The 144,179-nt window shown below is 36.2% G+C and overlaps 4 protein-coding genes, 1 long non-coding RNA gene and 1 pseudogene across 24 annotated transcripts in view; 3 read left to right on the plus strand and 3 right to left on the minus strand.

The window, feature by feature from the left end:
* Positions 1–753: 753 nt before the first annotated feature.
* On the minus strand, positions 754–25,463 carry LOC308509907 (lung adenoma susceptibility protein 2). 5 transcript variants are annotated; one of them, XM_081078445.1, is made up of 9 exons: positions 25,256–25,457; positions 24,606–24,692; positions 22,903–23,231; positions 20,937–21,719; positions 20,468–20,618; positions 17,726–17,828; positions 11,699–11,830; positions 10,200–10,270; positions 754–3,561 (listed from the first exon to the last, which is right to left on the minus strand). In XM_081078445.1, the coding sequence occupies exons 3-9, from the start codon at positions 23,183–23,185 to the stop codon at positions 3,489–3,491; spliced, it is 1,596 nt and encodes a 531-aa protein (XP_080934571.1). In that variant the 5' UTR covers positions 23,186–23,231; positions 24,606–24,692; positions 25,256–25,457; the 3' UTR covers positions 754–3,488. The 5 variants fall into 5 exon arrangements, with proteins under 5 accessions (XP_080934571.1, XP_080934573.1, XP_080934575.1 ...); XM_081078447.1 differs by lacking the exons at positions 754–3,561; positions 10,200–10,270 and having other exon boundaries at positions 10,823–12,056; positions 25,256–25,463; XM_081078449.1 differs by lacking the exons at positions 754–3,561; positions 10,200–10,270; positions 11,699–11,830 and adding an exon at positions 13,830–14,805.
* A 134-nt stretch (positions 25,464–25,597) lies between these two features.
* On the plus strand, positions 25,598–38,751 carry STARD6 (StAR related lipid transfer domain containing 6; the record flags this gene model as incomplete). 2 transcript variants are annotated; one of them, XM_081078451.1, is made up of 9 exons in its annotated part: positions 25,598–26,225; positions 26,336–26,358; positions 26,925–27,008; positions 28,358–28,451; positions 28,651–28,700; positions 30,906–31,032; positions 33,676–33,793; positions 36,255–36,348; positions 38,550–38,751. In XM_081078451.1, the coding sequence occupies exons 4-9, from the start codon at positions 28,362–28,364 to the stop codon at positions 38,749–38,751; spliced, it is 681 nt and encodes a 226-aa protein (XP_080934577.1). In that variant the 5' UTR covers positions 25,598–26,225; positions 26,336–26,358; positions 26,925–27,008; positions 28,358–28,361. The 2 variants fall into 2 exon arrangements, with proteins under 2 accessions (XP_080934577.1, XP_080934576.1); XM_081078450.1 differs by having other exon boundaries at positions 25,598–26,358; positions 27,443–28,451.
* Positions 33,814–40,638, minus strand: LOC308509909. Its single transcript, XR_013995264.1, has 3 exons — positions 40,477–40,638; positions 38,532–39,844; positions 33,814–37,454 (listed from the first exon to the last, which is right to left on the minus strand). It is a non-coding gene; the product is annotated as an uncharacterized lncRNA (long non-coding RNA).
* A 2,626-nt stretch (positions 40,639–43,264) lies between these two features.
* On the minus strand, positions 43,265–68,871 carry POLI (DNA polymerase iota). Of its 13 annotated transcripts, XM_081078459.1 has the most exons (11): positions 68,704–68,811; positions 68,128–68,183; positions 67,183–67,305; positions 64,860–65,024; positions 61,752–61,904; positions 59,348–59,584; positions 57,413–57,591; positions 56,493–56,584; positions 54,017–54,147; positions 48,877–49,082; positions 43,265–46,993 (listed from the first exon to the last, which is right to left on the minus strand). In XM_081078459.1, the coding sequence occupies exons 2-11, from the start codon at positions 68,138–68,140 to the stop codon at positions 46,172–46,174; spliced, it is 2,121 nt and encodes a 706-aa protein (XP_080934585.1). In that variant the 5' UTR covers positions 68,141–68,183; positions 68,704–68,811; the 3' UTR covers positions 43,265–46,171. The 13 variants fall into 13 exon arrangements, with proteins under 13 accessions (XP_080934585.1, XP_080934578.1, XP_080934589.1 ...); XM_081078452.1 differs by lacking the exon at positions 68,128–68,183 and having other exon boundaries at positions 68,704–68,871; XM_081078463.1 differs by lacking the exon at positions 68,128–68,183 and having other exon boundaries at positions 67,183–67,390; positions 68,704–68,834.
* A 28,690-nt stretch (positions 68,872–97,561) lies between these two features.
* LOC308509827 (proteasome maturation protein-like) lies at positions 97,562–98,028 on the plus strand (annotated as a pseudogene). The gene has a single exon. The product of its transcript is annotated as a proteasome maturation protein-like (transcript).
* A 4,553-nt stretch (positions 98,029–102,581) lies between these two features.
* Positions 102,582–144,179, plus strand: part of MBD2 (methyl-CpG binding domain protein 2) — a 60,024-nt gene continuing 18,426 nt past the window's right edge. The window contains exons 1-4 of one of the 2 annotated variants that reach the window (XR_013995312.1): positions 102,582–103,236; positions 114,328–114,487; positions 130,887–131,024; positions 132,060–132,183. Coding sequence is in view for 1 of the 2 variants with exons in the window: in XM_081079074.1 (XP_080935200.1) it covers positions 102,692–103,236; positions 114,328–114,487; positions 130,887–131,024 (843 nt within the window). In the remaining variant the exon portion in view is untranslated. The remainder of the gene's footprint in view (positions 103,237–114,327; positions 114,488–130,886; positions 131,025–132,059; positions 132,184–144,179) is intronic. The other variant, XM_081079074.1, reaches the window with a different exon arrangement.

Below are 144,179 nucleotides of genomic sequence, written 5' to 3' on the forward strand. Positions count from 1 at the left end.
AAATGGAAATAGAGTATTGGGTCACAGCTTTAAAAAAAAAAAAAAAAAAGAGAGAGAGAGAGAGTGAGTAAGCTTTAGATAACCAAACTGAAAAAAAAAAACAAAAAACTGAGTGTTTCAAGTATGGGAAATAATACGCACAAAGATGAGAATACTAGAAAGTTTGGGAGAAAATGAGTAAAGCAATTTAGCTAGAGCCAATCAGCTGAAATAAATCAGTAAGGTGACAGTGGTGGTGTACAACAGTGTCTTGCAAAGACCACCAGTCAGCCTGTCTTCAGTGGAAGGACTGAAAGTGAGGGGAGGAGTGTTTAAGGTTGAAATAGATATTAGGAGGCAAATGGAATATTCTCAGTTAAAGTGATGAAAGATGTATAAAAATTACTGCATTTGTTACATTGTGATAAAATTTGCTACATTGTGAGAAAGGTTGTTAGACAGGTCAGGTCTAGGGTAAGGAAAATAAAGACTAAACTGGGAGGGTAAAAAGCAAAGGTTGTTTTTTTTTTGTTCAAAAAAGGAAAATACTCTTAACCACAGGTGACCACAAAGAAGGAAAGACAGGAAGCAAAGAAGTAGGAAAGGAAGAATTATAAATATCATAGGAAAAATATCTGACCATATAATCGGCTATATATGTGTTCAAGTTTAGGCCTAGGTTGACCCTATATGATAGGCACTACAATCCAACACAACAAATCATCATGTATGAAACATCCAACTAATAGGGGAATGAAATGATACACAGTCTTTCACATTTGAAGGAACTTCAGTTGTTCAGGAAATATCAATTTTATTGGCTTTTTGGCTTCTTTTGTCTCCTTTTCATGCTACTTGACTTTTGGCAAGTTCACTTCGTGCAGCACTTCCAGCAAATAGGTTTTGAGACACAGTGAAAAGTACAACAGAAAAAAATGAAACAAAAATTCAAATCTACGTGTGGGTTCATGTATTCGAAACACAGGTGGGAGAAAGGAATCTTTTCATGATTCACCTTCAGGCAACGTTTTAGTATAACTATATATTTTTTTGGTATAACAATATAATATCACCATAAACATTAAATACAAAATACAAAAAAATCCACATTTATTAATTTCAACAAGAAATAATGAGACCTAAACTCAAACCCGAGAAGACAAAATTCCTCAATTTGGTCAGAAATCTTTATGAAGCTGAAATGAATTTTCACAGAAAAAAAACTTAAAGTAGAGTTCTTATTGATAATAAAGAAAATATACTTGAGTTTTGAATTTTCACATATACACCACACTTTTATCCCTTGATATCAAATAATTTTTGGAATTAGGTTTGTTAAATGTTTTTCATACCCAATTAAAATTTTTAAATCTTATTAAAATATTTTTTCTATTTCTCAATATATCTAAAAGGATTGATACAATTTTATATTCACAATGCAATTTTTAAAATCTAATTGTTCTCATCTGCTTTAAATCCCCAATTCAGCAGTCTCAATACTGTATTCTTTTTCCCCCTGAAAAATCTCAAAATAAAAAATACTGAAATATGTAACATTTCATTACATCAATTCTTTAATTTCTTAAAAATTTATCATTTAGGTTTCTTTTCTTAGTTGACTCTACGTATTTTTTTAAAAGGGTTAAAATTAATCATTTGAAAAGTTTATTCCCTTTTTAGAAGACTAAAGGTCTATATTTAACAACAGGAAAATACTCCTTTGGTAAATATAATCAAATTTCTTAAAACATTAGTTATAACATAAATTTTTAGAGCAGGCTTGTCTTCTTTAGTATGGAGATATATTCTTACAATGTTCTTACAAATCAGTGCTATTCAGAGCCATAACAGCATAATCCCTTTGGAGATGCTTTCTAAGTATACTACATGTTATATCTGATCAACATATAATATGTAACAAGAAGTTTATTACCTGATATCTTTATCTTCTCCACCTTCTTTAGAATCTGTCTAATAGTGGATTTCACTAAGCCTGGAGAGCGACCAACCCAGATTCACCTGATGTTCACCCACTTAAAATCTGCATTTTTAACAGCTAGCCTTATTTTAATCATCAAAGAAAAGCTTTCTTTGATTATATACAAACTATTAGCTGTGAAGCAGAAGACCACAGTCAGAAAATAGAGTGTCACTGGCAGAAATACCTCCACAGAGAAAACAAAACAAACTTACTGTAGTGACTCTCAAAGTGGACAAAAAGAACAGTATGACGACTCCTGACTCACTGTCCAAGCTAAAAAAGACAGGTTCACTCTACGTTTTTTGACATGCAAATTCCATAACAAAGTTCTGACATAGTGCTTCCAACTTGGAAGGGGGAAAAAGCAAATTCTTTGACCCAATATACTTAGAAATTCCTATTTGACAATAAAGCTACTTAGCAAAGATGCTGCCGTTTGGGTAAAGTGTTAATTTGTAGTATTTGCATATATACAGATATTCTTTAATTTCATCAGGCTTTTTAATATGCTTCATTAGTCACACTTTATAACTTCATTTTTAGCTTTTTGGTAAACATGTTTCCTGCTTACTAGAAATTCACCTGGTAGAAACTGCAAAATTATAGAGCTCTGTTCACTTTCAAGTAGAGACAAACTTTAGACTATAGATTGCGTTAAAGTTAGTTCAGCTCTTAACAAAATAGCTTCAAAATAGTGTTGCTTTCTGATTTCCCATATTCACTTTCTTTAAGTTTACTTACAAAATTTCATAAAGCAATTGGTCACTTATCTCATGGTTTTTACTAGTTCGAGCTAACCCCAAAATTAAAATCTGGGAAATAATCTAATATTAAAATACTAAATTCTCAACTATCCCCCCCAAATGTTTTGTAAACTGTCAAGTATTATCAAGATTATCTTACAGAAAATCAAAATCAAAGCATTAATTGAGGTTCTCCTGGATTTTACAACATAAAACCGTATTTCTTTTAGCATTAAACACCATAATTGTTATCTGCAAACACAATATATCTTAAATATTTGATTTATGAAACTTTACATACTTCTTTATCGATAAGGTACACCATAACAATTTTGACAGTCCTTTAAGCTCCTCAAAAGTGGATGCTAACTGTATCAAAAGTCTATTTCACTTGAGAGCTTTTGGATAGAAACCAGTGCGAGTCTCTTGATGACGCAGAACCAGGTGATAAAACGATGAGGACTGAAGGTTAAGTCCGTGTGAGCTCCAAGAACAGAAAGCATCCGTCTTTGAATATCAGACATTTGCTGACCTGAAGTCCAAAGTCAGACTTTAGGACATGGTATGGTGTAAGTCCTTCCAGTTCACATTCTGGTATTTTGGCACAAAATGAGGATAGGTCACAAAACCTACAGACATTTTCAAGTTGGTTTTTTAAATGTATAATACTTGAACCAATCAGAATAATGTATGGCTTATAATTATTTTGTCAGTTTAAGCAATAGGAAAAAAACACATTTTTGTTCTGTGGTGACTATTTATTGGTTAGACTTTTATTTTCCTCTTCACATTTTCGGTGACTGTTTCCCACTGGTATCATCAACCAGGTCTCTCAGCCGAGATAAATGATGCAAAGCCCTTCATTAAAAAGTATAAAATACATTACAAACCAATATTAAGTATTGAATAGGCAATGCAGACAGAAAATATGGTGATTACATTGTTTATTTTCAAAATTAGTATGAGGAATGAATTTATAGAATAACTTAGGTATCAAACTTGGAGAATTTTTCCTTCTAAAACTTTGAGATTTGAATAATTGAGGTTTAAAATAATTCATCTAAAATTCTATAAACATTTACTGTAAAAATTATATTGTAGACATTCAAGTTGTTTTGTTTTTTCAAAATTTGCCAAGTAAGATCAATAAGCAACAATAATAGGTATCATTTGTAACATATTTAAAATATTTTTTTTCATGTAATTTTCACAACAGATCTGTGAAATGATAGCTTTTCCTTTGGTATACTGTGTATATCATTTAAGAAATAAAGTACATAGTTCACATTTAACGTGTACATTCAAGATAGAAAAATTAAAAATAGCACTGAAAGATCATTTACAGTTCAAAGGAAATTGAGCGTAGAGAAAACAAATGACAATTATGTTGAATAATGGAGTATAACAACAACAACCTGGTTTTTCTCCAAAACAAAAATCTAAAATTTTGTCAGGTATCAGTGGAGAAAATTCAATCATCCTTCAAACAAAACAGGGAGAGAGAGACCCTTAACTTTCTAGTCTTCCTCTAAAAAGACTGTTCCAGTTTTTCTTCTTCCCTATCCTACAGATCCTTCAGGGCCACTCAAAAAATTTCAATCAATCAATATTTCAGATCTCTACTAAAAGACCAAGAAAAACAGAAATAATATAACAATGTGTGCAGTAATCTCTAATGGTTTATTTCTAAGGTAAGCTGAAAGGTAGTAACTACAACACCCTACTCTAACACAGATTCAATAAATGTTAAATAAATCTTTCACTTTACCCAGGATAAACAGGGAGAAAACTAGTACTGTTTCCCCAAAAATAAGACTTAGCTCGACACTCAGCTCTAACGCGTCTTTTGGAGCAAAAATTAATATAAGACCTGGTCTTACATTTATATTATATTATATTATATTATATTATATTACATTACATTACATTATTTTATATTAATTATATTATATTATACCCGATCTTATAGTAAAATAAGACTGGGTCTTATATTAATTTTTGTTCTAAAAGACACATTAGAGCTGATTGTCTGGCTAGGTCTTATTTTCAGGGAAACACAGTGTTAATTACTGCATCGTATCTATTTCTCTTTCTTGGACACTTTTATTCAAACGTAGTAAGAATCTGGATTCTGCCACCCTTTTGGCAACTTCAATTAATTTTTGAGATTTTCATCTCCATTAACTAAATGACAACTCACCCAGTTACTAAACAATCAGGGGTAAAACTAACTACACCCTATCATTTCTACATCCTACAGTAATAGCTCTTTACCTAAAGAACTATTTTCTTCCTAGAGACACATACTTATAAGAAAAAAGATAATTTGTAAATATAGTTGGAAACTCATCTTCCTTTTTCTTTTCAGGTTTGTTGTTTAACTACCTGTGATTCAAGAGAAAGAAAAGGCAAGTGACTAGAATCTCATGTTTACAACTCCAAGGACCACAGATCCTTTGGATTTAGAGGATCTATGAAACTGAACGAGGGGGAAGAAAATCCTCGTCTTTATTTTCAGTAAATGCTATCTGTAAATAGACCACAATCTATGACCTCATATGCCATAGAAATCAGAGATATTTTCATATCATACTATAGTCATTGCAGGAATCTCAAAGTTCTTTTATCCTTCCTTATACTATAGCTCAAAATTATAATAGATATTAAACCCACTGCTAGGACATATGTAATCTAAGTCTCTCCGTCTACAGTCCAAAAGTTTATATGACATAACTGACCAACTGTCAGACAACTTTAAGCCTAGTTATTCATCCACTAAATAGTGAGGTCTCACTGGTGACTCAGACATCAATTCTTTCCAATATTCCCTTTCTCTAATTGTCTGCTGATCAACATATGAAAGGTAAGTAAAAGCCCACACCATGGTTAATGTTTTTATTCAAGCTGTAAAAGGCCTTCATACAAATTATGTTTTTACAAAAGAAATTTAAAATTACCTGTATTTTAAATGTATTGTTTTACTTTAAATGGATTAATAACCACATATTACTAATCAGAAATTTATTTTAATATTTTCATAACTATAATTCAATATAACTAGTTTCCCTTCCAAATCTATGTAGTTTGTTTTATGCCTTTAAAAAACAATGTCAGGGAGAAAGGAGAGAGGAGGGGAAGGGACAGGTGTAGAATGATGGGAAGGGAAAAAAAGCTAAGTAGAAATGAAATTTCAGTCCCCCTACCTTGCTACACAATCAGCTGGCAGTTCCTTTCACTTAACCTTTCTTTACCTGCCTTACTGAAAATAAAACAATCTACTTAGAGAAGAGGCTATCAAAAGTGACTGCTATTTCAAAGATACATGTAGGGAGAAATGGAGGATAAAATTGTAGAAGGAAATTATTCTTGATTTTCTTCTCTACAAAAGTGAAAAAAACAAGCTAATGGGGAAAACATCAATTTAAGAGTCATGCTACAACACTGAGTAGTCATTTACCTTAAAAAGTGAAATAAAAGAAACTCATTTCTTATTGTGACAATTTATTGATGAGCATTAGAGTAGATACAAATCCACCCACAGAAACTCAATAATAGACTGAATATATGAAAACAATTTAAACTGTATTTTAATTTACTCATTGATATTTTGCCTTTGGTTTCCTTTCAGTACTACTATACTGACTACTCTCTTAAAATACTATTTACTGGTCTATATTCAGCTTAGTATAGTACTCAGCTATAGTACTCAGGAAGAATTGAATGAAAAACTTTTCAGAACAAACTGCCTACCACTCTATGAAGCAAAGTCTGAGTACATTAGAACAAAGAAAAATCTTTGCTTTAGGTCGTTTTGCAAGTCTGAGAGGTAATTTTCTCTCTCTCTACTATAGAATGAAGACCAGAAAATTAAGCAGGAAAAAACAACTGATAAAAAACAGCAACTTTCTAGCTATCAAGTTTCGTCTTCCAAGCATGACCTTTAATATTGAGAATTACAAAATCTTACACCTTCATTTCCAAATTATACATACAATACATCACAAAGCCAAATACAAATTATTTTTGGATGATTCTGCAATCGTCTACTATTGCTTCCCTTTATTGTATACGAGCAGTATACTGCTGCTCCTTCTTCAAACCAGCTTTGGCTGATGGCTTACATGAAATAATAAAAGATTCTAGAAAAGACCCTTGCTCAAAAACTACTATTTTTTTCATACACTTAAAGATGACAGATTTCTCTTATGGATATTTCAGTTAATAAATTTTTATTGAGGTTTTAATATATAAACGCATAAAACAAAGCTAAGTATTATAGGGATGCAGAACAATTATAGTTTTGATTCCTACTAAAAGCAAAATCCCTCTGGAAAAAATAACATTTTAAGCTGCTATCAGTCATTTATATTTCAAGTCCAATGAAGTATAGAGAACAGTTATTTTTAATGGGAGAATATAAGAAACCTGAGTGTCCAAGGGAGGAAACAGAACCCATAAGAGCTTGGAGTTTCCCAAGGGTAATGAAAGATATTTTAAAACTGCTTAGCAATCCAAACTGTTCAAAACAAAAACTGTCATTTGAGAAATGGGGAGAGACATAACAGGACTTGCACTCTAGGAAAGGTCATTAACGCAAGCACTTAAGGAATAACCTAACTTTTGAAGAAACTGAGTCTATTTATTTTAAAATACGAAAAGGTGATCATAAACCTACCCAGAACATTTTGCAGTCTAGAAAGAGGAATTCTAAGACTGAAATAACTTTAAATTGTCCTTTACAAAATCTCAATCTACAGACTGAAAATAATGAAAAAATGTACTAACATGCTTTTGTATGCCTAAACTTACGTCATGACAATACAAATGTCTTATTGATAATTTGAAATGTAATGTAAAAATCAAGTTAATATTGCTTCAGCTAATCTAACAGAATCAACGCTAAAAGCCATCTAATAAAATATGAATCTTCCTGTCTGAAAATGGCATTTTATATGTAGGCAAGACAATTGATTATCTAAACTAGACGAGTTACTACTATTAAAAAATTCTGGCAAATGGTAAAAGCACCTACAATCAGTATCAATTTTTTGGGACATTTAATTACTTAAGGCCCAGTGTTCATTTTCACCAAGAAAAATATCTTCCGGGGCTGGCCCGGTGGCTCAGGCGGTTGGAGCTCCATGCTCCTAACTCTGAAGGCTGCTGGTTCAATTCCCACATGGGCCAGTGGGCTCTCAATCAAAAGGATGCTGGTTCAACTCCTCGAGTCCCGCAAGGGATGGTGGGCTGCGCCCCCTGCAACTAGCAATGGCAACTCGACCTGGAGCTGCGCTGCACCCTCCACAACTAAGATTGAAAGGACAACAACTTGACTTGGAAAAAAGTCCTGGAAGTACACACTGTTCCCCAATAAAGTCCTGTTCCCCTTCCCCAATAAAAAAAAAATCTTTAAAAAAGAAAAAAAAAAAAGAAAAATATCTTCCAGGATATATACTTTAACAAACACATTTAAGTCTGTGATACAAGTTCAGTTTCAATGCTTTTAAAAGCAATGGAAAGCTTGAGGTCATCTACTTTAAATTTTATAGCAGAATGAGATTTTTATCCTAAATAATTAACTAAGGCTCTGCATCTACCATGTTTGCCTGAAAATAAGACCTAGCCGGACCATCAGCTCTAATGCGTCTTTTGGAGCAAAAATTATTATAAGACCCAGTCTTATTTTAATATAAAACCGCATCTTATGTAAGACAGGATCTTATATAAATTTTTGCTCCAAAAGACGCATTAGAGCTGATGGTCCGAATAGGTCTTATTTTTGGGGAAACACGGTAGTCTAAATGGATAATGCATCACTACCATTAATAAGTGTTAGCAAAACAGCTTATAGAATCAGACTGTCTGGTATGAATCCTAGTCCTACCTATTACTACCGTAGCTATCGTATTTTGTGTATAAAGCACTCCTGTGTATAATGTGCACCCACATTTTTGGCCCAAACTTTCAGGGAAAAAAGGATCTTTAATTTTAACTTTCCAAAAGATTTTCCACAATTTTTGTAAAAATATCAGCTAGATTGCTAGCTCCCGTCTACAGTGTACGAAATGTCACGCTGTTCACCCTAGGGTAATAAAGTTGGCATCACCTATCTTATCAAGTCAAGAGTCACTCTGTGAACAATACATCGCTCTTCGTTGAATTTTGTTGAATTGTTGGCCGAGATTATTTTGATTGCAAGTTTGTCGTAAGTTCAACAAAAGCTATTATTGTATTCCAGGGTATTATTTTGCATGTAGATATCATTATTGATTTCTAGAGTTACACTTTTAACTCATAAGCATAAATAAAAGAATTAAAAACGTTTACATAGATACAGAATTAGTACTACACATGTACAATGTGCATCCTTATTTTTCCCTCATAAATTTGGGGGGAAAGGTGCACAATATACACAGCAAAATACAGTCTGTAACCTTGCAAGCTACTTTATTACTTGATTGTTTTTTATTACTTGATCTGTATTATAATAGAAGTACTTAACCTCATAGGGTTAAGAGCACATGAATTACATTAAAAAACACTTAGAACACTGACACTTGGTAAATGTTCAATAAATGTTAGTTACTATAATTATTTATTGAGTCCTACTAGGTATGGGGCACTATACCCAACTACTATAGCAAACTATCCATTATTTCTACCCAGATTATAAATCAAGTGGTGAGGGAAAAATCATACAGATATATATTTTTTAAACTATGAAAACTACATGTATGTGTGTGTATGTATACGTATATACCATGACAATTACTCATAAGTTTACATGTCTAATGTTTCACTTTTTCATTGCTTCCTTAGATAACAGAATCCTAAGCAAATTCTGAAAGGACAAAAAGGTAGACATGATTTGTTTAGCCCCACTTACAGCCAAGTGAAATGGTGTTACAAAAGTGAAAAATTTTAATCTTAGCATTTCCAAAGCTCAGTACACCATCTACTGAGGGAACTTCAAATTCATACAACCAAACCTATGATACCCCTCCCTTCTGCCAATAAGGAAAGACTTGTATTCTTCCCCATTTTTTAACTTCAGATAATGTAACTAAGAAATAGTAACTAAGATTTCTGTGGAAATATGTCAAATAATATTTACAATTATTATATTTATTCTAGAGGAAATATATGAAAACACATTTCATGAACAAGTTGTTCTTCCAGGATATCCACTACAATGCTATCTCAAATTTTTGCTATTGTTGAGAAATGAAAAGAGATAATCTCTTTAGGCCATTCACATTCATTATATTTTAGATGTCTAAGGTTATCTCATTAGGTCCTAAGAACATTTTAAATAGGAAAGAGCACGTGTTTAACAGAAAACTTCAGAACTAAACAATACGTTTGAAGAAGCTTAAATATACCTACTCTATCTTTAGAATTACTTAACTCCATCCTGTAACCTTCTGATTTTAATCAAAGGGATGGCTAAAATGGATTTGTATCCATATTTTCATAAATTAGTAGAGAATACTTACTTTTGAAGTGACCTAGTAATAGGAACCATGTTTTCCTTCAATTGTAATTTGGAGAAATCATCTTCTGAAACCTATTTATTAAAAATACCAAGTACAACAAAATACTGAAAATTATATAATTATAAACTTAAATGCTATCTAATGTGATTTAAAAGAACATTAAAAAACATCATCTTCATTTCCAATGAAATAATTCTAGCAAATAATTTTCAGTGAAGCAGTAAATATTTTTATTTTCTCTCTCTTCTAAAAATACAACTACCATTTAAAAATACAACTACCATTCATCTAAATGAAACAATTGAAAGTTTTAGGATAATCTTTCAATTGTCCTAAAGTATGCTTCTAAATGTATGTCAAAAAACCAAATCTTGATTTAAAATTATGACTTTACTGAACTAGGTTATGACTCAATAATGTTTAAAAGGAAAAGAAGGATAGATTGCATGCTGTATGTTAATGTTATGATCATTAGAATATAAAGAGAAAAATTAAGAAATATAACTTAAATGAGTGGGCTATGATAGTTCCCAAGAGCTGACCTACTGATTTGTAATAAAACTGAATTTCATAAAGCTCTACTGAATAACAATAACGAAACAATAACAATAAAAACATTTATTAAGTATTTTAAGGTTTTATTTTTAAATAATTTAAGTATTGTTATTTACTTTTTATTAAGTTTTATTGTTAGTAAGTTTTTATTAGAAAATAATTATTTTAACAGTAAGGTATTTATTAAGTTTGTATCAGGTGCCAAACACTATAATAAGCACTTTACATAATTTCTCTCAATTTCTCAACAACCTCGTTTTACAGAAGAGAAAATTCAAACTTAAAGAGATACAAATATTGCACTTGCAAGTAAATGGCAGAATTAGAATTTTACAATCAGACTTGGGAGAATATGAACTCTATATTCATAAACACTGTGCTACTGTGAAGAAAATCCAACCCCTACAGTATAGCAGCCCAAAACAGAAAGATTTCCAAATTCGTAGGAAATATACAAAAATACAATGGTTTTAAGATAAAACTTTACATAATTATATTCAGAAGTCAATAAACACATGGTAACAAATTTAATTTCAGATGACAAAGGTATATGGAGACGTCTAATGTTGAAAACGTTTTCCAGATCTCCCCAATTATAAATGTTAGACTATATAAAATAGTTTTGTAAGGCATTAAAAAAAACAACTCTGACAATCCTTTCATACTGTAGTTGTATAATATTATCATATCTCAATAAGATGTTGTATTTCTAATCATAAGCTAAATAAAACAATCAATTCAGGGGTATACAACTACAGAAACCTAATAGTATTCAACTTGAGTAAAACAGTACAATTTTTCTCAATTAGGAGAAAAATAATACAATTAGAGTATGTGTTGTGTGGCACACTTATTAATATAAAAACAGATCTAACTAAAAAAGATCTAGAAAAAAAATCTTATCCCTTCACAGATTTCAATTCATAAATCACGTTTGTGCTTACTTGCTTAATTTCTCCTTTTGGCTCTGTGGTTTTATTCTGATTAAAACTTTCTTGTACTGCTTGAAGATTAAATAACATTTGTTTTAGGGCTTCAACAGGACCATGATGTTTTCCTCCAGAAAGGGTACAGTTCTAAGGTTAAAACAGATGAGTGATTAACTATCCAAATTTTAGGGGCAAAACATTGTATTTTGTATTATTTCCCCCATTATAAAATTAATGCAAAAATGAAAACAATACATGCCAATAAAGTGTTTTAAAAAATCAAAATTGGGGGTGGCCAGTTAGCTCAGCTGGTTAGAGCATGGTGCTAATAACACCAACGTTGTCAGTTTGATCCCTTGTGAACTGCGCCCTCCTTAAAAAAAAAAAAAAAAAAATCAAACTTGTATGTAACTCATCACCTCCCCTGACCCAGTCCCCAAGATGAAGTTACTTAGAGCCAATTATTATAAACAGGTTGGCATATTCTTTTTAGTCTTTGTTTGATCTTTTTTAAAAAAATGGTACGTTTACATTTGCAATCGCATCCATTTAGTATGTTTAAAATCATAGCTTTTCGGAAAGAACTGAAAGGTTCCCAGAGAGTAGATAAGCCAACGTACTTTTCAGGTGTGTAGATGAAGCTGATTATCAGCAGAGCAAGGACTAGAATTTCAAATACAGTATTCTCTGCACACTTTTAAATGTTTCCACACAGAGAATGCTGCTTTTCCACTTCTTCAAAGCTGGCCACACATTACTTGCTACCCCAAAAAACACTCATACCTCAATTATCACTGGTCTTTCCTGCATCCAAATAAGGCAATAAATAGCACTTAGCCAAAAAAAGTAGTCTGAATTCTTTTAAGAGAATCTGTAAGGGATATTTTTAACCTTTTGTTTTAAAAGCCTTATCAACCTATAATTTTTACATCTTTCAAATGAGTTGCTGTGTTCAGACAACTATCAACAAAGTGACAATTAAGCTTCTTAAGATGTCTGTAATTTAACATATTTCAGCACAGGCAGTGTAATGTGTGTACTATTTAAACTTCAAATCTAGAAGTTGTTGACTAGCATAAGAACATTAGACGTGGGCTCCCATTGATGAAGAGATTCAAGTTAAGCATAGTGGCTAAAAAGATTTTAAAGCCACTTTCCACAGCTTTATGAACAGGGTGTAAGAAACAAATGATGTGAGAATATAAAATGATGCAGCTGCTATAGAAAATACTATGGCAAACCCTCAAAAATTAAGCATAGAATTACCATGTGACCCTGCAATTCCCTTTCTGATTATATACCCAAAGAAGTAAAAGCAAAGATTCAAACAGATATTTGTATACCCATGTCATAGCAGCATTATTCACAATAGCAAAAGGTGGAAGCAACCCGTGTCCATCAGATGTCTGGATAAACGAAACACAGTATATACATACAATTCAGTCTAAGAAAGGAAGGAAATTCTGACACATGATACAACATGGATGAACCTTGAAGACACTATGCTAAGTGAAATAAGCCAGTCACAGGGGACAAATATGAATCTTCTGATATGATGCTAAGGATTGAATCGTGTCCCCAGAATTCATGTTGAAGCCCTAACCTTAAATGTGCCTGTATTTGAAGGCAGGGCTGTAAGGAGGTAATTAAGGTTAAACGAGGTCATAAGTGTGGGGCTTTGATACCATAGGATTAGTATCCTTGCAAGAAGAGAAACCTGAGAGCTTGAGGAAAGGCCATGTAAGGACACAGTGAGGAGCCAACCTAAAAAACTCCTTATGGTCTAAACTGCAACAATTTGATCAATAAATAATACTGTATTACAACCTAGAATAAAGTTATCTATGAGTCCCTCCTGATATAATAAATAAATGGGGGAGAAGGAACAACTCTTCATTACACAAGAATTTCAATTGATAATGTAGAAGACAAGATCCACCAATAGATACTAAAATCAGTGGATGAAAGTTTGAGACCATTTGTATAGTCTTAAGTAGGTCCCCTAAGATATTTACTATTACAAGGGGAAACTGTAATTTTACTACAAAACCAGTAGATACCAGGTATTCAAGATCAACAGAACAAGTTTTAACATGTTATTATAACTTTATATAAGAGGTGTGATCACAAAATACAGTGAATGTTTACGTTTTAAAAAATTTATTACAGTAAAAGATGCATTGCCATTAACCACCCCTTCAAAACATTCCCCCTTGTTTCAAACACACTTATCCCATCATTATTGCCACTTTCTGAAGCTGTTCTGGAAGTCCTCTTTTGTGAGTGTCTTTAGTTGTGTGGTCATGGCTGCCTCGATATCCTGAATAGATTCAAAACATTTACCTCCCATGGTTATTTTGACTTTGGGGAAGAGCCAGAAGTAGCCTGATGCCAAATCGGTGAATAATGTGGATGAAGTCATCCCGTAATGCTTTTGATAGAAATTGCCGTACCAGCAGCGATGTGTGACACAGGACACTGTCATGAGGGAAGATGAAACTGTTTGCCCATTTCTCAAGCCATTTTCTATGCATAACGTTTCTTAAGCGCTCTAATAGGCCCTTATAATTTTCAGAGTTCACCATAGTGTTTCTGGGTACAAACTCAGCTTGCACAATTCCATCAAGGTCAAAAAACACAATTAACATCACCTAGATGTTATATCTTGACTGATAAGCTTTTTGCGCATGAGAAGAATTGGATGATTTCCATTGAGAACTCTGAACCTTGGTTTCAGGATCATAACCATACTCGTAGACCCAAGTTTCATCTCTTGTGATGACATGTCTCAAAAAGATGGAATCTGAAGTGGCATGCTCATGTAACTCCAATGACACTAACGAATGATGTTGCTTTTGTTCCACAGTCAAAATGTGTGGAACAAATTTCGCACTCACTCATGTTCAAATCTGTTAAAATGCTTTTAATGGAACCATAAGAGATGTTCAGCTCCTCAGAAATGTCCCTAATAGTCAATCGCCTGTTTGATCATATCATTTTGCTTACTCTTTCAACATTCTCTTGGGTTTTTAATGTTGAAGGATGACCCGATCTCTCGTCTTCAATCGATTCACAACCATTACGGAATTACTCGAACCACTTGTAAACCATCTTCATGGTCACTGCAGCATCACCATAAACTAATTTTAACATTTCGTGTGTTTCTTTAGCACTTTTTTGCAGTTTAAAACAAAATTTCACGTTAATACATTGTTCATGATCAATGATTTAGAACATACTTTAAAACACACCTTCTCTCAACTATAGCTCACACCTGACTGACTGCACCAAACAAGCTGAAATTTGTCACATACTGTTACTAAGATTCAATGTGCCACTTCCCATGTTGAAGATCCCTGCCTTTCCATTGGATGGCACTCAGCAGCAACATTCACCATATTTTTTGATCACATCTCATATTATTATATTGTTGTATTAACATGTTACTATGGACTGAACGTTTGTTCCCCTAAAATTCATATGTTCAAGCCTAATCGCAATGTGATAGTATTTGGAAGAGGGGTGTTTGCGAGGCAATTAAGTTATGAGGGTGGAGCCACCATGAATGGAATTTGTGCCCTTATAAGAACAGACCAAGAGAGCTTGCTTCCTCTCTTCTGTCTGCCACATGAGAATACATGGAGAAGATGGCCATCTTCAAACTAGGAAGCAGAATCTAATCAGACCCCTTAATCTTAGACTTCTCAGCCTCCAGAACCATGAGAAATGTTTGTTGTTTAAGCCACCACCCAGTCTCTGGCATATTTATTACAGTGGCACAAACTAAGGTCAATAGTTCATGAGCCCTCTGATCTGACGCACTGAGAAGAGCATAGCATGATTTCTGCTGCATTCTTGCCAAAATGCATAAACCTCATTCTAATCATGAGAAAACTTAGGCAAACCCAAATTCAGGAATTATCTACAAAACAGCCAAGTGACCAGTACTCTTCAAAAGTGTCAAGGTCATGACAAACAAGGAAAGACAGGCATTTTAACAGACTGAAGTAGGTTACGGAGACATGACAACTAAATGTAATGTTGAATCCTGGATTGGATCCCAAAACAAGACCTTGATAGAAAAACTGGTAAAATTAGATTAAGTTTTGTGCCTAAGTTAATTCCATTTGTGATCATTATGGTGAGATGTTAACATAAGGGAAGCTGGGAGAACGGTAACAGGAACTATCTGTATCTTTTTCACAACTTTCTATATACATAAATTAAAAACAAACAAATACAAACACTCTGGTAATGAAGTTATATGTGTATGATCATGGGAAAATGGATGTGTATGAGCAAGGGGAAACGGACCAGTTATTTGGTATTTAACACTCATCCATCTCAAACCTAAAAAAAACTTCAGTAAAGTTGTTCCCCTACCAGTGCTCCTTATTTAAGTAAATAGCACCACCCAATCCTTTAGTTGCTTGGCTCAAACATCTTGGATTCATTCTTTGAATCCTCTCTAACTCCATCATAGCAGGTCTATCTTCAAAACACATCCCAAATCTAACAATTTCCATCCACCTCTAATGTACCGTTATTCCATGCCTCTACAATCCCTACCCTAAAAGACTGCAAAAGCCTCTCAACTTTTCTCCTCCTTCTCCAGCTCCTCTTAAGTCTATGCTCTGTACAGCTGCCATTTTATATTTTAAATGTAGATCTGATCATTTCATTCCTCCAGTGACTTCTCACTCAAAAATGTAGTCTTCATTCCACAGCTCACAAGACCCTACATGATCTCGCTCCTCATCACCTACCTCTTAGCATTCTTTCCCTCGTTCCTTCTGACTGAGGTACGCTGACTGGACTATTTCTTGAACATGCCAAATACATTTCTGTCTTGGGTTTCTGCACTATTACCTCTACCTGTAAAGTTATTTCCCCATGGATACTTGGCTTATTCACTCATTTTAGGTTTTTGCTCAAATATCACCTCATTAGAGGCCATTCCTGACTACCCTATCTAAAACTACCCTCATTTCTCTATCCCAATCAATTTTTCTTCATAATACTTATAGTACTCCCTTATATACTAGATGTTCTATTTTTGTTTCTCTCTCCAACTGGAATTAGGGGGTGCGGGGGCGGATGGCTCAATTAGTTAAGAGTGCGAGCTCTTAACAACAACGTTGCTGGTTCAATTCCCGCATGGGATGGTGAGCTGCGCCCCTGCAACTAGATTGAAAAACAACGACTGGACTTGCAGCTGAGCTGCGCCCTCCACAACTACATTGAGGGACAACGACTTGGAGCTGATGGGCCCTGGAAAAAACACACTGTTACCCAATAAAAATTTAAAAAAAAAAAAAAAAAAGAAGGCTGAGACAAGGATTTCCTGTCTCTTATTCACAACTGCGAATAAAATTTCTAGAATAGTGCTTGGTACTCAAATGTTTGTCAAATAAATATTTGATAATTAAGCTACATTTACCCAGCATCTGCTATAGTATCTTATATGGAGGCCTAAGGTCAGAACTATTCTGACAGCCTCAACTTTCTCTAGTAAATTTCAATGGAGGAAAAAAAGACATTTTATTAAATGTTTTAGCTAATTTTTATTTTGACTATTCATCCTCTCAAATCTTCCAGATGTTAAGATCCCAAAAGTATTATTTCAATGTTTAACACCATGGCTTATATTTCTTAATCAAATTATATATCATTAACTTTCCCATTTTAAATTATTTAAATTTATAATTCTATCTTAGCAACACAACTCTCAATAATCAACTGCCCTGTGGGAAAATATGATTTACTCTGTAATGGTCTGTTTTATATGTTTTCCAGAAAAGAAAAAAAAAAACAAAACATTGTAACAACAATTTAAACTCTCTATAAAGCTCAATCCCAGGCCCCTCTACTTTAGAATACTAAAATAAAATTATCAATAATTCTATGAGTGATGGTTTCCTAGATGTGTTGGGGAAGACGGGATTTGGGTCATTTCTTATTTCGTAGTATATAGATAACTTAGAAATTAATATCTATATATTAGTAATCTTTTAATAAGTTTACAAAAGTAACTTCACCCACCTGATTATCATTATTTAAAAAGTCTTCAGGGAACCCTTCAGCACACTTTGCACTTGAAGCTTGTTGAGGACTGTGATCAGAGTTAACAGGAACAGGAGATTTGCTAAACAGAATTTAAAATACAAGATAGCAATTAAGTTCCCAATTTATAAACATTAGACTGTTTATAACTGAATAGTTATCATTTAAATATAAATGATCTCAAAGAAAGGACCATTATAGATACGATTCATATTGATGTTGCTTGGTAACTCCCTCATCTTCTCCCTAGTTCAGATACCAAAACTAACCCTCCCCTCCTCCTTGCTTCTCCTTGAAAACTTTAAGGAAAAACTATAAAGCAATTGAAGACATTAGTTTTCAACTAAACAAATAAGCCTTCAACTATAGGCTAGGCTCCAAAAGCTCACTTGTTTGAAATAAGCAGTACATTTTCCCAATTAAACACTGTTAATTACCCAATGATAATATACAAAACCCCCACAAATTTATAAGATTTTCTACTGGGATGGCAGTTATATATGCTCTTCCACATCACAACAATAAGACAGAAATCCCTCTCCAGAACTAACACTAACATAGAGGACAGATTAGAGTGGGAAAAGAATCAATTTTGAAATTAAAACTGAGTTCAAATCCCAATCCCACTCACTATATGACCCTACATAACTTAATTATCCAAACTCCAGTGTCTACATTTGTAGTCCACTTATCTCACGGAAGTATTGCATAAATTAACTCTATGTACCTGATACGTTTAATAAGCACTCCATAAATATTAATTTCTTTCTTGATGTTCATGGGGTAGAAGGGTAGTCCCAGCAAAAGTAAGAATTTTCCCCAAACCAAAATTCTATTAGTCACAGAGAAAAAACTCATTCTATCGCTCTCTCATTTATATATCAATATGCTAATTTTTTCTTAATAATTAGCAGCATTTCATTATTGATTTGATTTGAAATTCACTATGAGTTTTTTATAGCTCCCAGTAGTCTTTTCTCCCATTCTTTACTAAAAGAGTTTAAACATCCACCCACCATCATCAAAAAAATTTACCTGATCATTGAAGGTAGGTGCTAGGTACATAGGGATTCATTATACTATTGTCCCACTTTTGTATTTGTTTGAAATTTTCCATTACAGAAACTTAAACAAACAAAAAAGGAATTATCTGGCTGTGGTTGTGTTCAATCTTTTAGTATACTACCTTGTGCATTTCCAGGTCGATTTTTATTTTTATGACAGATTGATAATAATTTGTCAATGTCACACCAAGGCCAGGTCTATTCCTTCTTCTCACAATCCATCCATCACTGATTTTATACACAAACATACCCATCCCTCTATGAATTCAACCTTCTAAAAACTACTGTCTGCAAGGTCCTGGGTCAAACCATTGATGATAATAATTACACTAGTCAAAAGTTATATTATCTAATTACAAAATACATTGAATGCATTCAAAAATTTTACTCCTAAAATGCCTGATACTATTTGCTCACCCATTTTGGTTCCAACTAAAACCAAAATATTGCAGCTGTGGTACTTTACAAATACACAAACCAACAAACAAGAAATTCAAAAAACAAGAAAGATAAAAAGAATTAAATGAGCTATAATGATTATTAACCCATTAAAAATATATATCATTGAACCAACAATTGAGAAACGAAGCTAAACAAAGAAAAAAAAATATTCTGGATTACCACCACCATTACAATTTACAAGAGATCATTCAGTAGTCAAAAACTGTCCTAGGTACCGTACATTTTCTAATCAACTGAATCCTCACAACCCCAAAGTGGAAGGAGTTGTACAAAGTCTTGTACAAAGTAGAAATTGTACAAAGTAGACATAACTTGCACAAGGTCTTAGCGAGGAAGTAACAGAACTGGGATTGCAAACCAGTTATCATAGTCAGTTCCATATTAAAAAAAAAAATTTAAAAAGACGTTCAATTGAGAGTAATCAAAAAAGAAAAATCCATGAGTTTAATAAACTCCATCTCTAACAAAATAAAAGTTTAGAAAAAAAATGATATTTTTTAATTAATAAATATCAGAACGTAAGGTAGGATACAAGGTTACCAAGAATGCATTTCTAAGGAGTCTAGAAACAATATCACTAAAAAAAAAAAAGTTTTCCTATCTAAACTCCCAATCCTTAATCCATGCTTACATTCAGTTTCTAGGTGAACACTTTTTAGATTATTCTGAGAAACTATGTCATAGGAAGGTTAAGCACACAAATGAAAACAATCTTAGGAAGTATAAAAATGTATACAATAGATCACATTAAAAAATGGACCATCATTTCAGGAAAATAATGACTAAAAGAGAAAGTAAAATATAAATGAAAAGAAATGGATAATTCTTAATATATGGAAAGATTACAGATGGAGAAGTAAAAAGAAAGTAAGAATTTCATAGCACTCCTCCATCTGCAAAATAGATGCTTTTGTTTCTAATTTCTCACATGAAACATATATCAATATTTTACAGTGCAACAAAATGAACATGTAACAAACACAAAAGTTACATAATATATCTAAGATTATGAAACATTACACCATCTTGTGGTAACAAATGAAAAAAGCAATATAAAGCAAAGCAACACTGAACACTATGTTCTATAGAATTACCATGTTATTACTATTACTTATTATTTAGTTATTTAAAAAATAAATTAGATGTTCACATATTTTTCATTTGGAAAACAGTTTTTCTGTTATAACTTACTTACAAAGTAACAGGAATATTTTCCCATGATCTCTCTGCTTCAAGTTTATCTAATGAAGAAGGACTGTCATCCTGTTTCAAAGACTTTGGTAATTCTTCAGTACAATGCTCTAGATTTCTCTTGGCCTTCAGGATAAGCAATTCAATTTTGTCACCTATTTTAAAAAACTACGTTAATTCTTTAAGAAAAAAGTAAACGCAAAGCACAGCAAAATCTCACAAAGGCAACAAGAATTAAGGTAATTCGGAATATATACATATCTATAACAGCAAACTATGTCAAAATGTGACATTTTAAACAAATAGAAGACATTTCTAGTCACAAAAGTGCAACGTAAATGAAGACCAGAGTTCAAAAAGATGTATCACCTCTGATCATTATATCAAGAATATAACATAAAAGCTCCTAGATATTATATCAAATTTACAGCATTTTTTTTTTTTGGTTTTTAAAAACAAAACAAAACAATTACCACTGAATGGCTTTTTGGATTGTCCTGGGAGAAGTGGATTCTCACATTGACACTGGCTACATGTAGAATCACATTTGTATTCATTAACTAATCCTTTATCATCACTCAAAAAATGTGAAATGTTTGAGGGTTCAAAAGAATATTCAAAACAATCTAATTTGTTCATAAGCCGAGAAGTTCTTTGTGCCTGATAACTATGTCTAGGGGAACACTGGTCTTCTTTAAATATTTTATAAGTCTTTTGACTACTTGTGTTAGGCAGCAAGTCTTGATTGTGGAGCCAGACTGGGTATTTGAACTCAGGTATACTAGTTATCCCTGAAACATTAAGGTCAGACTTCTGGCCAGTGAGCCATCTTGGGTAATTCTTTTCAAGACTGTGTTCTGAACTGTCCTTGAAAGATGTTTTCTTGGAAAAAGATAAAGATGGTTCAGAAATGCATTTATTAGTCTTACTCACAAGTTTTGGGTTTTTTAGCCTACCACATTGCTTTCCATTTATATTTGTGTATACAACTGGAGTAACTAAGTTATCCTTGCCCATGGTAGAGGGTTCTTGAAAATTTTGATTCTTTCCAGTGTTTGAGGAACTCAGTCTTCCAGTGCATTTCTTGCTTTTCTTGCTAATTCGGTGACCTGATCCAACATACGTGAAAGAAAATGATCCATCTGCTGGAAGTTTTAATAGATCATCAGTTGTTAAGCTAATGGAATCTATATCATTAATAGTCGGTTGTCTGTAAGGTATGGACGAGCCTTTTTTGTGATCAAAAGTCTCAACAGCTGAAAAACAAAGCATAGTTCTATTATCTTCCTATATCACAAAAAGAAATATTTCAAAATATTCAATAGTAAATAAGAATTAAGAATTTAAGAATCATTTTTGCTACTTCCCCTATACCTTCACTAAAGCTTTGGTTAAAAGCACAAAATGTATAGGTTGATGAAATAGGGTGTGCTTTTTCTGTTCTCACATCTCAATGTGTTTTAACCAATTTCTACATTTTTCTCTCCAACCTCTTGAATTTTTCCACATTCTTTAATTTACTGTTTCTTCAAGTTTTTTCATCTAGACATACCCAACGCACTAATGCACTCACATTAGTAATAGTCACTCAATACTGGCTCCAACACAGGAAAAAAATATGAGATTAAACTAACTGCAAAATATTTGCTTTTTTGCCTAATAACTCTGCAATAGCATTAGCACAGAGAAAAATAGATGTTCTAATTCTTCTCTTCTGGAATATAGTGCCCATATCTTTCTAAGAGTCCAATGCAAATTTTTTCCATACTAGGGCTATTCATAAGTGCTCAGTAACTGGATTATCAACAGATTCATTTTCCAAACTTGTCCTCATAGAAGCCTTATTAAGGAAAAACTCAATATTTTGTGAATATTATTGTCCCATAGAATACAGATCAGGAACACTAATACAGTCCTATCCCATTAATTAGAATTGATCAAGTATAAACTCAGAAAGGCTGAGATTCGTTTAAGGTCATTAAACTAGTTAATGAAAGCTAGAACCATCAGTTCAATGCTCTTTCCATTACACTATAATAAAGTCTTAAGGGTTAGGATCAGCCACCTGCTGATCCTAACAGGATAAATTACCATGTTTCCCCGAAAATAAGCCCTAACATGATTTTTCAGTATGACATCCTCTGAACATAAGCCCTAATGTGTCTTCTGGAGCAAAAATTAATATAAGACCCAATCTTATTTTCAGGAAAACAGGATAATAAGCTTCCCCTCCAAGGTCAAAAGGGGATCTTAACTGAAAATTCCTGAGAATCAGAGAATTGCAGAATCATTTAAGAAAAATATCCAGATCTCAGTATTATAAGTTATTTTTACCCCAAAAGAACAACAACAAAAAAGCATCTAGTTTTCCAAGATTATAACACATTTCTCAAATGCTTTAAATCTGTGGACAAAAGGATAGTAAGAATAAAAGCATACCATTGTTTGGTTTACAAATATTGTTGGAGAATTCCAGTATATCAGCAGAACAGTTATCAATGTTAATCTTTCCACTGCTCGCATCAGGATACATTCGGCTTAGATCAAAATCATCAATATAGGCCTGTAGAGCCTGAGATGCAGAACTGTACAGTTTGTCCTTATACTGAAAAGAGCCATCAGGGTTAGAGGAATTACCACCACTCAGGCTGCAGCTTGCTAAGAGAGAAGATACTGAAGATTCCCGAGAACAAACTCTGTGTTTTATATTTGATTTTGCCATGGCTTCCTCAAAATGGGTTATTTCTATTCATTTCTTTTAGAAACAACTGTAATACAAAAACAAAAGTTTAGGGTTCCAAGTAAAAGGAATAATAGCCATATGCAAAGAAATTACTAAATGTATAAACTTTTTATCATTTTCTTTAAAGAGTAAAACCTATTATCTATAAATCCTTTTTAGGCAATGCACATTATAGATTTTGTATGTTTTTTGTGAATTCCTTCACAATTGATTTAGAAAACATTTAGTGAGCATCTACTATGTGGAATTATATAGAGAAAAATTATCTGAGAATATACATGGAAATTACCAAGGGAATAGTACTCACATTTTTTTTAAGCCCTAAAAACTACTGAAGTATAGTCTTTACTTATGGTGACATATTCTATGACATCACAATACCTAACATTCCCTCATACGGAATATTTTTTAATTCATAAGCCTACTACTATGCACTGCAGATAGTAGGTGCTCAATAAATTTTTTAAGGCATCAAATGAGATATTAGAAACAAAAAGGAGTGGAGAAAAAAACCCACTTTCAATGTTGTAAATTCTAAAGTGTAACTTGAGCCAACACTTTCACCCTGGATAAGACTTGCGAGAACAAAACTATTTATCTATAAAGACACTACAAGTCATACCATAAAATGAGCTAGCAAAATGCTGTTTTCCTAAAATAACATTGTTAATATCATTTTCAGACCTTCACTTTTGGTAGTACCTCACTATTTTCAATTCTTATGTTAAACCCATTCAGCCCACCTCTCTTTTAAAGGAGACAAATAATTAGGAAATGGGTTTAATGTATTCATCTTAATGTTTTCCATTATTAAAATTAAGAGAATTTCTGTCTACCTTCACATTGCAATAGGATCTATATCTGAAAACCAAAGAGATATGATAGTGAAAAGGCACTACTTTAGTACATGACCTTCTTTTAAAACCAAATCAAATATCGCCCCAATAAATTTAATAAAAAACATGTATAAATAAGAGTGCTGGATTAAATCAGTTTTGTCCTTTCTTTACTCTCTAACGATGTTTAAATTGTGTCAAGTAAATACTGGCTGGATAATAAGTTTGACCAAATGTTTTCTCCCTTATTCAAACACAGTACAGGATACAGATTTTAATCTTACAAAACCTCAAAAACAAAAACCTAAAAGGCAAAGCTGTTGGATTACCGTTCTCAGTAAGTGGGTTATAATTGTTATTTTAACACACGAGAGGCGAAAAGAAAATCCCCAATTGCTTGAATTTTGGAGAGTTCTCAAAAGCATACGAATGTAGAAAACAGTTTAACAAGCCCCTACGCGCCCATTCATTCCCCTGCTGCCGACAGCTGCCAACGGACCCAACCTTCTAATCTACCCCCTTCTCCCACCGGATTATTCGGAAGCAAATCCCGTCGATTTTACCATTTCCTCCGTCACCGTTCGTATTCCCAACAGGAAACCCATCATTCCGAGAAGACCGTTACCCGGCCGCCAAGCGATTCCAGCCACCTTGGATTCAACACAGAGCGTCAGTGTTAAAACACCCGTGGGAGGAGCTCACGGGAACGTAACCCCACTGGGAGCGAGAACCGCGCCGCCACTTGTTAGGAACCCGCACACGCGTGCCGTCTACAGCGCGAGCAATCAGAGCCGGAGAACGAGCCCAGTCGGCGCCCGCGCCCCGCAGCATCGCGCCCCGCCCCCCCGGACACCCCTCCCTCGGGGACCCCGGAAGCCCCCGGTCAGACACACTTCTCAGAACCGTTCCTCGGGCCGCGGCAGAGCCCACGGAGTCCTCGGACGTGGGGCCCCGAAAGTGGAGCCCGCTCCCCCCCCGCCCGTCACGAGCGACGCCTCGAGCCCCCCGAGGGCCCCTCCGTCCCGCTCCGCGACCCTCCACGGCCCGGCAGCCCAACCCCCACAGCCGTCCTTTCCCACTGTAAACACGTTTCCTCGCTCAGGACAGTCCTCCCCTGGCCTGCCCGCCACGCGTCCTCCGCAGCCTTTCCCCAGAGCTGTCCGAGGATGGGACGCCCCTGGAAAACACACCCCCCTTTTCGGACCGAACTCACCAGCGAAGTCCAAAAAGCAATACAAGTGTCCACTTCCACAATCGCCGCCGAAAGCCCGGGCCTGCTACCGGACTGGAGACGCCACAAAGCATCCCCGACCTGGGCACCGCCGAGCTTCGGGTTCCGCTCGCTCGCGGCTTCCTCCGCCGTCACAGCCGAGCGCGACGCCCGCGCTGGCTTTCAAACTGACCCAACATGGCGCGGGCTTGCGGTGCGCATGCGTGACGCTCGGGCGCGGCGGGGCGAGGGGCGAGGGGCGGCGGCCGGAGGGGAGAGGGGACGTCGGGGGCGTGCGGTCGCACTGCCTGCTGGGGAGTGTAGTTTCTCCCTTTCCATCTTTCTGGGGCGCGGGTCCTGGGCAAGATCCGCGCCGCTGCCGCGCACGCCCTCCCCACCTCCGTCACGGCTCTTTGCCGCCAGTCGGCGCAGACGACACGCTGAGCCCTCGGCGGGCTCCTGGGACTGTGTGAGGGGATCGGGTGGGGAAGGAGACTCGGGGCCCTTGTGGCGGACGTTTCGGTTGCCGAGAGCCACCTCCACCTCCCCAGTCCTTCCAAGCTCGGCCTCCCCGCTTTCAGAGCACCCCTCCCAGGATCAGACACCATCTCGGCCAGAGGGGCAGGGGGCATCTCCCCCGACCGCCTTCTTCCCTCCCTCCATCCGTGCCTTCCCCATTTTTATCCCTGAGCTCGGCCCTCCCGCGCTTCCAGCCAGCTCCTCACACTCAAAGTAGATGCGAAATTGGAGGAGGGGAGTTTGGCCAGGGATGGGGATTTAACAAACTTCGTGGGAACCTTGATTCCCAGGAAGAATGGCAGTGACCCAGCACGGAGTGGGGACCCAGTCAGGCAGCCCAGAAAGTGGGAGATTATACAAACAGATGTAAAGACCCACTAACAACGTGTGTGAACCTGTCTACGAGGCTGGGACAGGAAATGAGGTGCGAAGAATACAGTTTCAACCAAATGGTGTATCCCAAAAAGATGCCATCTCAATATTAGTTTGTGTTGGTTTTCCACGCCCTCTGGGTCCTTGATTATCCTTGATTATCCTTGATTACTCCACCTGAACATGTTCCAGCTCATCCGATGTTACGTCACCAGGTAATACAACTGTAGTCTTGCTGATTACTCTGCTTTCAACCTCTCTAGCCCACTAAATTTAACCTTCCCCTTTTCTTAGCAAATGAAAAAGTCCAGAAGCTATAAAATTCAGTTGAGTGGTTCGTTTATTGGGGCAGTAAGTGCTAGGTGTTTTGAAAATGAATAAGACAAAGTGCCTGCAGGAGTTTACACTCTAGTGGTTATTTTCCAATCACCTGTGCAATTCAATTCCTAGATCAGTCAATAGCAAGTACATTTCTGATAGGAAATAAAGAACTGTGTTATTTATGCTGGGACAAGCCCAGGTCAGAGACCTGGCAAGGATTGTTCATGGCGTGAAGTTAAAAAGTTAGACCTTTTATTATGCACACTCCACCTAGGCAGTATCTTGAACATTTCTCTTAGGTACTACCCTTTTCTTCCACCTTGGGGTATAGATAGCAAATGTTTCCTAATGAGGACATAGATTGTAAATAAAGGACTCTGGGAATATAAAGGAAATTATCAGATATAGTGACATAATTCATGGATCAAAATAATCCTACTTCCATTTTGTTCCTTCACAGGTTAAGAGATATGAAGATCTCCGTGAGGATTTGGAGGAAAGTCCCAATAGTTATTAAAATCCTGGACTAGATCTATTAGAAAAGGTAAAGGAACCAAGAATCTACAAGGAAAGAGGAGTTATAATGGTTTAAGAAAGTTATTCGAATATGGATGTAACTAAGTGTCATTCATTGCTGAGAACTAAACAAGAGAAAATAGATTTATGTTCCAACCTAAAGAGCTTTAGGTGAAAGCTAAGGAAGACATATTTTGATAATTTAAGATTTATTGAGGCAACTCTATGGAGAATTTTTTTAAAGATAGCTTTAAATGTCCATTTTCAGAACAGAAATTTTTTTGATCACTCCCTTAATCCTTATAATGACCCCATGAGATAGATATTATTATCCCCAATTTAGATGTGAAAATTGAAGTTCAAAAATTAAGCAATTTATCCAAAATAATATAGCTGGTGGTGAGTGGCAAAGGCAGGATTTGAATCCAGCTCTGTGTTGTCATGTTCTTTCCACCATACCAGCCAGCTTCCCCTGACTGAAAAGTGCATGATGGTCCAGAAGACCAATAAGACTCCAGCTTCCCAAACTCATTCACAGCAGAAACAATATCCTACTCTACTGTTTTTACTATCCCTAACCCCTGGTAAGGGTTCAGTAAATGCATTTAAACTAAATTGATGTGAACTTGGTATCCTGTCTGAAGAGGTGACATTTAAACAAAGACACCAATGAAGAGGAGTCAGTCATTAATATTGGGGAAGAATGTTACAAGCAGAGGGAACAGCAAATACAAAGACCCTGAGGTAGGAAGATGCTTGGGTGTATTTGAGTAACAGCCAGGAGGTCAATATGATTACAGCCAAGTGGTAGATGTAGACAAAAGTTGCCTTTGGAGAGGAAGCCAGGGCTCAGATCATTTAGTGCCACTGCCACTCACTTTAAAAAGATTAATTCCCAAGAACATCTGATCCGCAGACTATGCTTTACAAGAGAAAGGAAGCATAATTAAGCTATTAGAAATAATGATTTATTGAATGACAATTATGTACCAAGGAATGGGTGGGACATTTAAATGCATTATCTCATTTAATCCTCACATTAATTTTACAGAGTTCGATATTATCCCAGTTTTAAAACTTGAGAACATGGGGAAACAGGAATATTAAATAACATGGTTCACAATTAGTCAATGGCAGAGACAGGATGTGGCCCCAGGTCTCTGACTCCAAAGCCTGCTCTGTGTACCACACTGTGTTTTCTCATTTGAAATACTGAATAAGGAAGAAGGGATTCATGCATACATGCATTCAATAAGTAATTATTGTTCATTGTTATGTGATGGGCACTGTAGAAATAGTATCAAAATATAGTACAGCATTTTTAAATGTTTTGTATGACTACATTTTTACCAGTTATTTGTTTTTAAAACTTTGCAGGTAGATGGACTATAAGGCACTTGCCCAGCAAACTGCTCAAGAAATTTTAGGTTACAATCAAGATACATCAGGCTGGAAAGTGGTTAAAATTTCAGTAAGAAAACAAGTTAAATATATTTCAAGGGTTTGTCTTTTAATAAGAAACAATTCATTGTGCAGACATTTTTAAAATATATTTTTACAACAAAAACATATATTTTTACTTTGGATTTTTGTTTTGTTTTGTTTTTTGTTTTTCCTTTTTTTCTGTATCTGATAGCTAATTTATTTGTGGATTTTTGTTCCCCTTTGAGAAAAAAGTAACTGTTTCCAGCAAGCCTTCTAAAAAATTCCATGGAAATCTGTGAGTACAATTTCCTACTTACAATCATTGTTTTGAAATAATCAGTGGCACTGATGTATGTAGAATTTAATTCTGCTTCATTAGTGATAACACATTATTTGTTAGTGATCAGGAAAAAACTAGGGAAGCTTAATTTTTTTCCAGTACTTCAAAACATAGTTTCGCGGTTTTATTTAATGAGTTGTAAATAATCAAAGCAAGAAACGTGCATATGAATTTATAATGGACAACTGAGTGTAAACGTTGTACACGTTGGGATGGATAGTATGGTCAAATGCACTTTGCCAATCTAGTATCTGATAAATGTAATCCTGCAAGTGGGATGATGGTCAAATAACTTTTTCAAAACACTCCAGACTATCTTCTCTTGTTGGAGAGTCACTCTAAAGTTCAGAGAAATCCTAAAGAAACCTGTTTAAGTCAAACTTTTCCAAATATTTTGACCAAGAACATGCTTGTAAAACATAGGCCAAGATAATGGATGATCTCAGATTCTAATGTGATCTAATTGACTAGACATGTACAGAGAGAAGTGATTTATTTTTCATTATCTTCCTGCTCCCATCCCAGGGCATGCCACCATCATCTCCCATCTGGACCATTTCACTAACTCCTAATGGACTCCATGTGTCTACTCTTACCAACTACATCCTATTCATCACACAATGGACAAAGTAGACTTCTTATGTATAATTCAGATTGGCACTTCCTTGCCCCAAATCTTCTAATGCCTTCCCATTGCGTCTGATATAAAATGCAAACCCTTTATCATGGTCTGCGAGGCACGATTCTAGCTCCTGCTTACCTCTCTGGAGACTGTTTTCACACAGTTCAAGGAATTTTTTATGGTTTTGCCCTGCATTTAGCCAGGGACTGGCGGCTTGGAAGTTGTTTCACCGGTCTTGACTCAGAGGGCACAACCTTGGGCATACACACATTCTTTCAGACCACCAGCAATGAGTATGATTTTATTTTATAGTTGTCAGAATAGCTTATTTTTCAGTCGGTGATGGGTCAGAGATTATACTTGACTCTCTTGAGCCAGTAAGACGTCATTCCTTTGCTAATTTGTGGCTCTGGGGATACCTGAACTCAGCCAAGTTATGTCTGAAGAAAGAAAACCTTACATACTAAAAATATTTGAGGATATCTCATAGAGAAAATTAGAGACCAACCGAGCTTTCAAAGAGAAATTAATCAAGAAATAGTCTAATGAATTCCTTATTTGTTTACCAAATCTAAAAACAAAGGGTCAGAGGAAGAACTCTTCATAAATATGACAACTATTTTCCGTAACAATAGCATTTGTTTTGTTTTTTTTTCTCATTTCCTCCAGAAATTTTAACTTTTTAGAGGTTTAAAATTTTGGTTTTATTTAACCTATTCTCTTAGTTTGGAAAGAATGATTAACAGACAGAGAGTAATAGGCAATATTATTCAGACTTCATTTGCCAATATTATTCAGACTTCATTTGCATATAACAACCTTCTGCTAAATAGTGGGTTTTAATCCAGTTTTCTCACATTGTCTTAATTTCAGCAATGGATAAGCAAACTCAATTTCATTGATGGATAAACAAAAATGTTAGTTATTTGCCCAAATCCTGATGTGCGAAAAATAAATGAAATTCAAAAGTCAGGGTCTAAAAATAAAGTTTAATTGTAACAGAGATATGCCCATTCATTCTATACTGTGTATGGCTGCTTTACTGCCACACTAGCCAAGTTGAATAGTTGCAACATACACTGAGCAGCTCACAAAGCCTAAATTATTTACCATCTCTTCCTCTACTGAGCAGTGTGCTGACCTCTGGTTTAGACCACATTACATCCTCAAATTAGGAATTAGGGCCACAAGATACTGCATAAGCACACAAACTTCTCATCAATTACTGTTGACCTATGATAAATACAGCAGGTAAGTATTTATGAGAAAGATTTTAGAAAAATCCTAAGTGAAAGTAGCACCTTTAGAAAGACAACTATAGAAACATTATAAACAAAATTTGCAGAAAAATGAATTTTTAAATAATTTATATTAATTATTGCAATGCATATTTAAATTAACTTTGCCACTTCCAATTGAACATTAGTGTTTTGAATTGCTGATATTACCTTCAAGTTTTCTTTACTGGTATTTGCTAAATTAGTCAACTTAGATGAAACTTGTTAAATTTTGAATTTTCTTTATTTTGTTAACTATAGATACCGTGTTGAAGGTGTAATTCCAGAACCAACATGTAAACTATCTGATTTCCTCTACAAACCTGAAAATAGAGTTACATGGGATAAAGCATTGAAAACGTACAATATGGTACACAAGATTGATTCGGTAATATGTTGTTTAATTTTGGACTTTTACTGTATTAGTTTTAGTTTTATAGCTTAGTGATTTGAGTTTATTAAACCTATATTATGTAGACACCTCATATTTTATAGATTCAAATTGAGTTGACATCTTTTTATTACTCAAGAGTTTAATTCCAATTAGCCTCATTCTGTTTTAAATGCATACCACAGAGTGAAGCTGGTCACCTCTCTTGAGATGTGTGCCTTTGGTTGTGAGGAGACGAACTGATGGATTCTCCCACATTAAGTGGGAAAAACAAAAAAGACTAAGCGTGCCTTGTTAATGGGAAGTCAGTAAATTTATATTATTTATAAGACATTAGATAACAAGAACAATGTAGACACATATTATAGGGACTTAAGAACAAACAGCATGTAACTTTTAAGAGTGAGGATAAAGTCTGAAATAATGTGTAGATGGTTGTAGTTTTAGACACACTTAAATACATCATCTCAGTTAAACAGATAGGGAGAATAAAAACCGAGAAAAGAAAATATGGGTAATTGTTGTAGAAAGTTAAAGTCATAGAGGCAAGTAGGGCTAAGAAGGGGGGAGAAGAAAAGATCAGTATGAGGTGAGGGTAGAGTGAAAGCTCAGGAAGAGGAAAAAAATGAATGAAATGAGAGAGGAAGAACGAGACAAACAAGTCTCTCATCGTCTTATTTATTTAGAACTCTTTAGGTTAACTTTTACCTCCTTTTAGTAAACTGATTGTAAAGTCTGGGAGTAGGGAGAGGTTGTACAAAAGCCCAGGAAGGTTTCATCTCATAGAGATGTGCTGAAGTTCCTAGCCACCAAAAAAAAATCATGATCATGATCCTCTTGGGAGTTGAACATTCAGTTTGAGAAACGTGGTCCATGACATGAAAATCCACACCTTGGACTGTTTCATTCACGATTGTATGATACTAATTATATAGTTCTGTTAGCACCTCAGATATTTCTGCTGTTGGCTGCAAGTCAGCTGTAATAATGGAAAGACTAGACTTGGCATCAGGAAACTTGAAAACAGAGAAGTTATGTGACTTGCTCAAGGTCACCATAGGCAATATATGGTACGACCAGGTTTATACCTGATCTTCTGATTCCAAATTCCAGGCCCTTTACAGTATAGCACTGTTTGGGGAGTATCTCTGAATAGCATTACCCTAAAAGAGCTTTTTTACCTTCCTGTGAATATTCATCATGAGGTGTGTTTTAATGACTCATTCACCCCATGGGTGAGGGAGGGATTCCTGCTTTAGGATTTAAAGCAGTGGTCAAACATGACATCCAACACTCGACAAGTGAGATCAACAGCAGCTTATTAATAATTAATCACAGCCTAGGAGAGGACTGCTATGACTTTGTTAAACTAACATTTATGAAGTGGAACATAGGATGCCGGATGGTGAGCCATGTTTCAAAAAAAGACCACAAGAGAAATTGAAATAGAGAAGTTTGCACTCACAGGTCCTTGGGGAAGTTACACAGCAAGCCTCAAGGGGCCACCCAGGGAGCTCAAGGCAGACAGGCAGGACCTAAGGCCATGCCTTTCCTAGGGTCTGTGGGTAGAGTGCTTTGGGGTTCCAGGATTAAGGCCTGATCTCAATTCAAACCAAAAAGAGCAGGGTTTTGGTAAGCTCCATGGAGGAGCTCATCTAAGGGGCTCACAAAGGGAAGGGGGTGGCATGGGAGACTGCTGAACACAGGGCTGTTGGAAAGTCATATCAGGAACCTGCATTTGCTTGTGAGTTTGGGCTGTTATCTAGGGCACGTACTTGCATGAAGGGGCAAGTGTCTGTTTAAGGCCACAGCAGGCTGCTTGGCCCAACCAAATGGATGCTGAGGCAGCAAAATCATGGAGTAGCTTGGCTAGACTCAGGGACACAGCATGCCATGCCGTGTGACATGGGAGTTGCACTCAGGAACAGAGTGAATAACCAGCGAGGCAGGCTTTATAGTATCAAGAGATTGAGGTGACCCCGATTCATGCAAGTGGATGCGATTGGTTGTTAGAATAATTTTCCAGGCTCGCAGGGGAGTGAAAACCCACTGCTCAGGGATAAGTAGGAACTGTGCCTGATCCTGTTGATAAGGAGGGTTGTTTGGCTAAGGGTCCTTATCTGCGGGAACAGAGTCTGGAGAGGAACTTGTCCTCCTTATTCCACCAGTTGTCTTGTTAGCACATAATATTGGTCATTTAATTTTAGGCCTTACACCATAGGTGCTAAATCAATATACTTTTCAGAATATATTACCTGGCCAATGTGAAGTAGTAAAAATGGTACTGTACTGGGAATCAGGAAATCTGGGGTCCCCTTATCAGATGTATGATTTACAAATATTTCCCCCCATTCTCTTGGTTGTCTTTTCATTTTGTTGATGCTTTTCTTTGCTGTGCAGGAGCTTTTTAGTTTGATGTAGTCCCACTTGTTTTTGCTTTTGTTGCCCTGCACTTATAGTTATTGGTCTAATGATCCTTCAACACTGAAAATGCAGGCTGATTTAGTGATAAGTTTAAAACTTCAAAGCCCTGCTTTTTCCAAATAGTGGCCAAAATTACGCAGTAAAATTCTTTGGGGAGGAATACAAAGAAGAGATATTAAATAACTGCTGCAATCTTTATGGTTTGATTTGTTTCAGGACACATTCATATGTCATACCATCACACAAAGTTTTGCTATGGGCACAATTTCCCCCCGAGACTTTATCGACTTAGTGTACCTCAAGCGCTACGAAGGGAATATGAATGTTATCAGTTGTAAGTTGAAACATTTTGCCCACATTTTAGAATTATAATAGTATGAGTCATTAATAAATGTTTTTCCTTTAACTCACATTTCATAAGAAATATATTTTCAATTCTTTATTTTTTTATTTGCTTAGTGAGATTAATGAATACATGCATAACATAGACAAATCTGATGCTTTACCCAGCTCTGGAGATGCCGTTTAGCGTATTACAGTCAATGATTACCAGCTCCTACTGGCCTTTTTGCAGCATATAGCCTGCAGCACTGAGTACAAACATCCTTGTTGGCTAAAACTTCGGAGCAGACATTTAAAAACTACTAAGAAACAAAAGTAATCTTTAGATATTTGTTTTGTATTTGAATTGTGGATAATGAGCATATTCAGTACTGATACAATTCCCGAATCTTCACATAAATATACTGATATCTCTTTAGCACAAAATATGTCTCCCTCTGTAAAAATACAATGTGCAACCATTTCCTAACTTGCATTATTCACTGAAAACAAACCAGTTCATACCACAAAGACCTTTGAACCCCAACAACTCAAGATAAGTCTGGTGGAGGGATTTTGGTAGGATAGTGGCCCAGAGCCCTGGTTTTCTCCAGAATTCAATTTAATCTCATCACTACTATCTGAATTCCTCCTGTCAACTACTTGGCGATAGGGACAGTTATGTGTTATTCATTATTATTTCCCAACAAGGTTTCAGTTACTCTGGTATGTCTGTAGTACTAAGTTTCAGAGTCCTGGTGGAGTCATAGCTCTGCTAATAGCACTCACGCACATGGTGAGCTTCGTTGCAGCACACCACTGAGGACTGATGTTCATCACTTTCTTATAGTTGTCTCATACAGAGGGTGCCAAAAAAGTGTATACACATTTTCAGAAAGGAAAAAAACTGTACTAAAATTACGCTGATGGTAACCACTTTAAGCACCTCTTGTCATTGCAGGAGTCCAACATGACTTGTATTCATCTTTTGTTATCTGTATAATTACAATTCTAATACAGTTTTTCTTTTCTTAAAATGTGTATACATTTTTTTGGCACCCTCTGTATATTTCATGTAATTGTCAGTTAGTTGTCTCAGTTTTTTTTTTAAATGAGGGCAGATAAAAAAATGTATTCACTGCCTACAACATAAAATACTGTCTGAATCATAGATCTGCTATTTTCTGTGTTTTGAAAGAAGACCATTTCTGTCTCATTTTTAGTGGTAAAAAAGAAGTATGGAAGTAAAGAATGAACAAATAGTAGTAATTTTTCACTCATTCAGTGATCAGTACTTAAATTGCTGTAAGCAATTTCTTTGAATGAATTATCAATAAATATTGATAGTTTTCTTCTTAATGTTTCTTTTGCTTTTGTTTAGCTTACTATGCACCTTGCTTTGAGCTAAATGTTTTGCATGCTTTATCTCACTTAGTAAGTAAACTGAAGTTCACAGAAAATAAGTTACGTAGCAGTAAGCAGCTGAGCCAGAATTAAAACTCAAGTCTTTCTGATTTTCCAAAATCTGTGCTAACTACCACCCAATATGCCTCCCAGAAGACTCATATTTGTTCTTGGAATATAACAAATTTTGTTTTCAAGACAAATATAATCTCCACATTTTAAACAGAGAAGATATATGTTAATATCACTTCTGGCAATACAATTATGCCAACCTAATAGGCTCTGTTGAGATGATGAAACAGGCCATGAAAATGGAAAATTCATTCAACCACATCTGTCTCCTAAGCTAGGCTTAAGCCAGTGTTTAACACTGTACTTCCCACAGAATTGATGGCTTATGTTAAAATCAGTAAGAAAATCCATCTTATTTGGCAAGAGGATTCAGTTGCACAGAATAAATATATTTTTAAAATATTTTTAGAAAGAGTATATAATTATCATAAACTTAACCATAATCAAATGACCTCCCTTCTACATTCATATACAATACAGTTATACTGCATAACTCCTAAAACAAATTCTACTGATTTTTAGTTATACTTTGAAGTTAGGGAACTAGCAAAAAAGAGCACTTAAACTATATTGACCGACCAAATAAACACATCAAATATTTTATTTTAAAAAATTATTAACAACAAAAAAAACTCTATAAACCCTAATAGAAAAGTCCTTTTTGTGTGTGATTTCTTCTTTTCCTTCAAATCTCAGAAAGAAATTAAATGATACTTTTAACATGGTTTCCTGTATGGAAAAGGTAATAGTATCTTTAGAAATACTAGCATGAAAAAGTTTGAGAGGACAATTGTGCTCAGACTGGTATTTTCTCAGTTTTGGCCTGTGTACACATTGATATGTACAAACATATGCACATGTATAAAACTAATGTCAATGCTGATAATAGGTCAAATTAAAACCTTTGTCATACATTTTAAAAAATATGCTACTGGAAATAGAATTTTTTACTTTTTGAAATAGGTTTCATTTTAATTATTTTTTTTTAAATCACTTAGCTAAAAGTGTGGATTTTCCAGCATATCCTCCATCGTCAAATTATATCCGTGGTCATAACCATGCTTGTGGCTATGTATGTTCACCTCTGCAAGAGTAAGTGTTATTTGCATTTATTTTAACAGTTCTTTAGTTCAAGTTGTGATTTGTTAACCAAAGGATTCCTAACTCATCAGTAGAAATATATACCAGCATATTCTATTGGGGGGGAAAAATGCCCCTAAACATGATCTTTAAAATAATTTTTTATAAATATTTTCATTTTAAGTATAACCAGAAAAGATAATTCCCTATAAAGTATGATTAGAGGTTTCTGGGACTAGTCACACACACTGGTTAACCTTAACCTGGTGTTTCATATTTCTCCATTACAGTCACTTCTGTGACTTATTAAAAATTTTTGTGAATTAAAAATAAATTTCCCTAGAATTATAATACACTTACATTTCTCAGCAATGAATGCTTTATCTTGAATGAATTATTTCCAATAGACTAACTACTGAGAACAGATACGTGCAGAATGAGACATCCAATAGGTAAATTCAGATTAAGGGAAGAGATGGAGAAATCAGAGATGAGCCATTGCCTACAGATGGCCAGCCTAGGGATAATAAAATGGTAACATACAATGTACATTCTGTAAATGCATATGCATTAATTGAGTGTGTATCCTTTCACAAATTCCTTAAGTTTTAATTATTGTAAATGATTTTATATTCAGTAAAAGAAGCTGGGATATAAAAATAGATGTAAAAACTTTATATTGGTCAGATACAAACCTCTCAATATGAGAAAGAAAATATTTAAGTCAAGGTAATCAAAATAAAATTACATTTTAGACTTGCATTCCTTCATGTTTTCACTACCGAATCAGAGAACTACAAGACATTCACAATCATTTGCATTAAGGGACAGGGTCATTAGTGCAGAAGACAGATGGTGTGTGAATCTAGGGCCAAGACTTTATTGTCCACAGCAGGAGAGAGCAAAACAAGGGAAGGATTACCACTCCAAATCAGCGGGGTTCAGCGGGGTAAAACGGCTGGCAGGCATGCAGATGGGGAAACTGCACAACTGACACTGTACTTCGCAGGCAAAGTCCTTTCCTGCACCTTGTCCACTTTCCCTCACCACTGCAAAAAACGGGACAAAAGCTCTGATCCAGACCTTCCATCTAGTGTGGGAACTCTGCCAACATCCTGCTGGAGAAAAGATGTCGTCTCATTCATTGTCTCAGAAAAAGGCACTGACAAAAAAGTGATTCTTCTGTACCTTCTCTTTCCTTGCAGCCCAACATTTTGGACAGCCAACATTTGTAAACAAGTCGTGTAGTAAACTTATAAAACATATTATCAGTAGTAAAGATACTCTCCAGTAAACACTGGAAAGGCTTTCTTAAGTGTGTAAAGCCCTAGTAAACTCAAATAGACATTTAAGACCATGCAAACTGCTAGCGAGTATTCTCACTTCAGCCATATGCAGCACCTTAAGAATAGTCTAAGCTCTGCAGAGGGGGATGGAAGAAAAGGGACGCTCATGCGGTTTGTTGGAGCAGTGGTCATCTCTCTCATTTTGTGGAACTATATGGTACCTTGCATATTTTAATATTGATATTAAAATTTTTCATAGGATCAAATTAAGAGGGTGCAATGTTCGATATACTCTAAATATTAACACCTTTTAGAAATTGTTATAGTTATCGTGCACGTATAAAGCTATCCAGTAGACTCCAAATACCATAACAACTTGAAACCCACCATTGCATTATCAATTTAAAAATATGTACAACTTTAACAGTAACAAAATAAAAAAATAAGATTAGTTGCAGAAAAATATCTCATTTTTGTAAAAACAAAAATGCATATGTGGAGTACACATATGGACATATGTATGCTATCTGTATATACGTAGATAATAGTCTGAAAAGATACAGTCAAAACTAGATTATCTCTGGGGAACAGAATAAGTACAATAATTATGAAAATTGAGTATTTAAATTTTCATAAGCATATATTTTGTAATTTAAAAAAAGTCAATATGACAAAAAGGAAAAGCAGACTAAAACTGAAGACTTTAAGACATAATCTGACTACTTAACATTTTTATGTAAAATGTTTATGAGCGAAAACCACTCCACCTTTTTTTCCTTCCTTCCTTCAGTAACCACGTATCCTGTCGTGAGCACTATGGAGGTACTTAGCAGTGAATAAGACAAGACTCCTGCTTTCTATTAGCTTGTACCTTCAACAGAGAAGTCTAAAAACTCTTTATATTTTTACCTCTTCCTTTGTTCACAGGAACCCGGCACATTCCAAACTCGTGATGTTTGTCCAGACAGAAATGAGAGGAAAATTGTCCCCTTCAATAGTTGAAGCAACCATGCCTTCCAATTTAGTGACCTTCATCCTCAATGTGAAAGATGGAATAAAGACATACAAAGTTGCCTCGGGACACGGACATCAGCAATGTGGTCATTCATCATTCCCAAAGAAGAAATGAGGCCAGATGAACACATGTGTGGCAGCTGCTGCAGTTTGCTTCTAAGTCAAGATGCATCAACACTGTTAAACTATTCTGGGCAGGATTCTTGTACAGGTTATGGAAGGTACTTTGTGAAAATAAGAACCCATAGTTGTATAAAAGAACAGCATTAAATATAGTTTTTAATCCCACAGAAGAATGATGTCAAGTAACAAGTGTTCTTAGTGCACTTTTATCTTTTGCTTTTTTCCCTGGAAAATGTTCTGTAAAAGAATCAATAAGAAAGCATGTATGGTCAGGTCAGCATTAATTAAAGTTTAAAATACATTTTAAATTGTTTTTCCTTCACTTACTGCTTAGATTGATGATTGTGGGAAACATGAACGTAAAACTTGAAAAGAATGCCACTAGAATTATGACCAAAGATATCTAGAATTTAAAATGGAATGAGTCATGAATCAATTCTGGTTTCTGGCCAACATGCAGTAGCTCATTCCTCGCAAGAACCCTGCACGGAACACAACAAACAAGCAGAGGTGGAAAGAAGGCCAACTTCCTGGGACCTTTGACACTTGAGAAATGACATAGCGGTGAGTCATTTCCTTATTGCCTCCGGTAGGCTCCAGACAGGGCGCTGCAGAAGCCTCCAACCTGGAACCACCAACAGGCAGGAACAGCAAAAGCTTCGAGAAAAAACCTGTTCTTCCTAGCCATAGGAGTGGCTGCTAACAAAAGGGTGGCCTACAGAACAAAAATCTTTTGGACGATACCCAGCCTACACCAGCCAAACAGCAACCTAACAATTGCACCGACCTCATGGTACGGTTTCAGTGGGACAAAGCAGAGAGGTGATCTTCCCCCACCTCATCCCTGTCCCACAGAAGCAGGTGGTGGCTCTGACACCCCCACCCTGTGCTGTCGGCAAGGTTGAGCAGAGCTAATCTTCCATCCTCTACCTGGCAGAAGCGGACAGCACTCTAATTACCTTCCAGGTGGTGCAGGCTGACCAAGCAAGGAGGTGGTTTTCCGTCATCTACCCAGCACAGTGCTCTGATATCCCTGCTGGGGTAGTACCAGCGGGGTCCCGTGGGAAAGTGAGCTTTCACCTCACCTGGCAGCAACAAAACTGAACTAGTAAGTGCAAAGAAGGGCTAGTCACCATCCACCCCCACTGCCCTCCCTGATCCCTGGGGTCCCCAAAGCCCAGCAGGATGCTGAGCCTCCATCCCCACCTAGCACCCGTGGTTTCCCTCTGTGTATGTTGCATACCCTAAAAGGTATGTCCCCGTCAAATCCCTAGAACCTTGAATGTGACCTTATTTGCAAAAGGGATCTTTGCAGATATAAGTCAAGGTCCTCATAATGAGATCCTGGATTATCTGGGTAGACCCTAAATCTAATTACAAGTGTCCTTACAAGAGATAGATGGTGGGGACACAGGTGGAGAAAAGAAGGCCATGTGAGGACAGAGGCAGAGATGGGAGTTCTACAGCCACAAACCAAGGAACACCTAGAGCCACCAGAAGCTGGAAGACACAAGCAATGAGTCTCCCCTAGAATCCTCAGAGGGTGGCCGGCCTTGATGACACTTTGATTTCAGACATCTGGTCCCAGAACAGTGAGAGAATAAAACTTCTTTTAAGCCACCACATTTTGGGGTAATTTGTTACAGTAGCTGTAGGAAACTAAGACACCTTTGGTGTGTGGGCAGGGCTCAGTGGGGAGCTGGGCCTCCATTCCCACCTGGCGTCAACAAGGTGAAACAAGGTAGTGGGACAAGGGGCTCGTCAGCATTCCACTTCCCCACGCCTTCCTTGGTATCCTCAGGACCCAGTGTCAGCCTTTTACGTCTAGAATGTTGTGCTATGTGGTAAGTGCTAATGCAGTTCCTCTTGATCCAGAGACCTATGAAGTAAGAAGACAAGTTACCTGCCCCTCTGCCTCAAAACACACACACACACACACACACACACACACACACACACACACACAGTATAAGAAAAAAGGAACAGGATGACCACAATAAGCAGTCCCATCGGAAAGGGGAAGCTTGGAAGCACAAAGTCACTGCTTCATAACAATTCTGATATCCCACTGGGCCTCCCATTTTGGCAATGGGGAAATGTTCCCGGACAAAACCCCAATCCTGCTCCTTGACTCCCTCTTCACCACAGCTTTTGGTTACACTACCTGAGATGTCCTCCTTTCCCCATCCCTTTCCTTTATTCTTTCTGAAGAAATGACCCTTGTTTGCAGCTGAGTAAATTTCTCAGACTACTTCCTACCCAAAGAAAGTCAAGGACCCAGAGCAGGCGTTTTTATAACTTCACTCATCTTTTAGTCAGGCAGTTGGTATTTTTGCTAGTACCTTTCTTTACTACTTTGAGCTTTCTGTACCTGGTTATGGTCCATTACACACTCCAAAGCCATACCTATAATTGGTATCAACATACACTTCTCTAGATTGTTTTACTGCTACTTTTGGATCAGGCTTCTGAGAGACCAAACCCTTAGGCTTTCGTCCACTTGAGATCTATTCAGCACTATCTTAACTCAGAAGTTTTATCAAAGTATCTGATAGTCACAATCTTGATATTTGACATGTGCTCATGTCTTACTTTGACACTGATAGCTGGGGTGGCTGGAGATAAGACAAGTTTTATTTTCTAATTTAGTAGCTCTGGCTCTCCATATATTACCTTGAACTTGTGCTTACAACCCAATCAGCTTTTTTTTTTAAGCTCAACTCTTTTTTGGCAGTACTTCAGCCTATGGCGCTAAAAGCCACCAGGTGGCGCTGTCTACGTTTTTCCTGGAGCTATCCTTGCCCAAAGCCAAAAGTTCATTAGGCATATTTTGTTTCCCAAGGTAGTACTGGCATCTGTATAATGTTTCATAGCAGCTTCTTAATAGTTTCCTCACCATGGTTCCATCCTCTGTTCCATCCTACGAACAGTTTTCTCAACTCTCTACTGCTCAAAAGCCAATACCATATTATTTTAGGTTCTTTATTGTATAGGTCCCTACTTGTAGGTACCAACTTTTGTACCGACAGCTATCTATTACAAAAATAATGCCACAAAACCACCACACATTTTTTTCTTGACTCAAAAAGAATATACACACATACTCATCATAAAGTTATCAAGCATCTACTCTCTCAATATTCATATTAACTGTCGATCCCTTTCCCTGCTCAGTATTAGGAGTGTTAATCAGTTTTCTACATAAAATAGCTTTCACAATCAATTACTGCAACATTTTATTTTGCAATAATTACAAATTTATACTTTGATGAATGGAATTATTTGAGAAAGCTCATGAGATTTTATTTGGTTTCATCTAGAATGCTTACCTCTATTTGAAAGTGAATGCTCAGATGCTAATAATCTAAATGTAATGCGGTATTTTTATGATTGGAATCATTAACACTGATTAGATCTGATGGTAGCCTACATAACCAGGTAATTATTTCATACACAATTTCAGTGATGCCACAAATATTGAATTAGTTGATTATTCAGCTATCCAAAAGCCAAATAACTGAATTTGCCTGAATGTCAAGGCTAAAGCCAAACTGGTGTATCCTTAAATATCCAGATGTTAGGAGAGTATACCTCCTAATTCATTTCAGCGCTAGGGAGTTACACCAAAGAGTTGCTAACACTGAACAAGAACACTGTAGTCTGGCTAAGTCTATAGAGGAAAGATTCTATCAGCGTCTCAAACTTTTCTACCCCAGTAGATCTGTATCCACATTACTTTAGATAAATCAAATGCGGGGTGAAATTTATTACAGTACAAGTTTGTAACCTGAGACAAAAAGAAATTGCCATTATGGCACAAATATACGGTAGTAACCACTTTTTAAAAATCCAATAGTAGGGGCGGCCAGATGGCTCAATTGGTTAGAGTGCAAGCTCTGAGCAACAGGGTTGCCGGTTCGATTCCCACATGGGCCGGTGGGCTCTCAACCACAAGGTTGCCGGTTGGGCTCCTCGGGTCCTGCAGGAGATGGTGGGCTCCACCCCCTCCAACTAGCAACGGCAACTGGACCTAGAGCTGAGCTGCCTCCCGGATGGCTCGGTTGGTTGGAGCGCGGGCACTCAACCACAAGGTTGCTGGTCTGCAACTAACAGCGGCAACTGGACCTGGAGCTGAGCTGCGCACTCCGCAACTAAGGTTGAAAGGACATCTTGACTTGGAAAAAGTCCTGGAAGTGCACACTGTTCCCCAATAAAGTCCTGTTCCCCTTCCCCAATAAAATTTTTTTTTTTAAAAAGTGAATATCTTAAAATAGCTCAAGAGAAATCAATTCTAAATCTACAGTTCTAAAGACATAATTTCAGAAAGAACAATTCTGCTTTGAAGGAATGTCTGAGAGGCAAAACAAAATAAAACAAAACAAAACAAAAAAAACCCAAACAGGTAGCCAATAACATTTGGGCAAATCTAAACACTGATTATTTAAAAAACTAAGAATATCCAATTTGTAGGTAAAATAAAGAACTAGAGAAATTTGATTAGAATTAGTATATGTTAACATCCTTGTATTTGGAAAGAGGTTACAGATATTTACAATTTTTAGATGTGAAGCATGTTAAAATTTTAATGGTAATGAAAAGTACTTAAAATAGAATGTTTAAATTTCAAATCAGTAGAAGGAAAATACATAATAGAAAACACAGCCAATCAAAAAAGAAGACAGGAAAGGGAGAAGGATGGGAAAGGAGCACAGCACAGAACAAGGGAAAAATAGTAAAAGGAAATCCTAACAGACTTCACTTCTACACTATGGTGGGACAGTTATGCTGCAATTCTCCCAATACAAAACTAGATCCTGGAGAAAACAGACTTTTTAATTAATTACGTGGTTATACTATGTAAGAGAAATCTCTAGGCCCCATCCCTCTACACTCACAAAGGGGGAAAAACTGAGCTGAAACAAAAGCAGGAAAGGAGTAGGAAGCATCAAGCAAGAAACAAGTTTGAAAGGTACGACTTACCCTGAAGATATATGCTGACAATGACCTGCATTTGATCTCTGGAGATAAGTAAGGACAGCAGCTAGATCAAGACAGTTCAAACTAAGACAAACTAAAACAACTGCATTCACTCAGGTCCTAGAAGGGGCTAACATGGTACCAATGGATTGGCATCAACTCAGTGGAAGCAAATGCAAATCATATCTGAAGAAAAGCATTCACAATTTATGTCTTGTCTTCCCATGGATTCAATTTAGCCACACACTCAAGGAAACAAGTCAGAATGGTACACAATATCCAAAAATTTAGACTTGTAGAAACTTAAAATAGTACTAAAATCATCAGAAATAGAATATAAAATATTTATGAGTTTTTAAAAATTAGACTTATAAGAGACTGTAATGAACAAACAGGAAGATTAGAAAAAGAATCAAACGAAAAATATAATTACGGAAATTAAAACCATCATTAGTGTTTTAAATAGTAGACCAAATATTGCTGGGAAAAAATTAAAAATCAATGAACAAGAGACAGAACTGATGAAATTAGCCAAAATGCAGCACTGATAAACAAGATAATGAAAAACAGCAGATTAAGGGACATGACAGATAGATTAAGAAAGAATCATTTGTAAAATCAAGAGTTCTAGAAAAATAGAGAAGCAATAGTTGAAGGGCAAATGGCTATGAATTTTAGAGAAGTAACATGAATTGGAAGATACAAGATGTCACCATGTATCCAAAATAAATAAAAATAAATTCACACTTCCAAACATTATAGTATTAATAAATCTGTAGGACACCAAAGAGAACAGTTTATTAAAAGCAGACACAGATAGAAGATAACCTAAAAAGTCAGATGCTGAGGCACAAAAATGTTGAAAGACTAAGGTCACAGATGCTGAGGCACAAAAATGTTGAAAGACTAAGCTATTTATCCTTGCATTCTCATTTCAGAAAGCATTATTTTTCATTCTCTCTTTAAACTGGCCAAAACTGTTTACTTTCTTACTTTTCTTAACCCTTTAAACATTTCCAGGTGTCCAATGATTTCTAGCTGAAATAATTACAAGTATTGAAAATTTTTTTTAATGAATTATCTAAAAATGTAGTATACTCCTTTTATGAGTTTGACTACCTTATCAGAATACTATGTGTAGAAAATTCTATAGTTCTTGATCCACAGCACTATTTGCATGATTAAGTTCTGATGTTCTTGCTCCAAGTTATTGTTTTTGATAACCCCAATCTTCCTGTTAAAAATCCTTGGTAGTTAGCAAATTTTCAAATTTCAAGTTATCTAAAACTAAGTTCAAACTTCTTACCCAGAAGAAAGCATTTTTAAGCTATTCTTTATTCACGTTTGTGTACTTTATTTTTATCATCTTTTCTTTAGACTGTATCTGCAAAGGTCATAAACTTGAGAACAAGATTTCTCCAAACCAGTGCTGAGGGATACTTTGTTGGGTTCCAGAAACATCGTCTACGTCTTACAAATTATAAGATGTCCACATTCTTATATGGGAGGCAATTACAATGGAAGAGAAAGAGGAGTCCCATTAATTTAATAACTATATATTTGTTGTGGGTATGACATCCTTAATCTCATCTCCAAAAATGTAGAAAAGATGCAAAAACATCTAACCCATTGCTTTTAGACCCTACAGACTGGCCAGAAGGGACTTTTTCCACTATTTAGCATTCTTACAGACCACCACCTTGCACTGCTGTGTCCACCCTTCCCTTAATCTACGTGCATGGAGAGTTCCTTCTAGTTCTCTGTGATACGTACACTCCCCTCCCTGCCCACTCCTCACCTGGCCCCTGCCACACAATTCATTTATTCAGTATTTACTGAGTATGCTCTGTGTGGCAGGCATTGTGGTAGGTTCTGGGTATAATTAGAGGCATTAATTGAATATACATCACTATGGTATTTAAAACATCAACTTATTAAATGGTACATAGTATTTCAGTCAAAGATATCTACATTTTTAATAGGTGACTTGGCAGCAGAATTTCTTATTTGGTTGTTTCCTAATGGGCTGAATTTCTTGAGCCATTCCATATTTCACAGAAAAAAAAAGTTCTTACTATAGTATAGCAATAATTTGGCTAGTCTATTTTTTATGTGCAGGCATATATATCTTCCCCCTCAATTTATGGAAAATGTACTAATGCTGACCATATTCTTTTTATTGAAAAACAATATAAAATAGTTTTAGAAACAAGAGGAAGGTAATATTTTACATTATTTCTTCTATTATCAATTTTTTATACTTTGTGCCAGAATTTACTTCTTATAACTATTCTTGCTTTATTTGGAACACTTTGTGTTGTATTTCTACATTACTGAATATCTACTAGTGTTTAATTTAGAAGAGCTTAATAAACTGCTAATCTGAGAACAATGGTCTTTCCCTTGCTTTTCAGACCTTTTTTTCCTGAATATGTTTATTTATGTCCAGTGTTGAAATCTGACCCTGTCCTCTTCCAATCAGCCAACAGTTCTTTTTGTACCTCTTCCGGTAGTTCATAGAAAACTTCAGGATCAACGTTGGAAGGAAAAGTAATTTTCTCATCAGTAGAATCCTGCTCTCCATTTTCTGCAAGTCTTTCATGACGATATACTGTTGCTATTAGTTTCTTGTGGTTATCTGTAGTGTGGTTTTTGGAGAAAAGTTGCTCACTTTGTAAATTTGGAGATGAATGGAAAATAGATACATCAGAGTTTGTATTAGAAGAGAGGAATCCTTGAGATTCTTTAGGTCCTTGATTCATTCGTTCATCTTTTAATCTACTGTCCAAATAATGTGAATAATCCTTTTGGCTAGACGAATAAGAGGAACAACTGCTATTTAACCCTGATGTTCCTGGTTCACAGGGAGATACAGAGGGTATCTGTTTGCTATTACACAAATGATCTCTAGGATTTAAGGGACTACCTTGCATTTGTTTTGTAGAAAAGAAAGACAATACTCCTCTAGAGGCATGTAATGAACATCCCAAACTTCCTTTCCCTTGAATTTTTTCTCCAGATTTTCCAGAAAGTATTTCTTCTTGAATATCGACTGGAAGCTGCTTAAAAACTTCTTGGTCAATACCCTTAGGAAGTGAGCAGAGTGGGAATTCATCACTGTCCTTTTCTTTAAAAAAACTTATAGTATCTACTGGAGACTCCCCAGTTCTTGTACTTTCAATTCTTCCAGTTGGTAGGAAATCCCAATTTGTCTCTTTGTCTTTGGAAAAATCCTCCACATAAGTGTCTTTCATTTTCTAGAAGACAAGGATAACAGAATAATTTAGGTATCTAATATCTTTTAAATATTCATGCTGCTGAAGTGTGACTGTACCTATTATCTGATAATATGTTTCTATCCTAATCAATAACTTCAATCCTTTTAGCCAGTTCCAAGCAACTACATATGAGTAACAATCATAATTATTCACACTATTGTGTGGATTTTACCACTATTCCAGGAAGAGGTTCCTTCCTAGATAGCACTGAGTGAGAAGGTAGGTATGCATTTGAAGACCTGGAAAGGGTTTTAACAATCATGTATTCAAACTTCCAATTCTTTGAATAAAACAATGGAGTCCTAAAAAAGTAAATGATTCACCTAAGGTTATCTAAATACATACATACATCAAGGGCTGGTTTTCTAGAAATCCTTATTCTGAAGTGTAACATTTAACAGGAAAAAAAAAGTACTTCTATGGCAAAAATCCAACATCATTAAGATATAACACTCTTTTAAATATATATATATATATATATATAAAAATTTAAAAACACCTTCAATTCTAATTTGCATAATTTTTATGCAAAATTTTTTGCTTAAATTTTCCCTCTAGTTTTAAACACCATAAAAAATGTATACACAGTCAAATATATTTCAGAAAACATCAACACAATAATAACTACAAAAAAAGTAAAAGGAGAAGAGATTTGGGCCATTGTGTTTATTGAGCACCTACTGAGTGTCAGACATATACAAGTTACTTTCTCTTATATTTACCTCTCTAATACTGCTATACATTCAGGACCTTTCATTCTCATTCTACAGATTAATTAAAAAGTAAACACCTCTGAAAATTTCAGTTAACAAATGGATTAAAAAGGCTCAGGGAAAAGTAATTTGAAGAGGGCACTAATTCATTATTTCTCTAATAACACTATTCTGTTCCATTTTAAGCTTAAATGTAAATGAAAATACTTCTAAAATTATACTGATTAAACAATAAAAATGAAGAGAATAATAAAAACACTATAAATTAAGAGTTAATTGTAGATAAGGACAATTTAGTAAAAGATGATTATTTTTTTAAAGCACCTCACATTTAGTAAATAGAAGTTTGCCAAATGACCACACACACAGGGTTTTATTTTAGTCATTTGAACATATGACTGGCCTCTGCCTCACTCTTAATTTCTACATTTGTAAAATGAGTAGTCATATTCTATCAATATTGCTATCAGAATTCAATTTAATTTTAAAACCAATAAAACTTAAATATTTTAGCAAAAACATTGAGGGGGATGCTGGTAGTTATTTATAAATTTATAAGTTAACAGACAAAAAGATGTGATTTATAATATCTGGAAATATTTTCATATTTATGAGCTTATCATCATATTCCTGTATACCACTATAAAATAGTTCAATACCTCTAAAACAGGGAATCTCCATAATGGTTTTCTCTTTTATCCACTGATGCTTATGTTTTCTTCTCAGATCACAGTACAAATATTTAATAGCAACCATAATATGACAGGAATTACCGTGTTTCCCCCAAAAGAAGACCTAGTCGGCCCATCAGCTCTAATGCATCTTTTGGAGCAAAAATTAATATAAAACCTGGTCTTATTTTACTATAATGTAAGACCAGGCATAATATAATATAATTAATATAATTAATATAATACTGGGTATTATATAGTATTATATAACATATTACAAGACCAGTCTTATATTAGTTTTTGCTCCAAAAGACACATTAGAGCTGATGATCCAGCTAGGTCTTATTTTCAGGGAAACACAATATACACATGTAAGTCACTCCAACAGTATCACCCAAGAGAATCTCTAAATTCTATCAGTTAAACACAAATTTAGATTTGTAATTTAAACACACAAATTCAGTAACAGTGTACTTACAAAAGTGCGCTTGCCAGAGTGTGAAGTTGTTGATAATGATGGTGTTAAATAATAATCAATAGTCCCTTTCTTAGTAGTACTTCGTGCTTTGAGATTGCAGAAACACACACTTAAAAGTGTTAGATGAAATGGCATCTTCACATTCACCATATTTCGAAAAAGTTTCATAAGTAAATCAACCATTGGTGTCATCACATCATAATTTCCTAAATAAAGTGTTTAAGAAGACAATATCTAAACACATTATATCATAATTAATATTAGAAGCTTAATCTAATTTAAAATAAAATCCTAAATAGATATCACTGGGACATCTCAACAGTATGTATGTGTATCTGGGAAATCTCAACATTAGTACTAAATGCCAAATGAGTAAAAGTTTTCCAAAGGTTTGAAATATGGGATTTCTGGTTATGGTAGAATGATGGTATCAGAAAATTTCCCCCATAACACTGAACAAAACTGTCAAAAGCAACCATTTTGAGGATCTGAAAGTGAACCAAAGGCAAATAAAATGAGAAGCACTGATTTATGAAAAGCTGCTAGAATTTAAGTAACAAAGTGGGAGACAGCAGCCTTATTGTCTGGGGTTACAAATCTCCCTTCACACAGCTCAGCTGGTACAGTAGTTCTACCAGGGTGAGGCTGGCTGTGAAAGCCAGCAGCTTTGCTGCCAGAAAGGACAGACCTGATTTGAGGCAGAGGGCAAAAGCTCATACCCAGCAGCGTTGCCAGGAAAATGAACAAACTTGGTAGGAAACAAATGGAGAAATCGCACAGCTCTCTAGCATGATGCCGCAGTTTCATGCATTGGGGTGAATGAAAGATCAGGAACCAACCATAAATTTAACCAGGAGGTCTGGAAATGAAAAACCCAGAGAGGGACTAGATAAACAGCCCTCACAATCCCAGCTGGCTGGGAGGATGCACGAACATGAAGGGGAGGGCAAAGAGGGCCCAAAGCTCTCCACATATCTCTGACTGGAATGGCAGCAAGCATACAACAGAGATGCAAGAGGGCCTAGCAGAAAATAAAAGCCAAGGCAGACTTGAGATCACCTAAATTTTTAAAGTGTTCTCCAACCCATGCACATTATCTACTAATAAAAGGCAGAAGCCTTCCAGGCTCTTGCATTTGAGCAAAACCTTTGATTAATCATTGGCTAACCACTAAACTATGCAGACACAGGCATAACCTCCTCAGAAGCTAAAATAAAAAAATTTAAATCAAAAAAAGAAAAAGCTGAGCAGAGAAATCAGGGCAACACATCATAGGGAAGGTATATTCTGCAGCTTAAGTCCAGACAAGTTGCGAAACAAAAGAAAAAAATACCCACAGGAAAAAGAACCCCAAACTGCTACAATACATTATCCAAAATGTCCAGTTTTCCAAAAAATATTATAATATATGTAAGAAACTCAAGAGAGTGTGATTGATATTCGGGGTGGGGGGACAGCAATCAATAGAAATTGACTTTGAGTTGGATTTAGAAAGACTTCAAAGTTGCTATTACAGATATGTTCAAAGAATTAAAACCACTTTAAAGAATTAAAGTAAAATATTATAACTATCAAGAAAAGGGGAATATCAATAAAGAAACAGAATCAAACATACAAAGAAACAAAAAAAAAGGAAACTCTACAGTTAAAAAGTATAGTAACCCAAACAAACATAATCACTAAATGGGCAACCACCATTTTGAGATGACAGATCAATGAGAAAACTTGACAGCTTAATAGAAATTATCTGATCTGAAAAGAAAAAAGAACTACACACACCTGTAGAACATTTTCATTTTCTTTATTTTTTTTAAGAAGAGCGCAACTCACAGTGGCCCATGTGGGGATCGAACCGGCAACCTTGGTGCTATCAGCACCACGCTCTAACCAACTGAGCTAACCAGCGATCCCTAACATTTTTAAACATATCAACATATGTGTAATGGAAGTCCCAGAAGGAGAGGAAAGAAAAAGGGAAAGACAGAATATTTAAAGAAATAAGAGCCAAAACCTCTGTAAATTTCATTACAAAAATTATTCTACAGAATCAAAAAGCTCAATAAATCCCAAGTAGGATAAACACAAAGAGATTCCACACTCAGACGTATCACAAACTGCTATACAAGACAGAGATAAATGACTCATCCCATAAACGAGAACAAGAATACATTATGCCTACTAACAAATTGCCTCTCAGCTCCAAATTCACCCTTCAGTACCTGCTCCGTGATAATGAGTCAGGCTCCTTAAATTTTTTTCCATGGAACAAGTTTTGTCAGAGTAAGCACTCAGGAGACCATTAAAGGAGAAAGAGAGCTTCTCTTCCTTTTCCAATGTACTGTTATTTACTTTTTCTTGCTCCCATTACACGGTCTGTTTGCAGTACATATGTGTGGGGACATCCAATAATGCTCTGCCACACCACACATGTGGCACACTCAGTCTCTCAGCAACCTCAAACCCCAGCCCAAGCCTAATGACCACGTTATCATGGCACCACCAATTCAAACAGGGCACACACCAGGCCAGTGCCATAAACAGTGCCCCGACTCATTCTGCACACCCACCTAACAGCCTTGACTTGCCTACACCCCAGACAGTTGTTTCCTCCAGCTCTTCCTATGCAGGGACCATATCCTCCAACTATGTGCTAGCAGAAGAATATAGATTACTTCAGCATAACTAGCATTACCAGCCTCAGCTTGCAGGCATCTTAGACTGCTGTTACCAGAAGCCCTCCCAACATGGCCACTGCATATCCTAGCTCATGCACTACTCTGCCCGTGAGCAAACTCCCAATATCCAACTCCGCCTATGTGCCCATCAACCAGCCTCAGTTCATCCATGGATCAGTGGGTAGTTTTCTCTTTGCCCAGTAACCATGAACCAACTACGGGCCAGGTACCTCAAAGGATTATTGCATCATCCAGTGTTCGGCAGCCACACCTTCTCTTTGAAGGGTAGGGAAACTCCTCTTTCCAAGTTTGTCCTTTCTTGGGTACTTTTTTTTCCTCAGCCCTTTACACCTTTATAGTCAATCCCCTATCACAGTTTAATCATTATGTTAAACTTTCCCAGTTCAAATTTCTATTTGGTTATTCTCTCCTGATTGGAAGGAGACTGATAAAACCATTAACAGCTGACTTCTCGTCAGAAATAATGGAAACCAGATGGCAATAGAATGGTATATTCAAAGTATGGGAAAAAAAACAGTCAAGAACTATATATCCAGAGAAACATCATTCAAAAATATTATTTTGGTCGACTATTTCATAAATTTTAGTTAAGTAAAATGGTTTGATAGTGTTGCTTAACTCTTCTTTTCAAATGCGAATGGAACATTCTCCAGGATAGACCAAATGCTAGACAATAAAATTGGCTCAATAAATTTAAAGGATTTAAATTACTCAAATTACATTCTCTGATCAACATGAAATTAAAGTAGAAATGAACAACAGAAAGAAATGTGGAAATCACCTAATATCTGGAAATTAAGCAACAAGTTTCTACATAAATTTAGGATCAAAGAAGAAATCACATGGGATATTTGAAACTGTTTTAACCTCAATGAAAAAGAAATACAACAAAATTTATGGCATACAGCTAAAGCACTCTTAAAAGGAAATGTGTAATTTTAAACTTGAATAATTAGAAAAAAAGTATAAAATAATAACATAAGCTTCCATCATAAGAAATAAGGGGGAAATAGCAAATTAAACCTAAAGAGGATAGAAAGAAGACAATAAAGATCAGAGCAGAAGTAAAAAACAAAGTATAAAAACAATGGAGAAAAAAATTACAAAAGCTGGCTCTTAGAAAAGATCAATAAAACTGATAAAACATTTGCTAGAATGATAAAAGAAAAAAGAGAACACACAAATCACCAAAATCATGTATGAAAGACGAACATCACTACAGACCTTACAAAAATTAGAAGAATTATAAGGAAATATTCACAACTTAATGACAACAAATTAGACAACTTGGATGAAATGTATACATTCCTAGAAGATACAAATTACCAAAACTGACTCAAAATAAGTAGAAAATGTGAATAAACGTATAACAAATTAAGAAATCAAATTCTTATTTTCAAGTCTTTATAGAAACAAAATCCCAGGATAATGAATAGCCAAAAAGATTTTGAAAAAAATAAATCTGGAGAATTTACATTACCTAATTTCAAAATTTACAACAAAGTATCAAGACAAGCTGGAATTGGTATATGGATAAACACAGATTAATGGAATAAGAATGTCAAGAAATAAATCCTTACATTATGGTCAATTAGTTTTTGACAAAGGTGCCATGACAATTTGATGAGGGAAAGAATAGTCTTTTCAACAAATCTGCTGGAACAACTGGATACCCACGTGCAAAAGAATGAACTAAGACCCTTACCTTACTCCACACATAAAAATTGCTCAAAGTGAATCTAAGTGTCAAGCTTAAAACTTTAAAATTTCTAAAGAAAGCATGGGGGAAATATCTGTGACCTTTGGGTCAGGTAAAGTTTAGATATGACACCAAAAGCACTATCCATAAAAGAAAAAACAAACACAATGAAATACCACCATGCATACACAACCACAAGAATGACTATCATAAAAAAAACCTGACAATATCCAACGTAGGCGAGAATATGAAAAAACAGGAACCCTCATACATTGTTGGTGAGAATGTAAATTGTTACACCTACTTTGGAAAACAGTTTGGCAGTTTCTTAGAGTTCAACTTATCATACAAGCCAGCGGTTCCACTCCTTGTAATCAACCCAAGACAAACAAAAGCATATATGCACCCACTGACTTGCCAGCAAGTGTTCACAGCATCATTTTTCGTAATAGCCAAAAAAATGGAAACACTCTAAATGCCCATAAAGAAGTTATCTCATGCCATATAATTATACTTTTGTTTTCTCTGAACTTGGGAAACATTCTTAACTGAGTCTTTACTTTTATAATCTATTAAAAAAACAACAACAAAGTTTTCTAGTGAAAATTTTTGATGGAATGAAGATATTCAATAGCTCACTAACTCCCTGTGAAGACCCTCCATCTTTGGATCATATTTCTAATTCAAAGTTTGCTTTTTAAAGAGTTTAACTTGCCAATTAAATTATTAGTAAATTAGCCCATACCTGTCCCTAACTTGTGAATTATGTGGGATGGAATAGGGCACTGACGGCTCTCACGGCCAAAGTGCTTCTCAGATGAATACCGACGGATTATTAATCTTACTGTATGTGGCTTCCTTCCATCTTGGCATACTCTAAAAATAAAGAGACAGAGGACACAAGCAACTAGAAAAAGTATTACCAAAAGATTTTTTAAGTTGTCTTATATACCTCATTTATCTAAAGGTGACAGATTACTAACTATAACAATTATTAATACAGTTGATAATTAGGCAGTAAGCAATATAGGTCCCTGAATAACCCAAATAAATTTTACAACGTCTATGCACTAAAGATCTGAAATTTCAAATGTACAGCATTCAGGCCTTAGAAGACAGTGCTATCGAAAAAAGAACAGAAATAAAATATAATTATAACAAGCCATTTTATAATCCAAGTCCAAAATATAACTAAAAGCAACATATTAAAATCAGCATGAAATTTAAGAAACTGAGAGAATTATTCACTGACAGAAGCAGACATGAAAAATGACAAGATTTTTACACATTTGTTTAAAATATAAGATTACAAAAAGAAAAAAAATTTAATGAGAGTACCTTTGTCAAAGAGCACTCCCAAAAAAACATCCAGGGAGCCAGTAATAATATCACCATTATGTGACGTATTAGAGTAATAACTTGAAAGATCAATTATATACTATATTTGGGGAGATAAGTCCATATACACGCATCTTAAAAACTGTTATATCCAAATGGTGTTGCTTTTAGTGTTGAAAACAAGTTTTAATGATAATTTACTTAAAAAGCAGACAATCTAATTACCAGATAAAATATATCATTACAGAATAACACTTTCCTTTTTATATGTATGACAATGCATTTAAAATCACAAATATAAAATACAAATATCGTACATTGTTAAACATACTCAAATCGAAGATTTCAAGTAGGAAAATTTAGATTTTTTTGGGTAAATAATTTTTTCTCTTACTGCTTTATCAAAAAATTTCTTGGTCGCTGCTTTGCTATGATGACTATCTTAAATGGTTCCTGTAAACAAGTTACTAGTTTAAATGTCTTCCACTTAAACTTGTTCTATTCGGTCATCATGCAATTCAAAGAGCATGATTTGGTTTCTATAACTAATTAAAACATGCTAGACAAAAGGTTGTATTCTAAGCAATCTTAAATTAGTGTCTAGAAGACGTTTTAAAAAATTAGAAGATTTTGTTCCTCTTACATACCTATAGTATTAATCATCAGATACTCTAGAAAGAAAATACACTCCTACACACGCAATTATTCTTTTGCCAGTCACTTAGGTGGTATTACATCTCAATCACTGAAATAAGGGTCCATGATATAGAAGAGGGAATGGCAAGCAGAGATAAGGATAAATAGTTAATAGTTATTTCACACGTGTACAGCAGTCTCATTTCTGGGTTGATTCTTCAAATGAGAGAACCTACAAAATTTAATTGCGTGGTTTTTCTATGTGCAGAACTGTTTCCAATGGCCAGGCCTTTCACAACAGTCTTACATCTAGCAGAAACAAAGCAGGTGACCCAGTTTCACTAGCATATCATGAGACCAGCCTGAGTCATATCACTGGAGCTGGGTCCTATAGTCAGCCCCAGATGCATGCAGCAAATGATGAAATGCAGGGCTCTGCTCAAGGCATGAGAACCACACTTCATGGCACAGCAAGTCATAGGAAATTTCACTTCATCAGTTTTCTGAGACTGAAGAGTCATCTGAAAACCTTTTTTCTCTAGTCACAGTTAGCATAGCCATCATTTAGCATCATTACAGAAGCACAACTACCCAAAACTGTTAGACCCCTGACATTCCATTTTGAAAAATCAAAGAAATGGGAGGAAAAGAAATAATACTCTTCCATAGAGTATTGAGAAATAGATATATGATGGCAAAGGAGCATGAGAAAACTAAATGCCTTGTTTAGTTTATGCTATTTGTACACTCATAATTCCAGTTGACATTTTTCATGTACTTATAGACCAGTAACCCTGCACACACCCACAACTGTCCTCCCTGCTCACAAACACAGCCCCACTTAGCTATTCTTTTGTCTGACTCCATTTTCTTTCATGTCTGAGGCAAAGGAGATATAAGGCTTCTTCTGCTTTCTCTATCATTGTTGCTCTTAATAATTTCCTATCCTCAACCATCACAAATTTATAGGTATAGGGATTCTAGAGTTATCCATAAAACCTCCTTAGGTAAATGTCAGTAGCTATATAACCACAATGTTACTAAAAACCAATGGAACCAGACAGATTAAATTTAGTTAAGAGCATCTTTGCAATAGTTTATAATGTAGAGAAATTCAGTGATAAATGATCTATCTTTACACTGTTTAATCTCCAGTTAATTTGTGAATTCCAAGATAGAACATCAAGTATTCTTTCCATATACTACATACAGAAGATATAGGATGATATGGCAAAGTAGAAAATCACCTGTTCAAAAGACTAGCAAGTAACTCTTCGATCTTATTTTTAGCTTCGACTTCTGATGAACATTTTTTAAACGAGTCTTCTTCACTAAAGGACTACCAAAGAAGCACAAATAAAGGATTGTAAACCCAAAGAAGCATATCCAGTTATCAATATATATGTCAAATAAATCAACACATTCTTTACTAATTTTACCTCTTCTGCTTTGAGCCATTTAGTTCACCTTTGTATTAACTCTTTTTATCTGCAAGTTACTATACTCCACTATAAAGTGCATTGGAAGTCAAGAAAATTATAAAGCTCTAGTACCAACTCTAAGCTTCGCTACAATGACAGCAAGGCTCGTTATCTCCTAAGACTTGAAAGTTTAACCTTGGGCACTAACTTATTTAACATTCCTAAAGTACAGTATCCTCATCTTAAAAAAAAGGGGGGGGGAGAGGGAGAAAAGGAGGGAAAAGATACAAACAAACAATAGAACTACCTACCTTGAAGGTTTGATGTGAAGATAATGGGCTAATGTATATAAAGCACTTAATAAAAGTGCCTGTCACACAGGAAAGAAAATCAATCAATGTGAACTGGATGATTATACCTTTCTCCATTTTATAAATTGCTAGACAACCCTAAAAACAAGACTTTTAAAAAATTAAAATATTTTGCCTTATATATGTAATACAGGCTATTAAAATTAAGTAGTATTCAATCGAAGAGGCTAACTTCAGAGTTAAGTGCTAATTCTTAGATTGAATTTAAGAATATTTATTAATCTCATATAAATTAGCCATCTCATAGGAAAGGGATCATGTACTAACCCAATAAGCAAACTAGAATAGTAAAACCATAGTATTAAAACTAGAAATCTTTATCTTAAATAATGTGACAGCCACTACTCAATTAAAATAAACATCATTAGCATGCACCTGAGGTAGTCCAGAGGGTGTTACAGGAGAGTTATCCTCTCCAAAACTGAGCTTCTGAATACGCTGAGCAACTGAGAGTCCTAATTCCTTTTCTAATGTTTTGGATGGAAAAGTTTGAAGATCATGCACACTACTGACACCCAAGGCTTCAAGACGTTTGGTAGTTTTATAGCCAATACCTAAACAAAAAGAAATGTACATAGTGTTACAACAGTTTTTCTCCTTCAAATAAAGCTAGATAAAAAGATTATAAACATATCAACCATGTCTTTAAACTTCATAATTAATATTTTGCTAAGATCAAACTTTGAGAATTAGGTTGTTCTTCTTCTGCTCAAGGCCTCTGAGTTATATGAACCACTTTGAAAACCTAACAGCCCTAGTATAATATAATGAATATAGAGGCAACCAATAAATTCTGTCTTGATAAAATTAAATTTTTACCATCTGTTATATAACACTGTGGAAGTATTTAAGAGTCATGGTTATTATTCATGTAAAGAAAGACTGTCACATATGCCAACAAATTGGATAATCTGGAAGAAATGGTTAAATTCCTAGAAGCATATAATCTTCCAAGGCTGCATCAACAAAAACAGAAAATCTGAGCTGACCAATTACTACTAATGAAATTGAATCAGTAATCAATAAGCTCCCAACAAACAAAAGTCAGACGAGATGGCTTCACTGGTGAATTTTACCAAACACTCAAAAAAGAATTAACACCAATTCTCCTCAAACTATTAGAAAAATTCAAGAGGAGGCAAGGCTCCCAAGCTCGTTTTACGAGGCCAACATTACCCTGATCCCCAAGCCAGACAAAGACATTACAAAAAGAGAAGAGGGCCAATATCTCTAATGAACATAGATGCAAAATCGTCAACAAAGTATTAGCAAACCGAATTTGGCAATACATTAAAAAGATCAAACACAATGATCAAGTGGGATTTAGTCCTGGTATACAAGGTTGGTTCAATATCTGCTAATCAATTAACATGATACACCATATAAACAAAATGAAACAAAAATCATACAGTCATATTCATAGATGTAGGAAAAGCATTTGACAAAATCCAGCATTCGTTTATGATAAAAACTCTCAGCAAAGTTGAAATAGAGGGAATATATATCAACATAATAAAGGTCATATATGACAAACCCACAGCTAATATCATACTCAATAGGGAAAAGCTAAAAGCATTCCCCTTAAGATCAGGAACAAGACAAAGATGTCCGGTTTTACCACTTTTATTCAACATAGTACTAGAAGTCCTAGCCACAGCAATCAGACAAGAAAAAGAAATAAAAGGCAACCAAATGGGAAAGGAAGAGCAAAACAGTCATTATTGCAGATGACATGATATTATACATAAAGTTTCAGTTGTCTTAAAAATTCACTTCCACAGAATTCTATTACAATGTCTTATTCCTCAGCAATGTCACAGAAATGAAGTTTCACATATTGATTATTGATGGTCTATAAAAACATATTTCATCTTCAAAGATACAAACTTGCCCCAGGACCTGATTAGATCACTGAACACCATGAGAAAATAAGTTTCCTCATCTTTAAAATAAAAACTTTGTCCTAGATGCTTTGGAAGGTCTTGTGCAGCCCTAATGTTTTATATGTAAACCCAAAATAGTTAGTAAAAGACCAACTCTACTCTCAAGATGCAATGTACAATATAAATATATGAACCAGGAACTGGAAATAAAAGAGCATATGCTTCCAGGTAATGACTTTCAAACTATACAAAATAAGTGAAACTAGAAAAGTACTTTTCATATATTTCCTAATATAGATTTCCTCCAAAAAAATTAGGTTTTTTTGGTTTTCTCCAAGTACACAGTTTCTAAGAATTTATTATATGTATCTATAATTTTTAAAATAAAAAAATACAATAAAAACAATATATATCCAATTTTACTTACCAGGCATTTCCTTTATGTGGTTCAAACTATGAATGAGATCTTGAGAACTTTCAGGTAATAAGACTGTTTGTTGATTTGGTTTAAAGACGCCAGAAACTAATTTTGCCAATAATTTATTAGAAGCCACTCCAGCACAGCCAGTGAGACCCAGCTGATTATACATGGCTTCTCGCATCTCTGCTGCAATCTGAGATCCAACAAGTAGTCTGAGGTGCAAGGTGTCATGCAGGTTTATAGCTACAAAAACAGCCAATGTCATTAAAAGTCACCACAAAATCTTTTTTTTTTTTAACAAATGAGTGCAAAAAGGGTACAGGGCTTATTTAACCTGAATCCACACACACCACCACCCTGCAACCCACCTAACTTGTTATGTTCACGGGAATTCTGTAAACACCGTGTTTCCCCAAAAATAATACCTAGTCAGACCATCAGCTCCAATGCGTCTTTTGGAGCAAAAATTAATATAAGACTGGTCTTATCTTACTATAACTTATTTTACTTATTATACTTATATAAGACCGGGTCTTATAATAATTTTTACTCCAAAAGACCCATTAGAGCTGATGGTCTGGCTAAGTATTATTTTCGGGGAAACAAAGTAACTACAGATGGAGTGAATTCCAAGGGCCTGTGATAGTGAATACATAATGGGAATGATTATGAAAAGTGAATTGTCACAAAAAATTCCTGATATTAGTAAAACTTTTCCTCATGTTTGCCTGTAAATAGGCATAAATGTAAATGTATTACATTAATAAGAAAGCCAATGTTACAGTTTTAAAGCTCTGAATCTAAACTTTATGTAGTAGCTTTATGTGCTACTGAAAATAATTCTAGATCTGTACATATTTAAGAGATCTTTTATGAAAAGCGTAGATACATTATATACAAACAAAATTTTCTTAGGTGTGAAAGTAGTATAAGTTATATCAGACAGTCCTTTTTCTTAGGACTATTGACAAATGAAATGTCATGATGCCCGCAATTTATTTTTAAATGGCTCACCGATCACTGAACCAATCAATTAAACAGAAAATAAAATAAAGCAAATGTGAAAAAATGATAACAACAGATGTACCTACAAGGAAGGGCATAATGAGTGTTCTCATTATAATATTCTGTCAACTTTTCTGTAGGTTTAAAACATTTCTTTTTAACAAAATCTTGTGTGGAGGAGAAAGAAGTCGTGAAGAATTAGACATTTTCTTTTTAGGGTATGAAATCTAGCTCTCTGTAATATGTTTTAACTAATGAAGTCTGAGTTTGCTTTAAAATTACATAGACGCATTAGGAATCTTGCTACTTGGCCTTTGTAAGTGATAAGCGCACAGGTACAAAAGAAACAGGTAAAGTTCATGTCTAAAAGAGAACCATAGCTTTCCCCCCTTTCTTTAATATTAGGGAGGTGGAAACTAAAAGGGAGATTAATCAACAGCTGTCACAAAAGGAGGATAAGAGGAAGCACATGTTGAGACTCAGGAGCAAGAACATCAGGGCAAGTATTACACAAAAGCAGAGTAGCTTGTCTTCTATGTGGTACAATGTGGAAGTCACAAGCAGCATCACAAGACGTTTAAAAGTCTAATTGGATATTTAGTAGAGCTTATTGCAGCGTATTTTCAAATGCAAAATCTCTGGAAATACCATCAGTTCTTTATATTTTAATAAGTGAAAGAGATGAACCATTCTGCTTTCTCACTAAGAGTTGGCAAAGATTATCTGAATTAATTAAATATGGGCTTGCAAAAGATGTCACGTAAGCCTACACAAGATTCCATAAGCGGTAACACAGGAAGTCAAGGGGCAACATTAGGGTTTTGGGGGAATAGATGGGAACAAGTAAAAGAGGCAACAAAGGCAAATTTAGGCTACTTCAAAATTTTGCTTAAATATAATTTTAGGACAATCAAAAATTATTCTAAAAAGCGTACTGTTTACCTGAAAATAAGACCTAACCGGAAAATAAGCCCTAGCATGATTTTTCAGGATAACATCCCATGAACGTAAGTCCTAATGTGTCTTTTGGAGCAAAAATTAATATAAGACCTGGTCTTATTTTGGGGGAAACATGGTATTATCAAGCCAACTCCTGTAACTTAAGGATGACCCAAAGAGGTACAGCTCTTAAAAATGGTAATGTAATCACTTATCGGCCTTTTGGCTAAGATCAAGTGTAAAAATGGTAATGCACAGTCTCTGTCAGAGAAATGAAAAGTGCACAGAGCATTGAGCTACATGAGCAACACCTAATTTTCATCATCTTAGACGGATGACTGAAATATGGCTATGCCTCCAACGAAAGCCAAAAATCTTTCAGAAAGTCAACTCATTGAACTCTCTGAACATTAAGAAATGTATGTACTTTAAAGTTACTAAATAGAATGAATACGAACCCACTTACACTGATTATTGTATACATGACCCGACACGGTCAGCGCTGAAAGCTCATCACTGTGAAGCTGCTGTAGTCTCTTCTCAACCATTTCTGTTAGATCCACAAAATTTTCATCAAATCCAAGTCTCTCAACAAGTGGACTAAATTCTTCCAACAACTCTAAATTTAAATAATATTGGAGTACAGATGTAACAAGTTATAACTAGAATGAATTTACTATTTTATGTTTACATCAAATATGTTGTTAAAGGTTTTGCATATATTTACATTTCCACAACATATTTAATAAAGTCCTCAGGTTAGAGGGATTTTTAATTTTTTCCGCCCACATTTTGAGTAAAGTCAATATTTTTACAACAAAGTAAGTCCAAAATTGACATTCCCTGGGCAAATTTTCATAGCAATACATTTAGCTCAATCTCCTATACCTATAATCTACAGCACATTAAATATCAATGCTTATAGTTAATTATAATCTTGAACAGTGTGTCAAAGAATAAATTATAATCTGCCTAGAAAAGTAAAAATAATATACTCTATTTTCCATAGGAATTTTTAAAGGCAAAACAAAACAAAATTTATAACTTCCAATTACTATTGAGTCAAAATGAGAAGTCACTTAATTTTCAAAATATACCGCAATTCTCTATTTTGATTAGCCATTCCCCAGCTTATTCTTTAACGGTAGAGATGGACCATGACTTATGTGTATTTGAATGTCCAGCATCTAGCATAATACCTAGTCCTTACGTCAAACATTTACTAAATTGAACTGAACCAAGATTTGATATAAATTCAAGAGTGGTATCAATTTTCATTTTTAGGATTAAGACTAACAACTTTGAAATCACTGAGAAGAATTTTCACTTCTCTCTGAATCACCTATTGATACCAGCTGGATGGAGAAAAACACAATTTTTTTCACCTATCAGGCAAAATCTTTACAATATGAGAATATCTAACACTCTCATACATACTAGCAATATGTCAGGACAACCTCACGTACAACATATAGCAGTATTCAAAAATTTAAATGCAAATTACTTTTGATTTAGCAGTTAACCTCTAGGAACTTACCTTATGGATATCCCCATAAAAGTATGCCAAAATTTGTACATGAAATGTTTACTGAAGCATATATTTGTAAGAGAAAAAAGTTGGTACCAGCCTAATAATCCATCACTATCAGAGAAACTATATGATTTATCATTCAAAACAGACTTTTTTTTTGAATAAAAGGAGCTATTAATAATTACGTAGGGATAATAGGCATAAAGTGGGACATGTTATCTTCATATCACTAGAGGACTGGTTAAATAAGTATGGAACAAAATACAAGAGAATACTGTGCAGGCATTAAAAAGAATAAGGAAGGACTGTATGAATGATATGAAAGACCACCAAGAACAAAGGCAAGATGCACAACTCTTAGGTATTATATAACCTCTTCTGTGTAAACTTTATGTGCCCATAAAAAGTTAACTTCTTAATATTCAGACACACATACAATTTTGCATAGATGCACAAGGCTACTTTGGGAGTACAGTCTTTTCTGCTATCCCTTCGTCCCCTTTCCTTCCATTACAGCACCGTCTCTTCCCCTCCAGAAGGCAACTAATATTAAAAACCTAGTACATATCCTCTCATGTTTCTCTTCCTGTTCATATATACACAGGGGAGAGGGGTTTGGGCTATTGTTTTATACATCTGGAAAACGTGATACACTTTTTAGCATCTTGCCTTTTACTCACTCAACAAGGTATATCTTTATGCGTCAAAAATGTACCATGTTTCCGTCGGACATTGTACTTTACTATAAGACTGGGTCTACATAACATAACATAACACCCGGTCTTATTTTACTGTAAGACCGGGTCTTATATTAATTTTTGCTCCAAAAGACATGTTAGAATTGATTGTCTGGCTAGGTCTTATTTTCCAGGAAACATGGTAGAACCAATGCATTCTTTTTAATGGCTATTTAATATTCCAATGTAGAGAAGTCAGTTTATTTAGCTATTCTTATCCTGATGAGCATTTGTTTTCATTCCCTATTTTTACCAATCATGAACCATGCTACAATACACATTTTTTCCTTATGATTTTATTTTAGATAAATTCCCAGAGGTTATATCACTTGATATAATACGTATCTTTAACTTCAACAAATGTTTCTAGATTTTTTAAAAGTCTATAATACTTTGTTTTTACTTTTTCTCACATTATTGTTTTGCAAATATGATGGACATAAAATAGCATCTTACTAATTCAAATTTCCTTAGCCAATAATGAAGTTGAACTTTCTCGTTCCACATAATTGTTGGACACTGTGTTTGCCTTTTTAGTCATTTGCCCATTCATATCCTTTGTCCATTTTTCTTGAGATTTTTTCCTTGTTAATTTATAAGAGCTTTTGGATGTATGACATTTAACACTTTCATCTGAAAACTGCTACAAATAATAAAAGAACAAATAAAAACAGTAGCAGAAAAGATAAAGGCTAATCCTTATACATTTTTTAAACTATATATTTGCAATCTTCGAGTACACACATTTACATTTTTCCTACAATTTACTAAAACACTAAGATTCAAACCCAAACTTTAGTATGGAAGAGTTTATCTACATTATAATATTCAGTATATATAACAATTTTAAAAAGTAATATACCCATTATTTTTGCTAATAGTTTTTAACAAATCAATTTTTAATTATGTTAAACATTACAGAAGCCTCTCCCAACTAACACTAATGCATGGGAGTATAGCATATTTCATCATAATTCATTTAAATTTAAAATATTTGGCTTTCTTTGGTATATCTTCCCATTTTCTCACTTTTAAATTTTGTTTTACATTTTTTTCTCATATTCACATGGCACACAGTCACAACAGACTTCAAATTCCTTCCAACTTTACACTTTTTTGGTCAACATTTCTTATAACATATAAAGTCATCCTCATGTAAATTTTTTTTAAAAAATGGGCAAGACCCAAAATAAAGTTATTAGCAAAAAGGTACTGACTTATGGCATTTTACATTTATTAAAGATTCACGTAATGAATAGGCAGCCTATATAACAATTAATACTAAACACATATTGCAAATCTGTACCTGTAACCTTATATGACATCTCCCTGTAACGAGTCAAGTCTTCTCCATTAACTAATACCAGCTGTGGACACTTTTCTTTTGCATCTCTAACATTCATAAGTTTCTTAACTCCAAGTTCCCTTGCTTCATAGTTACAGGTAACCACCAAATATTTCTGCTGCACCCCTGTAAAAGATAAATATTTTGTGAGAAAACTGAGCAGAACTGAAAAAAAATCTTAAAATGTAGTTTACTGATGCCGTATTACAATTGTAAGTTGTAATGCAATGTTTTGATAAAAATAAAAAGGTCGATCTCAGTTAAAAAAATATAGCCTCCATTCATCAAAGCTCTATAAAGTAAAATTAAACAGAAATTACCATAAATCAATATATTTTATGGAGTCTTCAGCATAAAAACATACAAATAAAATCCTTCTAGAATTTTTTTCAGACAAAACCAAATTTATATTGAATTAACTCTATATGTAACTCTAGCCTATGTTTCACCAAAAAATAAAGCAGATGAAAACAACTGAGTACAATTGTTACTGCTAGAAAAATCTCTTATCTTCTGAGTAACTGTCCAATGAACATAAAGCAATGTTCTAAGTGCCAACCTACAGCAATCATCAGGATCTCCCTTCAATAAATGTTCTAAATATTGAATCATTCTTCCTAGTCATCTGCAGAAAAGATCAGACAGTGAAATGGCATTATGGGGACTCCTCCTTATCAAAATAATTAAATTATTATCATCTACAGACTGTATAAAAATGCTAGTTTACTGGTGGCTTAAGATTGCTAAAATTAGCTTTCCTCTTTACACAAGTTGATTTTACTACTGTAAAAGTAACGTCTATCTAAAACTTGTAAAACACAAACATGTGGGGGAAAAAAGGATTATGTCCATTCCCCTAATGGAAGATAACTGTTTCTTAAATTTTGATACTATAAACAAGACAAAGAAACATTTCACACAAAGATCTTTGATGTGTCAGATAATGCCCCCTTAAGATTCATCAGTGAACTATTTACAAAATCAGATTGGTAACTCCCTTAACCAAAAAAGTAGTTTTTAATTGCAGAACTAAATTATATGGACTCACACTAATATGTCACCAGCCCAAGTTAAGTAGTCATGTATTTAAGTATTAATGAAAAACTATTTTGCTTTCTCCTAGAAACTTTCAACATTACATCCCTCACTTCCCCAAATCATTCATTCCTGTCTTAACTACACAGTATCTTTCTATTAAGCATCATGTGTTACAATGCAACTAACTGAAATGCTTTTAGGAGAAAATTTAGGTCCCCTAATCCTAACTCCTTGACACACTTAGGAAAGTTTAAAGATCCTAAACTGACCTTAGCATACCAAAAACTTGGTTCTTTAGTAAATCAACTAAATTAGGTTGAATTCGGATTTACCAAAAACAAACTAGGAATAAGGGTAGCAGCAAGTGAACCAAAATTGCTCTTTAAATCCTTACTACACATGTAAAATAAATTTTTGGAAATTTAGTTTTTCAATTTATGATATAATAAAGTTAAAACAAGGCAACATTCTAAAAGTAAATTATCAGTGTAGAATTTCTTTGCTTTTTATTTATACTTGTGTTTTTATGGAAAGCTTGCTCTATATCCCTGAATACTTAGGGTTCTGTTCAAAATCCAACTATTTTGTCACAAATCAAGAGTTAATTTCAAAAAGGGGAGGATAACTCCGTGCTCCTTACTCCAAAGGCTGCCAGTTGGATTCCCACATGGGCCAGTGGGCTCTCAACCACAAGGTTGCTGGTTCAACAACTGGAGTCCTGCAAGGGATGGTGGGCAGCGCCCCCTGCAACTAGCAACCGCAACTGGACCTGGAGCTGACCTGCTCCCTCCACAGCTAAGACTGAAAGGACAACAACTTGACTTGGACAAAAGTCCTGGAAGTACACACCGTTCCCCAATAAAGTCCTGTTCCCCTTCCCCAATAAAAAAAAATCTTAAAAAAAAAGGGGGGGGAGGATAGACGAAATCGTCTATTAAAATGTTAACAAAAGAGGTTGTTTCTGAGATAAAAGGAATGTAAAATTTCAATCACTGAGAAAAAGACTAAGTTTATTATGGTCTTTCTGTTCATCTATTCATTTGTTTATATTGTGTCAAATTCACTATTTATTAAATGAAGTTCATAAAGTTTACACCTGGTAGGGAAGCAAAGATTCTGTCTGTAAAGCACCTTAAGAACTGCTTCAAAAATTTTTCTTAATAAATAAATCAGGACACAATAAACATTAATAAATGAGTAGCTAATCCTTTTATACAATGAACATATTATCAACGTCCATAATTACCTAAAGGTTTGCCCTTTAGTTCCGGATTTGAGATCATTTCTACTTGTGCGTAAAAGCAATCCAGATCCACGTGTACTACAACTCTGGGTGAAGAGCTTCCTGCTGGCACCACTTGATCGTGAACTGATGCACAATATGCAAAGAAATACAAACACATATCCAAGCTGATTATCACCTGAGCAACTGGTTGTTCCTTAAAACACGGTAACTGAGAAAAAGAGGGCAAAGTGATTTTAAAAGTTTTTTCCTGGATTTATTGTATCTGTCAAAGCATCTTAAAATGACAGACATGAGAGCAACTCCATCTACAGCAGGGTCTTCAGTCCTGTTTACTTACTTAGCATTTCTTTGTGAACTGTATTTTTCTCAAGATAGTAATAAATTTGATGGAAAGAAATCCTGATCCGCACTGGAAGATGCAGTGGGTAATCCTACCACTTGGAAGTTTAGAGTAAAACTTAGAGTAAATTGGAAGAAGCAGAAAAATGTAAATGCTGATTTAAACCAACTTAAAAATTATTCTAAGTGGCATATCCTTAGATTTCAAGAATTCATAAATGTAAAACTGCACAAGGCAGGATTATACTTAGCTCCCATATGAAAACAGGATTATCTGGCTCAGTGCTGAATCCCTGTAACAGTGCCTGGCATATAATAGGCTATCAATAGATACTCGCTAAATTGAAACTATGAGTAAATATTTTTTGGATTTTTAAAACAGATCGTGTCATGGAGAATTGGGCGGGAGAGGATCAAACAGACGAGATTTCAGCCCTTAAAACCAGTTTGAAAACAAGGCAGGTTACATGCGGTGATATTCTGGTCTGGATCCTGGAACAGAAACATTTATCGTGGGGGAAAAAAAATGATAAAACGTGGCCAAAGCTTGTACTTTTTGTTAATAATGTCATGCCAAGGTTAATTTCTTAGTTTTGACATACGCACCATGCTGACGCATGCTATTAACGCTAGGAAAAACTATCTCTGCAACTTCTGTAAATCTAAAAGTGTAATCCAAAATTTAAAAATTTAAAAGGAGAAAAAAAGAAAAAAAAAAAAGGCAGGGAAGGCGCGCGCTGGCCCCGGGCCCCGGACGGCGGTACAAGCCAGGAGGAGCCGAGGCTGGGAGCGGGTCGCCGGCGAGGCCACTGCGGACCTGCCTCGCCCTCGGCCCCGCGCGAGCCAGGCCCCGCAGCGCCGGCTCAGGCCAGGCCCCGACCCTAACACGTGGACGAGGTTCTCCACTTCTGCAACCACCGCGCGCTCGGGGGCCTCCTTGGCTTTCACTAAGCTGGTAGCGGGATTACGAATGCACCTTCGACTGCCGGAGTGACGCGCCCACCCTGCTCCCACTAGGCGCAGCCACCCCTCTCGGGGTCCTTCGCCCAAAACAGGCAGCGAAGGGCAGCCCTCTGGGCTGAGCCCGGAAGACGAAAGGAACCACGCGAGGCGGGGACGGTCGCACCCCAACGGCCGCCGCCACCGCCCCGGGCGTTCGCCCGCCCCGCCCTCCTCATTTACACCAAGGGAGGCGGCCAGGCTCCTCAGGCACCGGCGCACCCCACGAGCCGACCGCCGCCCCCGCCTCCTCCCGCTCCATGGCGCGAGCTGCGTCCTCTTCCTCGTCGCGGAGGCCTTCCTCCGCTAGCTCCGCCCCCAGCTTCTCCATCCCGCCGCGGCCGACCGCAGCGCAGCTTCCGGCCGCTTCCGCCCGGTCTCCAGGGAAACCGTGGGCCGACCGCCCCCAGCCGCTGCGGTCTGCAGGATCCCGGCCGGGCGGCCGACTAGCCAATTGCCCGGAGGTGAGCGAGGGCTGGGAATCGCCTGGGCGCACGTGCGGAGGTTTCCTCTCGCCCAGTCGAGGCCGGAAGTGATGGATTGTCATCCCAAACAGATGGTTTGTTGGTTTTTTTAGGCCTTGGGAGTTTGTCCCACAACACATATTTTCATTATCTTTACTCGGAAGCCAGCCTGTTCTCCCGATCAACTGTTAGTAAACTCGCTAACCGGTTAGACACCAAACGATTTATGGTGATGGGGGTGGGGGAAAGGGTGAAACTTATAGCACGAGCAAGGCGGCCATGTAAACTAACATGATTAGCAAGTATGTTCAAGTTTATTGCATTCAGTTTGTTGTGTGATTCAAAAAGACTGTGCCAAATTGGACCCCTGAATTTGTAATCGCCTAAACCGAATAGGATTTTAATACATGAGCTTTGGTGTCAGATCAGATCGCCAATCCAGACCCACCAACTTGCTAACTGTGTGACTTTCAGGCTACATAACTACTCTGAGCCTCAGTTTCTCCACTGTTAAAAAGAATAAAAAATGTCCTGAGATTAAGTGAATGAACAAATGAAAACTAGCATATACTTTGAATGTTCCAATGTATATAACACACCTGGCACTTAAAAGATGCTCAATAAATGTTAAGTCTCTTTGCCTTCTGTTAAGACGCCTTGGGGGCCTTCTGTGTTTCAAGAGAGGAAATTTCTCTCTCTCTCTCTCCATATGTACATATATTCAAAAACATAACTTTGTTGTTTTTTTTTTACAGATTCTGCTGTTATATTAATAAATACGGATGTGAGAACCTTGAAAAAAACTTGTAAAGGACACGTTGATACATCCAGAAAGGAGAAGGAATAACAGGAGAACCAGAGCTCAGTGGTTTGGAGACCAAATCTTTCTCTTTGGGTACTTTACTCTTAGACATCCGGACCAATTCCCTAAAAGTCTCCAGTTTTGGATCAAAGACACTGATTTAGAGCTATGCTGCTTTCTTTGTGAATGCTATTTGATAAGTCTAGATAAAGAAGAGCTTTTGAATTAAGTGCTTCATTGGCCACTAAGTGCCTCTTGGGCTATCATCAAGGGTCCAATTACTCGTAGAAAACTAATGGGTTTTTTTCCAGTTTTATTTTTTATTCCTCCATGTTGAGAATGACACAAACCATGGAAATGCCATGGCAGATGAAAACTGCTTCTTTATAAGAGCCATAGGCTCACTACACTCAACGGCTTGAGTAAAAGTGAGCCAGCATTGAAAAGCAACACACATAATAAAGCCCTCTTTAGTTATTTCATTTATTTCCCTGTCAGTTGTCAAATTGAAGAGTGGCTTTTAATTTGGTAGAAGAATAGACAAGTGGAACCTTGAAAACCTTAGGGGAGGAAGCAGAGCTGGCTTTTTTAGTGTGCCACCTATGCAGCAACACAGAGCCCCACGCTTGGTTTGATGATCTGTTATTGTCATCTTGAAATTCTTATTTGAACGAAGTAGCCTGCATTCCCATTTTGCACTAGACCTCACAAATTATTTAGCCAGTGCTGGGAACAAAGAGGAGAAGTGGCATAGAAAATGATACTTATAAAACACTTGTATGTCAGGCACAGCGCTAAGAGCTTAAAACAGATGGTCTCATTCAGTATACCCTAAACCAGGGGTGTCCAAACTGCGGCCCTCGGGCCAACTGCGGCCCGCAATCCATTTTTCATTGGCCCGCAGCAAATTCCAAAAATATATTTAGTTTACTTAAATAAACCAGGTGAGGCAATATGTACTTCACCTCAAGTGAGTGGCCCAGCTGTTTGTATATTTTACCGCATATGGCCCTTGGTGAAAAACGTTGAAAAAAGTTTGGACACCCCTGCTCTAAAGGGTAGGTATCATCATTCTCATTTTACCAAAGATGAAACAGGCCAGCAAAGACTAAGGTGCTTACTTAAGATTATGAATCTAATAATGGTAGATCCACTTTTCAGAGTTTTCCATAGAAAAGAATTCATTAATAATGTTTCTTCCACAGAGGAAATCATTCCTTCTGCCCATTTGCTTTGGTGCTTCAAACACGAAGATAACGTGGTGTATGGAGAATAAACATCCCTTGAATATATTAGGAGGTATAAAAATAAAACTCATATGTGTTATTTTGTTGTGAGATAAATTAGGGAAAGCAGGGTTTTTTGTTTCTTTTTTTTTTAAAATTCTATAACCTTCCCTCAGTTTTAATTAATAGGTTTTAATCAAAGATAATTTCAGGAAATAAATATTTTGAGGGTGGATCATAATTTTATATTTAAGTGCAAAAACAATTGCAAGGCAGAATAAACATATTCAATGAAATAAAATTGTGCTTGAAACAATATTCACGGAAGAGCATGGGGTTGCAGAGAGTGTGGCTAGTGCATAAAGAAACTCAGGGCATTTTAGAGCTTCCAAGGTCAAGACTGTATGAACTTACATATATTAAAGCATGAACACCCATGTCAGTGAAGGGTGGGGAAGTTATCAGTGCCTGCTTCTCTCCTCCTATCCAAATTGGCCACATAAGGTTCAAGGTCATCGACATGAAGAGTGTGAGGGTATACCTGACTGTCTGTATTTCATATTGGTGGGTGGCTATGTACTTAGAGGTTGACCACAGGGTCAAAGGAACAATTTGAATTGGCAAAGGCACAAAGAGCTTGATTTCGTAAGGTCTTTGGCCTCAGGCAGTGGTTCTCAATCGGCGGTCAGTTTTGTCCCCTGGGAGGTATTAGGCAATATCTTGAAGACACTTTTGGTGGTCGCATCAGGGAGTTGGAGCTCTGCACTGTTGGGATCTAGTGGGTAGAAGCCAGAGATATTGTTGAACATCCTACAGTGCACAGCCCTTCACAATAATTATCCACCCCAAAGTGTCATTTGGGCCAAAATTGGGGTACTTTAGTCTAGTAGTGTTTATACCATCCTGCTCCCAAATCCCTCCTCCGCTTAAGGTCCCCGGTTATTATAAAGAATTCATCTTCAAATATGTACTTTTAATTATAAATGATATTTTTTTAGAGAAAGGAGGATATAAGAGAGGGAGACAAGTATCAGTTGCTTTTCACTGTGGGAATCTACATTGTGAGGCTAAAAAGCAAATGAATGTATTTGCTAGAAAAGAGATTTAAGAAAAATATGCACACTTTTATGGAACTTGTGAGTTGCCCCTAGGGTATAAAGCTAATGAGTCAGAAATAATTTACAAGGCTCAGACGCTAAGACCAGAAAACACAGAAAGTCTTCAGATGGTTGAAAGCAAACTATAATTATGATACACTGTTGTACAATATACCTGTCTTGCAGTATTTAATGACTTTCACCCAAGGATCTCAACCCCTTTGCATAAAAACTTAAATTGTCATAAAGAATCTCTCTTTGTGTCTGTCTGTCTGTCTGTCTGTCTCTCTCTCTCTCTCTCTCTCTCTCTCTCTCTCTCTCTCTCTCTCTCTCGCTCTGGCTCTCTCTCTCTCACACACACACACTTTCAAGCTTTCTCAGTATAACCTAAAAATATTTGCTGCATACCATGTGACTGTGGCTAAGAGAAGGTATAAGAAGCTGGAGTTTTTCTAACAGTCAGTTAGGTCTTTGCTTTGACCTTTCTTTGTGGTTCTGTAGTTCTAATGAAAAGCCTGCATAGTCACTTTAGTAATGACGTTTAAAATGTTGCTTGTCAGGGTGTACTGGGTGGACTTTGTCTCATCATTTTGGATAGAGAGAGGTGGGAACCGATGTGATCACAATACAAATCATTTGATCCCAGTTTATAAATAAAGTCTGCAAACTGTAGTCATTGGGAAAAAGAGAACTACGTGGTGTCATATAGAAAGTGCAAGCAGATTAACTTAGGTCAGGTATACTGTGTTAAATTTATAGACACCTAACTTTAGTGTAACAATTCAACCTTTTCCTGATTGCCAAAGTAATTTGTGATTATTATGAAGAATTTGGAAAATATGAAAAGGAGGGATGAAGAAATGGAAATAATCACAATAATCCATAATCCTGGTGCTCAGAGATAACCACACTTTAATAGCCTTTTCATAAAGCACAATTTTAAAAGAAAGTTTTTTTATTTTATTTCACAAATTGCTGTATCTATTTCTTGATCAAACCACAAAGACCATTGTGAGATGCATTGCCTGAATAAATAACATAGAAAAAACTTTACACACAATTGTTTTTGTCGTTAATTTGAAGGAAATGAATAAATACAGTCTTGACATCATCTTGGAAATGTTAGTAATTTCAATTTAATCAATAATCTCCATTTTCCTGGTTTGAATTAATATAAACTCTCTATAAAGGAAAATTATATTTATAGGATTTATTCCTTAAATCTGATTCAAAGACTTCGTTAAAGTACTTATTAATCCTAAAATTACTGCTTGTGACTCAGATAAAACAAATTCTTTTTTTCTCATCCATTGTTTAAGACATTTTAATAAGACATAAAAGTATCAGGTACAACGTGAAAATCCCCATTTGCACCTTGACATAACCACTGGTAACAATACATGTATATTGATACACTTCATCAGACTTATACTAATATCGGGGTGGCAATAGTGATAATCCTTTCTAATTCAACTGAGTGGGATCATACTATGCAGACTCTTCTGCAACAGGTATTTTCTCTCAGTATCTCTTGAACATCATTTCTCTTCCATGCACAAAAATCTATTGCATTCTTTTTTAATGGATGCATTGTTTTACCAATTCCGTATCGATAGACATGAATTATTCCTGATCTTTTGCTGCAGTGAACATCCTGGTACACTGTATACCTTTGTGCCCTCCTTCAGAAGTTTGATCCCACCCGCCCCTAGGACAAATCTAACCTAAATTCTGTAAAAATGTGATCTGTATCTTTTTAAATTAATAAAAACCACATGAAAGCACACCATGATACAAGCGGCCTACCAGTTCTTTCTCTAATCCCTCCACTTCTGTGCGCATGAGCTGACACACTCGCCCAGACCACACACAGTCATTTCTGGTTTAGCATACAGCAGTGGCCCCATAATGTCAGCCCCTCACCATCTGTGGGCCCTAGGATGCTCTTTTAATAATGGAATATATCACTTAATATTCCTGCTAAAAATCTTTTGAAGGCTTCCTACAACCGTTAGAGTAAAATTCAAACTCCTCTCTCACAATGGTCCTCAAAGCCCCTCTGGGGCAGGCTTCACTTTTCTTTCTTCTTCTCATAGCAGTTTATCTTTTTTTTTTTTTTTTTTTTTTTTTTTTTGGCACTTGAGCAAACAGACATCAGCCCCCTTTCTGTTCCGGGGACATATATTTTGTCTGCAGTCAGCAAGCTAGATACCCAGGAGAGCTGATGATGTAGCTCGAGTCTGAGCCTAAGGCTGCAGAACCAGGAGAGCTGATGATGTCAATTCTAATCAAGCCCAAGTCTGAAGGCAGGAGAAGACCAATGCCCCAGCTCAAAGACAAGCAAAGAGAGTGAATTCTTCTTTATTCTGCCTTTTGGTCCTATTCATGAAGAGATTGGATGAGGCCTCCCCATATTGGGGAGGGCAATCTGCTTGACTTAGTCTATGAATGTTAATCTCATCCAGAAACATCCCTGAAGATACACCTAGAGTAATGTTTAACCAAATATTTGGGCACCCTGTGGTCCAGTCAAGATGACACATGAAATTAACCAACACAGGACGATTTCCTGATTTCATTCTGCTGTTCATAAGGTTTTTCTCGGAACTAGTTTGTTCTCTTTCTCAGGTTCTCAATTCGTATGTCAACACCTCTAACTGACCTTTCCAAACAACACTCGCCCAGATGGCCTCCCCCAGAATCACCACATTCTCTCATGACATACTGAATATCTTTGAAACACATATCCTAACATTCAATTTTTTATTTGCTGTTTGTTTTTAACCTCTCTCTCCTACTAAGAACATAAATTGCACTAGGGCAGGGACCTAGTATGCCTTGTACTTTATTGGTATCTACTGAAAAAGTGCAATAAATAAATAAATAGCATTATTTCAACATCCACTAGATAACAGTAATGTTAGATTTTAAAAGTCCTATATAGACAAATCTTCCTTATAGAAGAATTCAAATAATAGATGTAGATAAGCCCCACTCCGGGAGGTAGAGCTTAATCTGACTCCTCTTGCAGGTGGAGTAGACACTGATTTGCTTTCAAAGAATAGAAGGTGGAAAGAGAGAAATAGTTTACATTCAAGAAACTTGGCAATCACTGCCTTAACCAAATGATTATATGGATATCATGTATCCCTGATAGGATGCATTCAGGAGGGTACAGCAACCACCTGAAACGACCTGAGACGTGGCACAGCATCATGCCTGTGGAATTCTTGCCAAAAATGGATAACCTCAATGTAATCATGAGAAAACCTCAGACAAAACCAAACTGATCCCCCATATAAAGTGAAATCACATGGTTCTCAACCAAAGAAGACAAACGAAGAAACAAAAACTCATAGACCCAGACCACAGTGTAGTGGTTACCAGAGGGTAAGGGATGGTAGATGATGGTTAATGGGGTCAAATATATGGTGATGGAAGGAGAACTGACTCTGGGTGGTGAACACACAATGTGATAAATAGATGATGTATTACAGGATTGTACACTTGAAACCTAAGTAATTTTACTAACCATTGTCACTCCAATAAATTTTAATTAAAAAGCAAACAATCAAATGGAGAGGTGTTTTACAAAACAGTTAACCAGTACTTATCAAAAGTGTCAAGGTCATGAAAGACAAGATAAAGGAACTGTCACATGTTGAAAGAGACTAAGGAGACATGATAACTAATTGCAATATGGAGCCCTGGATTGGATTCCAAAACAGAAAGAGGATATTAACGGGAAAACTGATGGCATCCAAAAAAACCATGTAAAATTTATAGAAATGTGTCAATTTTGGTTCCTTGTTTTGACCAAGCTACCATGGTAATGTAAAATGTTAACAACAGGAAAAACTGGTGAGGGGTATGTGAGAACTCTTTTTATTATCTTTGCAACTTTTCTGTAAAAATAAATTTATTCCAAAATAAAACGTTTATTTTTTTAAAAAACTGAGTAATCACACAACTCAGAATCTAAGTAAATTGCAATATCTTTTCTAATCTTCACAAATAAATTAACAAAAAACTAAAAGCAGGAAGTCTTCTAGACTTAACCTCCACACACAGAAAGGTAACTATGTGAGGTGATGAACTTATTAATTTGATTGAGGTAATCATTTCACAACGTATACGTATATTAAATTATCATACTGTACACCCTAAATATATCTAATTTTTATTTGCAATTATACCTTTAAAAAGCTGGGGGGGAAACTTAAATGTTACTACTGATATTCAAAAGTGCAATGAAAATTCTGCTTTTTTATTAATTAACAAGTATGTGTATCTATCTATCTATACTGAGGGTGCCAAAAAAATGTATGCACATGACTTGTATTCATCTTTTGTTATTGGTATACGTTGAGTATTACCATTTTAATACAGTTTTTTCCTTTCGTAAAATGTGTATACATTTTCAGGGCTAACATGCTTACATAATTTCAAAGTGTTGAATTTTCTTCCTCTTTCCATTATTTTTCTTTCTTGTCAAGCGCATGAAGTTGAATTTGAATAAGCAAAATGCAGATATCATGTGACTTCACTGTAATTCAATGGAGGAAGTAAATATGCAGGAACTTTGCTAAACAGGTGATGGGGGCGTTAATTCATTCTTTGAGATTACCTTATGAATGATAATCATTAAAAGGAGGTCCTTTCGTCAGTTCAGCAATTTTATCCTGTTTTGTAATTACCATTCAGTAATCATCTGCCACACACTTGCCCAGTCATCTACTTCTAATACATCTATCTGTCGATAGATAGATAGATAGATAGATAGATAGATAGATAGATAGATAGATAGATAGCTATTGATAAGTATTACTCTTTGAATTATGTTAACAAAATTTGTAAGCCTCCTAGGTCTCAACTGTTATTTTCCATTTTAGTTACCATACTTTAAAATCCTTAAAAGATGCTATCTTTGCAGTTAATGCCCATTCAATGGTTAGAATCAAAGCATATTTTTTAACATACTGGTACCAAAAAGATAATTACTGCTGTTTAAATCACCACCCCTTAAAAATGTATCTATATGAGATGATTCTTACTCGTTTACTTGTAGATGTTTTAACTTATTTTTCTTTTGAATAAAAGCCAGAAAGATTATTAAGAAATCAATGGTAATGGCATCTGAAGTCAGAATTGCTGAATATCCAATCCATCTGAGGTGTTAGAAATGAAGTACAACAGAACATTCCACCAGTGTGTGAAATTGCTCCGACTATAAGGTAGTAACCAACCAAAATTTTTGTTGTCACTCAGGCAGTTATATTCATTCGGATAATGGCATATGCTACATTCACTTGTAGTGACTTGTAATGACAAATTAATAAATCATCCACTGTAGAAAATATCTTTGTTTTGGATTTATACACAATTACCTAACAAATCAATATCTATTTAAGATGTTTTTTCAAATGTTGACTTTCATGGAGTCACAGATCAGTCATGAAAGATAAAGATAAAGAACTGTCATGGATTGAAGGAGACTTAAGAAAATGTAACTATAGTAATAAATGAAAGGTAGGATCCTGGATCAGATACTGGGACAGAAAAGGGACATTGGGCGGAAATTGGTGAAATCTGAATAAGTTTGTAGTTTAATAATGTTGCACCAGTGTTTATCTCCTGCTTTGTATAATTATATTATGGTTATGTAAGTTGTTCACATTAGAGAGACTGGGTAAAGGGTAGACAACTTTCTGGATGGTTTTTGCAACTTTTTTGCTACTTCTGCAAGACTAAAATTATTTCAAAATAAATATTTTTTAAAATTGCATTGGAAAATTCCTCAGGAAGTTGTTACTTCAGAGAGAGATATAATATTTCTCAATAAGGCCAACAGAGCCAGTTTTTCCTCTAGCTTTGAAACAGAGCATTGTTTCTTTAGTTGAGCAGCAGATCAAGTGTAGTTGTTGGCTTGTGTTTTAGGAATATTTTGTACAGAAATATATATTTTAAGATACCAGATTTATACTTTGAACAGCACAATGTTTATTTTTTGAGAGGCCCATTGGAATCGAGGCCAATTGAGAGAGTCACATTTCTTATCTTATATTATGCCCAGAGTATTTGTTCATTGAGTGGAACATTGGGCTAACACGCCTACATAATTTTAAAGTGTTGAATTTTCTTCCTCTTTCCATTATTTTTCTTTCTCATCAAGCGCATGAAGTGAATTTGAATAAGCAAAATGTAGATATCATTTGACTTCACTATAATTCAATGGAGGAAGTAAATATGCAGGAACTTTGCTAAACAGGTGATGAAGGAATTAATTCATTCTTTGAGATTACCTTATGAGTGATAATCATTAAAAGGAGGTCCTTTTGTCAGTTCAGCAATTTTACCCTGTTTTGTAGTTACCATTCAGTATTCATCTGCCACATGCTTACCCAGTCATCGATCTCTACTCTAATACATAATTCAATAATGAAATGTCCCTATTTTATTTATTTTATTTTTAATTAATTATTTTTTTCAGTTACAGTTGACATTCAATATTATATTATTCTTTTACAGATGAGGAAATGGAGGTTCAGAAAAATTAAGTAGCTGGCTGGATCTAGGCTTCAAACTCTGATTGGGCTGTCTCCAAATTTCTAACTGTTTATAGTTGAACTATTGGTTGACCTACTCTGCAACAAATTCTACCCTTAGTGAATTATGTCATAGTGAGATTTCAGTACACAAGTCTTTTGACATATTTGAAATATCCTGCTAACTTTAAGAGGAAGTGTGATATTTCATTTGAAAATGAGCATATATAATTATATTATCTTCAAAATATAGAAATATAAAAGAAAATCCAAAGTCTATTAAGCTATTAGGTTTTGTTAGTAACAGAATGCATCAAACTAATAAATTATATATTTCATAACTACATTAACTTAACTATATCAAGGTCCTAGAGTACCTTTTAATAATGTATACTATTGCCATACACTAAATGTGTTTTTTTTCAGCCAGAAAAATATCAGTAATCTGAAAGAAGTACTCAATGTTCACTTTAAAAAGTCTACTTCTTTGGCTCTTTATTTACCATTCAGAACTATAGTGAAAATCTATGATAATCTCCTTGGTGCAAAGTTATCCTTTCAAAACAGAGATAAATAACCAACATTAATTTGATATCATTGAGAGTTCCAACTGAAAAATTTAATTATGGACTTTGGATAGGGAAAATATTATTCAGATGAGCTTTTATTCTTGAATACAGATGCTCTATAATTGGATTGGTAGACAAAGATCATTTACTTGATAAAGAAGGCAAGAAAACTCTGTGGCTGTTGTTGCTTTCACCTTATAATTAAAAGTGGCATAATTAGATACCGTACTTTAGCACCCTGTTATAAGATGCAGGTTTAAACCTATCCCTTACATCATGAAACCAACAAGTTTCATTCCATGTGTCTCAGCAGCACTTTTCAGTGAAGCTGAAATGCATTTACAGGGGTTTCGAGATTCTCTTTGCCTGAGCAGACAATGTTCTCTCAAGCTCCCTAATAAATACAGCACAGCAACACTCCTTACTTAAGGAGTGTTAAGTTTTCAAAACTACAGTGTGACCTAGATGACCATTGTTTACTAAACTTTCCTGACCACAAAAATCATCTAGGTACCCATTTAAAATACCTCTTCTTAGGCATGTCATCTAGATTGGGGTAGGGCCTGAGGATCTGAATTTTAGATAAATGTCACAGGTGGTCAGGCATATTTGAGACACACATTTTAAAAAATAAAATAAAGCATCTGTTATTCCTAAGGGGTGTTATTAGTGTACTGGAAAAAGTAGGAACTTTGCTATTAGACAAATTTCAGGCTTCCTCATTTACGAATTTTTTTAACCTGTCCTTCAATGCCTGTTTTAAGTGTAATAATAATATCTAACTCTCAAATTTATTGTATACCGGGGTACCAAAAAAATGCATACAAGTTGACACTTTGGTCAACGTTGCTCAAGCAGTAGTTCACCGTAATCAGAAATGTCTGGACGCTTATGGTAGCCACTTTGAACACCTCTTGTAATTGCAGAAGTCAAATGTGACTTGTATTCCATCTTTTGTTATCAAAAGTATATATTGAATATTACAATTTTAATACAGTTTTCCTTTCTCAAAATGTGTATACATTTTTTGGCACCCTCTGTATATTAAATATGATGAATCTAGTCTTTTGCTATACAACTTATGGTCTGGGACCAGAAACTAGCAGTCATTGAGAACTTGTTAAAAATACAGAATCTCTGCTCAATCTGAAAAGGCTTGTTAGAGTAAACAAAATTTTTTGTGTAATTATGTATGGTGATGAATGTTAACTAAACTTATTGTGGTGATCATTTCACAATATATACAAATATTGAATCATTACATTGTACACCTGAAACTAACATAATGTTATAAGTCACTTAAACCTCAATAAAGAATAAAAGGCAAAGTAATTGCCCCAAAAGATGTCCTGAGTGAGTTGTATGCATAGTAAAATTGTCAAAGTGCTGACCTGGTCAAAGAATAAGTGTTCAGGAAACGCTAGATTCTTTCCTTTTCATTACATTCATCGTACTAATAATTCAATTCAACTGGGACACAGTGACTGTCACCATCATTTCTTACTGTTGGTTTAAGGACATCAGGTACACTTTTAGCTCTTGCACAGTGGAAAGGCACTCATAAATAAACAAACGCATGGCCTGGAAATCGAGCTCCTGCGAAGGTAACAGGATTTCATGTTCAAGCCTTCGCTCCCACACACTGCCACAGGCATGAAGAAGACAACACACATTTTTCAGTCTTCTCTAATGATTATTTCTGAGCTGGTACATATCGCTGACAGTTTCCTACACAGCTTTTGCTACCACTTAGTAATTGTGGGTAGCAGCAGAGACCTACAGCTTATAACTAAATTGGCCACTGCGTGAATCAAAATTTGTGTTTGGTTTCATAAACAGGTTTTTTTTTTTTTTCTCTTCTCACTTCCAGAGTTTAGTATTGAACCCTGCAGAGTCAGAAGAGGAGAATTAGGTAGAACCTGTCTTACTGCATCAAAGACATTTTCAGTAATTGCCAGCATTGAGATGTGTGCAGCACATGTTAGTACATGACAAATGAAAACGAAGACTATACATTTTAAACTTTGAGGGTGCACTCAGGGAATAATGGAAAATGCTAGCTGCTGCAATGAATATTTTAGCTGGGATGCTTTTATTAAAACAGCACATAAGGTTAGTTTAATGTTTAAAAGTAATAATTTATTCTTAGAAATAGAATTTATAATTCTAACTTTATAACTTTTAATCTAATTCTAAGATTTTATTATCCTTACACTTTATAATCGAATTCTCAGATTTATAGATATTCCAGCCACAAAAAGAGAGATTCCTCCAATGTCTTGTGTTTCTTAAACAGTGTACTCCCCAGCAGAACTTACTGACATCTGGTATTTGTAAGTGTTCCATCACTGATATGTTCCTTATAAAAATATACTTTTTGCGGGTGGCCGGTTGGCTCAGTTGGTGAGGGCATGGTGCTGGTAGCACCAAGGTTGCTGGTTCGATCCCAGCATGGGCCACTGTGAGCTGCGCACTCAGTCAAAAAATAATAATAAAATAATTAGTTTAAAAAATGTATTAAAATATATATATTCTTTTTGATTTTCCCATTCTTGGAGGCTTTTTGGTTATATACACTGTATTCTGTAGCTAAGCCAGCAGTCTGACTTCAACCACAGCCACACCTCTCTCATTTTCTATGCTGAGAAAGTGGTAAGGTGTGTTCTCTCCTATTGTTCCTAAGTTCTTGGGAAAATTCTGTATTTTGAAAGAGTAGAATACCGAGTTGGGTAGGCTTGGAGGTCCACGTGGTAGGTCTTTGAATTTACTGATCATTCTTTGTAATATTGTGGAGGGCAAGCAGATTCTTCTCCATTTCAATGAGATAGATTCAGCAAAGAAAATGAGACATTCCTTGCTTGAAATTGAGAAAGAAAAGAAGAAAAAGCATCATTCACTAAAATCAATGGGTCATTGAAGAATTAGGTCTTCAAGAAAAGGGCTTTATACCTAAATTCACAATATAAACTATCCTTCATGTTATAGGTTGAATTGTGTCACCCTTAAATTCATATGTTGAAGTCCTAACCCCCAGTACCTCAGAATGTAACCTTATTTGGAGATGGGGTCTTTAGAGAAGTAATCAAGTTGAAAAGAGGTCACTAGGGTGTGTCATAATCCAATGTGACTGGTGTCCTTATAAGAAGAGGGAGTTTGGACATAGACACTTGTAGTGGAAAGACAATGTGAAGAGACACAGGGAGAAGACAGCCATTTACATACAAGTCAAGGTAAAAGACCTGGGACAGATCCTTGCCTCATTGAAGGAACCGAACCCTGCTGACATTGATTTTGGGCTTCTTGCCTCAAGAACTATGAGACAATGCATTTCTGTTTAAGCCACAGAACTCGTGATACTTGGTTAGGGCAGTCCTAGCAAAGTAATCCACTTCATGAATCATTAGGAAAAAAAAACAGCAGGGGATGTAGTATCTAGCAGGATTAGGACAGCTTGACTCTCCATTATGTACTTATAGTATAAGAAAACAAGATTATTGATTTGATGAGTTTTTTTTCAATGCCAACTTTGGGTTGCTTTTAGCTTAATAATAATAACTGTGTATACTTTATAGTCATATTGCCACAATTGAGGAACACTTTTACTTGTGTTATTTCATTGTCATTCATTAACTCTGTTGATCTTCACAGAAACCTTGAGCCAGACAGGAGCTTAGCATATCACCCTCAAGAATGGGACCAAGTACAAGAATAGAAACATTACTAATACCTTCCGTCTGTTACCTCTGCTGAACTCCTTTATTTTTGTGGAAATGGGGTTTGTGGGAGGGAGGGTTTTATTCCACAATCAGGAATAATTGTGTCAGATACCAACAGAAAGCAGAAAGTATCTATTCTGGTTTGTACATTAATTGGCTGTCAAGGGAGAGGTGGACCTAAGGCCAACCTTATATGGAAAACGTGAGATCTGAGGGACACACCAGGGATATCACGCTCTTCCGAGACTTCACAGTCCTGCCAAAATGCCTGAAATTCCCACCCCTGGAAAAGGGTTCTTGTAGAGCTCTTCTACAGTACAAATATCCCTTTGAGGAGATATGGAGTTGACAATAGAAGTTTCTTTTAATGATTCTATGGGACGAGCCAAAGGTCTTATGGGAAGGGGCGAAGATTAACCATCTAATCACAACTAACTTCAAAAATGAAACCTATAATGCTAGAATGAGTACATGCAGCTCATGGTCACCTAACAATTGGATTCAAGGGTTACCTTAGTTAAATCCGAACTTTCCTAAAAGGCCACTTTCCTTTTGAACTGACTATCCACACAGAAGTCACAAGGTTTTCTGAAATTTATAATCTATATTGGTTTGGATACAACATAGGAGTTGGCAAATTTTTTCTATAAGGGTACAATAATAAATATCTAGGCTCCTTGGACATAAGTTCTCTTGGTGTCTCACGATTTAGCTCTGCCCTTGTAAGTAAAAGCAGCCAAACACAAAACATAAAAAAATGGCCATGGCTGTGTTCCAATCAATCTTTATTTATGGACACTGAAATTTAAATTTCATATAATCTTTATGAGTCAAAAATATTGTTTGATTTTTCCATTTAAAAACGTAAAAACCATTTTTTAGCTCGTGGGTGCAAAAACAAACAAACATCTGTAGGTTGGATTTGGCCCATAGGCCCTGCTTTGCCTACCTCTTATATAACAGTTTCCCCCACAAATAATTGAAGCCCATGAATTCATAATTGAGATCACTCTTAAAAGTCACCTAGTTTGGCTTTGGAGGTAAAAAATTGTTTTGAAGCAGTGGAAACTTTTCTTCCAATACAACTACACAGTACATCCAAAAAAAGGGAAGCTGCTCTGGTTGAATGGGTAGAGATGCAAGGCAGGCCGAGAGTACCAACTGCTTTGCTCTTTTGGGCCTCGAATACTTTTCTAGACTCCACACAACAGGCTTAAAATCACTGATTTATTCCAAAACTACAATTTTCCAGAGTTGTCCAAGATGGCTTAGCTACTTAGAGGACAAATGTAGACTATAATTCAGATCCATTGATCTGTTTATGAAATATAACGTGAAGTCTGATTCAGCTCTATTAAGAGTCCTACTACATTGTATGATTGCTAAGTGACTGTGCTCCTATTACCCCTTTTTAATTAATTTTTAATTTTCAAATAATTTTAGCTCTACAGAAAAGTTGTAAAAATAGTAGTAGATGGTACTCACATATATATATATATAGTAGAAGGAACTTTATCCAGATTCATAAATTTTTAACATTTTGCCACACACATACATACATATATACACATTTTTTTTCTGAGCCATTTGGGAATGGGTTCCATACATCGTGCCTTTTACCCTTTAATATTTCAGTGCATATTTCCTAAATCCTATCACGCCTTTTGGTGTGTAATTTTGCAGTCAGAAACATTTTTTTATTGAAATCTAATCTAGTTTATAGCCTTTCCTACTCCTAATTCTTTCCAACATGGTATATATTTATGCTTTTTGTATGCTATTCCTTTTCAAATATTTTTAATCTATGGATTTCTCATTACACCTAAGTAGTGAAAGTTTCCCAATTCTTTGTCTTTCCTCATGGCTTTGTTCCCCTACTCTCCCCTGTACCTTATCTCTACATTTCTGGTAAGGAGTGGCCATAACTGAATCATAACTTGGCTCTACACTTTGGCCTCAAATTTACCCTCCCAGAGTTCGGTTGTTATCTTTCAATCTCTCATGATTACCCCTATATTCATATCACAACAAGAGCACTGGTCATTTTGTTACTTTCATTTGTAATTTACTTTTAGTTTGAGATTAATGTGGATTGAGTAGCAAAAGGAAATATCACCAGTAGAAGAATGCATAATTATCGATTCCAAACAGTTTTGCTTTCTCTTGTGTCTTTTGTGGTTTACACAGGAATTTGCTGAGATCGGAAGACCTGAGATCGTGTTCCGGTCCTGCTATTTGTCAGATAGTTTATCTTTGCCAACCACATCTCTATCCTCTAAAGATCTCCCTTGTGTTCTTTAAGGATTTTTTTGGAGGATAAAATGATAAAATGTATAGGAAAGGGCTTTATAAGAAATTCTAGAGTATTTTAAAACAGTATACATTCAAATATTCAGAGTTGGAAGGGGTTTATAGAGACTATCCAGCAACTGGGTCATTTTACAGACGAGGAAACTAAAAACCAGAAAGATAAACTAACTTGCTCATAGTTATTGAGCTGTTTGGCAGAACCAGGTTTTCTGGTTCCTAAACCAGTGCTTTTTAAATCTCAGCCAACCGTTTTTCTAGGCAGTCTACCTCTTCGGTGGCTCACGTTCATCCTTCCCCACATCATGCTTTGAGGTTGTGAAGAACACAATCTCAAGAGCCAAATATTTTTAAAGCATCAGTGGTACAGAGTAGAAATAAATAGACAAGTTTAGAAAAAGAGAGGCAATTTTAAGATGCACAAGGATTATAGGTGACTTAGAATTTTGCTTTGACATTATGTGAAATACCTGTCAGGAAATCATTCTTGTTCGCCAAGGTGAAGGTTTTGTAAAAGTGTTAACAAGTAGGACCTATGTTATGTTGGAACAGGTGAGTCCTTCATTCAAGGTCCACAAATGGCCAATATAAACTGTCAACAATCGTCATATTTCAACTGGTTTCAGTATAGACACTGACACAGTATAACAGGTTAAGCATGAAATAGTCCTGCCTAAAGCTCTATGCAATATTGATCGAAGAATTTAGACTTGCAATTATTGAAGCATAATTTTTAGGTGAAATAAGCAACAAATTCATTTGCAGTGTTGAGGTTTGGAAAAAATATCCTCTAGGACACTGGGTTGAATTGACTCTGTGTCCATTCAAACAGAATCTCACTAGTAGAATTTAAGAAAGTTAAGAGGGTGGCATAGCTTGAAGCTCATAAATCTGAGATTTTTAACTGTTCTGATATGAAAGTCTTCACTGTACACAGTAATTAATTCAAACTTTTTATTCAAGTGAATTATATGGGGAAGTATTACTAGGTTTCAATTAGAGAAAAGACTGCAATTACAAAGTCAAGGGCAATTGGCCTAGGATGTTAGAGCAGAGAAGGCCTCCAAACTTTCTGTCAGGGCTGGGGCTTCTGTAATCTCATGCACCAGAATACTTCCACTCTCCTCAGTGAAAGTTTGACTAGCCAGATGCAGGATTTTCCATATATACTTACAGGTAATAAACTTATCATAAAACTGAAAACTATTGAGTTCTCAGAGGGCCTCATCTGAGTTCGTGCCTCCAGCTCACTAATTATGGAAGTTTAAACATGAGAAAAATAAAGTCTCTTTTAGGTTGCTCTTGATCTGTTTTTCAATATCTGAGGCAAATTTCAAGAAATAATAGAATTTGAAAGCCCATGATTTTCAACCAGGTCATTTAATTTTTATCTTTTTAACTTAATAAAAATTTCTGACAAACATAATACTAATGTGGTAATCCTTTATCAATTATGAAGGTTAAATTCTTAAAAAGTACTGTGGATGGCAAAACCACTATTGGTACAATCCTGATCACGGAGAATATACAGTGTGAAGAGAAAAATGCATGCCATAAAAATATTGTGTTTTTTAACTCAATAAATACGAGTAGTAGGCATCTCCTTCAGAAACAAACCAGATTTGCTGGCATTAAGTACCATGGCTCAGTGGGTCATCCTTTTCCTGAGTCACCTTAATCCACCATTCAGGAAAAATGCTGAGATAGATTCTCACATTAGTATCGTGTTATCAGACTGTAACTACTTAGTAATTTCAAATCAGCCTTTTTTCTACCTTGAAATTTACTGTTTGTTTTACTTATGCTTTCCTTCCTTTGCTTTCTGCAAGTCTCAGCTAATGCTTGTGTAACAATCAGCCTTTTTACAAAGTATCTCAATAGTTAAGGAATAGGGGGGAGAGGAGGGAATCTAGTCTTGAAGGCATTTACAGAGAGGATGAAGCAAAAAACAGAGAATGCTGTGAACCACACCGTGTATGTGTCTGAACTGGGCAATGCTGCCAGGAAGGGAATAGGATGGAGCCACACACACTTTCATAAGTCAGTCAAGCTTTTTTCCGGCTCTCAGAAATAGACCCAAGGAGACAGAAGATGGTTTGATCCTCAACTTTATTAGTGGTAAAACTAGGTTTAAAGGAAAACAGTTTTTCCTGAGGCCTCTCCCCTAGCTCTTGCTTTGCCCTACGCTCCATCAATTGAAGGTAAACAGTGATATGAACAGCCAACCTTACCTTTCCACCCAGTAGCAGGGTAAGAAGCTGGTTGTGAGGGAACTGAGGCCTGTTGGTATCTGTGGGAGGCCTAACAACACCTGCCAGTTTACTGATTGGAACCAGCAAGCACAGTGAGCCCACAATGCTTGGTCAGGGGATGGGAAGTGGGGGGGGGGAGCAGAGAGGATGGGAGTGGGGGTCCAGGAGGACTTTAAGTAAGGGCTCAGCCCTAGCACCATTAACCAGTGGCCTTTCGATTGTCAGATTTTTCTCCACACTAACTAAATAAATATCTGTTTTTGCCTTGGGGAAAGAGAATGAAGAAAAAAAAAGAGAGAAAGAAAGTAAGTCCATTGCCTCTGGGAGAGGAGAGCCAAAGTGCTCTTCATTATTAAAATGTTAAGCAAATGTTTACGACCACCACCACCCCTCAATCTGCAACAGTGGGAAAAAATAGATAACCGCTATTGTTTGGGATGAGACTCCATCTTTTTATCTGTATTTTTTTTTTCAATCAGGCAGTATAGATTTCAAAATTCAATGATGCACACAACTCAACTTGGAGAAAGCTAGTCAAGACTTAAAGAGATATCAGTCGCTGTCTATTAGAGTCCAAAACATCTACCCTGAGGATAGTAGTGAGCAAAAAGAGCTTAATTGTTTTTCAATTAACCTTTCACTTTAAATAGATAATGCTAAATCGAAGGGTAAATCTAATGTTCCCCTTAGATTTCTACTGGCAACATCTCATTTATTGATTGATACGGTTAGAGAAAGATTTCTGTTTAAGTTGGCATGCTCACCCTAGAAGGATAATCATAAAACAAAACACAAAAAGCCTCCCTGTCATTCTACATTGATTGCAACGAGGCTTTCAATAGCCCCTGCACCGATTCTAGAGCCCACGTCTCCAATAATAATAATATCTACCACAGGGCACGTAAAATAAAGAGGGCACCAAATTGTAGCTGAACATTTTAGCAGGCAGTGCATGCCCTGGCAGGAAAGATATGAATATAGAGGTAAAGGACATCTAACATAGTAGGTGATCAGATGAGCTCAGAAGAGGTTCTTCTTATACGGAGAGAAAAGTAGCAGTCCCCTCGAAGGACTGATCCCCTCGGGGATCAAAGTGGTCTTATCATTTTCTGAGCCAAAACTTTCAACATGAGGAAATGAGCTGTTTGAAATCGAAGTCTTTCCCAGACACATTCATTAAAAACACACTGGACAACCCAGGAAGAAAATGGGCAGGGATATTTGAACAGACACTCCACACACAGAGAAAAAGAGATGCTTCACATCATTACTCACTGGGGAAACGTAACTTAAAACTACTACACACCCATTAGAAAAACGACACTTCTAAAAACTGACTGTACCAGGTGAAGGTGAGGGTGCAGAACTCTCCGACGTTGTTCACGGGAAAGCGAAATGGTGCAATGACTGTGGAAAGCTGTGCGGCAGTTTCTTAAAAAGTTAAACGTGATACCCATAAATCATTCCATTCCTAGCTATTTACCGTGGAGAAATGAAAATGTATGCCTGGATAAAGACTTGTCTGTGAAAGCTCCTGTCAGGTTTATTTGTACTAGCTGAAAATTGGAAACAACTGAAATGTTTGTTAATAATAAGTGGAGAAACAAATTGTGATACAGTCATACTGTGGAATACTATTCAGCAATAAAAAAAGAATGGATGTTTGATGTTCTTCAGAACATGGATAAATCTCAAAATGAGTATCTGAGGGAACAAAGATAGGCAAAAAAGAGCACACACTAGAATTTTTGGAATTTATATACAATTCCAGAAAGTGTTAATATAGAATGACAGAAAGCAGATCAGTGGCTCTTTGGGGAAGGGGATAAAGAGGCCAAGGCAACTTCTGAGGCTGATGGAAACGTTCATTATCTTGATTGTGGTACGTGCATACGTTTAGGTTGATCAAATTGTACTCTAGATGTGTGTGGTTTGGTACACTTTAATGATACTGCAACACAATTGGGGGACAAACACCTTGAGAAACCTAACACTTTAGGACATTAGGATTTAGGTTTTTACCTGGCCTCATTCCAGGAGAGGAAATCTTTGTCAATTAGGAAGCATGCATCAAGGAATCTGTTGTGTTTGGAAAATTGTATTATGGACTTTATACGGCCTACAGTTAATTAAAACTATAGCTGACAGTTGAAAGAACTGACCTTGTCTGGTAAAACGAATACAGTCACATCTGGGTAATAGGAGATTTATTTATTCAGGTGTAAGACTTACTCAGGGACACAAGATGGGCTACTGTGTATCCCGGAAGGAGAGCATGAATGCGGGGTCTTCATCCAGTGCAAGAAACCCTCAGCTGGAGGAGGCGATATCAGTAGTCCTGTTATCAGACTGGGTGGATGTACAAATGGTCACATTATATAGCAGTTCCACAAGTCCTATTAAAGAAAGAATTGAACTAAATTATTACTTGATCAGGTTCCTGAATTTTCTAGATTCATTCACTGGCTGTATATCCAGCTTTCCTAACACTATCTTTCCAAACTCATCTGTGGCTTTCAAACCTTTTTAAAACAATAGACTCTTCAATCAAGCAAAATCTCACAATACCACCCCCTTCACTGCCCCACTGTAGACAAAAAGAGGAACTAATGATCATAATTTATTTTATAAGTTTACATTTTTAATTCTTATCGGTCAGTGCAACGTAACTGGAGGATAGTAAACGCAGATTTGCCGTGTAGATTTTGTAGATGATGGTTGCCGATATATCAATCTCAGCGTCCATTTCTGTATCTTGTTTGGTTTGCAGAGTTTCCAGAAATTCCAGGTTCATACAGATTAGCCATTTCAATATTTTTTAATCAGTGCCCACTACAAACTGAGTATATTTTTTCAATTAAACTGACCCCGGTGCTCGAGAGGATATCAATAAATATTTGCCTCTACGTGAAATAACTAATGATAGCTAACAACTGATTTCATTTCTTACCAAAAATGCAGGCAAGAAGCACCAAAAATGTACAGTTAAGTGTTAAAATGATTTAATATGAACGTATCACAACTCAGTGTGTTTACTTGTTATTGCACGACTTCTACTCCAGAGTAAGCACACCTAAAGAATACATACCCCAGCCTCACCTGGTATTTCACAATGGTGCACACATGTCGTAACAGTGTTTTCACTTGTATAATTTAATGTGTTCAGACATGTGAAACTCTAAATTAAAAATGAAAAACGAAAAAGCTGAGTCAGAACCGAGTAGCAAACTCAGCCCAGGAAGCAATACAAGAATTTCAAGTATCTAATCCAGATGGCAAAGGTGAAGGGGTTTTGCAGATGTAATTAACATCCCTGATTAGTTGACGTTGAGTTAATCAAGACAGAGATTATCCTTGGTGGGCCTGACTTAACCCTTTAAAAGAGTGTCTAGCGATCAGAAGCAGACGCCAGAGGACCTTCTGTCGTGAAGAAATAAGCTGCCATAAATTCTACAGCTGCAAGGAATGAATACTGCTAACAACCACATGAATTTGGAAGAAGACCTGAGCCTCAGATTGAGACCCTGGCCCCAGGCAATACCTCCAATTTGCCCAAGAGCAGAGGACCCAGCTGAGCCATGCTCCACGGAAACTGTGTGATGCTAAATGCATCTGTTTCAAAATGCTAACTTTGTGGTAATTTGTTATCCAGCACTAGAAAATGAATGCAGATGCTTTATTCCCAGCCAATAAATACTGTGAACACTTCAGGGCTATCATTCAATGTTAAAAGTTCTTTAAGCTCAGACGTATGGCTGAAAGTAATCTCAGATCAGAAAACTCAGATCAACAAAAGTAAAAACAATATGAAGAGTCATTCAAAATTATGTAGTAAGAACCTGAGGAAGATAGTAAGTAATGTGCTAAGATCCATGTAAATATGATGTAAGCCACCAACTTAAAATGGCCTCCAGGAAATTAAAATTTGATTTATAATATATGTGACTGTGTTTTACTATCATTTAAAAATGTTTGAGCCTATATACTTAAATATGTATAAACTACGAAGGCAAAAAATATAACTTGACAGTGGAGGAGCTTGCCAGACCCCACCTTAATCAAGTGACCAAGGTTAACATCACCAGTAATGGAACAAATTGAAATCTTGTGTCAGCTGATACGAGGTTATGAGAACACAGCATCGCTTCTGTGATGTTCTTGCCAGAGATGCATATTACCTGAATTTAATTATGAGGACACATCAGACAAACCCAAATTGAAGGACTTCTACAAAATAACTGACTTGTAATCTCCAAAAGCTTCAAGGTCATGAAAGTCAACACAACACGAAATAATTCTTCCACAATTGAGAGACTAAAAAGACATGACAGCAAAATTCACTGGGATTCTGGACTAGATCCCTTTGCTATAAAGTTCATTGTTGGGAGAACTGGCAGAACTTGAACAAGGGCTGAAGATTTTGGTTACACAACAATGTTAACTTCTTGATTTTGATGGTTGTATTGTGGTTGTTGTGGAGAATTTTCTTTGTTTTGAGAACTACACATTAAAGAATGTGGAGTTATAGGACATGAGGTTAACAATGTACTTTCAAATAGTGAGGGAAAATATGGTCTTAAAATTTTTCTGGAAGTTTGAGATTGTTTGTAAATGAAAGGTACACAAAAACTACATACACAGATTTTTAAGAAATTACACATTTGGAGAACTGCTCAAGACTTCCCATGGAGCACAGTTTTTAAGTCTATTTTGCTTTTTTCAAAAAATAACACAATGTTAAATAAAACTTTCTCTCATGTATATGGCTACCATACAACTTTTCTATTTATTTTAAAAACTGTAAAATTTATTATTTTTCTGTTTTGTGGTTTCACTAATTGCTTTTTTCCCTTTGTGATAGATCATTCTTGTGTAATCAGAGACTTTAAAAAGTTGGCAGAGATATTTTCTATTATAGAATAGGTACAAATTTCTCTCTTCATATTTTCAAGTGTCCATTAATTCTCCATTTCTCTCTAAAATGTAATTTAGTTTGGAGCTTTTTTCCTTATGCATCCTCAAGTGCTATTTATTTATTATTCAGGTCAGTTAATTATATACAGCGTTCTGTAAGTTGTAGTGGCTAATAGTATATCTACCGTAGATGGACAAATGTTATTTAAGTGTAAGCTACAAAAAGTATACAATTGGAAAACAGTTTTTTTCTGACCTTAGAGGCTAAAATAATCAATTATAATCCTAGCCTCTTTTTATTGTTAACTAGATTCCAAAGAGTGTCTTCCTCATGTATAATTACTATAGACAAGTTACGTGTTTAGAAAAATTTGTAAACATTTGTGTTTCATGTCTTTTAAAGAAATATATTTCCCATTGAATTTTTGACATTACCTTAATATTTTCATACATTTCTACTGTCACAAAACCCTTCTATTGGAAGAATTACTCCCTAGTTAATTAAGGGAGATGAATAAGGAAAATAAATGAGGGCTTAATTCTCATCAAGAGCAAACTTTACTCTTTTTGTTTCCTGAGGCTGCTGCTATAATATTTGGCTCTTTGGTCAGTGAGCATATAAAAACTCGGATTTTCTAGACACAACTTACCTGGTTCAATAAGCAGTTCAGGACTATCATGCAGTGCTAAAAATTTCTTAAAGTTCAGAGTTAGAGCTGAGAGCAATCTCTGAAACTCACATCAGCTAAAGAGGAAACAATATGATGAGTCATTCAAAATTATGCACTAGAAACCCAAAGAAGATAAGTAAGCTACAGGCTGAAAATGTTAATTTAAGGAGCTACAGCATAACGGACAATAGTGACCCACACATACATAAAGCCCACACAGGGAATGATTAATTAGCACGCGCAAAATTAAAATTACATATAAACAAAGGTAAAGCTGTATTTTACCACAATGTGTAATGGAAAGAGTCCAGGTTTTAAAACTAGATGGCTACACTCCAGCTTTATTATTTACCAGTTAGATAAACTCTGGTGGGTAACTTAACCTCTCAATGCCTTAGTTTCCTCATCTATTATATAAACTGAAGATAATGGTATTTACTTTGCATGGTGTTGCAATGATTAGATATAAAACACATGAAGTATCCAGCATGAGGACTGGCAGGTAATAAGCACTCAGGAAAAGATCGTATTTTTCTTAATATCATGACATGGTTAGTGAAGGTATCAAAAGGAAGTCACATTACAATTTTTAAAAATTGTTATATTTTTACCAAAATCATACTTGCACATTGTTCCAAAAGTTAAATAATACTAAGTGTGTATATATATATATATATATATATATATATATATATATATATATAATGTAGTACCCAGCCCCACCTCTCTCTATTCCTCAGTCCCACTCCCCAGAGACAACAAATTTCTGTTTTATTAGCTACTTCCTTTAATAATTTCACCTTCCCAATTTTTGGTTAAAGCACTCAAATATTAGTGGATATTATATAATATCACAATATTATGATTCTATTTTGTTTGACCATGATTCTATTTTGTTTCCTTTTTCCTGAAGTTACCTCCTTAAAAAATTTTTCTTGGTGTTCTATGTAATTATCACTGATGCCACTACTCCCCACCCCCCCCCCGCTGCCACACACACACAGTTTCCAAGAGCTTTCTAATATAATTTTGTGCATAAGCATCTACATGGATAACCAATCTTTTTTTTCTTTTTTCCTAGATGTGCCTCCTATAAAGGTCCTCTTCCCCCAGTCTGGGGTATTGCTCTCTGGGCCTACTGCACAGCTCTTAGGAGCTCCTTTCCCACCATCCTGGGCATTCCTTTGTCTCTCTCCTGTGTTACTGAAAGCCCCCTTTACTGGATCCCCCATCTTCCTCAATCTTCTTTTACTCGCATGTTTTGGTAGAGCTCATCCTTCAGCAGCCTCTTGGGAAAGACTCCTTGGAAAATTCATTTTTTGAGACCCATCTTGCAGTTCTGAAAATGATTGTTGACTGTTACATAATTCTAGTTTGAAAATAATTTTTTAAAAATTTAAGGTCATATTTTTTTGCCTTGTAGCTTTAGGTGTTGTTGAGAAGTTCAGCAGCAATCTCACGGCCAGTCCTTCATATGTGAATTTTTTGAGTTCAGTGGTGTTCTGATTGCGAATGCTTTTGCCATGTGGAATTTCTTCTCTCTGGAAGCTTTTAGGACCGCTCCTTTACCTACGATGTTCTGAAACCTCATGATGCTGTATCTAGGGATGAGATTGTGTTTTTCTCCATTAAGTAAAGGTCTCAGTGGGCCTATCAATCTGGAGACTCATGCCCTAGAAAATTTCTTAAATTATTATTATTATTATTATTGATAACTACTCCTCTTTGCTTCTTCTGTTCTTTATTTCTGGAACTATTATTGGTCAGATGCTGTACTTCCTAGTTTTTTGTTTCTTCCTGTCATTTTCTGGGAGATTTTCTTAATTTTCTAATACCTCTATTGATTTTTCCTAAAAAAAAAAAATTCTGCTATCATAGTTACATTCTAAGTGCTCCTTATCATTCTGATTGTTCCTTTTTAATATCATTTCTTCATCCTGAAACATCTTATGACTATGTTAATCTCGGAGTATATTAAATTTTGAAAAAAGTGTATCCAATTCCTGTTATTGTTCTGTTTCTTTTGTTTCTATGGTTAAAGGTTATTTTTTCTACTGTTTTTTGCTGTTGTTCCATGTTACGGGCTTTCCTCAATATCTGGAGATCCCAGGCTGCCCATATTGAAGGGTAAAACACGAGAAAGCTGTTTTGAATCTCTGTGTACGTGGACAGGAAACATTTTTAAAATGTCTTGAAAGATTAAAAAAATAGTACAATACACTGAAAACAAGGCATTTATGTCCCTAAAGACTTGAGAATAGGTGATGAAGAGTTAAGTAAAATTCTCTGAAAAAAGATCTACCTTATATAAAGAGTGAAAGAAACAAGATACTGTAGGAGGAAACCAAGTAAAGGTCCTTAGGCCAAGCTGGTGAAACATTTGAAATGTAATCAAAGGAATGTATCTGATTGAGATATGATGACAAGGTACCATAAGAATCGAAGTATGGGGCTGTCTGATCAAAATGAGTGAGACACATTTAGAAGTGAGTGAAGGGCAGGCTGTTGTGCTGAAGAAGGTAGTCATGATATAATGGTAGTTCAAGGAATAGAAGTCAGTAGTCTGGGCATTGTCCTGCTTGTAGAGGGGTGAAAATGACATACGGCTTTATCTGCGTTTGGTTATGAAGGCAAGATCGATACCAAAGTACCGATGAGAACAACGAATGTTAAAATGTGATATTCTGATTATCTCTTTTATTCCTACAATCCAATTATTTTAGCAGGGAAAAGACAAACCTTCCACCTGCAACAACCTCCCCCCCAACCCTCACACTGCCTTCAGGTGAATCTTGCATAATTAAATAACATTTACTCTAAAATGGTATTTCTCTGGCATAGAAAATTCACGTTTTCATGATGGTCGCAAGAGATTCCTATTTCAAAATACGTTCAGAAATCATTTCCTTATCTCATCTGTTCCATGATAAAGCAAGTTTAGGCAAAAACTAGACCGATTAAAATTATATTTCTTTCCAATCACGTTACTGACTTTCTTTGTGTTCCCTCCACTCCTACAATATCAGTGAAATATCAAAACTTGCTTCACTTTACAGAAATTATCAGTACGTTGCCCTTCTATCTTATTAGATCATTCAGATCCTATGATTTAGTCATTATTCTAAGTTTAGGGTTAACTCATCTGAATATTTTCCAAACTTCTCAAAAACAAAAGGTTAACACGGTTTTGAAAGATAATGCTTAAAGGGACAATTTTCAACACTCATAAATGATACACTACTCTTAGAAAGGAATGTGTCTTTTCTACTTGTGTTTTTAAACAGGGAAATATTTCTGTTTTGTTTTTCTTCTGGAACCCTCCTGTTCTCTTGTCCCAACTCTCTAGAGATAGAGTGAGTGGTGAATTTGGGAAAGAACAGGATCTTTGTAGTTCAGTTCCTTCCTGGCTTCTCTTCCTCTTTGGCATTTTGCTGCTTGCCCAGCCCATTTGTTGATTATTCTTAGCAATGTTATAAAGACTAAGAGTAAAAACCAGGCCCCTGGGGGGGTTGGGGGAGAGACCCTACATGACTAGATAGTCCTAACCAGGCAGGTTAGTCTATTAACTTTTGGGGTTCAGTGACAAGCCCATTCAGCTCTCACACTAGGTATGTCCTCTGGCCTAGACTTTCTCATTGGCGAAGGAGTTATTTCTTAATTAGACTCACTACTCAAGAGTGATAGAGGGGTGCCAGGCTTTGGGCTGCTCAAGACCTGAAAATCTGGAGATCTGCTGTAGGATTATCTATCACAGGACGATCGTGCCAATGCTGCCTAAGCCATGCTGGCATTGGAGGGCAAGGAGGGGTTAGCTCCTGTGGCTAAATCTGACGAGTAGGTGACGTTGCCAAGGAGAACATATAGAATGAGAAGACAAGCCACCTAAAGATAGAACCTCAAAAAACACCATCATTTAGGAACCATCCAAGAATGAATATACCCGAAGGCAACTGGAAAGTGATAGACAGAAGGAGAATCAGAAGAGTATGGTATCTCATAAGCCAATAAAGGAAAGAAATTTCAAGAAGTAGGAGGTCACCAGAGATGAATATTAATTTCTTAGAAATCTCATCACATAGGAAGAAAGGATATGATCATAAGAGTGCAAATTAGAGCACTTTTTCTCCAACTTGAGAAAATACATACTCCTTTTAGAGAGAAAAAAATCATCGAGGGCCCCCACCAGCCCAGTTTTGAGTTAAATTATTGTTCTGATGTTACTTAAATATGTAAAAACATTTAACTTGTTTTAACTTCACTACTATGCTTATGGTTTTTGTACAATTTCAAAAGTTAAATTAACTTATAAGGTAAAAACAAGTAAAATTATCAAATAGTCATTGAATTAAATCAATTTACTATTTGGATGCTTTTCTCCCCCACAGAAGCCAAATCACTGATCTCAAAATGAATATGGGGGGCTGCTGGGCCGACTGACGGTAACTGGGCTGAGAGGCTGTTCGCAGAGCGAGTTGAAGATGAATGCGAGAGGATTTGGATCTCAGCTAAAGGACAGTATTCCTGTTACTGAACTTTCAGCAAGTGGACCTTTTTGAAAGTCATGATCTTCTTTGAAAAGATTTTTCTTGTGTAAAAAATGAACTCTTGCCCAGTCATCCTCTTGACTTGTGTAAAAAATGAACTCTTGCCCAGTCATCCTCTTGAATTATCAGAAAAAAAATTTCTAGCTCAACCAAGATAAATGAATTTTTCCACACTGAGAAACATCCAGGGTCTGTTTGCTCCACTGAAGTTGCAAATGGAATTCAAGATGGGGCAGCAGGTTCAGCATCTTCCATTTCTTCCAAGCTCAAACCTTTCACTGGATATTTTGAGGGGTAATGATGAGACTATTGGATTTGAAGATATTCTTAATGACCCGTCACAAAGTGAACTAATGGGAGAACCACACTTGATGGTGGAATATAAACTCGGTTTACTGTAATGCAGTGTACTGTCTGTGAAAATAGAGGGGCTACATCTTGTTTATAGTCGTCTTTTTACTATAATTTTATGTACACAACACATGAGAATTGTTGCCTAAATAATATCTGATCATTTGAAAGTACTTGGGTCTTTGGTTTATGGCCATGTGACAGTTGAAAACACTAGAGATGATTTTAAAACTCCTGGTTTATATTAAAACAATAGCCTATGTCTTTAAAAAAAAATGAATATGGTACAAATTGCCAGTCGTCAGATACTTTAACTCTTCATCAGTTCCTCAAAACTTTTGTGGAATATATGTCATCAAAGATCTAATCACAAAACGAGACTCTGCTTCTAAATAACCATTCCTGAATTTGTATATTTATCTACTTTATGTGTGTGCTCTTTGACTTCAAATAACTTGACTCTTCCTAATATTCTCTGAAATTATATACACCCACATATAATTCAATGTCTTTTTATTTTGGAATCTTTTACAATTTTTCTCAGATTATTTTCTTTTCGGCTTAGCTAATTTCTAATTTACCCCTAACCTGCAATACTTGTCAGCATCAAGTTACTTTCAATTTATGTAGAAGACACTACTCTAAAGAAAACGTTATAACTATCTTATAATCAAGCATGCTTTTAAAAAAGAATTTAAGCCTCATTTTTAATTAAGTCAAATATCTCTTGGGACATGAAAACCTGTCTACTTTTTCTAAGACTGTAACAGCTGTTAATATTATGATTTTAGATAATCCATGTTATTATACACTTTCAATGAGAAAAATATACATTGCTCATTATTTTGAGAGTACACAATTTCTACAAATTGAATTAACTTGTTAATCAGTATCTAATAAATCCTTCCCATGTTCCAGGTAAGCCCAGCAATAGGCGCTAGGGATGCAATGGTGAATGCAAAGAATAGCCTTCTAGGCTGGTACAGGAAGAAAGACAATGAAATAACTAATTACAACAAAGTACAGTAAATGGTTGGGGAAAATACCTAATGGTAGTGTGGTGCAGACACAATCCAGGGGGTGCAGGAGTGGAGGGGTTGGAAAAGGTCAGGTAAGACTCCTTGGAAAAAGTGATATCTATGGTGAGACCAAAGGGATAAGTAGGAATTAGCCAAAGAAAGGTGCTGGGGTGCGCGGATGGAAGTGGAAACATAGGAGCTTTTTCCACTTTGAGGTAGCAGCCAAGTTCAAGGGTGAAGAAACCAGAAACAATAGGGCAGTATGAAAGCAGCAAAGCAGACAAAGCTGTAAACTGAGACATTGGGAAAGCCACCACAACACAAGGTCTCCCCTCAAGGTGTACTTTTCCGATTCACTCAGTAAGCATTCCTCCCCTTTTTGTGAAAAGCAGCCACAGTCAGCCCTTATTTTTCATGGACTGGATCGTGTCCTAGGATTCTGGTGTTTTGAAGACACAATTATGGTTAAAAACCACTGTTTAGCCTGTTAAATGGTATCTTAGAACTTTGAAACCTAAAGGTCATTTTCTTTCCACTGGTAGTATTGTTTCTACTAGTAGTATTTTAGGAACTTTAATTGAATAAGCATGTCTCCATTCCTTAATCCTAAACACTTAACAGTACTAGCTACTTACCTATGGCTAATGTAACAACTAGCAAAAACATTTTAAAATATTAGATACTATCTTCTGAAATAATTTCCCTTTGTTCAAATTTACCTTTCCTTGTTTTCTGGTCTTTCAAGTAATGAACTCTTCTTTTAGTTTGAACTATGCAGTATAAGATTCTCTGTAGTCATTCCAAGTGGAAGGTAATAATAAAAAAATATATTTATTTATACAACATGTACTTGAAAGTGTCATTCAGCCTCCTGACATGCCACACCAGCAGCATTTCATTTTAGTTGGGAATTAGGTGAACAGTAGTTGGGCCAATTCAGTGACTCATAAAACCTGTTAATCAGAGCTGGAAAATGTCTTTTGGCTATGCCCTCACTCTTATTTAATGTCTTGGTATACTCTGACGACACTGTATGGAAAAAAGTAAGATTTTCCAGTATTTAAATCCTTCTTTTATTATCTTATCACACTCAAAAATTCAAATGCAAGTTACATATTTGTCAATAAAATGTACAGATCTCAAGACCAGCCATTACCTCTCAACCGTTCTTGAATTTGTTCCATTTTTCTTAATAAAACTCCAAACTAACACCAATTTTTCTTGAAAACGATGTTTTTTAATGGCTTACCCTCAGCTTTACTTGGTCAACAATAAAAAGAAAAATATTTTTTTAAATTGATAGTTTCCCACAGGTGACAGTTGGAGTTTCAGCACCTGCTTTTACACCTGGGAGGCAGAGATCAGAGGTTGTTAAATTTCTATTCTTTTTTCAGTGGACCAGATTTCATACATAACTCTCTTTTGTCTTTCACTTTTTCTACAAGGTGAGGCCAGCAAAACGTTTTCTATTGTAAAAGAGATGGCATTGAAAAATTTGGTCACAACTTTACTGCTTGAGAAAAAGTGTTCCTATTCTTCTTCTTCGAGGAGTGATATAAAATGCATTTCCCAGAATTATAAAAGGTTTATTATTTGTCCAGCATTTTACAGGAAACAATGGGCTCTATCTCTTAGGTATTAAGCATCTATTCTCAATGCCTGTGGGGTCTCAATCTAGTCCCTGTGAGAATTTAATGTTTCCTTAATTAGATAGTTTTCTTTTAGTGGGAGAGTAAGTGGGTTTTTTTTGTTTGTTTTGTGTCGGTAATTTGCTTTACGGTATCACAACAGAAAAATGCAAGTGTGACCAAAAAAACCTTTTGAGATATCTAAATAAGATTTTTGTTAACAGAGGGAACACTGAACTGTATAATATCTACTGGGATTTAGCAAATGATATATTGCAGTAGAGGCCAAAGTAATTACCTTAAGTTCATAGTGATTTACTCCTTGAAACACACTTTTCTATCCACTATACCATTTGATCTATACCATTGTTAGACATAGTATGGAAGGGCAAACATTTCCAAAAGTATATCTTTTCCCATCTATTGTCTCAACTACCATTTCTACTGAGAATTTTGCTCTTTTACCCTTTAGTTTAAATCAGGTGTGAAAATCAAAGCCCTTACCCTTAGGGTGTTTGCCATCCAAACTTTGAGCTCAATATTTCTGACTTTTACTCCTTCACCTGAGACTCGAAAGTAGATGCTCCTTAAGATTCAGTTATCAATTCCTCTTTCTTTTCTTCTTCTCTTTTCCCCCCCTTCAATTGTCACTTTCATAAGCTGACTTCTAAATGCACGTTTCCACAATTGACCACTCTCTGGAGAAGCAATTTTCCAACTCTGCCGGACACATTTCTAGATTGATTTCCTGAAGGAAGCTATTCTATAATTCAGTGTATCTCAAATTAAGGACATTAAAAAGAAGTCTAAGGCCAGGCTCAGAGACAGACAAGTTTTTGTGTATGAGTTGGTGTTTGCATATATTGCAAAGGCAAATCAAATAAATTTTCAGCTTTTAATTTTTGATAATATAAATCAACTTTTCCTACACATTAAAGTTGGCCCTCAACTTTTAGATCCTATATGTACAAAAAATGAAAATGGTTTATCACCAACCAGATAAAACGTACGTTTTCAGTCTTCCAAACATTTCATAATGTATCACCTTGGAGTTCGCTAGCACGTTTGTCTAAGTGCTAAACAACAGACAGAAAAGATGCTTCTCTAAAATTTAAATCAGTCCTTAAATCAATTTGGCATTGTTCTTTAAAATGACTCCTGAATGATGAGTGGGCAGATCCAAATGAATTCCGGATTCCTAAAAGCGTGACGGTGGGTTAAGTTGGTCTTTCAACATAAGGGAGTTATTTACCGAGTCAAAGGCCATCGATATCTGTCAAAGGCCATTCGTGAAGGAAGTCCCAATTAAAGAAAGATGCTAACACATTTGGTCAATTCTAGATGGATTCAGGGGTTCTGGTCATTTCAAGGAGGAGTTAGAGGTGAACTCCCTCGAACTGCAGCGCGCGTGCTAAGTTATCGTTTCCCTTCCTACAGCCTGAAAAGCTCCGGGAGGATGATCACCCAGGGTCCGAGGTCCAGAAGCCTGACTCCGGAGGACAGTGACACTAGTCTAATGGGACGCTTTGACTCACTCTTTCCATCACTTCCCCGGTCAGTTTTGGTGCAGAGGCAGGAGAGGGGGTATCTATTACCCAGTTAAATGAATGGTCGACTTAGTATAAAATATGTATATTTTGTTTATTGTCCACTCATTGGGAAGCAGACGAGGGTAAAACCACACAGTGGGAGGTTCGCACTACTCGAAGCGCAGTAACTGCAGTTCCCCTGACAACCCTGCACGGGCGACGCCACGTCCCGCCCGCCTTCCGGGCTCCGCGCGCCGCGTGGGGACCGGGGCCGGAAGGGCGCGGCCCGGGGAGGAGCGGGTGGGGCCGGGGGCGTGTCCTCGAGGAGGCGGGGACAAGATGGCCGCCCAGCGCGCTTGGAGGACCTAAGAGGCGGTGGCCGGGGCCACGCCCCGAGCGGGAGGGCCGCTCTGTGCGCGTCCGCTCTATGATGCTTGCGCGCGTCCCCCGCGCGCCGCGCTGCGGGCGGGGCGGGTCTCCGGGATTCCAAGGGCTCGGTTACGGAAGAAGCGCAGAGCCGGCTGGGGAGGGGGCTGGATGCGCGCGCACCCGGGGGGAGGCCGCTGCTGCCCGGAGCAGGAGGAGGGGGAGAGCGCGGCGGGCGGCAGCGGCGCTGGCGGCGACTCCGCCATAGAGCAGGGGGGCCAGGGCAGCGCGCTCGCCCCGTCCCCGGTGAGCGGCGTGCGCAGGGAAGGCGCTCGGGGCGGCGGCCGTGGCCGGGGGCGGTGGAAGCAGGCGGGCCGGGGCGGCGGCGTCTGTGGCCGTGGCCGGGGCCGTGGCCGTGGCCGGGGACGGGGCCGGGGCCGGGGGCGGGGCCGCGGCCGTCCCCCGAGTGGCGGCAGCGGCCTTGGCGGCGACGGCGGCGGCGGCGGCTGCGGCGGCGGCAGCGGTGGCGGCGGCGCCCCCCGGCGGGAGCCGGTCCCTTTCCCGTCGGGGAGCGCGGGGCCGGGGCCCAGGGGACCCCGGGCCACGGAGAGCGGGAAGAGGATGGACTGCCCGGCCCTCCCCCCCGGATGGAAGAAGGAGGAAGTGATCCGAAAATCTGGGCTCAGTGCCGGCAAGAGCGATGTCTACTACTTCAGGTACCGCCCTGGGGGCGGGGAGGGGACGTTGGGGTCAGACCGGGGTCAAGGGTCAGGTGCTGACCTGGGCTGGGGACGTCTGAAGGAGAGCGGGGACCCGAGGGAAGTGTCAGAGACGGACTGGCCTGGTGGTAGAAGATGCCCGAGCCCTTGGGCGGGAATTGCCCCCAGTGCAGTGACAGGCACCGTGTCTGAATGGTGGCAGCCCCGAGGCGGGCGTCGCGTGTGGAAGGTGTCGAGGACAGTAGTGTGTAGAGCAGGGGTTACCCTGGCGGCGATGACTCGGCCCACTGCAGGGTTAAAAGGAGGTGTAATTCATCGAAACTGTAAAAGCCAGTCACCGTTGGCTCCACTCCCAGTCTGTCCCAGACTCATCCTCACAAGGGTGTTTAATCATGCACATGTGGAAGAATCAGCTATCGGTGGCAGCAGGGTTTCAGTTACTTCGTGGGACCCAGGAAAGTTTCATATAAAGTAGCCATTTGGAATGCCTGAAGTTTCTTAGCACGCTCTTGGTGTTACAGAACTTACTGTCTTTAGAAAACTAAAACACTGTAACAAGTTGTTAGACTCCTAGACCAAAATTTGTCCCCCAGGGGACATTTGGCCACGTCTGGGGACGTTTCTGGTTGTCACACCATGGAAGGGGCTGCTGTAGGCCTCCAGTGGGTAGAGGCCAGGGATGTTGCTAACTATTCTATAATCCACGGGGAGCCCCCACACCAAAAAATCATCTGCCCCAAGTGTCATCAGTGCCTCGCATCTAAATGATTCAAGGTTTTCAGCTTGGCCTGATCTTGTGATCCTGTGGACATGCCGTCCATGTCATCAGTTGGGATGACCCAGTAAGCTCCGGAAAGTGCCTGTGGCTATTGATATCAGTGGAATTTTCTTATCAACAAATTTACTGACTTTTTAAAAATAAATCATCCCATTTATAGAAGAAAACAAACGTTGTATTCAAGTCCTTGGAGGCTATGTTTGTGGACTGACTGAATCATTTTTCAGGGAGTGTATTTGGGTTTTACAGCCATTTGTTGTCAGCTCTTTAGTCTTTGGAATAATACTATGAAGGATTTCCATTGTTTTCAACTTCAAGTAGGTTCACACATTACCCCTTGGGGAAATATATTTGTGTGTGTGTACTTGTGTGTCTCCACACAATACAGTATTTGTGAATTGCAAATACTCTTAAATAGATGTAACAGGTTAAAAAAAATAGCTATGTGCATGTGTATATATATATATATACACACATATATACACACATGCACAAAGGAATGTGATCACTAGTTGTATGACATGTAAACATGAACGTATTCCTGATGGTTGCTCAAAATATATGGAGGAGTAGCTTCAGTAAATGTATTTCACTTCAAGTAAAAAGAATTAAATGAAGTGTTTCATTAGAACTATTTTTTCACTTGATCTGAGATGATTATCTTGAAATCTTAAATGATAAAACGGAAAACTTACCGTAAGCATACAAAGGTGATTGTCTTGTTATGTATTTCTCCATCATTAAATATTAAATTTATTTGAATAATATGAAGAGAGTTATTGTAGAACAAATGGTTTACTCCTCTCACTTGTTTCACGTAGTGCTACTATTCACAATTGTTCCTTTTTGCATACATATTCTTTCCTTAACAGCCCCTTCTGTTTTCTTTCTAAGCAGGTAGTATGCATAACCTTTCTGTGAATTATGTCTTGATGTCTTGTAGCCAATTATATTAGACAGGAATATCCTGTATCTGGGATTGAGCTCCTTGAGGAATAGGAGACTAGACTAGTCTCAGTGGAGCATCTTAAACTTTGAATTTCACTCCCTATGGTATATCTCCGGGGATATGGTTTGTTTGGTTTTGGGATGACGTATTTTTTCAAACTAACTTTTGGTTACTGCAAAGCTTTTTTTGTTGTTTTCCTTGCAAAAGGTGGAAAAGTTATTTCAGAAAGGCAGCTTCCTGTATTCTGGTTTGTGATCACTTAATATTTTTTGAACGTGTTGTAAATTTTTGATGTGCTTTTTTTTTTATACATTCAATAAATATTTTGTGGTAGAAAAACTGATAAAATCAATTAAAACAAACTTTCCAAACAAATTAATCTTATGACGAATTACAAACCAATATAGTGATAATTACTTTCTGAAATTAAAGTCTTTTTATGAGACAATACAAAGTGATTTGCTTTTTACTTGTTTATGCAAAATGAAAGGGCAGGTTGAACAGATTTGTGGTACACGTGCTTAGTTCAGGGCTGGAAGGAGTGTTGTCTGTTGTTTGTTGACTACCTACAGATTGTTAGTTACCATGCAGGATTGTAACACTCAGCCTTAAAATCCTCTTGAGAGGTTGGTTACATTCTGAGGCAGGAGGACACATGTAGCATGACTTCCTCTTTCAGTAATGAATGATGGAGGTTACCTACTTAGAGTAAAGGTGAACATGTTATTTTTCAATCTGCAGTGTCACTGCTTTGCATGCTGGCATCCCCACATATAGCCAGCTGTTAAAAACCAGTAGCTCCAAACAGCCCCTGTGTCTGTTAATAGGCGGGTTAAGGGTTAACTGTCCTGTTGGTAATGTGAACACCTGCACCCAGTTGTTCACACACATCCTAATAGTGCTAACTCCTGAATTAGCCTGACCCTGGGGAGATTAATTTAAAGAAATCTGGATCTGGTAACATGGGGTGTGTTTTACACTTGTTAATTGGACTTAAGCTCATCAAGCATACCTCAAATACTGGTAGAATGGTTTTTTGTTGTTTCCTGAGACTTCCCAGTTCTAGTAGGAAGGTGTGCCTCTGATTGCCAGTTAAGCAGTATAATTATGCCTCTTGTCAAGGACTGCTGATAGGCTAGTGGCAGTTCATATATTATCACCCAAACTTTGTTTTTTAAAAGGGTGTGGTTTGATAAAGTGTTGGATCCATTGGTATAATTTCTGAAAAAGTTACCATCATATGAAACTCATTATTTGAACAATAATTTTCTAACTGGTCTACTTGACTCCTGTCATTTCTAGTTTTGGGTTTCCTGCACTTGCAGGTAGATGTTTTTGAAATACTTTGCGCTGGGTAGGAACCTTTAGTAACTGTCTCATGCCATTTTAGTTTTTTAAATCTAAACTTTTAAATCTGTTGGATTCTAACTTTTTTTTTTTTTTTTATAATTGGGTTAAAGACCTGGGAGTCATGGTAAACTGTTACAGCTGCTGCCATAAAATATCATCTGGTTGGCTATTGGAAACATAATAGTAAACATTTTTGACTTTTATCAAAATTTTGATTCATTTGCACGTGATCATTTCTCTGACGGATACAGTGGAGTCAGAGAATAATTAAAATAATCATAGGGAGCCAGGTATATGAAGAGAGGCTAAAAATATTTCACCTTGATCTAGAAAGAAGAGGACTCAGAGGCATTAGAATTGAAGTCTGTAAAGTTAAGAGTGATATGATAGAAGTAGGAGTCTCTAGAGAAGGCAGTACAACACAGCTTAAGCTCATCAAGAAAACCTCAATGGTTTTCTTGTAGAATGGCTTTTTGGTTTCCTGAGACTGGAGTTGGTATTCTAATTCCACTTCCCAGTGGTGCAGCCCTGCATTAGGAGGTAGAGGTACCATCATAGCCACTTTACAAACAGACAAAGCACAGCACTGCAAAGTGTAAGTGATATTCAAATGGGCAACACATTCCCTAAGAAGCAAGCTCTAGGTCTTTATTTTTTTTATTTTAAAAGCTTTCACAATTTGAAGGAATCACATTGTAACTTGCAGGCTAAATGTAACTTACTGAGATAGTTTTATATGGTTCCTCTAAAAAGTTCATATGTTTCTTTTCAGAGTTGACACTATTGAAATGTACCCTACAGACTAATTTAAAAATCTCTTTAGTTGGAGAAAGGAAAGAAATGCAACATTTATTAACTGTTGTTGCATAATTGAAAGTTTGACTCGCTTTTAGTCTTTTTTCTTGATATTGCCTGATTGAAGCCAGGATCCACAAATAAAAGACATATGGGTGTGGTGGAAATTGTTCTCTGATAATTCTCCTTCAGCTTCTAGCACTTTTTGTGATGTGCTAGAGTAATTTTTGTGAGAGTGCAACACTGCCATCTGCCCTACATCTGATTTTTAGAATCTGACATGCAAAGTCTCACCTGCCAGAATACGCACAATACTTGCAGTAGCGGAAATACGAGTACGTACCTCAAAAGGAAGTGATACACATACATTCTAAAAATAATCTCCAACAGAAATTGATAGGTGATATTTTCAGATTGCTTTAAAAATTTCATTTGAGACACAGAGTCATAATTTGGTTTTAACAAATGGAACAAACAGGTGATTTGCAAAGGAGGTGATGCTTTTTTTTTTTTTTTTAGATTTTGTAGTGGGACTAATAATAGAAATTCATAACCTTTTATCTCGTGTTTGAGATCTTATCAGACTTGCATGATGAATTAGAAATAAATCATCAACTCTTATTTCAAGGATTTACTGTTTGGCCAGGAATAGTAATACTCTTCGCAGCTCTTGTTTATTAATTTTTTATTGCTGTTTGCCATTTCCACTGAGAAATGACTAGGCAAGTTGTAAAATGAAGTTTTACTTAATTTTATCATAACTTTGAAAAACTAAAACTTGCCAAGATAGGAACATAAAAGTATGGAGTAGAATGAAATTTGAATAATATCTGTGGATCTTATGAGTTTGCCTTGTCTTGTAAATTCAAACTCATTTGGTAACTAGATGTGAATATAAATAATAGTAAAAGTAACTTAAAATTAGATTTTAAAATTTGTCGGGAACAATTATGAGTGATTTATAAATGTGAGGAAGAATATCATCCTCGTTTAAAGATTTTTGAAAAATGTTTCTTGGTATTTTTTTTTTTTCTTTGTTCTTTTAATGCTGGCAGAACCCATAGATTAAAGCAAGGCTGAATGTCCTTAAAATTCTTTTTAACATGTATGCAGTGATGTATACACATCTCTTTAAAAAGACCTCTCTTCTAGGCCCCTATCCTCTTTTGAAAAAAAATATAACCTGTTTTGGGGTTTGTTTGTATGCTTGTTTGTTTTACCTATGTCTGTTTTTTATTATGGAAAAGTTCAACATATACAAAAGAAAAAGTAGATAGAAAAGTGTAATGAGTCCCTCATGTGCTTGTCAGCCAGGTTTAACAGCTCCTGGCCAATCTTTTTTGTCAGTATCCAGCCTCTACCCCCCTGCCCCCCCCCCCCACTTCCCCCAATTATATTTTGAAATAATCTCCAGTCATATTTAGTTTTTGACATTTCCATAGCAGTGTCCATTTCCAAATTGAACCAAATTGAACCAGTTCCAAATTGAACCAAATTGAACCCAAACCAGCGTTTTTCCTTTTTCAGAAAGTGAGTGGCCTTAAGGCAGTAGGATGAGATAGGTAGAATTCTACATTCATTCATTTTTTAAAATTATTTTTTATTTTTCAGTGGATCATCTTGGCTTTTTTTTCCTTCTTTAACCGTGATATAAAGATAATAGAATTTGCTGCCAGTGATATAAATGCTGGTTTATGGAATGAGAATGATTGGTACAATTTGAATTATAGGTCAGGTCTTTTATACTGTTTAAAATTGTGTGTGTGGTGTGATTCCTTAAACATTTATGTCGAGGGAAAAGGTGGACTGCTGTCACATTTTATTAGTAGCCAAATTGTAAATATTTTTTTTCCTTATCTATACTTTAAAAATAATTCTGCACTCCCCTACCCTTATCCCAACTGCTAAAGAAATTCATTAATGCTCAAATTTACTTGCCCAAACTCTTCATATATTAAAGAGAACTTTCCAACTTTCAAGGGAAATACTCAGTTGCATACTTTAATGTTTATATTTTAAACATACATTGTAGAAAATTTCAAACATATATACAAAAAGGTAGAGGAAATAATATAAAAAACTGCCAAGTCCCCAGCCTAGCAATTGCCAATTTTATTCCATCCATACCCCAATCCACTACCCCGATTCAGTCTTCGTTATTTAGAAGAAAATCTGACATTATATCATTTCATTCATAAATAACTACTTAACATTCATAAATAACTACTCAGTATGCTATTTGTGAAGGTAAGATTTAAACTTGTGGAAGTTTTATAACCATGCAGCACTCAGTATTTCAAAACTAGAGTATAAGAGATGCCAACAGGAAGTTCATGATTATTTGCCTGATACAGGCAGTAATTGCTATATTGTTCAGGGGAAGGAAACAGTCGTATTACTTTGTTCTGTTAAGGCTTTATGGAAGAAGTATAAGTGGATTGGTATTTCTGGCCTTTGGGGGTTGGGGATAAAGGACATGCATAAGTCAGGTAAAAGACATGGTTTGCGAAGGGCTGAGGAAAGAAAACCATTCAGCCTGTTCAAAATAGAGTGAATAAACCAACACGGCTGGAACAAAGGTCACTGGGTAAGAGGAGTGGAAAGAAAGGTTGAAGATTAAGAGGAGGCTAGATGAAAAAAGATCTCAAATGCAGGACTAAGATATTTGACTCCCTTTTGCTAATGCGTGAAAGTCCATTGAAGGCTTTTAAACCGATCTATGATCTTGTGTAGTTGTGTTTTTAGAAGAGCAGTCTGCATAGGTTAGAATGCAGAGAGACTAGTAAATAGAAAATCTGCCTATCATGGTGATTTAGACCTGAGATGATAAATGTTGATTTAGAGAGTAGGATGGAAATGGAAAGGTTTGATTAAAAGGCGATTATGAAGGAACTGGATTTAGTAACTGACTAGAGATGCGACATAAAAGTGAGATAAGAGTAGATAGAATGTACCAGGAACAAACTATAGAGGAGGGCTGAGGATGGTTCACTTTAGGAAAGGTCTACATTTAAAGTTTGGAAATAAAGGAGTTAAAGAAGGGGGAGTGGAGAGCTGACTTTTAGATAGATATTTCTGTGTGCGTGTCATGTAGTTTTGAAGCAGTGGTATATATTTTTGGAGTTTTGGTGTGGCAGTGTTCTGATTATATGCTTTGTATCTGAAAAGCGTTCCCAGACCTCATTCCAGTGTGTGTATAGCAGTTGCCCCACACCAACAAGCAAATCTGACACCAGCCAGCTCTCTGAGATTTCAGCTAAATTCTGACACCATATGCATACCTGGAGATAGAATCAGACCCCACAGGTTAAGTGCTCAGTCCCACAAGACCTCCCACCACTTCTGATGCCAGTGAGATGCCAGCCGTAAGCCCAGGTTATTTGTGCTTCTGACCCATTGGCTGCAGATTGGATGTTCCAGCAACCCGTTAACTCAGGATGCCAGTGGCAATTCTAGGTTATTACCTGTACTTCTGACTGACTATAAATCACAGGTTCCCACACCCCTTCCATGGGTTCTGTTAAGTTGCTAGAGTGGCTCATAGAACTCAGGAAAACCCATTTACTCACTAGATCACCGATTTATTACAAAGGATAGTAAAGGATACAAATCAACAGCCAGATGAAGAAATACGTAGCGTGAGGTCCTGAATGAAGGAGCTTCTGTCCTGGAGCTGGGGCATGTGGAAACATTCTGGTTCTCTAACGGGAAATTCTCCCAAACAGGGCTGACAAGCTGTCTTCTGGGATTTTTTTGAAGGCTTATTACATAGTCATAATTGACTAAGTCATTGGCTTATTGGCTGTTGAGTCAACGTCACTCCCCTCTCTCCTCTAGGAAGTCAGGAGGTGGAACTGAAAGTCTCTAGCCTTGAGTGGGGTCCAAAAGTCACCTCATTAACATGGCAAGAGACAGGATTGTTGCTCTTATCACTTAGGAAATTCCAAGGGGTTTGGGAGCTGTGAGCCAGAAGGATGAAAACCACATATACATATATGAGATATATGTATTTGGTTTTGGTCATCTGGATCACCAAATACGTATTTCTTATAAATCACAGTATGCAGTACCTAAGTCCAAACAAGTAATTTTAATTTCAGATTTTTAATCTGCTAAAATTTAATTTTTGGAGACAATTGTTATTTAAAGCTAGAGAAGTCTTTCTTTCAATACTTACTTTTGTAAGTAACAGGTAAGCTTTAACATTTAAGGAGGGTAGGAAAATATAATAGAGTTGCTGTTTTCTTATTCTCAAACTTTTTCAGTGCTGTAGCTGATAGAATTTTCAGTGCAGGTATCTTTATTATTCCCCACCAAGTACTTCCTGATATTGTTGAGAGTGGTGCATCTCTGAGCGTGCTCCTCAGCCTGAGCTAACCATCTGCTACCCACAGTGCCACTCCACTCATAGGCCAGTTCCTGTTACTCTGATTACTGCCGCCCCCACGGCTCATCCTGTTGTAAACTGGTTTGAAGATATACCTGTGTTTGCTCAGACCTGTATGATTTGACTAAATACCATGATTATCCATGTTACCAAAGTAACAAGAAAAAAATGTGTTCTGCTCTATTAGACTAAGAGTGTTCTCATGCAAACAGCAGGTCGTCAGAAGAGTTAATATGTATGTCGTAGACTGGCAGGGCGTTCTAGTTGTCGGGTAATGATGATTACAGGCGAGTATCGTTCAGTCAAGGTGACTATAACTGAAGTATTTTGGTATCTCAATTTTTTTTTAGATTTGAAAGCCAGATGCAAATAACATTTCTTCTGATAATCTATATTTAGAAACCTCCTTTAGAAGAGTAAGGTTAAAGAAGTGCTTTAAGCAGTTTGATCAGAGTGGAAGCAAGCAAAGACATAGTTCAAGTGATGAAATTTTCTTCCATGAACTGGAAAAATATAACTCATGTTTTTGATTTGTATTAATTCCTTTTCTTCAGGGTACTTAGTGGGTAGAATTTAAAGGTGAAGCCGTCACAAGTTGGTTCAGGATTGGCATATATAGAGGGCAGTTGTAGGGATTTTTTTGTGGTTGAAAGTGAAATATTAGTATTTCATTACTGGGATTAGAAGTCGTCACTCTAGGCAGAGAAATCTGAAAATGACTAATCTTCACTAGTCTCCTTCAGGTAAAAAAAGAAAAGTAGTTTCCCTAAGTTACAGTTCGATGCTTTTAGTCACAGTAAGTCATGGTGCGTCTGAGGCTGGGCTCTACAGTAGCCATCTTTAGAGCGCAGACAGATGGTAATTTTGTCACTTTGGGTAAGGCCAGAGCTTCAATGACATACCATCTTTTTGTTCATGTAGCATTGACTTCCTCAGCCACATCTAGGGCCATCTTGCTGCTGTGCAGACGGTCTGTGTGCGATGGGCAGAATTCCTGCTTGACCGTCCCCTGAGGTCTTGTCCTTCAATATGCTTACCTTCATTTCCTGCAGAGGAAGGTGCCTGGTCTTAACATCCACTGGGTGCTAGGTCGACTTACCTTAAAGTACCAAGCACAAGCTATAGCAGTTATGGAGAAGAGTCTGGAAAAAAATACGTAAACAGATTGAAGGGTTTTGATGTGTCATTAAGGGGAAGCTGTTTTGTCAGCATTGAGGAGTCTGCACTGTAGGACTTGGTATTGCCTTTGTAGCTGGCGGATGGGGCAGTGAAGCACTGTGACCGGCCCTTGTCGCTGGAGGGTCACATGCCAGGTGGACGGTGACGCTGCAGCAGAGGCAGTGCTAGATGGGTTTGAGAGGGGACGTCTGGTAGGCAGAGATGCTTCAAGTTTGGGACAGTATGGAGGGCTACGTGCTCTTTTATTTTACGATCTGAGCACATTGGGAAGTGTGCGTTAGAATGGGAGTGGGGGGTGCTTACCCTAATCTTCCGTTCTTTGCTGTGTTCTTGTTTTCCACTTTGTTCTAGTCTGTCACGTTCTGGTTGTCACTGGTTGTTATCTTCATCTGTAGGCCGAATTCTATACTTTGAATTGTGTTTCAGGAATACTTGACGTCATGTGGTTGTGGAAAAAGAATGTTGATACGATCTTCAGTTGTCTTGAAGTCGGTGGTGGCAGAATACCAGAGTTTGTGACAAAGAGGGGTGTGTTGGTTTGGACTTGACCCAGAGAGAGATTTTGCTGTTCCAGGGGAATGTTTTATTGCTGAGTTTTCTAGCCTTTTCTCTTTTGTCTTTTTGTTGAATTATCTTTCTTTTATTGTAGTCAGTTGGTGCAAGGTTAAGTTCTAAATACAACATGTTGGCTTCTTTGAGAGGTAGTCTAGAATTCTCACAATTCTCTCTGGTGATATATCCTGCTGACTTTAACAGTTTTATTCTAGCACATTTAGCTCAGAAAATTTAGATAAGACTTTGGGGCATACTTCCATAAAGATTTTCTTACAGATAAGTGCCACACAGGAAAAAATGTTTTAGAACATACCAGGTTAGCCTGTATAATTCTGGCACTTTTGTAATTTTACAGCTTTGACAATATTTCTTACAGGAAATAAATTATTCTTGATATGCTTCTCTAAGGTAGGATTTTGGCTACAAAAACTCAGGTCAGCATCATATAAACACATTTGCAAATGTTTGCCTTAGTGTTCTCCGTTTAGTAGTTAATACATAAGAGAGCATTTAAATATTGTCTAATTCAAGATTTTCTTTCCGCATTGTAAATGTTATGAGTTCAAATTGGTAGCCCAAAGAGATATGGATTCCAAGTGTTTATATATGTTGTATGCGTGTTTTCAACTAGGGTGTTGACTTCAGAAAAAAATTGTTCTGAAGTTCTTTCTGATTACTGCTGACATTGTGTATATGTAATACTTATAGAAAAATCAGCATTTCAAAAGTCAATTTGGAAAAAAGTTGGTAAGATTGAAGACATTGGCAGTGTGCTTGTGCTGTGCATGTGGTTTGTGTAGGGATTCTGTTAGTGGTTGCCAAGTGAGTGACCAGTGGGATAGTCTGTAGTGACATCTGCTATGTGTTCCGCTGGTGTACCTAGTGGATGTTACACTAGATGACACATTGTCTCTTTTTATAGTGAAGTTACAAAGTTCCTTTAAAACTTTAACGTTACTTTGAAAAAAATAAACATGTAAAATTGTGATGTGGTAACAGTTGAGAACAGGAAGGAAGGCATGAAGAAAAAGATTTATGTAGCGTCCAGGGTAAATATTGCTGTCTTTTGTACAATTAACATTATCTTTGTTCTAGTCCGAGTGGTAAGAAGTTCAGAAGCAAACCTCAGTTGGCAAGGTACCTGGGAAATACTGTTGACCTCAGCAGTTTTGACTTCAGAACTGGAAAGATGATGCCTAGTAAATTACAGAAGAACAAACAGAGACTGCGGAATGATCCTCTCAATCAGAATAAGGTTGGTTAATATGTATGCTGTTTCAGAAGCTCTCCAAAAAGTATCTTATGTTTCAAATATCTCATTGGAATTTTGGTTGTCTGAATGTCCCAGTTTTCTTTTTTCCTTTTTCCCCTCACTAAGCATTTGGACTACAAATTGGATTAATCTTCTGGTAGTTAGCAGCACTTATATAGAGAGAGAACCTAAGTCACTTGTGCACAGTTGAAAACATTTCAGGCCAATCACACTTTTGGCCCGTTGGAATTATTTACAAAAGATTGGTTTGTTGATTATTTTTTTCCTTAGAAATAGTCCCTATTGCGCAAAGAGGCAAAATTTTAATGTGGTATTCTTACCACATAGTTTATACTTACCTACTAATTTTCAGGATTAGGATTTGAGAAAGGGGACTTTTTATTTGACTTTTGATGATGTTCTCATCCAGGTGCTGTGATTGGAGATTTTTCTGTTAGCTCGTATTTTTATTGAGCTACTTAGTTGATGGTTTATTGTATAGGAATTTTAACAAGTAGCATTTGAATTATGCTAATTTAATTGTATAACAGCACCCAGTGTCTTCACAAAGAAAGCCTTTTCCTCCCTCCAAGGGTAACTAATTTTATAGAACCTTTATTCCCCCCCTCAATTTTTCTTTCTCTAAATTTCAGAGATAAATGTGTATGTGTGTTGCCACCACCATTGTCTCACTCTGTGTGAAAATGGGGAAGGGAAAAGTAAGGGCTTTCTTTCTAGGGATATGGCTCATGTAACCCTGCATGCCTCTTGGGAGTGTGCCTTCCTCTTAGGAACCCTGAGGCGGTGTGTAGGGTGGGAAAGGCTTTGGCTGCAGGGGGTGTGGTTCCAGGCCCTGGCTCTGCCCCTTAATTAGCTCACCCGGTCATGGGCAACTTCCTTAACCTCTGAACGCCTCACACTTCTCTTTGGTAAAATTAAGGTAATGAAATCTTTTCCTTAGCATTGTGAGGAATAAATAGGAATTTATATGAAAACATCTGGCCAAGTATTTGACCGACAGTAGTTCCATTCCTTTCCCTATTTCACCTTCCTAAGCACTGAGCCACCTTGGTGAACAGTGTTGCCTGGTGGCCAGTCTAGGAGACTTTCTTATCCAAGCTCTTTTCCTCCTCATCTTTTTGCTTTTCCTGAACGGTATGGGGTCTGTGCTTCATATCTCTCTTTATTCAGAATTCAGCTTCCTACTTTGTTTACAGTAGTTTAATTGCAAAAATTGTTATGGAAGTTAGAATGCATAGTTTCCTCGTATGTTGCATTGGTTACCTTGCATTGGTTTCCAGAGGGACATTGGCGGGTACCTTATTTAGGTAGGCAGAATGCGAAGGGAAGGCTGAAATTGCCTCTGTAATGCTAAACTACGGTGATATTGTGGGTTGATAGTTTTGAAGGTGTGAAGGATACGAGAGAGTGATAAGAGTAGAGGGAGCTCAAGTTAACAAAAGTTAGGACCTTGAGTGTATATAGGCAAAGCTGTGTGATTTCAGCTTAAGAAAACATTTATTCTTGGTTTATTTTGCTTCTTAAATGTGCGGAGGAAAATCAAGATTTATTTTTCTAAAACTGCCTTTAAAAAACTCTAACCACAGTGTTGGGTATCAATTGAAGGGGCTCAAATATTTATGAAATGAATGGAATGCTTTCAAACTATCCTGCTGTTACCAGAATCACAGTTAAGCTACACTAAGTGTAATGTGAAGATGTGCTTCCTGATAGTTACGAGTCACTAAAAACCAAACACTGATTCGTCTCTTTAGTTTGTGTGCACCTTTACGCTCTAGCTGCGCGGGACCGCTCGCTCATCACCCTGCACCATGGCATGCGCTTTCAAGACTCTGCTTGCTCATGTGCTGTGTCCTCTGCTTGGAATGCGCTCCCCCCTCCCCCTCCACCTGGCGAACAGCTCCTCATCCAAGGCCCAGCTCCATTGCCTCCATCTCTGTGACGCCTGCCCTGCATCCTCCAGGCAGAACCAGTCCCTCTTCGTTGTGCCTCCCTGGTGCTTTGCTGCTGTGTTTGTGCTTGTCGCCTCCTACAGACTGTGAGCTCCGCGAGGGCAGGGACCAGGCCTTTTGTATAATTGTTTTTGTGTATATTGTCCAAAGCCTAGCACACGGTAGGTACTTAATAAATGTTTGCTTCTTGTTTATTTGATTGAATACCTCATTCCAGAAATTTATAGTGGTGATAAATGTTTATTGAATAAATTAATATACCATACATTATTTTGGAATGACACCTTTCATTGTCAATGTTTTCTGAAAGCTTTCTGTCTGAATCTTTGGGGGTAGAGTCTTGTTTTGCATCTGATTTTATTTTAAGTAGTCAGAAAAATGCATGAGTATTGCGTTTTAAAAAATAAGCTCTCTTTTAAAATAACACCAACATTAAATATCTCTGTAAAGCAGAAAACGTATTTATGAGTAATTAATAATAACTGTATTATGTCTTTTTAATAATAAAACAGTATAGAGAAAGCTGGGAGATTTAAACCAGTATACAGGAATCTGAGGTAATATTTTGTTATGTGGTTATAAACCTGACTGAAGTGCATTATTACGTTGTTTTGAGTTTTTTTTTTTAAAGGCTTATCTTCAAAGAATTAGAAATGTAATTAACAATATAAGCTTTGAAACAGGCTAAATTATAGTTTATGTTGACTGATTGTAAACTGTGCTCCATCTTCCATATCAAAGGTGAGTTTAGTGGGTGAATAATACATTCGGGTATGGTTGGGAAGATATCTTCTGATGATCTTTGCAAAGTGGCTTTTAATTATTTTAGGCTGGGTGGGTACAGTGGAGTGGGAATTGTCTTTTGATTAATAGTTAACATTTTTGCAGTACCTATTCTTGCTGGTCTCAGTCTCAGTCTTAACCTTACTCTGAAACTATTCCATTCTCAATTTCATTGTACCGTAGCGATTTTCTTGCCACTGCCATAATTTCCAGTACCTCCATCTCGCCATCTGATAGAGTTGAGATATCAAGTAGGTTACTGAAGCTGTTCCATTAGCTTAATGGGAAAAGACTGGAGAAAGATTTGGAAGTCATCACCATGGACTTGGTATTCGAAGTCGTGAGCAGCTTTCTCAGAGCTTACTTAGAGGGCGGACTTTTAGAGCAACACTGTCCAATTGTCAGTCGTTTCTAGATGATGGAACTGTTTCAGCTGCCAGCCACATGTGGCTATTGAATACTTCAAAATGTGGCCAGTGTGACTGAATAACTGAATTTTTAGTTTTATTTAATTAAAGTTCAAATAGCCACATATTCGTAGTGGTTACTATATTGGACAGCTGAGTTCTAGAGCTATGACTCTCAGTATGTAAATAAGACAACAGAACTTTTGCTTCGACAGCTAAGTATCATTTAGGCATTTATGCAGGCTTAGGTTTCTCAATAGGAGCTGTTTCAAGGTTTTAGAGATAATGATTCTCAACATTTTAAGAAGCAAGTTAGTTTGTTAAAAAGATCGTAAGTGTCTATAAATTTAGGGAACACTGTAGGGTTAGATAAAGAAGAGTAGTGATTTTCAGTGCAAGATAATGTTTAAGGAACTTAAGGAGCTTGGTTTTGTTGCTAGAAATTCCTTTTACTTTTAATGTTTCAGATGTGTAAACAGTAAACTCAATTTCTTGTGTTTCTAGCTCTTTAACAACCGCAAAATGTTTACCAATTAAAGCTACAAAACTGACAAAATTTAAGTTCCCTAATATTAATGTGACATATGCTGTACTTTGTAAATTGTTTACAACATGAATATGGAACAAGTAATTTTTTGCTTGACTTGTCAAGCTGAAAGTACCATTGTCAGTGGTACTAATACGTTGGCAAGGCTCAATTTTTCCACTACATTTCTCTATTCACACAAATTTGATACATTTGAGAATAAAGGGCATCATATTGTCTTGAATGGAATTAATTGTGTAAGTATTGTTATTCATTTCTCATGAATTACCTTGGTATAAGGTGGTATGCTGTTGTGATTATAAACACAGCCTTGAATTCTGTATGGCTATGTCTTAAGTACTCAACCAAATGATCTAGCAGTTGCCTGTTTTAATTATCTTCAACAAAATAATAAAAATAAATTCTTTTAGAGAGTTAATATATCACGGGGACAATATATGTGCAGTTTGAGAAACATAAGTGAGCTGGTGTGATGGTGAGAATCAGGGTGGTTATAGAATGGGTGCAGTAGGGAGAATGGGTTGGCAAAAAGTGAAACTGGAAGTAGGGAGAGCAGTTGGGGCTGTAGAAGTCTAGAAAAGTAATGATGGCTTGAAATAATGCTGTAAGAGAGGTATAGAAAGGTGTGAGACTCACGAGAATTGGTAGATATAAGTACCTGGTACCTGCTACAATTCTGACTTGAGTCATTTGCTGCAGGGGTGGACAGGAAGTAGGGAAGAAGAGCAAGTTTGGGCATGGGGTGAGAAAGATTGAGTTAAAATAGTTTTGTTTCTTGGACTTCTGAAAGGATCTTGTGGACCCCAGGGCCTCCTGGGTCACTGAGAACTCCTGGCATAGTGTTTGTCATAACGTATTGAGATGGCCCAACACTGGGGCTAATAGAACAAAAGTGTCTTGTCACACTGTAGGCAATGAATAAGTGAACAAATTAGTCTTATGGAGAGTAAGAATGAACTTCCAGAGAGGTGTAGTGGCAGAACCAAGAGAATGTGGTGTTATAAAAGCCTAGGAAAGATTTTTGTTAAACGTCATGGAGAGATCAAGGAAGATAAAGACTTAGTAGTAAAAAAAAAGACTGTAGTATTCATTGGATTTCCAAATTAGAAGACATCTGGTGACCTTTACATACCAGCTTCGAGGGATGGAAGGACCAGAAGTCATTTAGAACGCCAGAAAGTTTCTGGGAAATGAGAAATTAAAGGCAAAATGTAGTCTGCTAGCCTATTCTAAAAGTTTAAATTTTTTTATTTGTTATTTGATTATGTAATTTGTACACATGGTGCAAGTATATTCAGTGAAAAATGTCTCCCTCCCTCTTCAGTCTCCCAAGCCCAACCCTCATCCCTAGAGGAAACTATTATTAACCAGTTTTTTTTTTTGTATGCCCTTCCAGAGTTTCTACACTGTTTCCCTGAAAATAAGACCTAATGGAAAATCAGCTCTAATGCGCTTTTTGGAGCAAAAATTAATATAAGACCCGGTCTTATTTTACTATAAGAACGGGTGTTATATTAATTTTTGCTCCAAAAGGTACATTAGAGCTGATTGTCTGCCTAAGTCTTAACTTTCGAGGAAACATGGTATATGCGTTTATAAATGTACACATATGTGCATTTTTATCCTTCTCCCATAATAATGATTAGACTACTTTTATGAAGCTTGAATGAAATGTCAGGGAAGGAGGACAATATTCTGAAGAGACTACACGATGAAGGAACATCATTATTTCCTTTAAAGGTTGAAAGAGGCCAGCTCGGAAGGCACTAATAGGGAGGTGTCTAAACTGAAAGTCCATGCTTCAGGAGGCCTTCCAGGAATCTTTGAACTTTGTCCAGTATTTTCTGTTTTGTGCATTTTTCTAAGACGAGAGTCTACATGAAATTCTCAAAGGAAAATGTCATTGAAAAGTTAATAGTGTTTCAGAAGCAGGAGAGGGAGCAAGGCGTTGGCAGAAGATGTGAGGGAACAGCTCACTTGCTGGAGCTCAAATTAGGCATTGGCTTAATTAAGCAGGAATTTTTCAGTTATTGAAGTACCTCAGTGAGCTGACTTCTTTCTGTCCTAGAGACCCCTTGGTCAATTCACCACCACTAAAGAGCCCTGTGGTTGGATCATTCTGGTTCCCGGCTCCTGGCAGAGCCTATTGTGGTAAGAACTGCCTCATGGCAGCTGCTTTCCTGGCCTGTGAAGAAAATAACTCATATCTTTCCTAGACGTGCTAGTGCTGTTTTTTGCTGAAAAAAGTGTCGTCTGGTCTCTCTCTGTTGGATATTGTTGGGGGAAAAGGGGAGTGAGTGGATCATAGATGATAAATCTAACATTCCTAGGCCTTGAAGTCCTTACAGGGAAGGGATTACTGGTATCTCCCTTCGGTGTTGGCCACTGTTGAGTACATGGTTCTATTTGAAATGAAGTTGACAAAAGTGGAAGTGAGGAACAAGTAGCTGTTATAGTCATTGACTGAGGACTCAAGATGGCCTAGACACATGGTGGAGAGAAATAGATTATAGTTCTGTTTTGAATATAGAATTGAGAAGATTTGCTAAGGGAGGTTTGCTAGGGAAGATGACAGAAAACGCAAGTGTGAACGAGCCCTTAGTTTTTAGATTGAGTGACAAGATGGATTGGGTTGCCATCTCCCAAGATCCCCTTAGGAAAGGATTTATATGGGTGGATAAAATCAACTTTGAATATGCAAAAATTTGAGGTGTTTATTAAACTTCCAAATGGAAATGTCATGTATGCAGTTGGTATACTGATTGAGAGGTCTGAGCTGGAAATTCATTAGCCCATTGGTGTTTTTCCAAATAATGGAGCTGGAGGAGATTACCCGGATATAGGAAAGTATCCAGAACCAAGTGCTGAGAAAATCCATAATTAGAATTTGGTTGGAATAGAAGGAATCAGCAAAGTGGATTGTGAAAGAATGGCTAGTAAGGTAGGCAAAACATGGAAGAGCAGAATGTTTTAAAAAGGGGAATGCTCAGTTATGATGATGCCACTACAAGGTTGACTAGGGGAGGACAGAAATTTCCATTGACCTTGGCAATATGAATTAATAACCTTCATAACAAATAGTTCCAATGGGAACAGGCCAGATTGGATTAAGTTGAAAGTGAATAAGATAAAATGGGTCAGTGTAGACAATTATTTCAATAAATTTTCTTGGGGAAGGAGGAGAATTACTAAATCAATGGTAGATGAAAGGGATGCTGATGTGGTTAATCTCCCATTTTAAAGACTTTTGGAATGGTTAAGAAGAGGGGGGTCTATAGCACAAGTGGAAAAACCACGGAGGTCAAAAAAGTGAAGCACGTTTGCGGTGTCATGGTGGTGATAGACTATGGGTAGGGAGGAATGTGAAAGGAGTGAAGGAACAGTGAGAAAACAGTGCACTCAATGGATAGGGGATATTGATGGGGTTAATGCAGAGGGCAGTGCCAAGTGAGCTGTAAGGATAAAAAGTAGAAACTGGAGAGCTGGCTGCTGGATTGCGATATTGGAGGTGGTGTCATCACTAGGTTGACAAGCCTGTGACTATAGTGTTAGGGGAGTGAGGTTGGGCAGAAGAAGAATTCTAAGAACTCGGCATGTTGTGTGAACTTTCCAAGTGGGTATCAAGGCCTCTAAGATTGAGGCCAAGAGTTGGTATGGAGAGGAAGATGGGAAACAGAAACGAAAGTCTTGAGTGAATGAAGGAGAAAGAAGAGGAGGGGTAGAGAATAGTACTGCCAGATCCTAAGAGCTTCAAAGGAGCTGGCGTTTTTGAAGGAGTAAAAATGAGAAAATGATTTGAGAAAGGAGGAAACCTATACCACTTCCTGGCCTGTAGGTATGTAGTGGGAAGAGAGAGGAAGAGGAAATGTCTTCATTTGAGAGAACTTGAGGGGAGATAGTATCTTTGAGGGACAGCCAAGTCAAGGACTGAAGAACGTTTAGAGAATATTGAGGATATAGGAAAGGCTGCTTATCAGCCATTCAAGAGTGTGTAGTGTTAAGGATTGGCGGCAGGGGATTGGTTTTCAAACTTCAGATCTTTAAATCAATGTAATCAGACTAGAATTTTTAAAAAATGAAATACAAGAGGATTATAAAACAGTGCACATCTCATTTAGTAAGGGTGAATATTTTAGGCAAGTTGTATTGCACACTTGTGTGTACTGGAGTCATGGTGTAAAATATATTTCTACTTTAGTTGAGGTCAAAAAAGTTTGAGAGCCACTGAACTACGGGGTGAATGTACAGAATACTATGGGACGAGTGGTGGGTAATAAGAGAGACGTGGCTGTTTATTACCAAGATAGGGATTTGAGGTGTGATGGGATTCATTGTGATAATAGCTAGAGCAGAGCACACAGTTAAAATAATATGGTCCTGACTTTTCAGAAAGGACATGTATGTACGTACCTCTGCTAGACTGCTATTATAAATGAATTTATAAGACCTTTCTTAGGCAGCTAGGACCTGTCTGAACTCTGAGCCCCAAAGAACTGGCTTTATTTCTGGCCTTAATTCTCAGCCTTCTACATGAATGATGTTACAGGACTATGCAGCAGAGTATGAGTTCCTTAAACTCCTTTGCTTGCCTCCTTAAGAGAGAATAGTTTTCCATTTAAGACAAGCTTAATTGTCAGTCAAGTGTATTGGTATGCAAGGTTGGTTAGCTCTGTTTATCTCCAAGTTGATACTGTTCTTCCAAGTAAGCTTTCTTGCAACTCAACCAAGAAATAACCTGTCCCATCTCTATAACTTACCCACTGGCATCCTATTAATGAACCTTATACTTTGCACTTTGCCCCAAGGTGTTAATCTCCACGATAGTCTCCTCTGTCCAGACCACTGTGCTAAATTTTAGGTTATTTTCTTTTCTAAACATAAAGATGAAAAGCTGCTATGGCAGGTTAGTGACAGAGAGATCTAAGTTTTCAGTTTGATACTGAAGAACATTTTCCCTGAGCCTCAGCTCTCTAAGAGCAATAGGCATGCTTTCTGCCAATGGACATGGTTTGTTTTGATGTCTTAGTCTCATGTTGGCAGTCTGCTCAGTTCTAGATTCTTTGAACTCTATTTCTCTCGTTTCATGATATAAGCACTATGATTGACAGGGACTTTGCCAGAAACACCATCTGTAGACTGAGGATTATTTTCCCATGGGATGCTTGTATAGGGCTGGCGTGTGACTCAGGAAGACGCTGGCTGTGTGTCTGTAACTTCATGTTAAATAGTAATGATGGAACAAGTTTAGCGATTATTTCTCTTACGTTTATAATCTTGAGGCAGATAATACAGATGACTGCTTAATAATTTTGAGATGGATATTGTAAATAAACTACATTGAATTGTAATGTTTTCCAGTTACATAGCATCTGTAAGTTTAAAGCAGAAAATGAGACTATTTAAGGGTAAAGGCTGCATAACAAGACCTAACATGTAGTAGACATTTTATGCATCGTTTGTCTCAGAATTGTTGTAGCGCATTCTGTGTGCTCAGGTATTATTCCAGATTCTGGGAATACAGTAAAGAATGTTTCTATATTCATGGTGCTTATATTCTAGTGGAATCACAAACTAATACCCAATTTAAATACTACCTGTTACACAGTAAATTAAATAAGAATGATGGAGGTTGAGTGGCTATTTTTGGCTGAGTGATCAGGAAAGTCTTTGAGGGGGTGATTTTTTTAGGCAAAGATGTGAATGACAAGGAGTCAGCTATACAAAAACCAGAGGGAAAAGCATTCCATGCTGAGGGAATAGTTAGTGCAAAACTCCTAAGGCAGGAGACATTGAGCATAGGAGGGCAGAAAAAAGGCCCCAGTGGCTGGAGTTCAGGGAGTGGGAGAGGGAGACTAAGTGAGTCAAGGATGTAGAGAACCTAATCACAGGGCTTGGCCAGCCAGCATAAGGAACAGTGTGGAATGCTACTTGCAGACTTTATGTAGGGAGCAATATGATTCCTTGGGCTGGGATTGTAGAGCTGCAGACGTGGAAGTTGGGGCCAGTTAAGGAGGCTGTTATGTTTACCCAGACAGGGATGATGGTGACTGGAACAGTAAAGGAATGGAGGACACTGGAACGATTTAGTAGTCCCTTGTCCGAAAAACATCTAATTTTCTTACATGCAGAAATAGCCTTAATAAATAAAGGATATTTATCTTTAATACATGAAGATAACTAACAAGTTATTATCAGCTAACGGCACAGTTCGATTTTTCTTTTTGGTTAACTTGAGCCAGGTGTTTAGATATTGATTGGCTAAAGATGGCTAGGAAGTAAAAGGTGGACAGAACTAAACAAAATAACTTTAGCTTGTTAGCAAATGGTCTTGCTCATGAGAGTAGTCTGTTCAGGATTATGGTAGGTTTATCATATTATAAGTTAGTGCTTCATGTGTGTCCAAGTGTGATAGACCTTTTGAAAGAATCTATTAGCTTTCGTGCTAATAATAAAGGTAGATTGGGGACATAGTTGCTGGTGGTATGGCTTTGTCAAGATTTGTTTTGGATGCCCAGGTTTCTGTTGACAGTTGAGGTATATTTCACTAAGTTTCATAGGTCCTAAAGAGTTACCTGACTTTGCAAACTACTTCAGCAAGACAATTTAGCCCTGCAGAAAACAGTTTGTGACTATTTCCCCAATTCTGAGGATGTGTAGTCAGCTAGCGCCAACACAGATGTAAAGGAGATAATGAATTCTAGGCAATAGATGCCTTAGTTTGAATAGAGCTGCTCTAGGTATCTGGTTTAAACTCGTTACTCCTTGAATGACCGTGTATTAACTAAAGCTCCAATAAGTTACTTGTCAAGCAGAACTTTTCAAAATTTGTTTTCAGTGATGAATTTCAGTCCTCTACCTCTTGAATTAACTACAAGCATAAGTCCTTTTTTAATGAGCTCAAATTATAGTTCACCCATTGTATTATTTTTTAAATAAGATCCATTGACCTTAAAAAATACATCTTTTCAGGGTATTACATAAGTGGATTTTCAGTACAAAATCGTAGATCCCAGATATGTTTTTCTTGGCGCAAAGACCTACGCAGGTTGCACAGCGTTGTGAACATACTAAAAACTGCTTAATTGTGCACTTTAAAATGGTGAATATTATGGTATGTGAATTCTGTCTCAATCAAAAAAAACCCTGAAGGATTGTAAAGCACTTTTAATTGTTGGCTTTTGATTTTGTGGAAAGATATTAGCTGTTGGATCCTATACGTATTCTGGAGCAAATCTGAAATTACTTTTTGAGGATAATCCTGATTTGACCTAAAGTTAACCATTCAGGCTCCCTTTGTGTGAACCAGGGGATGTTTTTCTTCTGGGAAAGCATAATAAGTTAAATTTCTAAATTTCAATAGCATATTCAATAACATGTTAACACTGATATTAGAAATTATCATTTATGTGCTCTTCAGCATTTATGTGCCACATGACTATAAACCTATTTTGTTAATTGTCTTCCCTCTGCCCCAGAATATAAGCTCTGAGGCAGGGATTTTGGTGCTCTGTAAATGACTGTATGCCAGCTTGCGGTCAGTCCCTGACAGATAGTGGGCACTCAGTGTTTGTCCGATGTCTGAATAAAAACTGCATCAGTAGCAGTAGCATTTTGCATGCATTTTTCTCATTTGATCTCTGTAAGAATCTTGTGAATAATCATTATCCTCGGTTACAGATGAGGAAAATGACCTTAAAAAATAGTCTTTATTTCTCACATTGGGGCATGAATATCTCTTGGGGTTTTGTGGTATATGCAATGCTACAGAATTAAAATATTTGAATGATACTTGAAAGTGTTAGTTTTATTTGAACATTTTGGATAGGTAGAGCCACAATTTACATTAAAACAAACATGGCTAATTTTTAAAATAAATGCAAAATTTGCATGAATTTTCTAGATCAACTGAGCCCTCCAGGCTCTTGTAATAGAATATGTACTACAATTTTGAATTGTCATGCAATAGCTTTATTTCAAAGCCAGGCTGAGAAAAGCGGTATTTACGAGTAGAGTACATAGTGTATGTCTCTGATGTTCAGCCTATGCTTTGTGGTGGCTTTACTGTAACACCACATGGATAGGTCTAAAGGAGTTGTTTCTGTGTCCTTAACTTTCGCATATACATTCTTTCCTTCAATTGATCTGAGACTGTACCTAAGACAGAAGTACAGGTTCTTTTTCCCCAGTTCCCCTTTCATACTTAACTCTCCTCAGTTTTACAGAAGAGCAAACTTCTCACTTGTCCGCAATATTACCATGCTACAGAATGTTTGATCTCCAATAAAGGGACAGTTGGAAATATTGGTGTCGATATGGAGAAAATGAATGACTTGGTAACAGTCAAGTCTTTCTGTTAGTACAATTCTTTTCTGGCCACAAAATTTACACAGGAGTTAATGTAGATGTGATTATTAAAGTTTTTTGATGGTGCACTATGTAATATTTTGACAAATAACTCAGAAGTTCAAAGAATTGAGTGACAGAATAAGTGATTCTATTTATGTATGTGAACAAGGTTTCTTGGTGTTACATTGATAAAAAATGAATAGGAATAGAGTTCTAACAATTAGTAATATTTAAGCCATGAAGTTATTTTTAAATAAAAAATTATTTTTATTAATATAATTATCTAATTTTTATCTCATGTTTAATAATTGTTTGTTAAAGTGTATAATTTACCATTTTTGGTCAGTTATGTACTCATAATTGTAATAAACCAGAACAAATTTTCTTTCATCACTAAGAGCTTTATGCTCACGGAAAATTTAAAAGTGTAATTGCATGATATATTAATGATCAGTTAAAGGTTTTCAGGTTTAAAATAGGAAATAACTCTGGGAATGGAATTATTAGTTCAAAGAGAAAAAGGAGTGAAATAAAATAGAAACTACTGAAGAGTTTGTTCATGTATAAATGGTTGATGGTATATTTCGATTCTGTTAGATTTATTTTATTTTATTTTTGTCTGTTAGATATATTTTAAAATGATGTAATAGTTTATTAAAAGTGTCAGTATTTGAAATACTCTATGGTAAGTGGATCCTTCGCAACTATTTACATTAAAATGTGACATATTCTGGATGCCAACTTTAAAATGTAGGTGTGTATATATACTGTATACTCAAACATTTTTTAGGGAGTAGGAATGCAAAAAATGTTTGCAAACCACCTGTTTATCACACATAAACAGGTGTCACACCTGTTTCACCAGCTCCTTAGTTTCCTCTTTTCTAGTCTTAAGTTCGATCACTGAATGACGATTACACAATAATTAGGTCTCACTGGTTTAGTCTCTTTCAGAATCACCTTCACCGAGTTGTCCTTTAAATGCTATTTTCTTGGTTTTATGGAAGGTCATTGACAAAAGAAAAAAACAACAACACTTGAAATCTGCTTAATATTTGTTGTGATGTTCAGTGCCTTTAATATTTCTCTAGATTTAATATCAGATGGACAGCTTTTGTTTTCTTCATTAATTGGTATGCTTCCTTCTATATAATTTAGTCTTTTTTCACTCAGATCCCTAGACTCCATATTTGTTGCTCAGCTCTAGTATCACTATTAACCTTTTCAAAAGGAAATTTGTCTCCTCGTCCTTGATTTTCTATTTTTAAAAATTAATTTTTATTGAATATTCTTTCCGGTGTAAAAGCTATCTCAGACACTTATTGTAAAGAGATGAAATAAAAGTTTAAAAAATAAAAGATTTATTTTTGTATTCCTCTCAGCACCTACTGGGATAGAACAGACCCTCAAAGTTTATTGAGTTATTTGAATATTTCCAGTCTAACATGCACATTATTATGAAATACATTAAATTTTGAGGCGAGGCTTAGTCTGTACACTGAGAAAATTTATCACAGGTTGGAAACGTTTAGCTCTAATATTACAATATGTGTGTTTGCCAGTTTAATTTTGCAATGTAAGGAACTTCTGCTTCACTTTTCCTTACATTGAAAAAGAAGATCTCAAGTATATGACTGGCTTTAATCTTATCCCATAAAAAATGGTGTTTGCTTTATAACTGTAAGTTTATGGCAGATTGATAGTTATTTAGCAAAACTCAGACATGCAGCTGGGCATGAATTAACTGACTGTGGCAGTTCTCAGGGAGACTGGTAATAAAATTTGCTGTTTCTGTGACAGTTTCCGGGAAAACCAGTTCATCCAGCTTTTCAGATTATTCTACATGCTACTGTTTTGGAATACAAAATTAATTAGTAAAAAAATTCTGTTTTCAGAGATCTCCATGTCAATTAAAAGAACAAAATAATAAAACCCAAAATACGATTAAGAGAGTTAATAACAGCACACTCTTGAATAATCTCTTATTCTATGTCACTGGGGAATGAATTGTCAGAGAATGGAAGTTGTATGTTTTGAAAATTTTTTAGCCAGCTCTTTTTCTTCTAATTTTTATTTATTGCACCAAAAACACAAGTTAATGGGAAAAAAATCAGTCTTACAGTTGTAGTGCCAACATTTTTACACCTTGCAAGCTTCTTCCAGTCTTTGTTGATTCATAATTCGTAGTTTAGAGTAGTTTGCTACCTCCAGTCATCCTTTGTAACAATGAGAATCTTACAAGTTTGACGTTGTTTGCTCATACAAGCAGTTGCAATGCCATCTTCATTCTAATACCAACAGTGTATACTGTTCTTATTTTAAAAACAAAGATATTAAAAACAAACAATTGTTTAGTGACATATACTAGTTATAACTAGTGACAGGAAAAGTTCTCTGTGCTCATGTGTTAAGCTTCTTTGGGATTGAACATTAACTGTGTTGGATGGCTTCCCTTGGGGCCCAGAATGCTCTAGATGTCATAAATCAGAGGTGTCCAAACCTTGTGTGCATCACAGAATTACCAGGAGAGCTTTTAAAAATGCACATTTCTGGCCTTGCACTTTTAAAAAATGGCATCCTAAGTGATTCTTTTGCAGCCTGTTGGCCAAGTTTGTATATACTTCTAAATCAAAGTTTTTTGAAAATCCATAAAGATAAGAAAACTAAAAACCTGAGAAATAATATTAAGAGTTATTTAAAATGAATATATCTCTTAAAGGTAAGCACATACATTGGGAGAAAATTGAATGAGATAAAGGAATAACAAACATTCCCACTACACAGAGAAGAACAGGTGTGTGGGGGTGGGGAGGAGGGTGGAGACTGGTAATAGTGGGTCCACATAATACTGTAATAATTGTCAGATTAATTTATGTGATGCTTAGCTTTCTAGGCATTGCTAATAGTCTTTAAGCAGAGGTTACAAACAACACCTACGGAGCTCAGACAGGTAACACAAATGTGGGTTGTTGAGAAATGCTGCAAAAGAACCCTTGACACCTTGAGCGGGCAGCCGTTACTAATTAACAGTGGCCTGTTGTGGCCAAATCATGTCCAGTATTTCTAGATCTTTTGAGTTTTTAAGAGAAGCTAGAATTCTAGATTTGACGTGAAGTCTCCAGATTTGTAAATGTTGGCTTAATAAGGACACCAAAAACTGAACTGCACACATTTATGAGTTAGACTCGGTATGGGTGTCACCATTTTGCAATCTTTGTTTTAGGGCAGTGGTTCTGCAAGTGTGATTCCTGGAACAGCAGCAGCAGCAGCACCTGAGACCTTAACAGAAATGCAAATTTTCAGGCCCCACCCCAGACTTAATGAAGCAGAGCCTCTGGGAGTGAGGCCCAGTAATCTGTGTCCTAATAAGACCTGGGTGATTCTGGTGCATGCTCAAGTTTGAGAACCACTGTTCGGGAGTCTGGAAATTGACATTAAAATTTTCATCTGGAGGTAGCTGTGAAGATAAAAGTTCATTGACTATCCTATAGATTGATCAAGTATACTTGTGTATCAAAAATATTAGATATGCTGGTTACAGATATATATATATATACATATGACCTTTTATATTTTTTGCCATAATCATGTTTTGTTCCTTTCCTCACCTCCTTCCCTGCCCCACTCCCTGCCCTGTACTGTTAAGAATATTGTACATGAAGTTCCACACGTTGACTTCAGTAGAACACATACTGCATTTTATTTTCTGGTTGATTAAAAGTAGATAAGTATGTTGCCTGACTTTCTGAAGCTTCGATTTTAAGTCTCTTCTTTGAAAGTAGGAAATGTGATACACAAAATAAATAATATTTCCTTATTACATTTTTCTAAGGTGAGTTGTGTTTGCTAGAATTAGAACTTCTGTTTCAAATTATCTTTTTCTGCATAAAAGGAGAACGTTAATTCATGTGGTTTTATGTAAGCCTGTCTAGCTTCCACCAGCTGATCAGGTGGTTTATATTTTAAAAGCCAAGTATGCCATTGTTTTCCTCCATTCGCAGAATGTAGAAATGATTGTTGCTGGTTGTCCTGAAAGTTCTTCCTTTTGTATAACCCAACTTTAAACATACTGGTTCATTTGACAGCCCTTAGTATCTTGCTAACCCAAATTAATTTTGAATTCAATATAGTGAATTTTCTTACATTTAGAAGTATACAAAAAACTTTATTATGAGCTAACTTCATGTATGTCTTATTAGTAAAGTACTTAAAGTGTACTTTAGAGTATTTAAAGTGCTGCTGTTGAGAGGTTTGGAATAGTTGATTCATTGATATTGATATTGAATTAATAAAAATAATTTAATTATTTATGCTATGTATTAACGAAAATATGCTTATATCCACAGGGTAAACCAGACTTGAATACAACATTGCCAATTAGACAAACAGCATCAATTTTCAAACAACCAGTAACCAAAGTCACAAATCATCCAAATAATAAAGTGAAATCAGACCCACAACGAATGAATGAGCAGCCACGTCAGGTAAGGATCTAACTGGTTCTCCAATCTTATTTTTCAGAAAATTCTGGTATTTTTACCAGGTATAGTTCAAGTAAAGTTTGGTTAAAATGGAATAAATTTGGAAAGAAGTTTGTTTTATGTCCTAGGCTATTACATGAATGCTGGAGAAGAACTAATAATTCAATATTTAGGTAAAATGTTTTAAGAAAAAATTTAAGAATTATAAAAATGAATCTAAATTAATTTTATATTATAGACTACATTGTTATGCTTTTGTGTGTTAATGTACATCAGACTGGGTTCTGCTAATCTTAGTCTTAAAGATTATCTTTCTAGGGATAGTATTTTCTAAGGGGATGACGCATGTAGTTTGTGTTGCCTAGTTTAAAAATATTTTCTATTATTTGAAAACTACTTTTTGTTCTGATTTCTTATAACATGAAAGCTGTCCTTCCCCTTTTGAAAAACAAAGAAATATGGTATATGTCAATATGGTATGTTGTCCTGTGACTTCCATTTTTGTATAAATTGAATTTATTATTCTCTTTCTTTATTGCCTCAAGCTGTATTCAACCAAATCTTTTCTTAGAAAAAAAGTATTATCTGAAAGGCCTCCCTACTCCGTAATAATAATGCCAAATAGCCAGGGGAGGGAGACTTGACAAAATGCTTAAACTTTCCAAGTAATCTTGCTTATTCACTCCCTAATTGTGGTCAAAAGTTTAGGTACGTTGTGAATTTTTAGTAGCAGTTGGGGTGAGGGAGTGGAGGGAGAAACTCTCTGTGCATTTTTTTTTCCTCTCCTTTCTCTGCCTCCTCCCACTTAGGGCTTAGAAACACTGATTTACCTAGGTCGATGATTATCTTTTGCTCTCGTATTCCCATTGTAGATGTCTCCACCTTTTCATTTGAATTTTGTTTTTCACTAAGTCCCTCAAGTGTCTCATCTCCAGACTTCATAAAGGATTGGGCCAAAACTTTCAGACAGTTGCTCTAGAAGAAACTACATAAGGAAATTCAGTTCCCACATCCTCTGTAGTGTTTTTTCCTCTTCAGGTGAGCCAGGAAAACAGAAGATATTTGGAGCCACATTGGATCAGCATCTTGCTATAGATGTCTCAAGATTTGAAGTTCTAAACTTGCTTTACTGTTGGTCCCCAAGAGATTCAACAGGGGCCATGTAAGTGTATCACATCCAATATAAAAGATGCATACCTGCATGTGCCTTTAGGCTCTTGTCACCACTTAGGTTTTCTGTGGGCCATTCAGCTTCCTGTGCCAGGCTTTTCCCTTCTGTTTTACTACAGGACCCAGAGATAGTCACCAACTGCACTGGGAGTTTCAGTGTATTCATTACAACAGGGAAAGAATTCTGCCGTTCTGAACTTTGCCCACCTTGATAAAGCTGTTCCCTGACTGTATTCTTCCTTAGATACTGTCTAAAGTCTTGAACATCTTGTCCTTTGGCTTTTTGGTGATTTTTTAAATCGTTTTCTTGTAAAGACTTTTTTACTGAAAAATTTAAAAGTATGTAATTGGCTAAGACAGTTTGCTTCAAAAAACCCCAAAAGATAAAGAGAGTGGAATAACTGAAAATATTAGTTCGGTGTTGGAAATCTGAGTTGTCTTATTGAGGGGAGAGAGTATTTTGTAGATTTTATTCTCATCTTTTCTTTGCCAAATTATTTTCAATGTAGTCTGTAAACCCAAATATTTTGGTTAAAGACCATTTGAGTAGCAAATTATGTTCATTGTAACAGTAATTTAATTGTTTTCTGCACGTAAGTTCAGTCATAGATTTTAAAAACTGTAGTATTACTGAGTGTTTATCTGGCTCTAAAGATGTTGGTAACCTAGATTTTTAAAGTTGAAGCAACCAGATTAGTTGCTGTTTATTCTTTGGTATGTTGAGTAGTTTTAAGTTTTCCTTCTTTTGTTAAGGTTTATGAGATTTGTCTCAAATGAATATGTCAAAAGATTCCCGCCCCCCCCAAAAAATACCCCAAACTTAGTCATTTTACCCCAGATCTTTTGAGAATTTTATCTTTCTTGCAGCTTGCATAGACAGGAAGTGTTAAAATTATTTAGGAGGTTACTTTTCCATTAGTTTGGACTGTTTTTCACTTCATCCTCATGTCATCTAACAGTTTTTTTGCTGAATGTTTTTGATTATAGTAAGACATTAGTTGCCTTCCCCCTTCTTTATCTTCAACATAAGAATTGAGGTAATATTTGACTACTATCTCATAAGAGTTCAAAATATAGGACTATGCATTGGGCAAATACAGGAAAACAGTAGAGAGACAACTGTTGTATTAATGTTTTTAAAGTCATGACCTGTCACAGTGACTATTCTGGTTTAGAGTCAAGGTTGCTAGTAAAGGCAAGATACTGACTTTAATTATATTTTAGCATACATATGGCAGATGACTGCCAATATTGTTGAGGAGATAGCAAAAAATACATAAGCAAAAATGATTCTTCCAATTTTGCTACTTTTTGCATAGCTGCATTGAACTAGATTAGTAATATAAATTGCCAAATATTCCATTTGGAGAAGTTATTTTGATGATAGAGTAAATTAATTAGACAATGAGGTTTCTATTTTTGTGGTTCCTATAGATATAAATGTTTTTCTCTTTTAATGTTTTTCTCATATCACATTCTTTTAATAAGATATTCAAACTAGTGGTATTGTAATTCCTTTCAAAGTGTTGAATTTTGAGACCTGGAACTAGGATTAGATTTTTGGATCTTAATCTATGCTCTAGGTTTGAAGTTAATTAATTTAGATGTGAAATTAATCATTCCATCTTATATAACACATCCTATGCCTAGGTCATTATATGGCAGTCTGATTTGAATTCTGTAAAATATAGAAATTATGAATCCCTAATGTATTGAATCCTTGAACATGCCATAGCTTTCATAGTGCAAATAAGGCAATGTAAGCAAAAGTGCATTAAACAGAATTCAGCAGTGATTTCTGCCTATGATTAAAATTATAAGGTAGAGATGAAATTTGTAAAATCTGGTAATGGTAGGATAAGTAGCCAGATGTTTTTATATATACTACCATCTTATTTAATGAGTCTTGTTTTTTCATTAGATTAAAAAGAAATCTGGAGTGGGGTGGAGGGAACTCTATGAACTACAAGAACATTATCCCAAGCAGTAAAATCATTGAGACATCCTTATTTGGCCAGATACGTAAAATACACTCAAAATTATTTTGAATCTAGTTGAATTGTGATTTTGCTGTTAGAGGTGTCTTTCCTAGTTTTCTTCTTGAAATATATGAAGAATGCACATTTCTGTTTCTTCCTTATTTCTTTGATGCTGTCATCTTGGACACTTTCTGGTCTCTTGCTTTTTTCTCTTTCATCATAACTCAAATCAGAAATTTCATCTTTCAGTCATTACTCCCTCCTTTTAATTATTAGACTATAGGGTGCTGATAGGCTTGGTTGTTTTTGATAGTCTTTGAATATTAATTACATTTTGTATAGAACATTCACTTTTTTTTTTTACCAAAAAGTAAATATTTAAATCAGTGAAGTGGATTTAAATCTTCCATTTGAGTCTAGATTTTTTTCTTTTATTTTGTTTGCTAATTCTTCTTTCACAGGATATGAAACTTTCTTTTACTCCCTTCTGGAAGTCAGCCTTTTTTCAGAATGATTTTTTCCAACTTTATTGAGATATAATTGACATTTAACATTGTGTAAATTTAAGGTGTACAATGTGATGATGATTTGATACACATATGCATTGCAAAATGATTACCACAATAACATTAGTTAGCACATCCATCACCCCACATAATTACCATTGTTGTTGTGGTGGTGGTGGTGGTGGTGGTGGTAATATTTAAGGTCTCTCCTAACAACTTTCAGGTACACAGTACACTATTGTTAACTGTAGCCACCATGCTGTACATTAGGTACCCAGAACTTATTCATCTTATAACTGAAAGTTGGTAGCTTTAACCAACATCTTCCCACTTCCCTCACCCCCTCACTCCTGGCAGTCACTAATATACTGTCTTGTTTTTATGAGTTCTTCTGCTCTCACATATGAGTGAGATCATACAGTATTTGTCTTTTTATGTTTGATTTATTTCACTCAGCATAAAGCCCTCAGGGTTCATTCATGTCATTGCAAACGGCACGATTTTGTCCTTTTTTTATGGCTGATAATCCATTTGTGTGTATGTGACATTTCTGTATCTGTTCATTCATTGATGCACACTTAGGTTGTTTCCATGTCTTGTCTGTTGTGAATAATGTTGCCGTGAACATGGGGATGGAGAGGACATAGATGACTTGTTGCCCAGTACTACTTAAAAGCATTATTCTGGGCAATGTTGTAAAGATGCCATGTACAAAGTGTCAAATAAATAGTATAGACAAGTGCAAAAGAACGGTAAGGTTACTATGGCTAGGCGGTTTGGGGAAATCTTTAGAAAAGATATGGAAACGTACTGAACTGTGCAGATTGAGTGGGATTTAGAAAACCAAAAGAGAGAGAGAGTTAGAGGGACAGTTGCAATTAGGCAGAGTAAGTAGTGTTTGCAAAGCTGTTACATGGCAATGGGCAGGAATGAGGAGACAAATAAGTTGGAGATCAGGGTTTTCATGGAAAGTCATGGGAGTGGAGAATGTAGTCAAGGGTTTCCTTAAATATCAGTCTTTACAAGTTTTAAGTGTTATCATTTGCTTTACTTAATAAGAGAAAGAAATTCGGGATAGACAAATAAAAGAAAATTTACCCATAATTCTTTTTTATAATATAATTATAATAGTATTTTATCATTTTTGTATTTCAATATTTTAATTCACCTTTTGAAAATATCATAATATATACATACTTAAAGTTTTACCTAACATTAGATTATGTATCTTTTATTCATATTTTATATAATTTGTGTGATATAACCATATATTGTCCCAAGAACTGTGTATTTGCTAGCATCTGATTTACTTAACCATTTTCATATTATTTCCACAATTTTTCACTGTTGTAGGTAGTACTCCAGTGAATATCCTTATGTACATAAGTTCCTTCCTACATTTTACAATGTTTCCTTGGGATAGATTCCTAGAAATATAATTAGTGTGAATATTTATGATTTTTGATACATTGTGGCAAATTGATTTCCAAAGAATTGTACCCAATTAAAAGTATATTGAAAAGTTACGTGCATTCCAGTTTCAGCTTATCTTCTATGGCATTGAGTATCATCTATACTCTTCCTTTATTTTGGTAGTTCAATATATAAAAATGTTATTTTAAATTTGCATTTATTTCAATACTTGTGAAGTTGAACAGACTAAAGCATTTGTGTTTAATTTTGCAGATGAGAAATGTTTAGAGGATTTTGAACAAGGGAGGTAGTTCTTTTATTGCCCTTCTATACTGAACTTGAATGCATCTCCTTGTTTCCCAGAGCTAATTGTAACATCTGGGCTCCCCAGACACATCCTTTCCTACTTCTCTTTCCCGTCTCACTCAGTGGATTGTATCAACTGCCTTTCATCTTCAACTTCTCTCTCTAAACCGGCTTCTTCTCAAAGCATTTAATTCAAATTTTCCCTATCTTATTCTTTATTTTACTCTATGTCTTCTTTAGGATTTCCTTTCCTTTCCCTTTCCAGTCAAACTTCTTGGAGTTGTCTGTATTTACTATCTACTTTGCTTCTTAATTTTTATGTCTCTGAAGTATAGCTTTTGTTCCCACTGTGCCACTTGAACTGTTGTCATCAAGATCGCTGTGTCCTTATGAAGTTGGACGGACACATTTCGGTCCCTAAGTTACTTCCCTGCCGTAGCTTTAGGCACGGCTTCTGCAATACTCTCTTCAGTTCTGTGACACTGCATTCACTTGGTTTTCCTCCTTCCTTGTTTTTTCTCAATCCCCTTCTTAGGTTCTTCTTCCTCTATGTTTTTAAATGGTGGGGTTTCCCTGGGAATACTTGGTATTCTTCTCTGGATCGGAACCCTCCATGGATGATTTCATTCATTCTCATGGCTTCAGTTCTCATCTGTATGTTAATGTTTCCAAACTTGTATCTTTGCCCTGAGCTCCGTTGTTTTTATCAATCCGTCTAAACATTGCTCACCTGGAAGCCTCACCAGCACCTCTCCTTCAGCTTCTTAAACTTCAGCATCGTTCTATCACACTGGCCCTTTCTTCTATGTGCTTTACCTCAGTGAAGGTGCTACTGGCCCCTGGCTGCCTAAGCCAGAAAACTGAGCAGCATCCTTGACTCTTTTACCCCAAACATCTTTTACCCTAAACTCTAATTATCCAACAAGCTCTATTGACTCTACTCCTAAATATTCACTTGCTTCATCTCTATACCAGGTAACTGTCATTTCATTTCATCTCTCTCCTGCTTGTCTTATTTTCTTCAATTCTTCCTTATATTGCATCCAGAACCTCCATCTGACATGAAGATCTGATAGTGTTATTCTACTGAAAACCTTTTGATGCTTCCTGTTAGTTTTTAGGTCAGAAAACCTAAATATGACTTACAAAGTCAAAACACCTAACATTATTTACAAAGTCCTTCATGATTCAGTTTCTGCTTTTCTCTCCAGCCTCACTTCTTTCTCTGGTTCTATACTTGAGTCACATGAAACTTTCTGTAGATTTTTGAATGTGCTCTTCATCTCCCTCCTGTACCCTGTCCTTGCCTCCCTGATCATATTTCATGCTGTTTTCTTTCCCACCTATAATTAGCTCTTTCCTACTCATCCCTCAAGTCTGATCTTAGATATCACTTCATCTGTTCAGAAAGCCTCTGATTCATCAAGTCTGGACTTGGTGTTTCTGCTTTCTCCTTTTCAGATCATAAATGTATTAGTTATTCATTGCTTTCTCTACAGTATCTCTATTATGCATTTGTTGAATTAATGAATTAGTGATTTTTAATTCAAATACCATAGCTTGAGCCCTTGACTCGTGCCAGGCAATGTTCTAATTAGTGAGGATACCACAGTGAACAAAACAAAGTTCCTGGTCTCATGGAACTTACCTTCTAGTGTAACAGGGAGAGAGACAGACAAATAAATACAAGAGCAGAGAATTATGGGGAGGACATTCTAGACAGAGGTTTTAATCTGGCTATTGTGTGTAGCATGAGGACTGACTTAAGACAAGGAGACCATTAGAAAAACTTTAGGAAGTTAGGATATAACTAAAATTTGTTTCATGCTGGTCGTAAAATAATTGACAAAATTTATTGACTGATCAGCTGTGCCTATGAGAAGAGTCTTAGAATTTAGGTAAATGGGAGAACAATGTCATTAGCAGGAATATGGAAACATCGAGGAGTAGCTCAGTATATTTTTAAAATAATAAACTATAAATATGAATATTAGGAAATTTATACTCTTAAAGCAATCATGGGATATCCAGGTAGTAAAAGATGATGGGTTGGAGCCCTGGACAGAAAACTGGTTTGGAGACTTGTCAGTCTTTATGGAGATTAAGAGTTGTAGCTGAAAGATGATGTGTGAATTTTTTTTTTAATTAATGAATCCATTGGTTATTTATTCATAGTAATCTCAATCATGTGTTATCCTAATCCATTAAAAAATATTTTAACTATCATCATGTGGGGAGATCCGTGCCATTTGTTGAACTTTAAAAATTTTCTAAGTCACATAGGAATATAGAATTAAAAAATACTAAAAAACTATTGTTTCAAAACAATAGTTCCTACTTTTATGTCTGTTAGTCCCATTTCCAGAAGCATTTATTCTCAATTCTTGTTATCTCTTTATAATTACCTCTGTATTTCTGAATAATGTATTTATTATGCTGTTTGTTTATTTGTTAATTTTAGACGTTATTTCTTGACTTCCCACAGTGGTAGATGAGTACATAATTCTTTCCCTCTGCTCTCATGTGTTCAACATAGTTGTCTCACATTTTTAGTTAAATAGGTTAAATAGTCAGGGTTTATATTATAATAGAAAATATTCATCAGTAGGGCAATTCATGCCCTATCGTCATCATCAGAATTGCTGTTATAATGCTTTATTGTTATTATTAATCTTAAGAATTGTATGCTAGGTGTTATTTCAAATTATAGTTAGCATTCCCTAATGCGTTTTTCTGCCTCATTGATGCCCATCAGTAATGTTTTCCTTATGCTGAAGTCCGTGGTGTTCATTCTTGTGTTTTTCTGGCGTCACCTCTGCTCCCCTTCAGTCTAGGTCCATCCTCTGGTTCTGCTGGGTGGCTGTAGCTCTGCAGTGTTTCTACGTTTCTGGATTTCTGTCTTCGCATATAGTCTCAATTTGTAAATCCTCCAGTAGCTTTCTAATAAAATATAAAGGGAGGTAAAGTTTTTGAAAACCTGCACATGAGAAATAACTTCATTCCACTTGGACACAATTAAGTCTGTCTGGATATGTAATCCTAGATTGAACGTCGTTTTCCCTGGCTTCTTGAGGACATTGTTTCATTGTTCTCTTAACTTCAAGGTTGCTGAAGAGAAATCCAAAACCATGCTGAATCTGTGTTCCTCTTTTACAGTTTTTTTTTTTTCTCTGAAAGTTCTTAGTATATTTACGATTTTCTATTTTCCCTTTGTGTAGGTTGGGTATTGCCACCTTCGAATTTTCCTATTTCTACTTGTACATTTTCAGTCTCATTATCACTGTTGTCTTTTTACTTTCTGGGTTATTTTCTTGATTTTAACTTTTAGTCCTTTTTTGAATTTTTAATTGTGATCATATGTTTAATTTCCAGCAGCTCTGTCTTGGCTTTTATATATAAAATTTTACTGTTCTTGTTTTATGGATACAACTTCTATTCTTACTCTTGAATATATTAATTATAGGTATATTTCTTATTTGTTTGACATTTAGCGTTTCTCTGTTCCCTGCATTAACTGTTTTCTTGTTGTTTATTTTAGGTTCTTTCTTATTGGCTTTTATGGATATTGTTTAAATGAATATTCTACTGTATGTTTTTAGTTTTGCGTTTATACCTAGCAGTAGAATTGCTGGGTCATAGAGTATATAATATGTTCAGCTTTATTACATAATATCAAATAGTTTTCCAAAGTAGCTATATGAAGTTACACTTCTATTGGTGGTATACAGTTTCTTCAAATCCTGGTCAACACTTGGTATTGTCAGTCTTTAAAATTTTAAACATTTTGGTATGTGTTTTAGGGCATTTCGTTATAGTTTTGTGTTTTCTTGGTAACTAATGATATTGAGCACTGTTTACATGTTTATTGGCCAATAGCATCCTTATATGTGAAGTGCCTCTTCAAGTCTTTTGTGCCTTAGTTTGTTTGTTACAGACACACACACACACATCTCAAATGTCTTCTCCCAGTTTGTGGCTTACCTTACACTCTGAATGATGTCTTGGATAAATGTAAGTTCATACTTTCGAGTGAGCTGGGAAGTGGGATAGGGCCTGGGAGGGTACGGGGGATCCTAGTAACATTCAGTTTCTTGATCTGGGTGGTACTTACGTGAGTGTGTTTACTTTGTGAGCTATATGCTTGTTTTTGTTTTGTTTTTACAGTTTTCTGTATGTAATACTTCACAATACAGATTTATAAAAAGTGAAAAAATATGCTTTAATTTATCAGTCTCCCTTTGTATTCCTGTGACACTTTTAAGAAGTTTTTGCTTACTCCAAGGTTATCGGTACATTCCCCTGTCTTCTGAAAGCTTTGTTTTACTTTTGCATTTAGGTCTACAAGCCATCAGGAATTGACTTTTGTGTATGATGTGAGGTAGATTTATTTTTTCCCATGTGGATATTTAATTGACCCAGCACCATTTAATGAAAAGACCGTTCTTTTTCTGTTACTTTGCACTGTCACTTCCTGTCATATGTGAAATGTCATGTGAGAATGTTAAACGTCAAATGTGAAAGTGTGACAGTTCTGTGAAAGTCAGTTTTTTGGACTTCCTGTTCGATTTCTTTCGTCTGTACACATAAATCTGTTTCTACACTCTGTTCTGTTTCATTGGTCTGTTTGTTTATTCTTTCCCCATACCACATTGTCTTAATAACTATATTTTTATAAAAAGTCTTGATATCTGTTAATGTAAGTTTGGCAGCTTTGTTATGTTTGGTTCAGAATTATCTTGGTTAGTCCTGGCTATTTGCATTTCCATATAAACTTTAGATTCAGCTTGTCCAGTCTTCTCCAAAACCTGCTAGGGTTTATATCTATAGATTAATTTGGGAGAGAATTAACAATAGTCTTGTAATTCATGAATCTTATATATCCTTCCTTGAATATTTTATAGTTTTCAGTCTAGAGCTTGTACACATCTTTAATTGATTTCTAAATAGTTGATGTTTTTTGATGCTTCTCTAAGTGATTGCATTGAATTTAAAATTTTTTATTTGTTGCAAATATATATGTTGATTTTGTATATTGACTGTGTATTCAGTTATCTTCCTAAATTCACTTATTAAATAATGAGTGAGTCTCCTTAACTTTATACATGAACAAACATGTCACCTGCAAATGAATTTTATTTCTTTCTTGTTGATCCTTAAACCTTTTATTTTTTTTCCTTGTCTTATTTCACTGGTTCGGACTTCCAATACAATCTTGAATAGAAGTAATAACAGATATCCTTGTTTCATTTGTGATACCAGAGAACGTTTTTAAATTTTCTTCATTAAATATGATGTGTGCTGTGGGTATTTTTTATGAGTACCCTTTGTCGGATTACAGAAATGCACTTTTATTCAAAGTTTACTAAGAATATTTTTTATGAATGGGTATTGAATTTTATCAGGTTCTTTTCTTCTACCTACTTAAATGATAAAATGATTTTTATTCTTTATTCTGTTAATACAGTGAATTACTGTGATAAGTTTATGTGGTGAATTGCCTTGCCTGATTTTTTTTTTTTGAGAGTGAAACAAACCTTGAATTACTGGATGAAGCCCAAAATGGTCATGATATATTGTCATTGTTATAGCTATTTAGGTTTGCTGTTACTTTGTTTTAGATTTTTTGCTTTTATATTAATGAGAGAGAGACTTGCATTTTTCTTTTCTCGTAATCTTCTCCAGCTTTATTATCAAAGTTTTGTTGGCCTTGTAAAATAAGCTGGGAGGTGATCCCTCTTTTAGCATTCTCTGGAAGAGTTTGTGTCAGATTAGTACTTTCTTTAAATGTTTGGAAGAATTATTATGAAGCCATCTCAGCCTAAGGTTTTCTTTTTTTTTTTAAGTGGGAAAGCTTGAAATTACAGATTCAACTTTTTAAAAAAGTTACATGGATGAGTATTCATATTTTATATTTCTTTTTATACCAGTTTTGAGAACATCTTTTTCTAGGAATATGTGCATATCATAATTTTCATATTTAGTGGTATAAAGTTCATAATATTTTCTGGTACTATTTTTTAATATTTTTAGTATCTGTTTTGATACCTATCTTCTTTTCTCCGCTTTTGGTAGTATATTGATGAAAGATGGAAAGAAGTATTAGGGAGAGCTTTCTTCACAAGTTGCATGCATTTTCGCCCGTTGAAATCCAAACACTAATTTTATCATCAAATTTGTTAAAATAACGTTTATTTCATAGAAGTTAGTTAATTATAATGGGTTATGCTTTGTCTTATTTGACGTTTATTGCATTGAAGTAATCTTAGTAATATTGAGATCTTTGTTTTCTTAATGTCTATATTGGCTTGCTATTTCTTTGCTCTTTTCTGTGTGTTTTTTTTTCCAGCTTTCTGAGTCCCTTTATTTTTAGATACGTTTCATACGTAAAACACACAGTTGGGTTTTTTTCCCATTTGATCTGAGGGTCTGTTTTTTCTTTTATAGATGAGTTTCCCATTACATTTATTGGTATTACAGATATGTTTGGTCTTGAGTCTGTCATTGTTTTTTTATATTGTTTTTAATATTTTATTGTCATTTTCTGGTATTTCTATTTTTATTCTATAGTGTGGGTTTTCTCTTTAAATTCATCCTAAGAATAATTTTGAGCATTTGTAACCTGATTTTAGTTCTAGTGGTTGCTTAATGTCAAATTTTAAATAGTATGTATATTCTTCTATTTCCTGATTTATCAATATTAAAAAGGAAATAATATCTATTGATGTTCCACTATAAAAAATGAATAATTAATTTACATTATTGAAATTAGTTTCAAGGAAGCTTTTCTGAAGGGCATCTCTTTTGATAAATAATGATAGCTCTTACTAAAGATCAAAGTTCCTGCAGTTGAGTGGATTTTGAAATCATTAATTCATTTATTCAACAGCATATATTGCTGATTATATTACAGCTACTATATAAACACACAAGTCAGATATGTACCCTGTCCTCATAAAACCCTTCAATATAGACACTGAACAAATAACTCCAAGTGTGTGGAAATGTGACAAATAAGGGAAAGGAAAGAGCATACTTAAATCCCTGCATGGACTTATGTATTAATAAGAAAGTTATTATAACTTTTTCTGTGGAAGGAGCACATGGAAAACGTACAGGCATCATGAATGAGTACTTTTAGTCCACATTCCACGATCATCTTATGGTAATGGTATCTTTGGAGTCACTGACAAGTATTACCTGCCCACTTCGTGTGAATTCAGTAGTATGACAAAATTTAGACAAGCAGCTGCTACAGATGGTTCCTGCTTCCCCACTCTCCTCTTCTCTTTTTTGCCTTTCGCTTCGTTTTTCCATCCTCTGTAGCCCAAAATGTTATCTTTTGCCCTAACAAGAGATCTTACTGGAGTTTTGCACAGCCACATGAATCAAGTCTTTCCTTGGTTTACATAATAATTTTCTTGTCATCGTCTAGCCCTTTCTTCCCAGGCCACTCTCACAAAATAAGGGGGTAGCTCATGGTTGACTTTGGATGTTTGAAGACTGTGATATTTAAGTTAAGTTGTTTTTTGCTAACTAAAATGAGACAGCTCAGATATCATATGGGGTTGATTTAAAATAGAGCAGTTTATAAACTGGACGGCGAATTCCTTCTGGGTAAGAGACATCATCCCTCTGTGTAGCCCTCACTCAGTGTCTGACATATTTAGCTTTTCATGAGTCAGTGAATATGAACTGCACATTTTCTGGGTTTTGCCTTAGTCTACAAATACATAAGCAGATCCTTTGTTCTTTGATTAGATTCAGCAAAAGCCTTCAAAAGGTAA

Source organism: Rhinolophus hipposideros (assembly GCF_964194185.1).
Source record: "Rhinolophus hipposideros genome assembly, chromosome: 17".
NCBI lineage: Eukaryota > Metazoa > Chordata > Mammalia > Chiroptera > Rhinolophidae > Rhinolophus > Rhinolophus hipposideros.

Coding starts and splice junctions, on each gene's coding strand:
- POLI (XM_081078452.1), bottom strand. CDS start 68,851: ATGGAGAAGCTGGGGGCGGAGCTAGCGGAGGAAGGCCTCCGCGACGAG. Junction 67,306..68,703: donor GCCTGGCCGCCTCCCTTGGT/GTAAATGAGGAG, acceptor ATTGTGCATCAG/TTCACGATCAAGTGGTGCCA. Junction 54,148..56,492: donor CTTGCTAGTCTTTTGAACAG/GTGATTTTCTAC, acceptor CTTTATTTTTAG/AGTATGCCAAGATGGAAGGA.
- LOC308509907 (XM_081078445.1), bottom strand. CDS start 23,185: ATGGCAAAATCAAATATAAAACACAGAGTTTGTTCTCGGGAATCTTCA. Junction 17,829..20,467: donor GAAAATATTCCTGTTACTTT/GTAAGTAAGTTA, acceptor AATTCTGTTTAG/CAAATCTCCTGTTCCTGTTA. Junction 10,271..11,698: donor CAAAAGGAGAAATTAAGCAA/GTAAGCACAAAC, acceptor TTTAATAAATAG/GTTTCAGAAGATGATTTCTC.